The sequence below is a fragment of the Salmo trutta genome, chromosome 21 (genome assembly GCF_901001165.1).
Source record: "Salmo trutta chromosome 21, fSalTru1.1, whole genome shotgun sequence".
Classification (NCBI taxonomy): Eukaryota; Metazoa; Chordata; class Actinopteri; order Salmoniformes; family Salmonidae; genus Salmo; species Salmo trutta.
Window position 1 is genome coordinate 33433078 of NC_042977.1, and position 117396 is coordinate 33550473.

Sequence of the window (117396 nt, forward strand, 5' to 3'; positions counted from 1 at the left end):
CCCGAGTGGTGAAGTGGTCGAAGACACTGCGTCGCAGTGCAAGCTGCATTGCTACAGATGCTGGTTCGAGACCCGTGCCGGCCATGACCGGGAGACACATGAGGCGACGCACAATTGGCCCAGTGTCATTAGGGGAGGGTTTGGCCGGCCGGGATGTCCTTGTCCCATTGCGCTGTAGCGACTCCTGTGGTGGGCCAGGCGCTGACACGGTCATCAGGTTTTATGGTGTTTCCTCCGACACAAAATGTTTTTTTTTGTGGATGGGTATAATTTGTATGTATAAAATAGTAATATTTAAAATGACTAAATTGTGTAATTTTGTATACATTTTATTTAAATTTGCATTGGGCCACTTCTGGGGGTATTCTGGTAAGATGCCGGAAAGTTCGCTGAATTCCGGTAGACGGAAATGGCCCGATATACTTGGGCCGATTCTGGGCCATTATTCATTTTGATTCCGGGCCGGGTCCGACATCCGATTCAGGGCCGATTCAGTCAGTTCCAGCCCCCCGCTTCTGGGCCGATTCCTCATTACTAGCTGGGATGGGTTTCCCTTTTTCTTCACATGCAACAGCAGGGAAGTAACGCTCTCAAAGACAATATTCAGGAGAGACATGCTCAGCCTGAGTACTGGGAGATGGGGACAATGTTCTTAGGTTTGAATTCAATTCATTTTTGGTCATCATGTGATAGACTACAGGCAGAGGACAGAACATGCATTCAGACATTGAGACTGCACTCACAGAGAGCATGTGCATGTAACTGTTGCTCGTGGTTGCTCAACTCAGAACCACCAAAGACAGTAAAATAAGAAGTGAGACATAAATTGCTTCTTCAATAGAAACCCTGATAACGCTTGTAGGTGATGTCATGGCAACGTTGGCTAGCTAAGCTCATGAGCAGAAACGTCATCAAGTCCAATGGTCGTCTCGCGCCGAACTGTGCATGTGCAGGCCGTCAAATCAAAGGCACTCCTTCGATATTACGTTTTATTACGAAAATGAAGGTCACTTTCACGAGGTTGGAGTAATAACATGTTCAACTGCTTAAGGCATTGGCTTGATTCTAGGTTGTGCCTTTAGATTCCAAGAAAATTAACTAATAAAGAATTTTTCACGTCTCTCATTGACTATGAAGGTAAAATAGTGCCTTAAGTGTACAAGGATGTAAAGTATGATTTGCACGTGTAAAATATGAGTTGCACCTGTATAATCAGTGATGTAGTTGCAAATAATATTTGCAAACATGTAACTTCTTTTGAGAATAAATGCAACAAAACTTGCAAGGACAACATGATGTGGGAATAAACACAATATGATTTGCAAGGATGTTAAAGTCGAAAAGCAGCATTGGATGCTTTGTGAATTATGGTTCTGGTCTAATGTGTGATCCTAGGCATGCTCCCACAAGCCCCCCCCCCCCTTCCTTTTGTCAATAACAGCTTCTATACATCATGGCAACATGCTTGACTTTAAACATGGCTTAAAACTTTATGGAGGTGATTGTTCCTGTTGTTGTCCATTGTTCCTGTGAGATATTCGATGTCCTGCCCTCTCCCAACCCTTTCCTTTCGCTCCCTCTTAGGATCTTGTTTGCAGACTTCTTCCTGATTAACATGATCCTGTGGGTAGAGGGCTTCTTGGCAGCCATCCCCTTCAGGACGCTGGTGGCCATCTTGGATTTGTGGTTTGGCATCTCCATGCCCCTCACCTTCATGGGCGCCTAGCCTAATTCGTCTTCAAGAAACCTGTGAGTTTCATCTATCAATCACACTGTCTGTATGAATAACTCTTTCAGGCAGAGGCTCCTAAGAGGAGGAAGGGGAGGACCATCTTCCTCAGTGAATTTCATAAAAATTAAAATTGTAAAACATTTAAAAAGTTATCCTTTTTAGATAAAACTATACTAAATATAATCAATTCAATAATGTTGTCCACCCAATCAAAGGATCAGAGAATGAATCTAGTATTGAAAGCATAAGCTACAGGTAGCTAGCACTGCAGTGTATAAAATGTGCTGTAGTTGACTCAAAGAGAGAAATACAATAGTTGAACAGTTTTGAATAAATTCATTTCTTCCAAAATGAAGGAGAAGCAAGAGCAAGAGAAAGCGATTTAGTAAAAAAGAAAATCACTTTGTTTCACTTACTTACCTAGTTTAGCCTACTCAAACACTGCTCAGAGGGAGGCAACGTTAACTAGCTGGCTATGACTATCCAACACAACACTGGAACTCTTCCAAGTAAAGGTAAGCTGAAACTGCTTACTGACTGTACACTGTAACGTTACTGCATGATTGTAGTGGGTTTACTAACACGTTAGTTCATTAGCAGTGGTGGAAAAAGTACCCAATTGTTGTACTTGAGTAAAAGTAAAGATACCCGTCACGTTCTGACCAGTAAAGGGGTTATTTGTTATTGTAGTTTGGTCAGGACGTGGCAGGGGGGTATTTGTTTTATGTGGTTCGGGGTTTGTTAGTATATGTGTTTATGTAGAGGGGTATTTGGTTAGAGTATTCCGGGGTTTTTGGGTTATGTTCTGTCTATGTTGTGTATTTCTTTGTTGGCCTGGTATGGCTCTCAATCAGGAACAGCTGTACATCGTTGTTGCTGATTGAGAGTCATACTTAGGTAGCCTGCTTTCACCTGTCCCTTTGTGGGAAGTTGTGGTTGCATAGCTGTGTGTTTTAGCCTGCAATCATGTTCGTTCGATCGTTTTCTTGTTGTGTTTTGTTTGTGTTCAATAAAAGTAATTATGAGCACTCAACCCGCTGCGCCTTGGTCCACTACGTATGACGACCGTTACAATACCTTAATATCTGGCATACAATCATTTATTTGAACTAAGGTCAACTCAGCCTCTAAGCAAGGAGACTGAATTTGATTGTTGAGTATTTTCTCGACATTTTATCACACCAGATGTTCCTGTTCCTGGTGTTCATCCATTTCCTCATCACCTGCTCCATGGCCACCATCCTGCTGTGCTACTTCCACTTGTGGGTGGAGCCATACACAGTACATGGATCTCACAGGAGGCTGCTTGGGGGAAAACGGCTCATAATAATGGCCAGAACGGAGCAAATGGAATGGCATCAAACACATGGAAACCATTTCTAGGATGTATTTGATACCATTAAACTAATTCTGCTCCAGCCATTATCAAATGTTATTGGTCACTTGCGCCAAATACACCAGGTGTAAACCTTACAGTGAAATACTTACTTACAAGCCCTTAACTCTATTTCTTGAACTGCATTGTTGGTTAAGAAAATATTTATCAAATAAACTAAATAAAAAAATCGAATTAAAAAGTAACATAAAATTACAATAACAAGGCTATATACAGGGGGTACTGGTACCGAGTCAATGTGCAGGGGTATAGTTTAGTCAAGGTAATTTGTACATGTAGGTAGGGGTAAAGTGACTATGCATGGATAATAAACATCAAGTAGCAGCAGTGTAAAAACAAAGTGTGTGTGTGTGTGTGTGGGGAGGGGGGGGGTCAATGTAAATAGTCCGGGTGGCCATTTGATTAATTGTTCAGCAGAATTATGGCTAGGGGGTAGAAGATGTTAAGGAGCCTTTTGAACCTAGACTTGGCGCTCCGGTACCGCTTGCCGTGCGGTAGCAGAGAGAACAATCTATGACTTGGGTGACGGGAGTCTTTGACAATTTTTTGGGCCTTCCTCTAACACCACCTAGTATATAGGTCCTGGATGGCAGGAAGCTTAGCCCCAATGATGTACTGGGTCGTACACACTAGCCTCTGTAGCACCTTACGGTCAGAGACCGAGCAGTTGCCATACCAGGCGCTGATGCAACCGGTCAGAATGCCTCGATGGTGCAGTTGTGGAACTTTTTGAGGATCTGGGGACCCATGACAAATCATTTATGTCTCCTGAGGGGGAAAAGGCGTTGTCATGCCCTCTTCACGACTGTCATGGTGTGTTTGGACCATAATAGGTTTGTTGGTGATGTGGACATCAAGGAACTTAACTCTCGACCCGCTCCACTACAGCCCCATTGATGTGAATGGTGTGTTCGGCCCCCCTTTTCCTGTAGTCTACGATCTGACCACATCCCTATAGGCTGTCTCATCGCTGTCAGTGATCAGGCCTATCATTGTTGTGTCGTCAGCAAACTTAATGATGGTGTTGGAGTCGTGCTTAGGCACGCAGTCGTGGGTTCAGTCCTCAGACTGAACAATAAGAACAGTCTTCATAGCAAATGCTATCTGGCTGCGGGATACTCCTTTCTCATATATCAAATTTCACCTTGTGACCCATTCCATACATCTGTTGTTTGTCATGAAGACTAAAAGGGCGTATCTTTTCTATAAAAGATATGTATTCTTCAGAGCTACTCGCCACAACACTTGGAAGTGTTGAGCCGACCAGCCTCATCATTATAGAAGCAATTACTCTATGCTTTCCTTATTAATAAGTTTTGAATAAAGTAATATCCTGATTGGTGATTGACCTTGTCTCCTCATTATTGATTAGAATTTCCACAACATGGGTCATTGTCCTGTTAAAAAACAAATGATAGTCCTACTAAGCGCAAACCAGATGGGATGACGTATAGCTGCAGAATGCTGTAGTAGCCATGCTGGTTAAGTGTGCCTTGAATTCTAAATAAATCATCAACAGTATCACCAGCATAGCACCATCACACCTCCTCCTCCAGGCTTCACGGTGGGAACCAGACATGCAAAGATCATCCGAAGATCATCTCACAAAGACACAGTGTAAGTAAGCTCCAATATGCAGGTGTTTCAGCCTAGCTCAGTGCTTTCTTTGGTGGTGGGGCCAGCGGAACATACGGAGCGTAGGGGCTGGTAATGTTCTCTAGTTGCACCGTGATTGGCTCAGTGCTCTGTCACTCATGGGAACACTACGTGACCGCAAAATCTATGGGGAGAGCTCGAAAATTCAAGCCCCTTGGGTGATGCAACAGTTACATTACAAGTGCTCATCCAAGAAGGCTCAAGGTCAATAGCCACAGATAAAATGACGTCAAATCACGTTATATCTACAGTAGCTTTGATTCGACTGATCATGTGTCACGCTCTGACCTGAGAGAGACGTTTTATTTTTCTATTTTGTTAGGTCAGGGTGTGGGGTGGACATTCTATGTGTTGTATTTCTTTGTTTTGGCTGAGTATGGTTTCCAATCAGAGGCAGCTGTCTATCGTTGTCTCTGATTGGGAATCATACTTAGGCAGCCTTTTTTCCCTCCTTCAGTGTGGGATCTTGTTTTTGTACAGCTCAGTGAAAGCCTGCAGAACGTGACGTTTGGTGTTTTGTTTAGTGTTCTGAGTTATAATACAATTTATCATGAGCACTTATCACGCTGCACCTTGGTCTTCTCCTTACGACAATCGTCACATCATGTCAACATCATACTTTCAAAATATTAGCTAGCACAAGCTTAGCAGTCATCATCATCAATCAAGTTGACAATCTACAGGCAAATCCTTTTCAATCCTTGTCATATGAAGAGAAATTATGAAGAGAAATTATAGATAAAATGTATCGGTGCACATTGGCCATAAACATTACACAACAAGATGGAAATCGCAAATTCAACAATGAGTGGTTTGGAAGGAATCAGTGGCTAACTGCAAGCATTGCAAAGCAATCACTAGCCTGCTATTCAGTGGAGTGGATGTGTGGCCAAAGTATGGGTTTAAGGGTCTCTTTTCCAAGCGTAAAAGGACAAACATTCAACATTGGCCATGCTGTCAATCCAGCATGACTTCTGTCGCTTCAAAACAACTGGAAACTCGGAACTAGGAAATCTCAGACTAAAGTGAGCTCAAGACAACTGGGAATACCAAAAAATGAGCTCCGACTGGGAAAATACATTTTGAATGGTCATCCAACTCGGAATTCCAAGTCGGGAACTGGGGCCTCTTTCTAGAGCTCCGACCTGAAGATTGCTAACGTCATGATTCAACCTTGTTTTTTCCGAGTTCCCAGTTGTCTTGAAAACACCATAAATCAGGAGAATGCCAAACTTTGACGACAGAATTTGCCCACGAAGGACTGCCACACCACCTTCATATTCAAGTGAGCACAGCACAAGGTGAGTCAAGAAATTAATTGTATGCGGCTGCATAAATTATGTAATATGCCAGGGAGATATATATACTTTAGCTAAGAAAGTAATATGAAGTGTATGTTGTGTAGTAAGCTGTTAGTAGCCCATGTGCCTCACCCTAATAACTTGGTCCCGTTTCCCCTCATAATTTAGCCTACTGTTCTGACTTGGTGGTGCACATGTAGCCTATAGTCTGTTTTAGAGAAATGCCATCATCGAATATTGTAAGATTGTATTGTCTGCTTATATGCCCCCTTCATTTATCCTACGGTTCTGACTTGGTATACAGGGGGAATACTGTAAGAACCACCCATATACTGTAAGAACCGCCCATGTTCTTAATTCGGTTGCTGTACATTTCAAAAGTGCAAATTTATACAAAATAAAAACATACCTTATTTACATAAGTATTCAGACCCTTTGCTATGACACTCGAAATTGAGCTCAGGTGCATCCTGTTTCCATTAATAATTTTTTAGATGTTTCTACAACTTGATTGGAGTCCACCTGTGGTAAATTCAATTGATTGGATATGATTTGGAAAGGCACACACACACCTGTTGATGTACGGTCCCACAGTTGACAGTGCATATCTGAGCAAAAACCAAGCCATCAGCTCGAAGGAATTGTCCATAGAGCTCCGAGACAGGATTGTGTCGAGGCACAGATCTGGGGAAGGGTACCAAAACATTTCTGCAGCATTGAAAGTCCCCAAGAACAGTGTCTTCCGTCATTCTTAAATGGAAGAAGTTTGGAACCACCAAGACTCATCCTAGAGCTGGCCACCTGGCCAAACTGAACAATTGGGGTAGAAGGGCCTTGGTCAGGACCAAGAACCCAATGGTCACTCTTACAGAGCTCCAGAGTTCCTCTGTGGAGATGAGAGAACCTTCCAGAAGGACAACCATCTCTGCAGCACTCCACCAATCAGGCCTTTGTGGTAGAGTGGTCAGACGAAAGCCACTCCTCAGTAAAAGGCACATGACCAAAAGGCACCTAAAGGACTCTCAGACCATGAGAAACAAGATTCTCTGGTCTGATGAAACAAAGATTGAACTCTTTGGCCTGAATGCCAAGCTTCACGTCTGGAGGAAACCTGGCACCATCCCTATGGTGAAGCATGGTGGTGGCAGTATCATGCTGTGGGGATGTTTTTCAGCGGCAGGGACTGGGAGACTAGTCATGATTGAGGGAACAATAGCAAAGTACAGAGAGATCCTTGATGAAAACCTGCTTAAGAGCATTCGGGACCTCAGACTGGGGCGAAGGTTCACCTTCCAACAGGACAACAACCCTAAGCACACAGCCAAGACAACGCAGGAGTGGCTTCGGGACAAGTCTCCGAATATCCTTGAGTGGCCCAGCCAGAGCCCAGACTTGAACCCAATCAAACATCTCTGGAGAGACCTGAAAATAGATGTGCAGCAACGCTCCCCATCCAACCTGACAGAGCTTGGGAGGATCTGCAGAAAAAAATGGGAGAAACTCCCCAAATACAGGTGTGCCAAGCTTGTAGCGTCATACCCAAGAAGACTCGAGGCTGTAATCTCTTCTAAAGGTGCTTCAACAAAGTACTGAGTAAAGGGTCTGAATACGTATGTAAATGTGCTATTTCCGTTTTTTGTTTTTAATCAATTAGCCAAACATTGTAAAAACCTGTTTTTGATTTGTCAATATAGGGTATTGTGTGTAGATTAATGAGGAAAAACAAACAAATGAATCCATTTTACAATAAGGCTGTAACGTAACAAAACGTGGAAAAAGTTAAGGAGTCTGAATACTTTCCGAATGCACCGTACATATGAAATGGATAAAACAGTATGTAAACATTATTAAAGTGACCAGTGTTCCATTTCTATGTACTGTACAAAGGGCAGCAGCCTCTAAGGTGCAGGGTTGAGTGACTTGGTGGTAGCCGGCTAGGCTAGTGACAGTGACTAAGCATGGCAGGATACTGGGTGGAGGCCGGCTAGTGATGGCTATTTAACAGTCTGATGGCCTTGAGAGAGAAGCTGTTTTTCAGTGTCTCGGTCCCAGCTTTGATGCACCTGTACTGACCTCGCCTTCTGGATGATAACGGGGTGAACAGGCCATAGCTCGGGAAGCTGAGGTCCTTGAAGATCTTCTTAGCCTTTCTGTGACACCGGGTGCTGTAGATGTCCTGGAGGGCAGGCAGGGTGCCCCCGGTGATGCATTGGGCAGACCGCACCACCCTCTGAAGAGCCCTGCAGTTGTGGACGGTGCAGGTGATGTACCAGGTGGTGATACAGCCCGACAGGATGCTTTCAATGGTGCACGTGTAAAAGTTTGTAAGGGTCTTAGGGGCCAAGCCAAATTTATTCAGCCTCCTGAGGTTGAAGAGGCACTGTTGCGCCTTCTTCACCACACTATCTGTGTGGGTGGACCATTTCAGATTTCAGTGATGTGTAAGCCAAGGAACTCAAAGCTTTTTACCTTCTCCACTGCGGCCCGGTCGATGTGGATGGGGGCGTGCTCCCTGTGCTGTCTCTTGTAGTCCACGATCAGCTCCTTTGTTTTGTTGACATTTTGGGAGAGGTTATTTTCCTGGCACCACTCCACCAGGGCTCTCACCTCCATGTAGGCTGTCTCATCGTTGTTGGTAATCTGGCCTACCACTGTTGCCGTCTGCAAACTTAATGATTGAGTTATAGGCGTGCGTGACAACACAATCATGGGAGTACAGGAGGGGGCTGAGCATGCACCCTTGTGGGGCCCGTGTTGAGGATCAGCGTAGTGGAGGTGGTGTTGCCTATGTTCACCACTTGGGGGTGGGCCGTCAGGAAGTCCAGGACCCAGTTGCACAGGGCGGGGTTCAGACTGTCATGACTTAACTTTTAACATTAATCTGAAGACTATTATTTATCTATTTAACCTCTCTAGGGTCGGCGGGACGAAATCGTCCTACCTACGTAACAGCCAGTGGAATCCTGTGGCGCGTTATTCAAATACCTTAGAAATGCTATTACTTCAATTTCTCAAACATATGACTATTTTACAGCATTTTAAAGACAAGACTCTCGTTAATCTAACCACACTGTCCGATTTCAAAAAGGCTTTACAACGAAAGCAAAACATTAGATTATGTCAGCAGAGTAACCAGCCAGAAATAATCAGACACCCATTTTTCAAGCTAGTTTATAATGTCACAAAAACCCAAACCACAGCTAAATGCAGCACTAACCTTTGATGATCTTCATCAAATGACACACCTAGGACATTATGTTATACAATGCATGCATGTTTTGTTCAATCAAGTTCATATTTATATCAAAAACCAGCTTTTTACATTAGCATGTGACGTTCAGAACTAGCATACCCCCCGCAAACTTCCGGCGAATTTACTAACAATTTACTAAATTACTCACGATAAACGTTCACAAAAAGCATAACAATTATTTTAACAATTATAGATACAGAACTCCTCTATGCACTCGATATGTCCGATTTTAAAATAGCTTTTTGGTGAAAGCACATTTTGCAATATTCTAAGTAGATAGCCCGGCATCACAGGGCTAGCTATTTAGACACCCAGCAAGTTTAGCCTTCACCAAACTCCGATTTACTATTAGAAAAGTTTGATTACATTTGGTGTTCTTTGTCAGAATGCACTCCCAGGACTTCTACTTCAATAACAAATGTTGGTTTGGTCCCAAATAATCCATAGTTATGTTCAAACAGCGGCGTTTTGTTCGTGCGTTCAAGACACTATCCGAATGGTAAATAAGGGTTACGAGCACGGCGCATTTCGTGACAAAAAAATTCTAAATATTCCATTACCGTACTTTGAAGCATGTCAACCGCTGTTTAAAATCAATTTTTATGCCATTTTTCTCATAAAAAAGCGATAATATTCCGACCGGGAATCTGCAATTAGGTAAACAGACGAAAGAAAATAAAGCACGGGGTCGACTCGGGCATGCGCCTAAGCCCATTGTCCTCTGATCGGCCACTTGTCAAAAGCGATAATGTGTTTCAGCCTGGGGCTGCCTCGATATCGTTCAGCTTTTTCCCGGGCTCTGAGAGCCTATGGGAGCCGTAGGAAGTGTCACGTTACAGCAAAGATCCTCAGTCTTCAATAAACAGAGGCAAGAAGAACAACAACTTGTCAGACAGGCCACTTCCTGCATGGAATCTTCTCAGGTTTTTGCCTGCCATATGAGTTCTGTTATACTCACAGACACCATTCAAACAGTTTTAGAAACTTTAGGGTGTTTTCTATCCAAAGCCAATAATTATATGCATATTCTAGTTACTGGGCAGGAGTAGTAACCAGATTAAATTGCGTACGTTTTTTTATCCGGCCGTGTAAATACTGCCCCCTAGCCCTAACAGGTTAACACTTTTTTGGTTACTACATGATTCCATGTGTGTTATTTCATAGTTTTGATGTCTACACTATTATTCTACAATGTAGAAAATAGTAAAAATAAAGAAAAACTCTTGAATGAGTAGGTGTTCTCAAAACGTTTGACCGGTAGAGTATATACAAAAGTATGTTGACACCCTTTCAAATTAAGGGAATTTGGCTATTTCAGCCACACCCGTTGCTGACAGGTGTATAAAATTGAGCGCACATAGACAAACATTGGCAGTAGAAAGGCTGTTCTGAAGAGCTCAGTGACTTTTAACGTAGCACTGTCACAGGATGCCACCTTTCAAGTAAGTTTTGTGAAATTTCTGCCCTGCTAGCGCTGCCTCGGCCAACTGTAAGTGCTGTTATTGTGAAGTGGAAACATCTAGGAGCAACAACGGTTCAGCCACAAAGGGGTCGTCCACACAAGCTCACAGCTAAAAAAAATTGTCTGTCAGTTGTAACACTCACTACCGAGTTTCAAACTGCCTCTGGAAGCAATGTCGGCACAATAACTATTCGTTGGGAGCTTCATGAAACGGGTTTCCATGTCCGAGCAGCCTCATAAAAACCCAAGATCACCATGCGCAATGCCAAGCGTCGGCTGGCGTGGTATATACAGCTTGCCACCATTGGACTCTGGAGTAGTGGAAATGTGTTCTCTGGAGTGATGAATCACGCTTCACCATCGGTCAGTCCGACAGACAAATCTGGGTTTGGCAGATGCCAGGAAAACGCTACCTACCAACTGTAAAGTTTGGTGGACGAGGAATAATGTTCTAGGGCTGTTTTTCATGGTTCGTGCTAAGCCCCTTAGTACCAGTGAAGGAAAATCTTAACACTACAGCATACAATAACATTCTAGATGATTTTGTTAGTGGGAGCATGCCTAAGATCACACATTAGACCAAGGCCCATATTCACAAAGCATGCAAAGCTACTTTTCGACTAACATCAGTGTTACACTAGTGCATAAACCCTTATGTTATACTAGGGAAATTGTTTCCATAGCTAGGGCTGGCAGTGAAGAGCAGAATCCACAACCTCTGCATTATCAAAATCGTTGCTTTGTGAGAAGATGTTAAAGTTCACAGTTAGCCATTGTTATGTAAAAGCAGGCTGAAAAGTACCAGCGGCCTGGCTTTGGCCCCAAGAGAGGTCCGACGGAGCCATGGCCCAGTGAGACACAGGTGCCGGCCCACGTAGATGGAGACAGAAAAGTCTGAGCCTTTTAGGTAAAACACTGAGGTAAATCCTGTATGGAAATGCACCACAAGAGTAGGAGTGCTGATCTAGGGTCAGGTCCCACCAGTCAATATAATTTGATTCATTATGATATAAAAGTAAAAACTGATCCTAGATCTACACTCCTCTAAGATTCTTTGGGAATACGGTCCAGATAAGACAAGTTGACCCTAGCGCCCGTCATAAACTATTGTGGAATAATTACTGGGGACTGAGACAGGGGCTGGGAGACACTGTGGCCTTGTCCAATGTCACTCCTGAACAGGGCCAGCCAGGAAGGAGCTGGTAGCAGAGGCAGAGGTGTGCTTAGCAGATCTGAAAGAGAGGCACAACATTATTTTAATGAGAATTCAATCCACATGACAATTCAAACAGAATTTGTGCAACTTAAGACAGATAGCAATACAGTACAAATATATTAAAACATAATATGGAATGTAACAGACATGCATGAGGTGGTTTAAAATAATACTACAGGTAGCTAACTCTTTCCATGCTTTTCCTGAAAATGTTTATCTTATATTATAGCTAGCTAGTTGATGTTGTTCCAGCTAGCTCACCCAAAGCAAGCTTTTCTTCACCTCGCTGGTCTGCAGATGCATGACTACATGATCATGATGTGGCTGTAACATTTAACGGACGCTAGAAGAACTAGCTAGTTAGCTATAAAATGTATATAATTGCGTTGGTTCGACATTGACAGCTTGCTAATCAAGATATAAAAGGATGAGATCGCTCAGATTCTCTCTGGAGCAGTTAGATCTCGTCTGGGCACTGCATCGGGTAGATGAAGCAACTGCACATCTAATCTTCTTCCCCATACCATCTTGATTCAACAGGGCGCTAGCCTGTTCTCCTCAAAACATTTATTAAGCTTGCTAACGTTAGCAAACTTGAGCATTGATCTCAGCTTGCTAACTTGCAAAGCCAACCAACTACACACCAAATATACACAGAGCAAACAAGTATTTTCTAAACTAATGATTCTCAACCAAATGGCAACTACATGGCTAGACCTATTGCTCTGTTACGTAATGTAAGAACCACTAGACACAGGCTAACCAGAAAGCTCTAATGCTAGCTAGCTAACCAGCCATGTCATCTAGCTAGCATCAGCTTTGTAGCGGTTGTGCTATGTTGAAAAATGTGTTTTAATTCTTCCCTTCATCTTCCACAACAACGCCTTGTGTACCTTTCAAATTCTGTGAATATCATTTAGCTAGCTAGTAATTTTGACAAATTTGATTCATATTTAGCACAGTGGAAAACGTGCTTCCAGACAAGAACCTTGTGAAACGTGAAAGCACCTTCCTGAATGACAACAGCACCTGATTGGTTGGAAGAAAAAGCGCTGTCCACCAGAGCTCGTCTATTTCTCTGCTGCTTACTAGCAGAACCCTGCAAGATGTGTGTATTGTTAGATATTACTGCACTGTTGGAGCTAGGAACACAAGTATTTCACTGCACCTGCTAAATATGTGTATACGACCAATACAATTGTATTTGAATGTTGTTTTACATCTACAAAACTTTTGGCCGAGGTTAGTCGGTAAATTAGTGACAAAACTCTCAGTGCACAGATTTGACATAAGTAAATGTAGTTTTGATTCACAGAAGATTCACCAATCACAAGCTTAGGAAATTAGTGGCATTCATTCTCAAATTTAGCTGCAAATATTATTGAATGTATTAACATATCAACTTACATGTTTGAAAGTTCATGTTATGTGCTTGCAAGTGTTGCATTTATTCTCAAAAGAAGTGCCATGTTTGCAAAACATTTTTGCAAATACAAAACTGATTATATAAGTGCAACTCATATTTTACATTATTTTACACAAGGCACTATGTTACCTTCATAATTGACTTATCAAACCCCAAACCCATGTGCAGCCTGGTCTGCTGCACATGCGTTCCCGGAAGTCTCGCGATGTTGCGCTTCTGGGTTTAGGAACTCTGTGGAACAACAATCAATAGTTTACCAAAGTGTATAGTGTCATCTTCTGGCCGTATGTAAAACTGAAGGCTATTAATACCAATGAACATCCAGGGAATACACATAGATCATCCCTGAAATGCAATAGGCTACATCCGTTATTACACTGGTTATAAAATAAAGTTGTGATATATTTCTAAAGGCCAGCAATGCATTTGATTTGGCATAGGCCTAGTTGAACAGTAAGTTTTACTCTAATGTTGACGATAGGAACCTGTGGCTCTGATGTTCCTTGTAAACAAAATCAAAATACCACTAGGGCAGAAGATTATCCGTATTCATGTTACAAATTATAAACATGACTTTCTGAACCATGCCCTAAGGCTTACAATGTTGGTATCCTGATTGCGCCCGATTTGAACCGGATATACAACTTTAGTCGGGGTCACGTTTATTGTTGAAGAGGAAAGATGTCTGTACTGATTTTATTCAATTTCAACGATGCAAAAGATATATTTACAGTAAGAACTTGTCTTCAATACGGAGTATTTCAGACTCTATTCTATGCATGATTGAAATTGTTTATCACATCTTTGTAGAAACGCTTACAATACCTTTGCAAGCCAAGTCATATTTATTAGACACGTTAGCTAGCTAGCTTAATAACGTTAGCAGATTAACGTGTAACGATAGTCCCAAGAAAATACTAAGCTTTTATTATTTGTTCAATTGTTATAACTCTCACCCAGGCCTCAACCAGGAGTGCGTTGGTCAACAAAACCAGCAAACCTTTGATAAACGCATTCAACCAGATCACTGGAAAGTGAGTGAATGACGTTACATAGCTAACGTTAGCTGTTAACATTAATTATATTATCTCTAGGCTATGCCTCTATCCACATCACCACTGACATTGTCTGCCTGCTTCTCTCTTCACAGTGAGACAGAGAAGAAGACCACCCTTGACCAAGCTCTGAGGCAAGTCCTGGAGGAGCAGATTGTAAGTTTAAAGAAATGTAGCGTATGTGTGTGTGTAATTTGTTTTAGATATGTATATGTGAAGTGTTGGTCCCATTTTTCATGAGCTGAAATAAAATATCCCAGAAATGTTCAATACACACAAAAAGCCAATTTTTCTCAAATTTTGTGCACAATTTTGTTTACATGCCTGTTAATGAGCATTTCTCCCTTGCCAAGATAATCCATCCAATTGACAGGTGTGGTTTATCAAGAAGCTGATTTAAACACCATGATCATTACACAGGTGCACCTTGTGCTGGGGACAAAAGGCCACTATTAAATGTGGGGTTTTGTCACACAACGCCATGCCACAGATGTCTCAAGTCTTGAGGGAGCGTGCAATTGTCATGTTGACTGCAGGAATGTCTAACAGAGCTGTTGCCAGAGAATTTAATGTTCATTTCTTAATGTTCATTTTGCCTCTAACGTCGTTTTAGAAAATTTGGCAGTACTTCCAACCGGCCTCACAACTGCAGACCACGTGTAACCATGCCAGCCCAGGACCTCCACATCCGTCTTCTTCACCTGTGGGATAGTGTGAGGAGTGGGGGTGCTGAGGAGTATTTCTGTCTGTAATAAAGCCCTTTTGTGGGGAAAAACTCATTCTGATTGGATGGGCCTGGCTCCCCAGTGGGTGGGCCTGTGCCCAATCATGGCTGTGCCTCTGCGCAGTCATTTGAAATCCATACATTATGGCTTAATTCATTTATTTCAATTGACTGATTTCCTTCTATGAACTGTGTAACTCAGTAAAATCTTTGAAATTATTGCATGTTGCATTTATATTTTTGTTTAGTATATTTATATGTGTGTTTTGTTTTGTTGTCACATACACCTGATAGGTGCAGTGAATTGTGTTGTTTTACAGGGTAAAACATGGTAGTACGGCGCCCCTAGAGCAAATTAGGGTTAAATGCCTTGCTCAAGGGCTACCTGCAGACTAGTGGTTAGCGAGGTCGCTGGTTCGAAAACCCGAGCCGACAAGGTGAAAAATCTGTCGAAGTATACTGCTAGTACATGGTCTTGCTTATCCTCAATATGCTTCACCAAGAGTTGGGCAACATTCTCCCTTTCTCTCCTTTTCTTTTACAGGTGGAAAAGAAAGCACTTGTCGATGACTTCCTGTCTCTCATCTATTTCAGCATTGATGGAGTTACTGAAGGTAAGCAGCAGGCTGAACGTCACGTCATAACATTGCTACATCTACCTCTGTTTTACCTCCTCAGTATTTCATCGATATACACGCCAGACAGCAAATTATGTAGTAATTGTGTAGAAAAGTATAGTAAATTCACTTGTCCATGCAGGTATCTGCTCCGCCACCACTCCTTTCCTACTGTTGGGAGATGTTCTGGACTGTCTTCCTCTGTACCAGTGTGATAAGGTCTTCTCCTTTGTTGAAGAGAATGTCTCCACCTGGAAGTCTGTAAGTAGCTTAGTCTGTTTCTCTGCGATCTTTGAGTAACTGTCAATGTTTACTTGACAGGTTTCTTATAGAAGATCTTTCCTTTTAGTTATTGAGGAAATGCCACCAATATAACTTTTTCCTCTCTCACTTTCAGAACTCCTTTTACACTGCTGGGAAAAACTACTTGTTAAGGATGTGTAATGGTGAGGATAAAGGCACACATTAAGATCACTTTCTGGCAGATGTTTCCTGTAGGACCCGGGATTCGAACTGGCAACCCTCTGGTTGCTGGCTCGCCTCTCTAATGTCTAGGCTACTTGCCAGCCCTGTTTGTTGTTCTCTTGATTTGTGCAGATATTCCATCACTAAACCCCATCTTCTTACCCTGCAGATCTTTTGAGGAGGTTGTCCAAGTCTCAGAACACAGTCTTCTGTGGCCGGATCCAGCTGTTCCTGGCTCGTCTCTTTCCCCTGTCTGAGAAATCAGGTGAGAGGGTTACATGGAGCTAGGAACTGACATCATTAATGTTTTATCATGGATGTGGACTTGTGGCCACTATTGTGTTCCTTTGTGTGTTTCAGGTCTGAACCTGCAGAGCCAGTTTAATCTCGACAACATCACAGTGTTCAACAAAAATGAGCTAGAGAGCACTCTTGGCCAGAAGGTAAGGCCTTGTTCTAAGGATTACAGATACTGTATATTGTGTAAGCTGTTGAATGATGTGTGTGCTGTTGAATGTGCTTAACAATGAATTACCACTCTCTCTACCTCTGTCCTGTGTTATCTTCTACAGCCCACAGAGGAGGAGGATGGGATGGAAGTGGAAGAGGGGGAGATGGGAGATGAGGAACCTAGTGCACCTGCTCCATGGTAAGCAACATGAGTCCTTGTTCCATCTATCACAGTGCTTGGAATCATCAGTGGTTTTTCATCAACATAGCTGTTGCACTGATCCCTATGCTGGCAAGTCTTGTAAGTTTGATTGCAGCTTGCTAAAACAAGTTGTCATCTATAAAATTGCTCCCTGTTTGTAGTTCCATCCCTATCGACTACAACCTATACAGAAAGTTCTGGACTCTGCAGGACTACTTCAGAAACCCTGTTCAGTGTTATGTGAAGTTTTCCTGGATGACTTTCCTCAAGGTGACTTTTCTGCCCTCACTCTTTCCCTCCCAAAATAGCTTTGTGACATTTTTTTATCTGACATGACCCATCTATGGACATCTACAAAAAGTATGATACTTTGCTTTAAAAAATGTCTTGTTCAAAACTGTTACTATTCTGAATGTCCTGTGAAGTATCCAGACAGGTGCTGGCTGTTTGTTTCTGTGAGAAGACACTGAAAAGTTGTTTGAGTTAATAGAAATGTTCTTTTTGTTGTCTATAGTATTCAGACGAGACGCTGGCAGTGTTTAGAAGCTTCAAGCTGGATGACATGCAGGCTTCTAAAAGGAAGCTGGAAGAGCTGAGGACAGCAGGAGGAGACCACGTTTACTTTGCCAAGTTCCTCACCAGTGAGAAGGTGACATCTCAACTTCTTCCATCAATTAAGAATAGAACAGAATAGAGATTGACTACATTGCAGTAAGACTGCACAGAGTCACTGTTCTACAAATCACCTTACGTCCCAAGTAACTACTCATTATGTGATTGAGATTAGGAAGTCTATACCTCGCCTTTCTCAAATGGATCCCTTCAAATACAATGACACAGTCTCTCTTTGCCTCTAGTTGATGGACCTGCAGCTCAGTGACATTAACTTCAGACGACACATCCTCCTGCAGTACCTTATCCTGTTCCAGTACCTCAAGGGACAGGTCAAGTTCAAAAGGTGAGGTGGCCCAAGAAGATGCCCCCCATCCCACACCATCATACCCAATGTCAGGTTGAATGTAGTCTGATTCAATTTAGCAGTAAAAGGTGTAACAGTGAATTCATATTGTGATTTGACTGCTGTTGGTCTCTTCACTACCAACTCTTGTCCTGTTGCTGCAGCTCCAGTTGTATCCTGAATGATGATCAGTGTTCATGGATGGAGGAGACCACCAAAGTTGTGTACCAGGTGTGTGTGTGTGTTTCATCTGATAGATTGTAAATTACTGTTTTATATCTTTACTGTTTTTTATATAATTATCCTCTTAGTATGAATAGATTGTTTTTATATCCTTAGAGATTGAAAGTAGTGTTAGGTTCAAGCTTTGTGTATGAGAAGTGTAATTATTTAGTGAACTGTAGGAATGTGTGCTCCCAATAACGCAAGGCCTCTGCTGACTGATAATAATTCTTATTGATATGCACGGAGAAATCCTGGGTGATAGGGAAAAGTACTGAAGTACATCTTTGTGGAAGAGAGGGTGTTAGAACTAAGGTTATAAGTGGACACTGCACTGTATTGAATGTATTTATTCAGCTGTACATTTTCACTGAGTAAACATTTTAAATGTCACTCGGGCTCTTTTGTATGATACATGTGTTTATTGTATATTCAGATATTGCTGTTTTTTATCACCTGTCTAACTTGTTCCCTGTAGCTGCTCAGAGAGATCCCACCGGATGGAGACAAGTTTGCCACCATGGTCGAGGTAAGAATAGTCTGTAGTTCCTGCAAGTTCACATGTTTTATTAGTGACATCACAACATACAGTACCAGTCAAAAGTTTGGACACACCTACTCATTCAAGGGTTTTTCTTTATTTTTCTATTTTCTACATTAAAGAATAATAGTGAAGATATCAACTATGAAATAACACATATGGAATCATGTAGTAACCAAAAAAGTGTTAAACAAATCAAAATACACTGCTCAAAAAAATAAAGGGAACACTTAAACAACACAATGTAACTCCAAGTCAATCACACTTCTGTGAAATCAAACTGTCCACTTAAGAAGCAACACTGATTGACAATAAATTTCACATGCTGTTGTGCAAATGGAATATAGACAACAGGTGGAAATTATAGGCAATTAGCAAGACACCCCCAATAAAGGAGGGGTTCTGCAGGTGGGGACCACAGACCACTTCTCAGTTCCTATGCTTCCTGGCTGATGTTTTGGTCACTTTTGAATGCTGGCGGTGCTTTCACTCTAGTGCTAGCATGAGACGGAGTCTACAACCCACACAAGTGGCTCAGGTAGTGCAGCTCATCCAGGATGGCACATCAATGCGAGCTGTGGCAAGAAGATTTGCTGTGTCTGTCAGCATAGTGTCCAGAGCATGGAGGCGCTACCAGGAGACAGGCCAGTACATCAGGAGACATGGAGGAGGCCGTAGGAGGGCAACAACCCAGCAGCAGGACCGCTACCTCCGCCTTTGTGCAAGGAGGAGCAGGAGAAGCACTGCCAGAGCCCTGCAAAATGACCTCCAGCAGGCCACAAATGTGCATGTGTCTGCTCAAACGGTCAGAAACAGACTCCATGAGGGTGGTATGAGGGCCCGACGTCCACAGGTGGGGGTTGTGCTTACAGCCCAACACCGTGCAGGACGTTTGGCATTTGCCAGAGAACACCAAGATTGGCAAATTCGCCACTGGCGCCCTGTGCTCTTCACAGATGAAAGCAGGTTCACACTGAGCACGTGACAGACGTGACAGAGTCTGGAGACGCCGTGGAGAACGTTCTGCTGCCTGCAACATCCTCCAGCATGACCGGTTTGGCGGTGGGTCAGTCATGGTGTGGGGTGGCATTTCTTTGGGGGGCCGCACAGCCTTCCATGTGCTCGCCAGAGGTAGCCTGACTGCCATTAGGTACCGAGATGAGATCCTCAGACCCCTTGTGAGACCATATACTGGTGCAGTTGGCCCTGGGTTGCTCCTAATGCAAGACAATGCTAGACCTCATGTGGCTGGAGTGTGTCAGCAGTTCCTGCAAGAGGAAGGCATTGATGCTATGGACTGGCCCGCCCGTTCCCCAGACCTGAATCCAATTGAGCACATCTGGGACATCATGTCTCGCTCCATCCACCAACGCCACGTTGCACCACAGACTGTCCAGGAGTTGGCGGATGCTTTAGTCCATGTCTAGGAGGAGATCCCTCAGAAGACTATCCGCCACCTCATCAGGAGCATGCCCAGGCGTTGTAGGGAGGTCATACAGGCACGTGGAGGCCACACACACTACTGAGCCTCATTTTGACTTGTTTTAAGGACATTACATCAAAGTTGGATCAGCCTGTAGTGTGGTTTTCCACTTTAATTTTGAGTGTGACTCCAAATCCAGACCTCCATGGGTTGATAAATTGGATTTCCATTGATTATTTTTGTGATTTTTTTTGTTGTCAGCACATTCAACTATATAAAGAAAAAAGTATTTAATAAGATTATTTCTTTCATTCAGATCTAGGATGTGTTGTTTAAGTGTTTATTTTTTTTAGCAGTATATATTTTAGATTCTTCAAAGTAGCCACCATTTGCCTTGATGACAGCTTTGCACACTTTTGCCAACCTCTCAACCAGCTTCATGAGGAATGCTTTTCCAACAGTTCTGAAGGAGTTCCCACATATGCTGAGCACTTGTTGGCTGCTTTTCCTTCACTCTGCGGTCCAACTCATCCCAAACCATCTCAAATGGGTTGAGTGATTCTGGAGGCCAGGTCATCTGATGCAGCACTCCATCACTCTACTTATTGGTCAAATAGCACTTACACAGCCTGGAGGTGTGTTGGGTCATTGTCCTGTTGAAAAACAAATGATAGTCCCACTAAGCGCAAACCAGATGGGATGGTGTATCACTGCAGAATGCTGTGGTAGCCATGCTGGTTAAGTGTCCCTTGAATTCTAATTAAATCATAGACAGTGTCACCAGCAAAGCACCATCACACCACCTCCTCTATGCTTCACGTTGGGAACCACACATGCAGAGATCATCTGTTCACCTACTCTGCGTCTCACAAAGATACAGAGGTTGGAACCAAAAATATAGAATTTGGACTCATCAGACCAAAGGAAATATTTCCACTGGTCTAATGTCCATTGCTCGTGTTTCTTGGCCCAAGCAAGTCTCTTCTTATTGGTGTCCTTTAGTAGTGGTTTCTTTGCGGCAATTCGACCAGAAAGGCCTGATTCACGCTGTCTCCTCTGAACAGTTGATGTTGAGATGTGTCTGTTACCTGAACTCTGAAGCATTTATTTGGGCTGCAATTTCTGAGGCTGGTAACTCTAATGAACTTATCCTCTGCAGCAGAGGTAACTGGGTTTTCCTTTCCTGTGGTGGTCCTCATGAGAGCCAGTTTCATCATAGCACTTGATGGTTTTTGTGAGTGCACTTGAAGAAACTTTCAAAGTTATTGAAATGTTCCAGATTGACTGACCTTCAGGTCTTAAAGTAATGATGGACTGTCGTTTCTCTTTGCTTATTTTAGCTGTTTTTGCCATAATATGGACTTGGTCTTTTACCGAATAGGGCTATCTTATCTACCTTGTCACAACAACTGATTGGCTCAAACGCATTAATTACATTTTTAACAAGGCACACCTGTTTAATTGAAATGGATTCCAGGTGACTACCTCATTAAGCTGGTTGAGAGAATGCCAACAGAGTTCAAAGCTGTTTTCAAGGCAAAGGGTGGCTATTTGAAGAATCTCAAATATAAAATATATTTTGATTTGTTTAAACACTTTTTTGGTTACTACATGATTCATGTGTTATTTCATAGTTTTGACGTCTTCGCTGTTATTCGACATTGTAGAAAAAAATATTAAGAAAGAACAACCCTCAAATGAGTAGCTGTGTCCAAACTTTTGAATGGTACTGTATAGCCAGCTGTATTACAAGTCAAGGTTCACAGGGTAAAGGTTATTGATGACATTGAAAATTCCCCTCTCGTATTTTGACAGCATGTCCTAAACACAGAGGAGAACTGGAACTCGTGGAAAAACGAAGGATGCCCAAGCTTTGTGCAGGAAAGGTATAGCAGCAGAATTCAACAACCTCATGTTTATGATCCTATACTTATGAAAATAGTATTATCAAGACAAAGTCCAAATCGAAAATGTATATCATTCATTAAAGTGAGGAATATACATTACCAGTCGAGTTGACACACCTACTCATTCCAGGGTTTTTCTTTATTTTTACTATTTTTTTCTACATTGTAGAAGAATAGTGAAGACATCAAAACTATGACATAACACATATGGAATCATGTAACCAAAAAAGTGTTAAACAAATCAAAATATATTTGAGATTCTTAAAAGTAGCCATCCTTTTCCTTGATGACAGCTTTGCACACTCTTGGCATTCTCTCAACCAGCTTCATGAGGTAGTCACCTGGAATGCATTTCAATTAACAGGTGTGCCCTGTTAAAAGTTTGTGGAATTTCTTTCCTTTTTAATGCGTTTGAGCCAATCAGTTGTGTTGTGACAAGGTAGGGTTGGGATACAGAAAGATTGTCTATTTGATAAAAGACCAAGTCCATATTATGGCAAAAACAGCTCAAATAAGCAAAGAGAAACGACAGTCCATCATTACTTTAAGACCTGAAGGTCAGTCAATCTGGAACATTTCAATAACTTTGAACGTTTCTTCAAGTGCACTCACAAAAACCATCAAGCACTATGATGAAACTGGCTCTCATGAGGACCGCCACAGGAAAGGAAAACCCAGTTACCTCTGCTGCAGAGGATAAGTTCATTAGAGTTACCAGCCTCAGAAATCTGCAATTAACTGCATCTCAAATTGTAGCCCAAATAAATGCTTCACAGAATTAAAGTAACAGACACATCTCAACATCAACTGTTCAGAGGAAACTGGGTGAATCAGGCCTTCATGGTCGAATTGCTGTGAAGAAACCAGTACTAAAGGACACCAATAATAAGAAGAGACTTACTCGGGCCAAGAAACACGAGCATTGTACATTAGACCGGTGGAAATATGTCCTTTGGTCTGATGAGTCCAAATTTGAGATTTTTGGTTCCAACCGCCATGTCTTTGTGAGACGCAGAGTAGGTGAAGGGATGATCTCCGCAAGTGTGGTTCCCACCTTGAAGCATGGAGGAGGTGTGGGGGTGCTTTGCTGGTGACACTGTCAGTGATTTATTTAGAATTCAAGTCACACTTAACCAGCATGGCTACCACAGCATTCTGCAGCGATACGCCATCCCATCTGGTTTGCGCTTAGTGGGACTATCATTTTTTTCAACAGGATAATGACCCAAAACACACCTCCAGGCTGTGTAAGGGCTGTTTGACCAAGAAGGAGAGTGATGGAGCGCTGCATCAGATGACCTGGCCTCCACAATCACCCAACCTCAATCCAATTGAGATGGTTTTGGATGAGTTGGACTGCAGAGTGTAGGAAAAGCAGCCAACAAGTGCTCAGTATATGTGGGAACTCCTTCAAGACTGTTGGAAAAGCATTCCAGGTGACTAGCTCATGAAGCTGGTTGAGAGAATGCCAAGAGTGTGCAAAGCTGTCATCAAGGCAAAGAGTGGCTACTTTGAAGAATATCAAATATATATATATATATATATATACTTACATGATTCCATATGTGTTATTTCCTAGTTCTGATGTCTTCACTGTTATTCTACAATTTAGAAAATATATATATATATATATATATATATATATATATATATATATATATTTTTTAAACTTGAATGAGTAGGTGTGTCCAAACTTTTGAATGATACTGTATATACAGTGCCTTCAGAAGATATTCACACCCCTTGACCTTTTTCACGTGTTGTTGTGTTACAGCCTGAATTTTAAATGGACTAAGTTGAGGTTGTCACTGGCCTACACACAATACCCCATAATGTCAAAGTGGGATGATGTTTTTAGAAATGTTTACAAATTAATAAAAAATGAAAAGCTGAAATGTCTTGAGTCAATTAGTATTCAACCCCTTTGTTATGGCAAGCCTAAATAAGTTCAGGAGTAAAAATGTGCTTTAACAAGTTGCATGGACTCATTGTGTGTGCAATAAGTGTTTAACATGATTTTTGAATGACTACCTCATCTGTCCCCCACACATACAATTATCTGTAAGTTCCCTCAATCGAGGAGTGAATTTCAAACACGGATTCAACCACAAAGACCAGGGAGGTTTTCAAATGCCTCACAAAGAACGGCACCTATTGGCAAAAAAAATTACAAATGCTCACATTGAATCTCCCTTTGAGCTTGGTGAAGTTATTAATTACACTTTGGCTGGTGTATCAATACACCCAGTCACTACAAAGATATAGGTGTTCTTCCTAACATAGTTGCCAGACAGGAAGGACACCACTCTGGGATTTTTAAATTTAATTTAAACTTTATTTAACTAGGAAAGTCAGTTAAGAACAAATTCTTATTTTACAATGACGGCCTACCCCGGCCAACCCGGATGACGCTGGGCCAATTGTGTGCTGCCCTATAGGACTCCTGATCACGGCCGGTTGTGATACAGCCCGGGATCGAACCGGGGTCTGTAGTGATGTCTCTAGCACTGCGATGCTGTTCCACTCAGGAGCCCCAATGATGACTTTAAAACAGTTAAAAGTTTAATGGCTGTGATAGGAAAAAATGGAGAATGGATCAACAACATTGTAGTTATCCACAATACTAACCTAATTGACAATGTGAAAATGTGCATCCTGTCTGCAACAAGGCACTAAAGTAATACTGCAGAAAATGTGTCAAAGCAATTCACTTTTTGTCCTAAATACAAAGTGTTATGTTTGGGGCAAATCCAATACAACACATAACTGAGTACCACTCCATATTTTCAAGCATAGTGGGCGCTGCATCATGTTATGGGAATGTTTGTAATCATTAAGGACTGGGTAGTTTTTCAGGATAAAAGAAGAAATGGAATGGAGCTAAGCACAGGAAAAATCCTCAGAAAATCTGGTTGTCTGCTTTCCACCAGACATTGGGAGATGAATTCACCTTTCAGCAGGACAATAACCTAAAACACAAGGCCAAATCTACAGAAGTTGCTTACCAAGAAGACAGTGAATGTTTTTACATTTACATTTACATTTAAGTCATTTAGCAGACGCTCTTATCCAGAGCGACTTACAAATTGGTGCATTCACCTATAATATCCAGTTGAACAAACACTTTACAATAGTGCATCTAAATCCTTTAAAGGGGGGGGGGGGGTTAGAAGGATTACTTTATCCTATCCCAGGTATTCCTTAAAGAGGTGGGGTTTCAGGTGTCTCCGGAAGGTGTTCCTGAGTAGCTGAGAATTTTGAAAAGAATAATGGGCAAATGTTGCACAATCCAGGCGTGGAAAGCTCTTCGAGACTTACCCAAAAAGACTCCGCTGCAATTGCTGCCAAAGGTGCTTCTATGAACTATTGACTAAGGGGTGTGAATACTTATTTAAATAAGACATTTCATTATGGGGTAATGTGTGTGAGAAGAAAAAAATATTTTATTTTGAATTCAGGCTGTAACACAACATGTGGAATAAGTCAAGGGGAATGAATGCTTTCTGAAGGTACTGTAAAGTGTTATAATCAAGAATAATGCAAATGCCCCCACCCCCCAGACCAGTAGATGACAAACCCAAGAGACCCATGAGGAAGAGACAAGCTCCAGAAGACTTCCTAGGTAAAGGCCCTGACAGGAAGGTATTCATGGGGAAGTAAGTATTAATAATAATAATTTGGTGGGTGCTTATAATGTACAATAATAATTTATTCAACATCTATAGCGCTTTTCATTACAGAAAGAATATCAAAGATTCAAGTCTGTAGGGAAAGGGGGGGGGTACCTAGTCAGTTGTACAACTGAATGTCTTCCGCATTTAACCCAACCCCTCTGAATCAGAGAGGTGGGGGGGGGGGGGGGCTACCTGAATTGATATCCACGTCATCGGTGCCTGGCGGAACAGTGGATTAACTGATTTGCTCAGGAACAGAATGACAGATTTTTACCTTGTCAGCTCTGGGATTCGATCTAGCCACTAGCCTACCTGCCGCCCCTGTATTATACGCATGTGTGAATTGGACATTTTGTGGCAATGATAACTGGGACAGAATAGTAATGTGTTCCCCAAAACCATAGTTGGTTTAGGAAAGTTGAGGTATGCCAGTAGGATTATTTTCAATGTCTAGCCCTCACATTGGAGCCTACTGAAAATGGGGAGACATAGCATGTTTCCAATATGGGGGACGAGTGACACAGCTTCCCTTGTATTTGGCTTTGTCAAAACTCGTGTTTGTTTTCTTGCAGTGTTGAACTCACGAGACTGTGGAATCTGAACCATAACAATATGGCAGCTTGCCAGTCAGTTAGCAGGTGAGTGGTTTTACAGCAGTGGTGCAGCTGGTCAAAGTTACATAGCCCGCTTACCTACCTATACGTTTTTGGTGTATAACATTAAAGGAGAATTTCGCTTTGTACAACCAAATGTAAAAAATATATATAAATGACATATTATACAAGGGTCCAGACACTTTCTTTGCGACTTGACTTGTTTTTGAGAAACTTACCGCAACCAGCGATTCACTTGCTCATACTCGTACGGTAAGGGGGCTCAGAAAAGACATGAACAAATGCTCTAAAAACCACAGCAGCCTACTTGAACACTGTCTGAAACTGTAACTTACGGTTAAAGCCTCAGTGTTGACAGTAAACGCATGCTGGAAGTTGTACCGAATTTTCCCAACGTTGAAGTTTGTGCTCAGCAGACCAGAAATTTGTTCAGTGCTGGAAAAAATTTGACTGAACATTGGTATGGACCCTTCTATAACTTGCCATTTACATAGAGATTTGGTTGTAGAAAATATATAACTTCTCGTACACAGGGAATTCATGCCTACTCTGGAGGAGTTCTTTGAAGAGGCCATTGAACAGGCTGACCCAGCCAACATGGTGGAAGACGAGTACAAGTACGTGTATACACAGAGTGTACAAAACATTAGGAACACCTGCTCTTTCCATGAGACTGACCAGGTGAAAGCTATGATCCCATATTGATGTCACCTGCTAAATCCATTTCAATCACTGTAGATGAAGGGGAGGAGACATGTTAAAGAAGGATTCTTAAGCCTTATTTGTGTATGTGAGCCATTGAGGGTAAATGTGCAAGACAAAAGATTTGAAGTGCCTTTGAACAGGGTATGGTAGTAGGTGCCAGGCACACCAGTGTGAGTGTGTCAATAACTGCAACGCAGCTGGGTTTTTCACGCTCAACAGTTTCCTATGTGTATGAAGAATGGTCCACCACCCAAAGGACATCCAGCCAACTTGACACAACTCTGGGAAGCATTGGAGTCAACATGGGCCAGCATCCCTGTGGAGCGCTTTTGATACTTGTAGAGTCCATGCCTCAATGAATTGAGGCGATTCTGAGTGGGTGCAACTCAATGTTAGGAAGGTGTTCCTAATGTTTTGTACACTCTAACTGTTGATTGTCTATCCTAAGACCTGTCCAATGGTGTCAAGAAAGATCCTGCTGTGTGAAGTGTTCTGGTTCAATATTATCCACTCACCTCCACGCCCCCTGTCCTGTAGGGTGGTGCGTAACTCAAACTATGGCTGGCGAGCCCTGCGTCTGTTGTCTAGGAGGAGTCCCCACTTCTTCCAGCCCACCAACCAGCAGTTCAAGAGCCTGGCTGACTACCTGGAGAGCATGGTCATCAAACTAGCCAAGGAGCTGCCGGTGAGTTGTCTGGTCTGGCTGGAACTATGGGTGCTGAAAATGTTTATGAATTACACAAGGCTCCCTTTGGGAGCATAGGGTGTCCACCATGGGAGAATCTCAATTTCATACTCCTCACAACCCATGTGAGGTCAGAGGAAGAGGACACAAGGAGTGTGTCATTGAGATGTCCTAACCTCTCTTGATGGATTGGATCCCCTTTGCCCTGTCATCACAGAAGGACCTCCCGTCTGAGGAGATAAAGACTATGGTGACACCCTTCTCAAAGAGAGCAACGACAGTGAGTTCTAGTACAAAACTAAAGTGTAGAGCTTCTAGATATGTACTTGTAAAATCAAAGCTCCTGTTGGACTGCAGATTACCCCCCCCCTGATTACATCCCTTTTGTGTGCCCCAAGGTCTGAGCATGCAGACCAAACTGGTGTCTAACCAGCAGATGGATGACATAGCAGGCAAGCTGGGTTCCCAATGGAAGACCCTGGCTGGCCAGCTGGAGATAAAAGCAGCGGAGATCCGGGAGATTGAGACAGACAGCAAGGACATGGACATGCAGGCCAAGCTGCTGTTGGTGGCCTGGCAGGACCGTGAGGGGACACAGGCCACTGTCGAGAGCCTGGTTCCAGCGCTCAATGCTGCTGGCTTCCCCAAGATCGCAGAGATCCTCAACGAGACATAGATTAAGGCCTTTGTCAGTCTTTATGCTTAGACATGACTGTAATTTCATCCTCCGTAGAATCTTTAAATAAACACTCAACTTTGACCAGAAGCTATATTCATTTAGCGCTAACCACTTACGATCCCTCACAGGACAATGAAAACATATTGTATGGGCAGGGCATTTAGATGGATAAAAGTGAGTCATTTAATCAGAACATGGTTTGGTATAAGTTTATTTTCACCATAAGCCATCAGGATAATGACTGCATGTATGAGAGAGAAGCGTTAGTCACACTGTATTAGGTATTGAACCGCTCGTATGATGACAAATCACAATGACGAAAGCAATGTGCAAGACAGTTTTGTTTCCAAAAGAGATGCAAGAATTCATTATGGTTTGAATAGTGGGCACTGTAGGTGATAGGGGAGGTCTGCAATACATTTGAATTAAAGGTAACTTGAAAGACACCTGAACCAGATTAGATAACTTGGCCAAAGACTATGTACAGCTGATTAGTTATGACATGAGCACCTTGTTCAAGGATTTAAAAAATATACAATGTGTATAAAACAAAACTGCAGAACTAGAACCTCAACCGCTCAATGATCCAGTCCAGAGATTGCCTGGCTCAATAATAAACCATTTAAAACCTTCCTCCACTCATGTTGATATAGGATGGCTTTACAAACATCTGTGTCAAGAAGTTACTTTATAAAGACACCCAGAATTTATTGCACATCTATGCAGGGTAGACAGTGCTTGGAAATGGCATTTGTTGGTTAGATTTGTTTTATTCCATTAGGTTGATTACTGTTTCTCCTCTTCAAGTATTTCCAGTCGTCGGGGTCCGTACAGTAGGACGTAGGCTATATGCCAGTCTCCTCCACCGGACAGCCTCAGTATATCCTCTGGAGACACCACACTCACCTTGTCGTCATCAAACTTCACCCACTCGTCTGTAATGGCAAAACATGGATGTATTGAAAAGTCATTCATCTGTACCTTGATAAATAAAAATCAATGAATATAGTAGTTTGTTTACAAGGTAAACAATAATCAGGCCGATTTCCACAACTAAGAGAGCGAAGCATGAGGGTAAACTTCCACTGTTTTGGTCCCGCAGCTATCACGTTTCAGCAGAGCGAAGGGCACTTGTGCACATATGCAGTTACTCTGAGCGCATCGTGCTCATCTGCAATATCAGCAGTTCATCTGGCCGCTACTTGGCAACGTCATATGAACCTTAGTTTAAAGGGATAGTTCGCCTAAAATCTCTGGGTACGTGTATCCCACATCCTCCGTTGAGGTGAACTACCCATTTAAGCAGCAGGTTGACGTATCTATTCATCACATTGATTGCACTGTGAAGACTTTTCTTAATGCTATGGAGGTTACCTTCTTTCCTCTTGACCCAGCCAACGTAGTGTCCGGAGGAGCTGGATCGGCCCTGGTGTGTCAGCACTGCCTGCAGGTCATAGTAACCGCTGTTGTTGGAGCCCAGGTCTGCAGGGAATAGACAGACACATGCTTAGAAACATATCCCTTAAATTAGTTTAACAACCTATCCCTCACACGACTGAATGATTCTTAGTTTGTAAAGGTATGCCACAAAACCATATGATGTAAAGTAACCAACCATCATCGAATGAAAAGGGCTCATATTTGACTTCTTTCGGTTTGTCTCCCAGTTTCTTCTCCACCTGCTTCATGCACAAAGAGAAAATGTAAGCTACACGGACTACACGCATGTCGTTTGAGACGTTCGTTCACACCGAGTTGCTTTGTTTGGTCAGAGGACAACACGGAAATATATTTCTGGGAGGTTTGGGTTTATTTTCTAGAGTATAAATTTGCAGTTCAAAGCTAAATTGCAGTAGAGACAGTACACAAATAAATACATATTTTTACCTTCTGTGACTGTTTCTCCAGCTTCTTGTCCTCAATCTCCTTGAACTTTGACCTGACTGCCACCATCTTCTCTTGCAGCTCAGAGGTACACAGCTCATACACATCCAGCATCAGCGGGAACTTGACATCCTGGAGAATTAAGTCAATAAGGGAAAAAAGCATCAGGACAATATTCTTTCATCCATTTACAACAGTATTCTGATGATAATCCCATCAATTAGGAGGACATTCCTAAAACATCAGAAGACCTACCTTTAAGACTTTGGCATTGACAGACTCCTTCTCTTTGTAGAAAAAGCGAACCATCTGAATGGTCAGGTAGGCAGGGAGGCGTCTGACTTTAGACTAGATGAAGGGAGATCAAGTGAACATCACCTTAACCAAAGAACTAAAACAAGATAACAATAAAACACATTTCACAAGCTCTCACTAGTTTATAAAAATCTTACGGCCCAGCCCAAACTACAAACTTACAGATTTTATGTACAGGGCATTTCTTTGCAAAGACGGGGACAGCTTGGTGATTTCTTCCTGCAGTCTCTGGAGAAGGAAACAGCGGGACATGATGGGATTAGATCAGTGTTGCCATGGTGACAGACCACCTTCGAAACATCATGGTCTGTGTGTGTACCTGTGTGTTTCTGTGCATTTGTATGTATGCGTCCATGTGTTCCTGTGCATGTTCCTGTGTGTGTTGCTGTGGTACTACTCACCAGCCTGAGCCCGGTGGCCAGGTATTTGACCTCCTGGTTGATGAAACAGCTGAGTTGAAGCTGGCTCTCTTTACCTTTAGCTGGCTCCTCATCTTCAGACTCTGTACATTTCATACTGAGAACAGGGGTTAAAGAGATTCTCTACTACTTTGTATACTTTTTAGCCAGTAGTTCTGAAAGTAGCTCATGAAAAGTGGTCAACAGAAATTGCGTACTTCATCACATATGTGCAGATATGTGCACCACATCATTGCTACCTCTCACTCTGCTGTGTGTGTAGCTTGCTAGCTGTCACTCAAATGGCAAAGAGCGGGAAAAATGTTGGGAAAATGTAGGAAAAAAACGGCACCGCACAGTTTCCAAGGGTTTAAAAGAGGTTTAAAAAAAAAAAAAAAAAAAATTGGTACTCTCCAAAGTTAAGCATATCTTTAAGAAAGAAACAGAAATAGGAGACTCAAGATACAAGTGTCCTTCCTAACATAGTTGCCAGACAGGAAGGACACCACTCTGGGATTTTTACATTTTATTTAAACTTTATTTATTTAACTAGGCAAGTCAGTTAAGAACAAATTCTTATTTTCAATGACGGCCTAGGAACAATGAGTTAACTGCCTTGTTCAGGGGCAGAATGACAGATTTTTACCTTGTCAGCTCAGGGATTCAATCTTGCAACCTTTCAGTTACTTGTCCAACGCTCTAACCACTAGGCTACCTGCCTCCCCATTCTTGGGAGGAGAGAGCAAAAGGTTTGTTGAAATAATATACAAATGTGGAAGCCAGGGATTTTTCTGCCATTCAAATCCTTAGGTGGGTCGCTAAGCGTTTTTTCCCCGGTTCGCCTTAATCCAAACAATGTAAAAAAAATGACATGCACAGGATTGGGGGAAAAGTATTTCAGTGTAACCAGATACAAAGTATGTAGAAGAAAAAAAAAAATATATATATATATATATATATATATATATCCATTATTGCTTATAATATAATCTTTGAGAAATAACAAATCACAAAAATTAAAGCTAGACAGTCAGGGAGAATTGATTAGCCATGGCAAAATGCATAGAATTGCAGAAAATTTGCTTTAAAACTGCAAAAATGTATCTCGGCTCCATGGAGAAATGTGTAGAATTGCAGGAAATTGGCTTAGAAATTGAAAAATGTCTCTACACTACCAAGATGAGGGCCTATAAAATGTTGCCGGGCCACCTGCCCCATCCAATAAAAACCCTGGAAGCCATATTCCTTTCCCTAATAGATCATACGCTCATCTCAAATTCAATTGGTCAGGCGTTCAGACTGTAAGGATACGTGGTTTCATACTCCACTCCAAAATACTGGTCGATGAAGTTCTTCTTGGAAGCGACAGCAGCAGCTCCACTCTCAGTGTCAGTCTATGACAGACAGAAAAAGGGAAAGTTAGGACAGACATCCACATCTATAGCTACCATGACAGCTTACATACTTGTTTATACACATACCTCCATGGGAGCGTCTGGGTCTTGTGGCTCCAACTTCTGCTGAAGAACCCGCATCATCTGTAACCAGCACTCGTTGGCATCCTAGAGAGGGAGAGACATTAATTAATGAAGCCCATTTCCACTCTTCAGACCACATTCTGTATGCACAATTATTCAAATGTCCTCTTGGGCTACTTGAAACTGAGCAATCAATGTGGTTCAGTCTAGATGTGTGTTACAGAGTAGTACCAAGCAGTATTAGCAAAGCAGCATCTTCTGGTGATGAGTGAGTGACTGGTGCAAGCCAGGGGCCCTGGTCTCACCTGCTGAAGGTACTGTCCCTGGTCTCCCTTCTCAGCGAACTGGGGGAAAGCCATGTGCAGGAACTGCAGCAAGATGATTGGGGGTATGCTGGAGGAAGTTTCATCCATGGTCTCGTAGAGGTCACGGAGGGCTGAGGAAGGAAATAAACGTTTTTTTAACAGTTATAACATGGACATTTAGCTGACCCTTTACCCAAAGCCACCTACAGTTTATAGTACACCACACAATGCTGGTATTGGCAGCACTGTGCTCTGACCATAGAATTAGGAATTAGAATACTTAGTAATTGAATAGGATCTCTATGGCTACGACTCACTGAGTCATACCATTACCACGTCTACACTGGCAGAGACCCAAAGAAACAAAAAATACAACAGATACAAATGCCAGGCACTGACCTGCTGTGATGTACTGGGATGATGCGTTGGCACCTGAGGATCCCAGAGCACCTGCGTACCTGTAGGGGGAGACAGAGGGCTCAAAAATAAGATCAAAGCCATAAAACACATCTAAGAACAAAAACAGTCTATTGTCTAACCTTATAGGCACACCCTAGTCACCTGCAAGGTAGCAATCAAAACGAGACAAGACTATATCATGTTGAAGAGCCTGAAAGCCTTGTCTACTAAGACAAACAATACATGTGATATTTATGCTTTTATTTTACCTTTATTTAACTCAGTTAAGAACTAATTCTTATTTTCAATGACAGCCTAGGAACAGGGGGTTAACTGCCTTGTTCAGGGGCAGAACGACAGATTTGTACCTTGTCAGCTCAGGGATTCGAACTTGCAACCTTTCGGTTACTAGTCCAATGCTCTAACCACTAGGCTACGCTGCCGCCCCCTATATAATTGTCAGCTGTATACGGATATCAAATTAATAAGAACCATATTGCATCATCACTATAGATTAGATCACTGACAAGTTACTTGCATCATCACAGAGTGGCATTAATGCAAAAATCATGAGCCCACCTTCTGAGGGCTCCTTTGAGCTCTGGCACGGAGCGAAGACACTGCACTGTAGCGTTCATATAGCAGGTGTTTCCCAGGTTGGTTAGTCCACAAGGCATCTCCATCTACACAGACAAGAAGCAAAATGGGGTTAGTTTCTCTGACTGCCTGCGCTGGCAAACCCAGCCAGCACCCATTCCCTTTAAACAAACAGATATCCAACGAGTAAACATTAACTCACAGCTGAGGCCAGCTGGTCCTCAGTCATGTCCTCTACAAACATGGGCCTGACTGCAGGCTCCTCGGGCAGGGCCTCCGCTGAGCCCATCATCAACAGAGTCATCCCCTAGGACAGAGGAGGGTGGAGGGGGAATGACGGAGAGGGGGTGGAGAGAGGAGGAAGAGTATCGCATGTCACATTGTGTACCATAGGATATCTGGTGATGGTAATCAAAGAAGAAAATAGATCACCCTGCAGCATTAGGCTTGATAATCTTAAGTAACACTACCCCAAAACAGGTCCACTAAATTACAATGAAATGTGCCAATATATCGGTCTACTTTCCACAATATTGACAGAAGTAACATGACAACTCTTAGGCTATACTTACATTCTTTAATTTTATGTTTCCCCAGTCATCGTCCTAAAAAAGACATACAAATGATTAGGTATCTTTGGAAATAATGTATTGATCATCCATGGTCCAAGTGATGACATTCATTGATTAACTAAAATGACAACTTTACCTTAAGTGTGCCTCCCTTGACCATAACCTTCTGTCTCTCTGGTTGTACCCCGGTCAAGGCGAAGAGCTGAGCCTTGAAGACCATGGGAGGTTCTTCTGTGTTCAGCTCTATTGCATCAAACTTCTCTTTTCCCCATTTCACATTCACTGAGGGGAAGAATTTTTTTTTAACAAACACAGTTATTTCTTATTACTAACCAGCAGGGAGTGGAAGGCATCTCTGATGCATCGTGTCTTGTCATGAATGACACAGCACAATCATATTTTACAGTGATAACCTGTGCTGCAGAGGATGGCTTTAAATAAGAGTCGAATATTTGGGTTAAGTCTTGATCACCTGTTAGCTAGAAGCAAGTGAAAAACTGCGGCTACTACTGTGCTGACTAGGAAGATTGCATAAAAGAGATAGTAAAATGACTTAAGTAACATGCTACCTAAATTCGATGGCTAACTAACGTTAGCTACCTAGCTAGCAAGTTAGTTAGCAAAATAATGACAAAAACACACTAATTTAGCGGTAACAAATTGGCTAGCGTTATACTGGCTACTTAGCTAGTTTATTTGGGCCAAATGTAACGTTGCAGCACAATTTTCATACGTTAGGCTCTTTGCGTACAGTGTAAGACAGTTCATTTTCTGGCTAGCTTAACAGTTAGCAGGCTAGCTAGCTAAATATTGACGTGACTGCAGGAAGTTAACTAGTGCCGTTAGCATAACATACAGCTAAGTAGCTAGCTAGTTAGACATTACTTAACAAGTTGTCAACAACACCAACAAGTATCTAGGTTACTTAACTAGATAGTTCATTTGTCATGTCATATTCTCTTAAATCAGAGTGAACACGCGATTCTGTCATTTTTGTCGGGCTGCTCGCTAGTTGGTGACTCCACTGATTTACTTTACGGCCTATGATGACTAGCTAACACTTTAGCTAGTTAGCTTGCTAGATAGCGGTCCAATAGTGATCACTGAAACACGTGTATAAATAGTTCAGAAAAAAAGGGTCATCACTGTAAGTGGTTACTTTATAGCATTAGCTTACCTGTAAACACAGTCATCTTTTAGGCAGTTTTGTTTGCTAATCTCAAACTCCAGTCACCAGGGCGCGAATTCGCTGTCGGGTGTAGTTGGCTACGATATGTTTCTATCTAGCTAGCTAGTAGCTACACCGAACTTCATTCAAACAGTTTGCACAATGACGCTGCAACTGCACGGCAGTGTACGCTGAAAATGTATCGATGCGCTCTGCCTGCAGCTATCCAGCCTGGACAGCCCAACATGTGAGGGTGAACGGTGTAATTGCAGATGCAATTAGGGGCGTTTACTGTCATAGGCGTTTCTTGATGTCAAGTTACACCCATTGATGCTCGCCATTTGTCCGTGGCCGTTTCTTTCGCATTGGGACAATGTAGCATTGCCCAACCTGCCACGTTAATTTATCATAATCTGCTATGTAAACAAATCTGTGTAAAAAAACACCAGTCTCATAACACCAGAATTGACCAATGGCAGGCACCAAAGGGCGTTTTCCGATATCAAGAAATACCATATTAAGTAATAAATCATAAGAAAAGCCATTTAGCAGACACTTGCATCCATTCATGAGAACACTCCCAAATATGTTATCAGAGTGGGCCCCTGATCACAGTAAAATTTCTTCAACAAATGCATTTGTAAAAGTACATACATACGTATATACATACATATATCTCAGTTCCCACTAACACATACAATTTAAACCAAAAAATTATACTAACAATGTTTTACCAAATACTGCATCTGTCTCCAAAAAGGTTGAGTGTCCTGATGACACTTATTAATCATGATCTGTTAAAAGTAGCCCAATTACTGTAAAAGGAGCAAATCACTAGCCTAAATCTTCCCACGGGTTAAAAGCAGCACATTAGTGGTTCTTCATAACCTAACTTACCTTGTGTTTTCTGCCTAACAGTGATGCTCATCCCAGTAACACAGCTCTTCTCTGTTCCCAGCACTGTGATTGTTGAATGGAAAAGTCTAAAAACGGGATCCTTGGGACATCCCAAATCTGACTTCACCCCATTGAAGTTGAAATTGGTAAGGGTTAAAGAGAGTTTAGGATAGGGATGTCCCAAGGAGCCCGTATTGCACTAACCATTGAATGACTCGCTACAATCACAGCACTTGGATTGGTAAATTACTTTGTTAGCTTTGTTAGCAGTAAGTCTATATACATGCATAACAAAAGTGAAGTGCGTAGACGATAAAGATATGTTTATTGACACCTATCCATCAGTGCGGCCTCCATTGCAATTAAACATGCGATTCATCCAAGACAAAATAGAGTAGATCATAGTTCCAGTGCTTTTCTCTTTTTACTGAACAAAGTTTAAAAAAACATTTAGAATTATTGAGGAGGTATTCATGATCCTTATTTTATTTCTAATATTGTACACTGAGTGAGGTTTGCTTGAAACAATACCATATTACTATAACAAAATCTTTAACAAGGTATACCATCCAGAAACTTTTGTGAGATACATACTGGACTCTGGGAACTTTGTGTTGACACATTAAACTATTGCAATGAGTCTATAAAGAGGCATTCGATATACCCAAACCAGACAGGGAACGTTCTGATAAAACCAGTGTGGCAGATATTTAAAAAAAGATTGATGGAAGAGTTAAGATTTGTCTTGTTTTTGGAGATAAACACAAACGGATATGGCAGTAAAATTGTTATCCAAACATTAAGGCACTAGGTGGGCCAAATGCTACACCTGTTAAGTTTTCTACAAATAATTTACAATTCAAACAGTGCAGTTTTACATTTGTTAACTTAATGTTTTCCTTTTGAACCATTTATCTATGAGTCAATGTAAGGCAATACATACAAAAAAATACAAGAAAAAAAAAAAAATATTACAGAAAACAATGTACCCAATGAACACAGAAAAAAAAAATCTGAAGTTTTTAGGTGTCCTATATGCCATTACAATGGAATTTCCTTATGGCTTGGAGCAATAACAATAATTATAATAAAAATAATAATGCATAGATTTAAATGATGATCTTGCATGCTCCTCACTCAATACTCAAAAACATCTAATACTCAGTTCCCAATACATACTCCGTCCCAACCGACCCCTGATATAACTGATGTGCAGAGTAATAGGGGATAGAAGCATAAAGGCCACCAGTCAAAGGCATCAAAGTACATTTTGAAGGAAACAGAGTTACTGACAAGGGAAGAAAAAACAACCACATTTCCATATCCCCGAGATGTACCCATTCACCGCATAGTTAAGCCAATCCCTGTACTACAATACCTCCATGTTGACATGCAAGAGCCTCAGAAAAACCCACAGTCATTCATTCAACCAGAATCCCTTCCCATGACTGATATGGAATATGTACTACCCACTGCATACCATGAGCCTTTTTCTATTGCTCGCCATCTTCCATTCAGGTTCCAAGTCGCCCACGCCATTTTCTGGAAGAAACGAAGAGTTGCAAGTATGTGGTGCCTGGGTGAAGAAGTCTTAGTTGAGGCTCCGGGGTGAAGATAGGGGAGGAGGGGGTGAGGGAAATAGCAGGCCTTCTCATTGTCCCTGATGCCTTGTGTCAGATAATTGTCCCAATTTCCGGCCCTGGTCAGATTGCTTATATTTACTGTTACATAAAATAGGGATTCTCCTTTAACGTGAGGGATAATGGAGGGGATAAGAAAAAATACAAAGTCCCAATATAATCCAAACGTTCAGATGGTTAGCTGGAAGAAAGAAGAGAAAACAGGTGTCCAGTAAAAGAGTGTAAGACATTTGACACTTGGTTAGTACCCCCGATAGATATTAATATATTACATAGAAAAATGGATTTAAAGACATAGTAACTGCAACTTCATTATGTCTTTGATGGCCTCTGGCATCATTCTTGCTAGAGAGAAATGCAACAACCCATATATGGGGCACCTGCTTCAGGAAAGGTTGCATAGAGGGCTAAGAGTTAGTCAATGAAACCAACCAACAACGCTTTAGTGTCAAATTAGATAGAAAGAGTTCCCCAAGTCAAACGAGAAAGAACCACAAAGGAGGACAGTTCCACTGATGTTATATACACCACCAACGCAGTCAGTTAATAATAAATAAATAGTCAGGCCAAAACAGGAAGGAGATGGTCTAAAAAGTTAAGACTTCTGTAAATTTGGTGTGGAGGAGTTGTTGTCAACAAGTGCTGGATGTTGTGTCTGTTGCTTGGAGGCTGGAGGCTGTGGTAGCAGAATGAGACTGCGACCTGTTACAGTCACAAAGGGCAGTAGAAGACAAATAGCAAGTCACGTGACTGACCAGACTGGAAGACAAAACCGAAACAGACAGTCCAGCAGCAGGGATGAACAGAGGACTTCTGGACCTTAGCACACACTCGCTTAACTCCCCAGAATAGAAGCCTACAATTCCTCAATGTTCTGTATTCTTGAAATCAAGCATCAAGCTATAGAAAACAAGTGTGTCCGCTCAGGCCCTACCAGAGGATATAAGAAAACTACAGAACAACTTTTAGGTTGAAAGGGCTGCTTCGTGGGACAATCAGAGGTGGTGTCCGAAATGGCACCCTATGCCCTATATAGCGCACTACTGTTGACCAAAAGTAGTGCACTACAAAGGGAATAGGGTGCTCATGACTGAAGTAGTGCACTATATAAGGAATATGATGCCATTTCAGGCCCAGAGAGCGTACGTGTGTAAGGTTACCTTGGCTTGCCCGTTATGCTTTTGGGGTTCTTGCGAAAGGACTGGTTGGTTCCGGAGCGGGTGGACAGGGTGCGGGGCGACGCCCTCAGGAAGGAGGAGGGCGGTGTTTTGGGGATCTTCTTGCCCAGGTGGCCGATCCATTTCTTCTGCTCGTCTTGGGTCAAGGCCAGCAGGAGCATGTCGCGGGCAGAGGTCACATCGTAGTTCACTGTTGGAGACAAAACCAGGTAGAAAATTGAAAACACAAAATTGCTGACATGCAAAACATTTTCGGACTATATCAACAATGGACCAATGAAACAAATACCAAAAGATCGTTTTTGGGTGGAACTTTCCTTTAATCAGAAATGATTTGATATATAAAAATGGCTGCATTGGGCCTTAAAGTATATTTCTTCCCCCTTACAACACAGAGTAAGATCTCGTCAGTCTAACCTAACCTCCATGACCATACCTTTGCAGGGGGCGATGACGTCCTCCTTCTTGTCGAGGTGGTCCCTGTGGCACTTGACGTGGCAGCGGCGGCACTCCAAGGCATGTGGAGGCTTGAAGACGTTCCACAGGGGCTTGGAGCAGGCTTCGCAGTTGGAAGGGAAGTGGTAGAGCGTGGGGATGAACTCGTGACCTTTGTGGGGCAGACAGTTGGTCTTGTCCCCTTGCGAGACAGTCTCCATGTCCGCCTCCTTCCTGCACTCCCCCTCGTTGGCATACAGGATCTGAAGAGGGGAGACAAGAGAGAATCAGAGGTTGAGTCTCTATTAAACATTAATGTTTTTATAACGAGGCTATATGCAGGGGGAATCCATACCAAGTCAATGTGTGAGGGTACAGGTTAGTCAGGTAAATGAGGCAATATGTACGTGTAGGTAGGGTATGCACAGATAAATCAGCAGCAGCGTAAAAAAAAAAAACGGGGGGGGGGGGGGGGGGGGGGTCAACGCAAATAGTCCGGGTAGCCATTTGATTAGCTATTCAGCAGTCTTATGGCTTGGGAGTAGAAACTTAAGAAGCCTTTTGGACCTAGACTTGGCACTCCGGTACCGCTTGCCGTGCGGTAGCAAAGAGAACAGTCTATGACTAGCGTAGCTGGAGTCTGACAATTTTTTGGGCCTTCCTCTGACACTGCCCAGTATAGAGGTCCTGGATGGTCCTTGGCCCTAGTGATGTACTGGGCTGTACGCACTACCCTCTGTAGCGCCTTGCGGTCAGAGGCCGAGTCATACCAGGCAGCGATGCAACCAGTCAGGATGCTCTCGATGGTGTAGCTGTAGAACTTTTTGAAGATCCATGCCATCTTTTCAGTCTCCTGAGGGGGAATAGGTGCCCTCTTCACGACTGTTTTGCTGTGTTTGGACCATGACAGTTCATTGGTGATGTGGACACCAAGGAACTTGAAGCTCTCAAACTTGAAGCTCTCAACCTGCTCCACTACATCCCTGTCAATGAGAATGGGGGTGTGCTCAGCCCTCCTTTTCCTGTAGTCCACAATCATCTCCTTGAGGGAGAGGTTGTTGTCCTGGCACCACACTGCCAGGTCTCTGACCTCCTCCCAATAGGCCTACCACCGTTGTGTCGTCGGTAAACTTGGTGTTAGAGACGTGCCTGGCCACGCAGTCATTGGTAATCAGGGAGTACAGGAAGAAACTAAGCACGCACCCCTGATGAGACCCCATGTTGACGATCTGCATGGTAGAAGTGTTGTTGCCTACCCTAACCACCTGGGGGTGGCCCGTCAGGAAGTCCAGGATCCAGTTGCAGAGGGAGGTGTTTAGTCCCAGGGTCCTTAGCTGAGCAATGAGCTTTGAGGGCACTTTGATGTTGAACGCTGAGCTAAAGTCAATGAAAAGCATTCTCACATAGGTGTTCTTTTTATCGAAGTGGGAAAGGGCAGTGTGGAGAGCAAGAGAGATTGCGTCATATGTGGATCTGTTGGGGAGGTATGCAAATTGGAGTGGGTCTAGGGTTTCTGGGATAAAGGTGTTGATGTGAGCCATGACCAGCCTTTCAAAGCACTTCATGACTACAGACGTGAGTCCTACGGGTCAGTAGTCATTTAGGCAGGTTACCTTGGTGTTCTTGGGCACAGGGACTATGGTGGTCTGCTTGAAACATGTAGGCATTACAGACTTGGTCAGGGACAGGTTGAAAATGTCAGCGAAGACACATGCCAGTTGGACTGCGCATGCTTGGAGTACACGTCCTGGTAATCCGTCTGGCCCTGTGGCCTTGTTAATGTTGACCTGTTTAAAAGTTCTTACTCACATTAGCTATGGAGCACGTGATCACACAGCTGGAACAGCTGGTGCTCTCATGCATGCTTCAGTGTTGCTTGCCTCAAAGCGCGCATAGAAGTAATTTAGCTCGTCTGGTAGGTTCGTGTCACTGGGCAGCACGCGGCTGGGCTTCCCTTTGAATTCAATCTTAGTCCTGTATTGACACTTTGCCTGTTTGATGGCTCGGAGGGCATAGCAGGATTTCTTATAAGCATCCGGTTTAGAGTCCTGCTCCTTGAAAGTGGCAGCTCTAGCCTTTAGCTCAGTGCGGATGTTGCCTGTAATCCATGGCTTCTAGTTGGGGTACGTACGGTCACTGTGGGGACGACGTTGTCGATGCACTTATTGATGAAGCCGGTGACAGAGGTGGTTAACTCCTCAATGCCATCGGATGAATCCCAGGAACATATTCCAGTCTGGAGGATAGAATTATGGTCAGATTTGCCAAACGTAGGGCGAGGGAGAGCTTTGTTTGCATCTCTGTGTGTTGAGTAAAAGAGGTCTAGAGTTTTATTTTTGTCACGTGACATTCTGGTAGAAATGAGGTAAAACGGATTAAAGTTTCACTGCACTAGGAGCGCCACCTCTGGATGAGCATTTTATTGTTTGCTTATGGCCTTATACAGTCTTAGTGCCAGCATCAGTTTGTGGTGGTAAATAGACAGCTACGAAAAATATAGATAACTCTTAGTAAATAGTGTGGTCTACAGCTTATAATGAGATATCTATCTCAGGCAATCAAAACTTGGAGACCTCCTTAATAATTGATTTTGCGCACCAGCTGTTTTTGACAAAGACACATACCTCCATCCCTTGTCTTACCGGAGGTAGCAGTTCTGTCTTGCTGATGCACGGAAAACCTAGCCAACTGTATATTAACCATGTCATGGTTCAGCCACGACTTGGTGAAACTTAAGTTATTATAGTTTTTAATGTCCCGTTGGTAGGATAGTCTCGAACGGAACCCATCCAATTTATTCTCCAATGATTTCAAGTTGGCCAATAGGACGGATGGTAGAGGCAGGTTTCCCACTCGCCGACTAATTCTCACAAGGCACCCACACCTCCCCTGTATCGGCGTCTCTTCTTGATGCAAATGATGGGGATTTGCAGTAAATCAGCAGTAAATCCTTTGCGTCTGAGTCGTTAAAGAAAATGATTGTATACTACTGAAACACATATTGAAAAGTTTAAGCGCTCATTGAAAGTCTCTCTGGGGGGAAAGAGGTGTCTGCTTAATAACTAATTGTGCATGTAGACTAGAGTCCACTCAAGACAGCTGTCAAAATCTAAAATGGGATTGTAATCATGCGTTTGAGAATGGGCAAGTAAGGCGACTGAAGAACTAAAAAGCCTGAGCTGGTTAAGCTGATTGGTTTAGGTTAGAAGGCCTCTGGGTCATTCTAACACGACCTCGTTGCCATGAACCATCAGTGCAGACGGCCGTCGTGCTATCCCACGTAAGACAATGGGTTAGAAAGTTGATTGGTCAGGTCAGAAGGTTCCTTCCTACCTGGAATATCCTGGGGATCTCCTCTGTCTCTGCTCGGTACACATCACCCTGGGTAACTGGACGCACGTGGAACAGTTTGCTGCACACAACAAGCAATGACTGACGATTGAGTACCAGAATACACCGTCTCAGACAAACTGTTACATTATCTATTTTATGATTAAGCAATAATTATCATAAAAACTACTAAGACTGATATTTTGTCCCCAAAACAAATTTCTAGTGTGAAGTGAATTACAATTAAATCCAAAATCATAAAACAAGCATACTTACTCGATATCTAGTACCATGGAGGGGTTGGACTGTTCTTTGTCCTGTTCATCGTTGTAGAACAGAATCTTCTTGCTGCTCACCACCACATACTGAGGAAAAATAGAATCAAGAAATAAATGTTGGGAAGAATCGTGGTGGCCATAAGGAGTAGGCACTAGGCAGCACCATGAGCACAACCCATAATGTGCATTTAATATGAATAAATATGTTGCATGTCAGTTAATATCAGTAAAGTGATGAAAAGCTTCCAGGTGACTTACCTGCTTCTTCCAGCCATATCGTTTTATATTAGGTTTATTAGGAATGGACAGCCAACCTTCCAGTCTGGATTCTACATAGAGACACAAGATAGACACAAATGAAAACCAAGCCTGTGTAACACTGTCCCCAAAAGGCCATGCAGTGATCAAATTCAAACTTAACTGGGGGAAGAACAGAAAAGTCACGTGACAAGGCTGAGCCATACTACCATAGAAGTTTCAAGTTCAACTTACTGAGTATCTCTATGCCCAGGTTACACTTTAAAACTGTATTATGTGACAGGCAGGAGTTAAATATCCCATGCTGCTAATTCAAGCTCAGTAGTTTTAGAACCCATGCACAAGGGAGCATTAAATATACAGAAAGTCTGAGTGTTTGGAAATCACTAAAGCATGTAACATCCATGTTATTTATCCAGCAAGTTCAATATCAAGGAGTAGATTCTCCTCCATGAGGAAGAGGTTAGATAGATGTGTTGTAAAATAATGTTCTATTCAGCCAATGGCTGACATCAATAGGATGTCCATGTTCTATAATTAGAATCACAAGCCAATTCATATTGAAAGGTGCTGTCCAACATGGAGCTTCTGATGCCTCGATCTCCCGTCACAGAGGACAGAGCCTGTTGCCTATATCATTGAAGATATATATATATATATATATATATATATATATATATATATATATATATATATATATATATATATATATATATATATATATATATATATATATATATATATATATATATATATATATATATATATACACATATACATACATACACAAAAGTACGTGGATACCCCTTCAAATGAGTGGATTTGGTTATTTTAGCCACACCCGTTGCTGTTTAAAATCAAACACACTGCAATGCAATCTCCATAGACAAACATTGGCAGTATAATGGCTTTACTGAAGAGCTCAGTGACTTTCAATGTGGCACCGTCACAGGATGCCACCTTTCCAACATGTCAGTTCGTCAAACTTCTGCCCTGCTAGAGCTGCCCCGGTCAACTGTACAGTGCTGTTGTTGTGAAGTGGAAATGTCTAGGAGCAACAACGGCTCAGCCGCGAAGTGGTAGGCCACACAAGCTCACAGAACAAGACCGCAGAGTGCTGAAGCACGTACTGCGTAAAAATCGTCTGTCCTCAGTTGTAACACTCACTACTGAGTTCCAAACTGCCTCTGGAAGCACAAAAGTCAGCACATGAAGTGTTTGCCGGGAGCTTCATGAAATGGGTTTCCATGGTTGAGCAGCCGTACACAAGCCTAAGATCAAGCAATGGCTGGAGTGGTGTGAAGCTCGCCGCTATTGGACTCTGGAGCCGTGGAAATGCGTTCTCTGGAGTGATGAATCACGCTTCACCATCTGGCAGTCCAACGGATGAATCTGGGTTTGGTGGATGCCATGAGAATGCTACCTGCCCGATAGCATACTTCCAACTGTAAAGTTTGGTGGAGGAGAAATAATGGTCTATGGCTGTTTTCATGGTTCGGGCTAGGCCAATTAGTTCCAGTGAAGGGAAATCACTACAGCATACAATGACATTCTAGACGATTCTGTGCTTCCAACTTTGTGGCAACAGTTTAGGGAAGGCCCTTTCCTGTTTCAGCATGATAATGCCCTCATGGACAAAGCAAGGTTCGTACAGAAATGGTTTGTCGAGATCGGTGTGGAAGAACTTGACTGGCCTGCACAGAGCCCTGACCTCAACCCAATCGAACACCTTCGGGATGAATTATAATGCCGACTGCGAGCCAGGCCTAATCACCCAACATCAGTGCCCAACCGCACTAATACTCGTGGCTGAATGGAAGCAAGTCCCCTCAGCAATGTTCGAGTGGAAAGCCTTCCCAGAAGAGTGGAGGCTGTTGTAGCAACAAAGGGGGGGGGGACCCACTCCATATTAATGCCCATGATTTTGGTATGAGATGTTCGATGAGCAGGTGTCCACATACTTTTGGTCATGTAGTGTATCTATCCATTTGGTTGAGTTGGTAACACTAACATAAAGAGCATGCTTCGGCACAACAAGCTACAAAATAAGAGTGAATTGATCAAAAGATTCACTTCAAGTGTGGGAGATATCCTTGGTTCTGAAAAGGCATTGCTTCTGTTCTGAGGTGATCATGCCAACAAAACAAAACTTAAAAACGGTGAGTGTTTGAAGAACAAGGGACAGGAAACCAAAAGGAAGGGTTTGGTTCATGGTCTCCAGACACGTTTTGAAAGGTGCTCAGAGTGATGGGTTAAACCACAGTGTTGTTGTCTAGTGTTACAGTAGCTAACCTCTCATGTAGTCACTTCACTTTAGGAGTCATTCAGATTGTATGATAGCTTGTCCTGCTACAAAATAAATGTACAGCTGACAACAATGAAACTGATTACCTACAGAAGGCTAATTGATATGGTACAGTCAGCATTTGTACTGAAATAATGTTAGATGAAGTTCTATACTGTAATTGGTTATTTCCCCCTACAAATAGCTTATGTGAATGATGATTGACAGTTAGTAAATGAAAATGCCCCCAGCCTGGCACACTTGGTTAAAAAAATAAAAATAGCTTAGTTAAAAAAACTGAAAATGGGGCTTTAACTGTTCCTTTTGTCACTCAGAATGGCCTTTCAAAAGTGTTGTTGAGAACATACAAGAGGGATATCCTTTTCACCACAAAAAAAGAAAATACCCAAAAAGTTAGGAGGCAAAAGACAAAGTAGCACGGGCCAAGCACAATGAGGGTACCCCGACTCAGAGTTACTCACAGAAAGAAAAGGATAGAAGATACACAAGGTAAGGAGGAGAGCAAGGAGAACCAAATGGACATGGGGAATAAGAGATGAGATAGGACTTTAACCACAGACACATTCAGGAATTCAATGTACAGTAAACATCGTTAGCAGGTCTACTAACTGACACTTGAAACAGGTGGGTTGAGAAAGATGAAAATAAGCATTCTTCTATACTTACTTTACTGCTTCAGAGCCATACTGCCAGAACTCAAACACTCAATTATATATTCATTAAATCTTTTTTTGTATTGTAAATTGTATATTAAAGTTAAAAGATTAGTCAAAATGAGGACTAAAAGAGATCCTAATAAAATACAATTACTTGGAATGGCTGGGATTGAATGAATCGATTTTAAATCATGCCCGGGTGATTGTTGGACAATTAAAGCTAGCCTGATGGACCAAACATCAAGTTCAGTGATCCAAAATCCTGCTCCTGGAGAGCCATCATACTGTAGATTTGTCCTAGCTTAGTACCATCACACCTTCATTAGCTGAGTCGAGTGTGGTGCTTGTCAGAAGCAGGATTGAGCATCTTTGACCTAGCCGGTACATTGACACAGCCACCTTTTGTTAGTTGATCCCGCAGTGACCTTACCAGCGATGTTGCTGTCCGTCTCATCCGTCTGCAGGCTGATGACGCTGGAGTTGTCCATGCGCAGCTGCAGGTCGTTGAGCTTCTCCCTGAGCTGCTCAATGTCACTCTCCTTGCTGTCCAGCTGCATCTGCAGCTCGTTGCGGTACGTGCACTCCTCCGACAGTTGCTGTTGTAGAGAGAGGCAAGCAGAATACGCAGTCATGAATACACAGTTCATTTAGGGAAGATCAGAAGCACTGCAGCTTCAAGGGGGGATGTGGTGCTGCCTTTCACTATAGAGTTTAACTCTGTTCTAAATTAGGAATGGATTTGACTAAATCTTCCTAATTGTCCTATTGTGGTCATACTTGTGTCTTACCTAAAAGAAAATGTGCTTTTTTTTGTTAGATTTTAAAGAATACTATTGATTAAAAGATTCAAAGGATCGTCGTCAGATGATTGAGACCAATTTGACCCTACTGTCAAATTGACAGAAACTGTCTGACTGTATAATGCATTATTACTGACCGCCTGCATCTCACTGAGCTCCTTCTGGTACTTGATGGCCATGTGGTTGAACTTTTCCTTCTCCTGGTTGAGATCCCCCTGCAGCTTGCGGTTCTCCTTCTCCTTCTTCCTCAGGTCGGTCGTGCTCCCCTTCTTCTTTGTGTCAAGCTTCATGTCCTTCCTGTTCATGATCTCTGCCAGTTTGTTCACCGCCTGGAGAGAGAGACAAGGTTGAGGGAGGGATCAAAAGGGGGCAATCGGTTGAGGTTTATGTTTAACAAAATGGGGCAACAACGTTGAGGGAAGGTTGTGGTTTAGGTTTAACAAAATTGGGCAAACAGTTGAGGTGAGGTTGAGGTTTAACAAAGTAGGGCAATGGGTTGAGGTGTAAAACACGTTGAATGGAAGAACTATGAGGTTGTGTTTGAGGTGTAAATATGAGGCCAAAGGAGCTTATAACTATTGGTGTAATGTTATGTAAAGTAAACAGTCAAATGTTGAAGTGTTTTTACCTGAGTCTTGAGCGTTCGCTCTGTGCTGAGAACCTTCTCGTAGTTGGCCTTGATTGTGTTTGTAATCTCCTCTTTCTGGGAGTCATACTCTGCAGAGAAGGGGACAGACAGCAAGAGGAAACCAGTCTTACAGGGATCTAACTGACAGAGGGGACATAAGTGCCTATGAAGACATTACCCATAGGCCTAGATTGTAACAGAATAAGCACAGAATATACTAATTAGACCAAGTTATGAAAATGGTGTCTTGACATTACCTTCCTCCTGAGTGCGAAGCTTGTGGTCCAGCTCGGCCTTCTCCTTGCTGAGGTTCTCCACATCTTTGGTCAGGGTTTTGTTGGATTCCTCAAGCTGGGGAGGACAAGAGACATTCAGAGGTTTAAAAATGTACACTACTGGTCAAAAGGTTTAGAAAACCTACTCATTCAAGGGTTTTTCTTTATTTTTACTATTTTCTACATTGCAGAATAATAGTAAAGACATCCAAACTATGAAGTAACACATATGGAATCATGTAGCAACCCAAAAAAGTGTTAAACAAATCAAAATATATTTTGAGATTCTTTAAAGCCACCCTTTGCCTTCATGACAGCTTTGCACACTGTTGGCATTCTCTCAAATAGCTTCATGAGGTAATCACCTGGAATGCATTTCAATTAACAGGTGTGCCTTGGTAAAAGTTAATTTGTGGAATTTCTTTCCTTCTTAATGCGTTTGAGCCAATCAGTTGTGTTGTGACAAGGTAGGGGTGGTATACAGAAGATAGCCCTATTTGGTAAAAGACCAAGTCCATATTATGGCAAGCAAAGCTCAAATAAGCAAAGAGAAATGACAGTCCATTACTTTAAGACATGAAGGTCACTCAATACAGAACATTTCAAGAACTTTGAATGTTTCTTCAAGTGCAGTCGCAAAAACCAAGCACTATGAAACTGGCTCTCATGAGGACCGCCACAGGACAGGAAGAACCAGCGTTACCTCTGCTGCAGAGGATAAGTTCATTAGAGTTACCAGCCACAGAAATTGCAGCCCAAAGTAACAGACATCTCAACAGCAACTGTTCACAGGAGACTGCAGGAATCAGGCTTTAAATGGTTGAATTGCTGCAAAGAAACCACTACTAAAGGACATCAATAAGAAGAGACTTGCTGGGCCAAGAAACACGAGCAATGGACATTAGACCGCTGGAAATCTGTCCTTTGGTCTGATTTTTGCGTCTTTATGAGACATTGTGGGTGAACGGATGATCTCCGCATGTGTACTTCCCACCGTAAAGCATGGAGGAGATGGTGTTACGGTGTGGGTTGCTTTGCTGGTGACACGGTCAGTGATTTATTTAGAATTCAAGGCACACTTAACCAGCATGGCTACCACAGCATTCTGCAGCGAAACCCATCTGGCTTGGGCTTAGTGGGACTATCATTTGTTTTTCAACAGGACAATGACCGAACACACCTCCAGGCTGTGTAAGGGCTATTTGACCAAGAAGGAGAGTGATGGAGTGCTGCATCAGATGACCTGGCCTTCACAATCCCCAGACCTCAACCAAATTGAGATGGTTTGAGACAAGTCAGACCACAGAGTGAAGGGAAAGCAGCCAACAAGAGCTCAGCATTTGTGGGAACTCCTTCAAGACTGTTGGAAAAGCATTCCAGGTGAAGCTGGTTGAGAGAATGTCAAGTGTGTGCAAAGCTGTCATCAAGGCAAAGGGTGGCTATTTGAAAAATATCAAATATATTTACATTTGTTTAACACTTTTTTTGGTTACTACATGATTCCATATGTTATTTCATAGTTTTGATGTCTTCACTATTATTCTACAATGTAGAAAATAGTAAAAATAAAAACTCTTGAATGAGTAGGTGTTCTAAAACTTTTGACCGGTACTGTAGGTGTTCACAGCTGCCTGACACACAAAAACAATGTAATTATTAAATAGGACAAAGTTGGAAGTATACTAAGCTGTTGTTTCTGCTGTGCCCACATTCCTGGACAGATGTATTTTCCCTGACTTTGAAGAATTTTACAATGTAGGAGAGGTGTGTATTGAGGCAAGCGGTGCTGACCCGTGCGATGGTTGAATCCCTCTCGGAACCCTCCTGCTTGTGTCTGGCCATGGCCTTTTTGTTCTCCTGGCTGAGCTCAAAGTACTGCTCCTCCTGGAGCGCCCTGGCCAGCTGCTCCGACTCCGCCTTGGTCACTGTCAGATCCAGCTGGGCTGACAGGGAGTCCCTGGAAGAAGGACGAACACAAACATGGTTTAAAAACAGATTCATAATCGCTCTGTGTGGTGATTTGGAAGTAGGCTGGTCGAGAAAAGCTGCACCCCATATATTTTGACTACAACGTATGATTACAATACTGATTATTGTTTTATTGACAAAGGCCTGATATTACATTACACCTACATTTTAGTTACTTCGCAGATGCTCTTATCCAGAGCAACTTACAGGATCAATTGGGGTTAAGTGCCTTGTTCAAGGGCAGAGACATATTTTTCACCTGGTCGGCTCAGGAATTCCAACCAGCAACATTTTGGTTACTTGCACAGCGTTCTTAACCGCTAGGCTACCTGCCGCACATTTTCATTTCTCACGTGTTACCTTTCGCTGTGCAGCTCATGCACCTTCTTGTGAACTTCCTGGACCTGCCGGTTCCTCTCCTCGATCTCTTCCTTCAGTTCCTTCACCTGAGTTTTATAAAGCGTCTGGAGGTAGAGACAGGAGATATGGCATCAGTCAGTGAGCCACTGAGCAGGGTTATAGGAGAGTGGGGTAGTTGGGTCCTACTCACTGAGAAATACTGTTCGGCCTCAAGCTGGTCCTGAAGTTCCCTCATCTGTCCCTCATTGCCCCTGTATTGCCTGGAAGACGGACACACAAACCATATGGTTAACATATTGCATACAGTAGCTAAAGAAACATTTCAAAACAACCAAAACAAACAGCGCTGAAGGGGAAACTCAAACTCAGGTAAAATCCTCAAAAAGCCTTTAAACTTTTCAGACACAAAACTTTAGTGTATAGATTATTAACTTAATTACACTATACACTATGTCCCAGGGTTGTATGTAACCCGGGCATACCACCACCCCCTGCAGCGCTCCGTAGTCAGAAAGCTACCGTAAGCAGACGGATTAACAGTCCAGTCATTCTAATGGGAGGAGCTCGACTATGGCTAATCCTTAACCCTGTGGTGTAAACATTGTCACAGGGGAGCTTTGCCACAGTCAATGTCTAAGCTGAAATAAGAGCCTTTTTACTGGAATAATGACCAGTTGTAGGGCCATTTAACATAGACTGCCAAAGCAGTATTAGCTAGCAGCAGGAAGGAATGTAAAACTAGACTAATACAGACTTTCAGAATAGAGTTCAGCCAACGGAGTCAGAAGTGTGTCTGGAAGCTATTGCATTCATTTGAAAGGGAGGTACACACATTGAGACGATACTCAATGTAGCCTGTCAAGGATCGTGCTAGAAGTTACCCACAGATCTAGGAAAACCCCTATCCCAAACTTAACCATTAGGGTGGGGGGATGAAAATATATCTGACCCTTGTATCAGTGACTAGGGGTAAACTACCTAATCCCCTGTGTCGGGGTATATAGTTCAAAGTTAAAACTGTGGTGGGCTGTGACAACATGTGAATACTTTGGAGGGTATTCTCACTTGGTGAGCTGTGCTAGCTGGAACTCGAGAGAGCGCTTGCTCTCTAGTGCCGTGTTGATCTCCTGCTTCAGTTGCTTCTCCAAGCCCTTCAGCCGGTCCGCCTCCTGGGAGCGGCTCTTGAGCTCGTTCTGGGCCAGCAGCCTCTTACTGGACTCCTGCTCCAGATGGATCCGCAGACCCTGCACCTGCAGGGGAGAACCAGGGATGTTAGGACAAGAGACCTATGCTGGGATTATACCAGATCTCTGCTCGGGAAATCCACAGCTTTTTCTGGAGGGCTGAATCCTAACTTGAGATCTGCACATTGAAAACTTTATTTATTGCGAAAGCCTCATTAGTATCGACTCATGACTAACGTGAACATTTGTTGCAGGGGGGGTAGTTGTAGGATATCCAGAAAAGTGGCTAAACATTTTTAGGGCCAGTGCCCATGGACCTCCACCCCAGACAGGGTGAGTCGATGCTGGGGTGATGGTGTTGAGTGGTGCTGGTGCTCACCTCGTCCTCAAGCCTCTCCTTCTGCTTCATCAGCTGCTCCATCTTCTGCACCGACTGCTTGAGGTCAAACTCCAGCATGGAGCACTGCTTCTCTACCTCCACCACCCTGCTCTCCGCTCGCATCCGCGCCCCGCACTCCTCAGACACCTTGTGCTGCACCGCTGGAGGGCCAGACGAGGGAAGGAGATGTCACTCAGTTGCAACTATCCATCATCATTCAATGGAAGAACCTCACTGACAGATTTAATAGGAAATATGTGCTCAGTCATTTGAAATGACCCACCCACCACACAGGCAAAACATTTTAGTGCACCCCCTCTTGGCAGTGGATCATTTGTTTTGCAGTGTTAAAGTACATTTCCTGCAATTCTACACATTTTGCCATGGGGTGGTGAAACTTTGTTTTAAAGCTAATTTCCTGCAATTCTACATATTTTGCCATGACGTATGCCATGTTCATATGAGTGACTAACAAAATTAAATGGGGGCCCCTGGGCACAAGTACCGCATGCCCCGATGGTAATTTGGTGATTACTACAAGGTTTAGATCGCTGGCTAGACTACTTTACCTAGCAATATAAAAAAATATTAGCTGATATGGGCTAATTGAGTGACTGACAAGTGGAAAACTACTGATGCACTACAACATTTCTAAATTGCCCGATGTGTATTCTACTATTTTAACTCAACAATACGGGGGGTCGGGGCTCCCTAGCAACCACGGGGCCCTACGCACAGCGTGTAGTCTGCGTATAGGCAAATGTCTGGAAGACAAGTAAATGTTGCTTCAAACAGTGCTAGTCAATCCAAGTTTTTGGGAGGTGGGGTTATGTCCAGCTGTTAACTTCTTGCGGATCAGTGGGACGCTAGCGCGTTTGACAACTTCCGGTGAAATTGCAGAGCGCCAAATTCAAATTAAATTACTATAAATATTAAACTTTCATGAAATCACAAGTGCAATACATCAAAATAAAGCTTAACTTGTTGTTAATCCAGCCGCCATGTCAGATTTCAAAAAGGCTTCGCGGCGAAAGAAAACCATGCGATTATCTGAGGACAGCGTCCAGCACACAAATGCATAACAAATCATTTTCAACCAGGGAGTTGCGACACGAAAGTCAGAAATAGCGCTAGAATATATGCCTTACCTTTGAAGATCTTCTGTTGGCACTCCAAAAGGTCCCAGTTACATTACAAATGGTCCTTTTGTTCAATAAAGTCCTTCTTTATATCCATAAAAACTCAGTTTAGCTGGTACGCTTCAGTCAATAATTCACCCGGTTTCCCTCCTTCAAAACGCATACAAAATGAATCCCAAACGTTACCAATAAACTTATCCAAACAAGTCAATCAATCAACGTTTATAAATCAAACCTTAGGTACCCTAATACACAAATAAACGATCAAATTTAAGACGGAGAATCGTTAGTCTTTACCGGAGAAAAATACCAAAGAACACGCTCTCATTCACACGCTTGGAAACACTACAGCCAAAATGGGAGCCACCTAGAAAAACTATAATTTCTGGCAAATTGTTCCAAAAACCAGCCAGAAACTCTTTCTAAAGACTGTTGACAGAAGTGGAACCCAAGGAACTGCAATCGGGCACGATTTCGCCCTATTATAAAAGTGCCAGCCATTGAAATCAGTGGTAGGGATGGTTTGTCCTCAGGTTTCGCCTGCCATTTCAGTTCTATTATACTCACAGACATTATTTTTACAGTTTTAGAAACTTTAGAGTGTTTTCTATCCAAATCTACCAATTATATGCATATCCTAGCTTCTGGGCCTGAGTAGCAGGCAGTCAACTTTGGGCACGCTTTTCATCCGGACGTCAAAATACCGCCCCCTATGCCAAAGAAGTTAATATGTAGGGAGGTAACATCTGGACATGCCACATGGAGTGGAGCAGAGTCCACTCCCTGAATTCCTCCCCATCCATCCAGTGCCCCCCTGGGTATGAGTGGTGCAGGTGAGAAAGAGGGGGGAGAGATAGAGGGGGACACAGAGAGGGAGAGGCAGAGAGCAGACAGAGAACGAGGGTGAGGCAGACAACGAGGGAGAGACAGACAGTAGTGGTGGGTAGGGCATTCTCTAACATGGGCCCAGATATACCATGCATGGCAGCTGACTTGGCCTCCTCAATGGACTCGTATTTGTCAGTGAGCTGGGCCCGCGTCACACTGTGTTCTATGTGCTCCTGGTCCAGTCGCTGCTGCAGTGTCTTTAGCTTGTAGTTCAGGTCGATCTCCAGGTTGTTCTTATCCTGTCGGTAGAAAGCGTAGAATTACATATAGAATCCCTAGAATTGACATTGGCATCGTGTAAAAATGGCCAGTAAAACATTCATTCTGCTGATCTCTATGGTAGAGAGGCTCTTAAGACTGGGAGTAATGGGACTAAAATACCAGTTAGATATACATGTAGTAATCGCAACAAAGAAAATGTGTTGATATAGAGTACATCTGTTTTGTCTTTGATACTTCCATTTGGACCACTACTCACAGTAAGTGGACATCACTAGTAACTAGACATAAATGACAGGGTTTGTGTTAGCCTTATAAAGCACGGTATGTGAGTGACGTGGAGAGACTTAGAGGGCCCAAACCTTCTCCAGGTTGTTGCTCCTCTCCTGGGCCTGCTTGCGTTCCGTCTCCACTTTGGACAGGCTGAGCTTCAAGTTCTTATTGTCCTGTTGAAGACCTGTCATTCGCGCTACAGACACACAGAGAGAGAGAGAGAAACAAAGAGTCACCTTCAAAACAGTGGTTTGTGCAACATGCTAAACCCATGTTGACAACACCATAATGCACAGCTTTCAGATTTGGAAAACTATATTTGTGGACTAAGGAAACTGGACAATAAAGTATTATTTTTCTATTCAATATGGATGCCTGTAGACTTCGAATTCAGTCTGAATTAAGAGCAATATTATTTCAACACAATCCATCAGATATATTCATCCCCAAGACTGCTCAAAGCGCTCCTCTCCAGATAAAACATGACTGATAGACAGATAAGTCAGATGTGAGTGCTGTGGGCATGGGCAGTGCCTGGGCACGTCTACTGTGATGAATGAGAATGGTTAGAACTGGAGCTAAGATTCCCCAGCTCTCTCTTAAATAGATAAGAGGGAGAGACAGATCACCTGCTAAGACTGAAAAACAGTTAAGAGTGAGTGAAGAATTACTGTAAAGCAAACTAAAATGGTGTAGGCAATCATGTTCATCCCTTCTAGTTCTAACACATGCCCAAGTGAATGCAGGGTTGCGGTCAGACCTTGTATTTACTCAAACACGGAGTCATGTCCAAGTCATATTTACTCATAGAACAATGAGTGCAGTCTTTGGGTGTGAGCCACTGAGTGTGTCCCAATTCTCCACACTTTTCCTTTTCTGGTGCAGTTGTGCTTACATGAGTGCTTAGCTGTACTTTTGTTGTTGTATGTATAGACCTCAGGAAGAGTAGCTGTCAGCTAATGGGGATCTGAATAAAGATGAAAGCGTGGAGAATTGAAATGTAGCCAGGAACGTGTTCTGGTACCTTGTAGCTCATGGATCTCCTCTGATCCCTGACTGTAGCTCCTCCTCTCAGAGTCCAGGGTGCTCTGCAGCTGCAGCAGCTCTTTCTCCAGCTGGGCCCTCCCCCCGTCGGCCGAGCGGCTCTTCTCCTGCAGCTCGCTGGTCAGCCCCTCCAGCTGGCTCATGGACTTGGTCATCTCCGTGTGGCTCTTCCTCAGCCGTGCCGCCGTGTCTGACTCCACCCTCAGCAGGTCATTGGCCTCCTCCAGCTGTCAATCAAGGAAACAACCATTGGGAGAGCTCAGAGTCAATATTACCTCGTGACACAGACGATCTGCTCAGTTGCTGCAGAATGTTTGATTCTGAAACGGTTGTTGGGGTTTTTAACCAATATGTGGGTGGATGTCTAATGTTACTATAGAATCATATCCATCCATAGACTTCCAGTAATACTTAATATGCAAAGACTTCTATCTAGACCAGTTCGATATGAGGCACTGATTCCTCTGTCCTTCACTTCCTCATATGAAAATAAATGAGCCTTCCATTTGCTGATAAACATCAAAGCATGTAAAGTAAAAGCTATAGGGTGATGACACAGGGTCAGATATTGTTCATCCTTGTCATGGTTAAGGTTCAAATTTAGGATGGAGTAATCCGTTCCTAGATCTGTGGTGATAACCTAGCCTGCCCTCTCCTTTAACTGTCTCACACATCTAAATACATTCCCCTTCCCTGCACGGTTCATACTCTTGATCCAAATTCTGAGCCTCAAACAAGATCTCAAAGCTAGAATGACACCCTAAGCTGTGTGGATGGCAATTGAAGAGAGCAGTGTGTGTACACACACATTTTCCTACTTTATCAGGACCACAATGTCCTGACAAGTCGTCAGAATGTCCTGACAAGGTAGGAAAACAAGAAAACATTTTAAAACACTATTTTAGGCTTAAGGGTTAGGTTTAAGTTTAGTATTCATGATTGGGGTAAAGGATTAGGTGTAGGGTAAAGGATTAGGTTTAAGATAATAGGATTCTGAACGGAAATATATTTTCTCTCCAAAAAGTCCAGAGAATTTACCAAAACAAAGCTGTGTGCACGTGAGTGTAAGAGAGATAACGTACCTGCTTCTGCAGTTGTAGGATCTTGTCATTGGAGGCCTGAGAGTTTTGGCTGATTTTCCTCATGACCTCAAGCTGCTCTTTCAGAGTGGAAACTGAGAAGAAAGAGTACAGATGAGAGTTAAATGAAAGATCAAGTCATCATCACACATCTCCCTTTCAAAACATGACACTAAACAAACTGTACCCAGAAACATGTATTTTGTACACTGGAGTTGCTCGTGTGTTGCATTTAAAGTGCTGTTTATGTGCATGTAGTTATCCAATCTGCTAGTTTAAGGAGTTAATGCGTGTGAATCCACTTAGTTCACAGCGATCCTCTGGTCCCAGTTAATAGGAGGGTCTCAGAGGGTGAGTGTCTGGGTTAAGACTGCTAGTTAGCACTGCAGGGGGAGTCAGACTGGCAGACAACTAAACTAGCAGGTCAAGCTGCACAAGTATCGGTCAGTGTGAGCACTAATAATCCAGTTGGGAAAACATCTGTTAGGGCTATATTCAATAACATCTGGGCCCGTTTTCATAAAGCATTCATAAAGCATTTCAGAGTAGGAGTGCAGGGTAGGTGCTACTACAGTGTAATCTATAATGAGATCTAGTACCCCTGCAGTAGCATCTTTCCTCCCTGTATTCATAAAGCATCTCACTCGGAGTAGGATTACTGATCTAGGATCAGGTCCTCCCTGTCCATGTTGTGTTACCATGTCTGCACTCCTACTCTGAAATGCTTTATGAATACAGGGAGGAAAGATGCTACTGCAGTGGTACTAGATCTCATAGATTACACTGTAGTAGCACCTACCCTGTACAAATCCTGTCACTGAGGGTACAAAACATTAGGAACACCTGCTCTTTTCATGAGACTGACTAGTTGGATCCAGGTGAAAGCTATGAACCCTTATTGAGGTCACCTGTTAAATCCTCTTAAAATCAGTGTAGATGAATGGGAGGAGACAGGTTAAAGAAGGATTTTTAAATCTCAATGGATTGAGTCACAATGGATTGTGTATGGGTGCCTTTCCGAGGGTGAATGTGCAAGTGTTTATAATCAGTGTTATAAACTCGTGTATAGACAGAGGTTTGGACTAAAACAATGGGAGATTGGAGAATGACTTAAAGAGAAGGAGAAAAAAAAATCAAGCCTTACCCTCGTTCTCCATGTTACGTCTCTTCTCGGCCTCCTGGTCGGCCTTTCTTTGGTACTCTGTGGCTCGGTGCTGGATCATCATCTTGTCTTTCTCCAGAAGGGACATACTGTCCTCCACACCCTTCCTCACGTTGGCCTGGGAGGAGGGGAGGGTGGCACAGGAGTTAGTACTCAATGTACAGAGCAATTAGGCCCTATATCATGTCTTGTTTGCTGCACTTCTGTAGACTACCGTAGATCGTGATTATGTACTTGCCCTGGAATACGTTTCAGAATACTAAATATTCACTCACCTCCTCGTCCAGCTCTTTCATGATCTTGTCGAGCTTTGTGTTCGTTGTCCTAAAGAACAACAAAGATTAGCACTTTTTGCTTGATTTATCTTTTAAAACGGGAAAACGGATGCATTGTTCATTAAAATACACTTGTTTGTATTCAAAACCAGCATGTATTTTTTTGCTTGAAATCTGACGTAAATTAAATTAAGTTGATTGACAGGTGATTGATTACTACCTGCACTTTTGCTCCATCTCATCCTTTAGCTGCATCTCACTGTGTAGCTGCTCCTCCAGCTGGTAGATCCTCTTCTGCAGGTTCTCCAGCTGAACACAGACAACGTGTAAGACAACACTACAGACAGACTGTAGAATTCATTACGCTTTGCAATACAATAAACTTGTAATCAGTTTGGCATTGCAGAGTAAAATGTTCAAGTAAAATAAACTGATACTAGTGTACACTACGCATTGGAATGTAACAAAAAAAACGTGCAGAGAATTTAGCATTGCAGAAAGTAGCTACTCCAGATGCAACATCTCTATAAGTAGTACTCACATGGCTCTTGTCCTCCTTGGTGGAGCTGCTGCGTTTGTCAACACTCTTGGTGCTAGTGCTCCGGGAGAACCTGGGGGATAGACCACAACAAGTTCAACATTTTGTGTTACAAAGAAGGATTAAAAAGGACATTGTCAATTTCTTGTCAACGATGTACACAAAATACTTTAATGTCACAGTGGAAGAAATGTTTAACATTTGTAAAAAAATAAAAATAAAAAAAAGAATATATCTTGATTCAATGTACAGTCGTGGCCAAAGGTTTTGAGAATGACACAAATATTAATTTCCACAAAGTTTGCTGCTTCAGTGTCTTTAGATATTTTTGTCAGATGTTACTATGGGATACTGAAGTATAATTACAAGCACTTCACAAGTGTCAAAGGCTTTTATTGACAATTACATGAAGTCAATTTACTTTTGGGCCACATCCTGACTGATGGCAGCCCATTCTTGACTAATCAATGCTTGGAGTTTGTCAGAATTTGTGGGTTTTTGTTTGTGCACCCGCCTCTTGAGGATTGACCACAAGTTCTCAATGGGATTAAGGTCTGGGGAGTTACCTGACCATGGACCCAAAATAGATGTTTTGTCCCCCGAGCAACCTAATTATCCCTTTTGCCTTATGGCAAGGTGCTCCATCAAGCTGGAAAAGGTATTGTTCGTCACCAAACAGTTCCTGGATGGTTGGGAGAAGTTGCTCTCGGAGGATGTGTTGGTACCATTCTTTATTCATGGCTGTGTTCTTAGGCAAACTGTGAGTGAGCCCACTCCCTTGGCTGAGAAGCAACCCCACACATGAATGGTCTCAGGATGCTTTACTGTTGGCATGACACAGGACTGATGGTAGCGCTCACCTTGTCTTCTCCGGACAAGCTTTTTTCCGGATGCCCCAAACAATCGGAAAGGGGATTCATCAGAGAAAATGACTTTACCCCAGTCCTCAGCAGTCCAATCCCAGTACCTTTTGTAGAATATCAGTCTGTCCCTGATGTTTTTCCTGGAGAGAAGTGGCTTCTTTGCTGCCCTTCTTGACACCAGGCCATCCAAAAGTCTTCGCCTCACTGTGCGTGCAGATGCACTCACACCTGCTTGCTGCTATTCCTGAGCAAGCTCTGTACTGGTGGTGCCCCGATCCCGCAGCTGAATCAACTTTAGGAGACGGTCCTGGCACTTGCTGGACTTTCTTGGGCGCCCTGTAGCCTTCTTCACAACAATTGAACCACTCTCCTTGAAGTTCTTGATGATCCGATAAATGGTTGATTTAGGTGCAATCTTACTGGCAGTAATATCTTTGCTTGTGAAGCCCTTTTTGTGCAAACAAATGATGACGGCACGTGTTTCCATGCAGGTAACCATGGTTGACAGAGGAAGAACACTGATTCCAAGCACCACCCTCCTTTTGAAGCTTCCAGTCTGTTATTCGAACTCAATCAGCATGACAGAGTGATCTCCAGCCTTGTCCTCGTCAACACTCACCTGTGTTAACGAGAGAATCACTGACATGTCAGCTGGTCCTTTTGTGGCAGGGCTGAAATGCAGTGGAAATGTTTTTTGGGGATTCAGTTCATTTGCATGGCAAAGAGAGACTTTGCAATTAATTGCAATATCTGATCACTTATCAAAACATTCTGGAGTATATGCAAATTGCCATCATACAAACTGAGGCAGCAGACTTTGTGAAAATTAATACTTGGTCATTCAAATCTTTTGGCCACGACTGTATGTTAGAATCAACTTTGCCAGAGATAACGGCTGTGAGTCTTTCTGGGTAAGTCTCTAAGAGCTTCGCAAACCTGGATTGTACAATATTTGCACATTCTTAGAAAATATTCTACAAGCTCTCAAATTGGCAGTTGATAATTGCTAGACAACAATTCAAGTCTTGCTATAGTTTCAAGACGATTTAAGTCAAAACTGTAACTAGGCCACTCAGGAACTTTCAAAGTGGTCTTGGTAAGCAACTCCACTATAGATTTGGCCTTGTGTTTTAGGTTATTGTCCTGCTGAAAGGTCAATGATTCAGTGTGTTGGAAAGCAGAATGAACCAGGTTTTCCAGCATGATTTTGCCTGTGCTTAGCTCTATTCAGTTTATTATTTATCCTAATAAACTCCCTATTCCTTGCCGATGACAAGCATACCCATAACATTATGCGCCACTATGCTTGAAAATATGAAGAGTGGTACACAGTGATGTGTTGGATTTGCCCCAAACATAAAAGTTTGTATTCAGGACAAAATTAATTTCTTTGCAGTTTTACTTTAGTGCCTTATCGTAAACAGGATGCATGTTTTGGAATATTTTTATTCTGTACAGGCTCCTTTTCACTCTGTCATTTAGTATTGTGGAGTAACTACAACGCTGTGGATCCATCCTCAGTTCTCTCCTATCACAGCCATTAAACTCATGGTGAAATCTCGGAGCGGTTTCCTTCCTCTCCGGCAACTGAGTTAGGAGGACCCCTGTATCTTTGTAGTGACTGGGTGTATTGATACACCATCCAAAGTGTAATTAATAACTTTACCATGCTCAAAGGGAGATTCAATGTCTGCTTTTTTTAGATGCCCTTCTTTGCAAGGCATTGGAAAACCTCCCTGGTCTTTGTGGTTGAATCTGTTTGAAATTCACTGCTTGACTGAGGGACCTTATAGATAATTGTATGTGTGGGATACAGAGATGAGGTAGTCATTCAAAAATCATGTTATGCACTATTATTACACAGAGTAAGACCTGAACTTATTTAGGCTTGCCATAACAAAGGAGTTGAAAACCTATTGACTCTAGACATTTCAGCTTTTCATTTTTAATACATTTGTAAAAATGTCTAAAAACATAATTCCTCTTTGACATTATGAGGTATTGTTGGTAGGACAGTGACACAAAATGCCAATTTATTCCATTTTAAATTCAGGCTGTAAGAACAAAATGTGGAAAAAGTCAAGGGGTGTGAATACTTTCTGAAGGCACTGTAGTGACAACACTAGGACCACACTTCCCTGACCCACTGATGACCTGACCAAACCGTGAACACATCACACTGGGTCAAACACTTTGTGGTTGTTATCTAGGTCAGATTACTCTAGTATGAGACATTCATATGTGCATGTCTAACAAGCTCTGGGTGTAATTAGCTATGTTGCTATAAAAGTTGCATTAGATTTATGAGGCAGTATAAAACAACGGCAGTATTGACAGTTCTGATGGCTATAGCAGGTTAAGCTAGAAAGTGTCGACTAGCAGTTGACAGAATAACAGATGACTGTGCCAGCTGGTGCACCCTGACTATTTTGACTGTGGTAAGTCAGGCCTGACTATAGTATGTTGACCATGGTTAAGGCCTTGAGTTTCTCCTGAGCTGACCAGGAAGAGCCTAGGTGATGACTGCCAGTGTTGACTGTAATTGGTATTTGACTGATGAGTGTTCTAGTGAAGCCTGACAGTGTTGACTGTAGTTGGTGACACCAGGCTAAGCGGACAGTGCCAACACATACTCTGGACACCGTTTTCCCGACACAGATTAAGCCTAGTCCTGGATTAAAATGCAGTTCATAAAAATTCTCCAGGAAACATGATTCAAGAGCCTTACTGGTGACTGCTGTAGTAGTTGAAGCCTGGCTATGCTAACAAACTTACTACTGGTGACTGCTATAGTAGTTGAAGCCTGGCTATGCTAACAAACTTACTACTGGTGACTGCTATAGTAGTTGAAGCCTGGCAATGCTAACAAACTTACTACTGGTGACTGCTATAGTAGTTGAAGCCTGGCTATGCTAACAAACTTACTACTGGTGACTGCTATAGTAGTTGAAGCCTGGCTATGCTAACAAACTTACTACTGGTGACTGCTATAGTAGTTGAAGCCTGGCTATGCTAACAAACTTACTACTGGTGACTGCTATAGTAGTTGAAGCCTGGCTATGCTAACAAACTTACTACTGGTGACTGCTATAGTAGTTGAAGCCTGGCTATGCTAACATACTTACTACTGGTGACTGCCTGGCTATGCTAACAAACTTACTGGTGACTGCTATAGTAGTTGAAGCCTGGCTATGCTAACAAACTTACTACTGGTGACTGCTGTAGTAGTTGAAGCCTGGCTATGCTAACAAACTTACTACTGGTGACTGCTGTAGTAGTTGAAGTCTGGCTATGCTAACAAACTTACTACTGGTGACTGCTATAGTAGTTGAAGCCTGGCTATGCTAACATACTTACTGGTGACTGCTATAGTAGTTGAAGCCTGGCTATGCTAACATACTTACTGGTAACTGCTATAGTAGTTGAAGCCTGGCTATGCTAACATACTTACTGGTGACTGCTATAGTAGTTGAAGCCTGGCTATGCTAACATACTTACTGGTGACTGCTATAGTAGTTGAAGCCTGGCTATGCTAACATACTTACTGGTAACTGCTATAGTAGTTGAAGCCTGGCTATGCTAACATACTTACTGGTAACTGCTATAGTAGTTGAAGCCTGGCTATGCTAACATACTTACTGGTAACTGCTATAGTAGTTGAAGCCTGGCTATGCTAACATACTTACTGGTGACTGCTATAGTAGTTGAAGCCTGGCTATGCTAACATACTTACTGGTGACTGCTATAGTAGGTGAACCCCACAAAGGGCAGCTGGTTGCCCACGAAGGCCTTCGGTATGGGGAAGGTCTCCTCGTCTCCCCGGTCCTCCTCAATGTCGTCAAAGTTACTGGTGTCGATGTCACTGCTCAGCTCTGGCACTACCGGGGCCGCCGCTAGAAATACAGATAGACAGGAGGTGGAGGAGAGAAGAGAGGACAGAATCATGACTCACTGCAAGTGGAGAGGTATTCTCATAGTTTTGATGTTTTGGTGCAGAGGCACATTGAGTTGAGAACTTGAGATCATGTTGTGGGGGAAATGCCAGTCAAACTTTGAGGCGTGTACTACATTTTGAAACTTGGAAAGTGCAAAATATAGATTCCAGTACAAGGTGATGGGAGATAAAAGTGTAAGCAACAGTCTCAGGGGAGTTGGGATATGCAAGAAACACACTTCCATTACACACTTGTGTGTAATTTGACAAATATAATCACCCCCCAAATTATTATTACTCTACATCAGTCCCATATCAAATCAAAATTGTATTTATCACATGTACCGAATACAACTGGTGTAGACTTTACAGTGAAATGCTTGATTACGAACTTTCCCAACAATGGAAAGTAAAAAAATAAAATACACAAGAATGGAGCTATATACAGGGAGTACCAGATCAGCGTGTCGAGGTATATACAGGGAGTACCAGTGAGTGAGTGAAGCGAGCGTGAGTGCAGTGCAGTGAAGTGAAGCGTGCGTGAGTGCAGTGCAGTGCAGTGAAGCGTGCGTGAGTGCAGTGCAGTGAAGTGAAGCGTGCGTGAGTGCAGTGCAGTGAAGTGAAGCGTGCGTGAGTGCAGTGCAGTGAAGTGAAGCGTGCGTGAGTGCAGTGCAGTGAAGTGAAGCGTGCGTGAGTGCAGTGCAGTGAAGTGAAGCGTGCGTGAGTGAGTGCAGTGAAGCGTGCGTGAGTGAGTGCAGTGAAGCGTGCGAGCGACCGGGCGCCGTGAAGAGCGAGCGACCGGGCGCCGTCTAGAGCGAGCGACCGGGCGCCGTCTAGAGCGAGCGACCGGGCGCCGTCTAGAGCGAGCGACCGGGCGCCGTCTAGAGCGAGCGACCGGCGCCGTCTAGAGCGAGCGACCGGGCGCCGTCTAGAGCGAGCGACCGGGCGCCGTCTAGAGCGAGCGACCGGGCGCCGTCTAGAGCGAGCGACCGGGCGCCGTCTAGAGCGAGCGACCGGGCGCCGTCTAGAGCGAGCGACCGGGCGCCGTCTAGAGCGAGCGACCGGGGCGCCGTCTAGAGCGAGCGACCGGGCGCCGTCTAGAGCGAGCGACCGGGCGCCGTCTAGAGCGAGCGACCGGGCGCCGTCTAGAGCGAGCGACCGGGCGCCGTCTAGAGCGAGCGACCGGGCGCCGTCTAGAGCGAGCGACCGGGCGCCGTGTAGAGCGAGCGACCGAGCGCCGTCTAGAGCGAGCGACCGAGCGCCGTGTAGAGCGAGCGAGCACAGAGCGAGCGTAGAGCGCAGTGACGGATGGGTGAGTGAGCGCAGTGAAGAGTGAGTGCAGTAAAGAGTGAGTGAGTGAGTGAGTGCAGTGAAGAGTGAGTGAGTGAGTGAGTGCAGTGAAGAGTGAGTGAGTGAGTGCAGTGAAGAGTGAGTGAGTGAGTGCAGTGGTGAGTGAGTGAGTGCAGTGGTGAGTGAGTGAGTGAGTGAGTGAGTGAGTGCAGTGAAGAGTGAGTGAGTGAGTGAGTGAGTGAGTGAGTGAGTGAAGAGTGAGTGAGTGAAGTGAAGAGTGAGTGAAGTGAAGAGTGAGTGAAGTGAAGAGTGAGTGAGTGAGTGAGTGCAGTGAAGAGTGAGTGAGTGCAGTGAAGAGTGAGTGAGTGAACAGCACCTTGGCGTGAGTGTTGATGTGGTCTCCGGCTGCAACGGAGAGAGTGGAGGCGGGGGGCTAAATGTATTAAATGTAAATCCACTGGCTATAGCAGCTCTTTACTGGGTCTATATTAAATACGCTGAAGGGCTGCAGTCATCACTTTGGCCTGGCCACAACGCCCCCAGCCCAGCTCTGGCATCCCCCCAGACTGCTACATGTACAAATTACCTATAACCTGTACCCCTCCTAGCTGCTCTAAAGGAGAGCCGGTGCTGGTGGCATGGCAGGGCATGCCAGAGCTGGGCTGGGGGCGTTGTGGCCAGGCCAAAGTGATGACTGCAGCCCTTCAGCGTATTTAATATAGACCCAGTAAAGAGCTGCTATAGCCAGTGGATTTACATTTAATACATTTAGCCCCCCGCCTCCACTCTCTCCGTTGCAGCCGGAGACCACATCAACACTCACGCCAAGGTGCTGTTCAGTAGGGTACGCAGCAGCAAAAAGCTTTGCAACTACTGGACATGACCCAGGACTACTTTCCTCCCGTTCTCACCCTCAAAATAAACCATCCAGGTTCAAATTGGTTTCAAACTGATACCACCAGTGGAATCGTTGCAATCACTCAGTGCGTGGCCATGGGTTACTGAATGAAATGAATGGTTCTTGTTCTGGAATGTCCTCAGACTGTCTGCAGTAGGTCAATGGGAAACCATGTATTATCACTAAAAGCAGTTTGCCAACAGAGCAGTGCGTGGGGGGGGGGGGGGGGTTACAAACACATAGGAATCATGAAAGCGCTGCTGGTTGACCTGAACACAACTCACTCTCTCGGATGTTCTCCCATGTCCACTGGTCGTTCTTGAAGAAAGGATGCCTCTTGATCTCATCCACCCCGTTACGGCCCAGTCGAACCTCCCTAGTAACAGGGAATCAGAACAAGGTACCGTTTAGTCATTCTGCAATCCACTGATAGACTCTGTATAACAATGGACTTTATGGCTTTGAAACTAACTCTGAACACAACGGAGTGAAAAATGTAGACATGATTGATAGCTCTTCAGAAGAACACAGCTTGATGTTTGACTGATTACTAAGTCTAATCAAGTCAATGAGTTCATGACACTAGTCCCTTTCCATCTACTTGTCAACTAGGGAAATCATTTGTAAAACATGAAAGATTACTCTGACTAAAACGGTATAAAAATCAGGGCTTTCCGCACCACCAGTTTTTATTTCCTAACCGCGCATAAAAATAAAGTCATCATCACTCACCTGTCAGTCAGGAAGGCACAGATGAGGTTCTTGGCATCCTTGGAGATGTCGCTGTCTTCAGGGAAGGTCAGTGCGTTCTTGTGGTTCATGATCTTACTGTACGTCCCCACCAACGAGTCAGCGTAGAACGGTGTGTCACCTATAGACACACAAAACCACAGGCAGTGAGGTTAGCTAGTGAGCCCAGCCAAGAATACATATTTTCAATGGTTCTCAATGGGGGTTTGCTTAGCCTAAATGTAAACCCTTAACCATTACCCTAGCCTTGAACAAAGTTTGATCCCTATACCTAGCCTCTTCCTTGAGGTTGCGGCAATGTAGGGCTGGGTGATATATTAAGGTATACTGGTATGGATTTTTACAATACCGTCTATAAAAAGTTATTCTGATAGTGTTAAATAAATGAAAAGTTCTACAAATTGGACAACTCAGTTTTGTCCTAGTTCGGTTGAGTATGAAACAATCAGAACGGAGGAAGCCCATTAATATTAAAACCACTTAGAATTCATTTGTTGCCATCCTAACTATTACAAATATATTTAAAACTTTTTTTTGTCTATTTTATTTTTATTTAACTACGCAAGTCAATTAAAAACAAAATCGTATTTACAATGATGACCTACCAAGAGGCAAAAAGCCTCCTGTGGGGACGGGATGAAAAAATTAAGTAAACGCGATTCGCTACAAGTGGCCAATGTGTGAAACAAGATACTGTATATGCAGTAAAGGAGCAACAAGATGGAAAGAATACTAACTTCCTCTTTGCATAGTATGGATTCATGGCATGATGATTACACAATATGACAAAACAAGGGGAAGACGTTATGTACTACCAGAGTCAAATAAGAGAGGGAATAGAAGACTATGCTCAATGGTATTTTTGCTGCCTGTAAATGAATGGGAATACTCTGCTTCAGAACTACAATAGGGGTTCAAATTGTACGACCAGTTTGTTTCTGATCTTAACAGCGTGAGAAAAGATCTCTTACTGCGACTCACCAACAAGCATCTCATATAGGAAGACTCCCACGGACCACCAGTCACACTCCCGGCCGTAATATCCATCTCCTCCCTGTGATTTTAGTACCTCTGGTGAAATGTAGTCTGGCGTTCCCACTGCTGTGTCGCATCGTACCATACCATCCTGAAAGAGCATTAATCATAAACTCCTATTCTACTGTATTTATAAACACTGCTGTGTCATATCATACAAAGCTTATATGCTCTAAAATACATAAGCTTTCATAGTTCAAGAAAGCAAACAAATTGTAGGCCTAAGTGCTGATACAGTGCCTTCAGAAAGTATTCATACCCCTTGACTTATTCCACATTTTGTTGTAATTACTGCCAGAATTCAAAATTGATTAAATTGATTTCTCTCACCCATCTAAACACAATACCTCAAAATGACAAAGTGAAAACATGTTTTTTTTTACAGAAATCTAATTTATTCACAACTCTGTCAATACTTTGTAGGAAGTACATTTTGCGCCGATTACAGCTTTGAGTCATCTTGGGTATCTCTGCATCAGCTTTGCACATCTGGATGGAGATATTCTCCCATTCTTCCTTGCAGATTTTCTCAAGCACAGTTAAGTTCGATGGGGTGCGGCAGGAACAGCAATCTTCAAGTCTTTCCACAGATTTTCAAATTAAATTTAAGTCTGGGCTTTAGCTGGGCCACTCAAGGACTTTCATATTCTTATTCTGAAACCAGTACAGCGTTGCTTTGGCTGTATGCTTGGTATCATTGTCCTGTTGGAACAAAAATCTACACACCAGTCTAAGGTCGATTGCACCCGAAAGCAATTCTCAAGGATTTTCCTGTATTTGGCGCCATTCATTGTTCCCTCTATCCTAACCAATGGCTGCCACCACCATGCTCCACGGTAGGGATGGTGTTAGACGGGTGATGAGGTATGCCTGGTTTTCACCAGACAAAGCGGTTTCCATTCAGGCCAAAGAGTACATTTTTTGTATCATCAGACCACAGAATATTTTGCCTTATGATCTCAGTGTCTTTTATGTGCCTTTTTCTCAGGAGCAGCTTCCGTCTGGCCACTCTCCCATAAAGCCCAGATTGGTGAAGTGCTGCAGAAACTGTTGTACTTCTGGCAGGTTCTCCCATCTCAGCCAAGGAACTCTGTAGTTCTGTCAGAGTGGTCAATGGGTTCTTGGTCACCTCCCTGACCAAGGTCATTCTTGCCTGGCTGCTCAGTTTGGTTGAACGGCCAGCTCTAGGCAGAGTCTGGGTAGTTCCATAATTTGTTCAATTTCCCCAATGATGGAGACCACTGTGCTCTTGGAAACTTTCAACACTCTAGAAATTGTTTTATAACCTTCCCCAGACATAAGAATTGTGATGAGGCAATCTGAGATCTACGGACAGTTCCTTGGACTTCATGGTATTGATTTTGCTTTGACATGCACTGTCAACTGGGACCTTAGACAGGTGTGTTTATCTAAATCATGTCCAAACAATTGAATAGGCAACAGGTGGACAATTTGTAGTGATCAAGAATGATCAAAGGAAATTTGATACACTCGATCTCAATTTGGAAGGGCTGTGAATACTTATGTAAATTAGACGCATTTCATTTTCAATAACATTTTTTCACTGTCATTATGGGTCATTGTGTGTAGATGGGTGAAGAAAAAAATATTTTTTAATTCAGGCTGTTACAACAAAAATGTGGAGCAAGTCAAGGGGTATGAATGCTTTCTGAAGGCACTGTATGTAAGAGGGAGAATGCTAAGAAAATGTGTTAAAAGTTGCAAATCTTGATAAACCACCACTAAGCTTAATTAAATAGAGCATTTGGAAGCAGCAAACAGTTTAAACAACAGTCTACTGTACAGTGTGATAGTGTCGACTAACTTCTCATTATCAGTCATGGAGCGTTGGAAGGCTAGTGCGATAGCTACCTTGTTCATTTTCATACAGGTCCCAAAGTCTGCCAACTTCAAGTGGCCTGCTTTGTCTAGCAACATGTTATCAGGCTTCACGTCCCTGAAAGACATAAAAAGACACTTAACCTCTCTGGGATATGTGGGACGCTAGCATCCCACCTCGACAACAGCAAGTGAAATTGCAGGGTGCCAAACTCAAAACAACAGAAATCTCATAATTAAAATTCCTCAAACATACAAGTATTATACACCATTTTAAAGATAAACGTCTTGTTAATCCAGCCACAGTGTCTGATTTCAAAAAGGCTTTACGGCGAAAGCATACCATACGATTATGTTAGGTCAGCGCCTAGTCACAAAAAAAACAGCCATTTTCCAGCCAAAGAGGAGTCACAAAAAGCAGAAAGAGAAAATGAATCACTAACCTTTGATGATCTTCATCAGATGGCACTCATAGGACTTCATGTTACACAATACATGTATGTTTTGTTCGATAAAGTTCATATTTATATCCAAAAATCTCAGTTTACATTGGCGCATTATGTTCAGTAATGTTTTGCCTCCAAAAAACATCCAGTGATTTTGCAGAGAGCCACATCAATTTACAGAAATACTCATCATAAACTTAAAGTTAATCTTTATGTCCAAATACCTCCTTTTTGTTCGCGCGTTTAGTTCACTATTCCAAATGCACAAGGCGCGGGCACTAAGTCCAGACGAAAAGTCAAAAAAGTTCCATTACAGTTTGCAGAAACATGTCAAACGATGAATAGAATCAATCTTTAGTATGTTTTTATCATAAATCTTTAATAATATTCCAACCGGACAATTCCTTTGTCTTTACGAATTGAAAGGGAACGGAGCTCGTGCTCACGGCCGCACGCGTGACTAAACTGAAGGCCATCTGCTTAGAGTGCTCTTATTCGCTCCCCTTTCACAATAGAAGCCTGTAACAACTTCTAAAGACGGTTGACATCTAGTGGAAGCCTTAGGAAGTGCAATCTGACCAAATTTACACTGTATATTGGATAGGCAATCACTTGAAAAACTACAAACCTCAGATTTCCCACTTCCCGGTTGGATTTTTCTCAGTTTTTCGCCTGCCATATGAGTTCTGTTATACTCACAGACATCATTCGAACAATTTTAGAAACTTCAGAGTGTTTTCTATCCAAATCTACTAATAATATGCATATCTTAGCTTCTGGGCCTGAGTAGCAGGCAGTTTACTCTGGGCACATTTTTCATCCGAACGTGAAAATACTGCCCCCCAGCCCAAAGAGGTTAAGGGATAATCAACAAGAGGTTATGCGTTCTCTGGAAAATAATGAATGAAGTGGGAGGAGTCTTCCACGATGCGCTAGCAGAGTAAAACTGACCTTCAATGGAGTTGCATTAGTTTCCAGAGAACGCATAAAGCCCTAAGTTGATTATCCCTTTAATACCATGGCGATAATTTAACACATTTGCCGGTAGAAATTTGTTCATTTGCCACTAGAAATGTGTCCAACCTCCACTGAAGTAGCTAGCAAGTTTACAAGAGTGACAGTAGTTGCCTTGGTAACCAAACAAACAAACAGACTTGCTAGTTTAGCTAATCAAATCAGCAGTCCTAGCTTGCTATTATGAAAATTGAATTTAACAACGGCAATAATGTTTTCAATTCGATTTTGCTTTCAACAGCAGCTCAAACACAGAACATGTAAGAATGAACTATAGCCATTGAATTCTACCGTGCAAATATACCGTGCGTTATAATGAAATAATGCATGCTCTAGAATGCCCTTCAAGCCAATCAGATGGAGTATTCAACAATGCCATTGCACAAAGTAATTTATCAAATGGGTGGTTCGAGCCCTGAATGCTGATTGGCTGACAGCCGTGGTATATCAGACCTTATACCACGGGTATGTGACAAAGCATTTATTTTTACTGCTCTAATTACATTGGTAACCAGTTTACAATAGCAATAAGGCCTGAAGGGTTGTGGTCTATATGGCCAATATACCACGGCTAAGGGCTAACCCTTCTTATTGCTTAAATAACCAGCAGTTCTCGAACCTAAAACCTGATATTATACAAGCAAAGCATTCTCAAACCAACAACAGTACATTAAACAGGTGATTTATGTCCCTGTCAAGGAGGCTTTAGAAGGGTGGAGAAAACTGCCACTACAGAAAAGAGGAAGAAGTGGAGACACTAGAGCCACCTTTACAATAGAAGAGACGAAGTCCAGTACCAGTAACAGCAACAGTAGTACCTGTGTATGAATCCCATGGCGTGGATCCCGTCCAGAGCCAGCACCACCTCGGCGGTGTAAAAGCGGGCCCACTTCTCGGGGACGTCATAGTTGCTCATCAAGTTGACCAGGTCTCCGCCGGGCATGTACTCCATCACCATGTAGAGGTAACGGTCATCCTGGAACGCATAAAACAGCTGTGTGGGGGGGGGGGGGGGGGGGGGGGTTAGTGACCAAACATCATTAGGAGGAATGGAGAGGAATGCAACAAAAAAAGAAATTGCCTGAATCTCAATCACTGTGCTTCCTTACAGATTATTCCTAGTAGGCAAAGTGAGGACGAGACTAAGGAGTCGCTATAAAGAACCATGCGTTCCATACCTGCACCACCAGGGCGCTGTTGGCAAAGGCCATGATGTCCCTCTCCTCCCAGAAGAAAGCAGAGTCCGACCTCTTGATCATCTCAAACTTGCTAAGCAGCTTCATGGCATATACCTTCATCGTGGCTTTGTGTCTTACCTGGGAGAGAGGAGAGAGTCTAGTTTGGGCGTATGGCGTGCGTCAAGCCAAACCTATAGCCATATAATAATAATAATAATAATAATGTTATACTTCTATATCGGTCTGCACTAGATGTTTGAAGGCAAAGCAGACAGACAAAAGTTGATGTGATTCACACAGGACAAATTAGCATAACCATAATGGCGATCCTCACCAACTGCACTTCTCCAAACGCCCCCCTCCCGATAACCTTGACCACCTCATAGTCCTCTGCTTTCATCCGCAGGTCCCGAATCTTACTGATGGTGTCCTTATCTAAAGAAGAGAGGTGGAGAGATGACATTAAAAGGAAACATGTTAGAACTGGATAGATTAGTAAGTTACTGAAGGGACTTTGTCCACCGCATCAGGCAGAGAATACAGAAAAAACACAAAAATAAAACCGCAGATGAAAATCTGTAATAATAACGTCACTAGATATCTGAAGTACAGGTACCAGTGAACTTGGATGTTACATACACACCAGTTAACCTTGACCAGTGATCCATGCCTCAGGACTACCTGGCCTGATGACTCCTTGCTGTCCCCAGTCCACCTTATCGTGCTGCTGCTCCAGTTTCAACTGTTTTGCCTGCGGCTATGGAACCCTGACCTGTTCACCGGACGTGCTACCTTGTCCCAGACCTGCTGTTTTCAACTCTCTAGACACAGCAGGAGCGGTAGAGATACTCTGAATGATCGGCTATGAAAAGCCAACTGACATTTACTCCTGAGGTGCTGATCTGTTGCACTCTCGTCAACCACTGTGATGATTATTATTATTATGATTATTATGATTATTATTATTATTATTATTATTTGACCCTGCTGGTCATCTATGAAGATTTGAACATCTTGGCCATGTGCTGTTATAATCTCTACCCGACACAGCCAGAAGAGCACTGGCCACCCCTCATAGCCTGGTTCCTCTCTAGGTTTCTTCCTAGGTTCTGGCCTTTCTAGGGAGTTTTTCCTAGCCACCGTGCTTCTACACCTGCATTACTTGCTGTTTGGGGTTTAAGGCTGGGTTTCAGTACAGCACTTTGTGACATCAGCTGATGTAAGAAGGGCTATATAAATGCATTTGATTGATTCTTGACATACTTTCTACATTTGGGTTGCATACGGTTGAGAGGGATATTCATACCATCCCAGGTTGTTTTTTCTGGCAGACAAAGCAATAAAAGAAACCTCTGTCTTTGAGCTGATGGGATTTCTCCACTGACTGCTTTACAGTACTGAGAGCCTATCTGATGTAACAACTCTGGCTTCCCTGCCCTTGGGAAGATAGTATTCAGCCAAATTTGGTCATAGCTGAACAGGAGGGATAGTTTTTCTATTTGCATGATTCACAACTGGCACAAGAATGCATGGGAAAAAGGGGGGCTGAGTGCAGTGCATCAGAGTTCAATTGATCTAAAAATAAAGCCAAGGACTAGAACTATTAAAATGAGACCATTTTGAATGCAGAATGGTTTCCAGCAGTTACGGTTTCAAGGTTTCATAACTAAAAGTACATGATCGAGTAAAGTACATGATCGAGAAGTGATTAAAAAAAAAAAAAAGTGCGATAAAAATTACATTTTTCACAAGCATTTTAAACATGATTTTATTCCCACGTGCTTGGACTAAAATATGGGGGGGAGAAAAAAAATCACTTGTTTGTGCTGTCCGCGGAGATGTTAGCTAATGTGATTGAGTGTAGTCTAGGCATATTGGCTACTGGTCTCATACAGAATATGATTAGACTACATGTCATGGGTTAGTCGTCTGCAAGGAGGAGAGCACTAGCAGTACAAAGAACACAGACCCCCTGAAGGGATGACATTGGCAACCAGACCCTTTCACAAAACAGTTAGTCCATTACCATAACGTCCTTCAAGGCCTCTCCAACACTGAAAGTACCCAGCAAGACTAACTGAACAAATAGCCTGTGATAGATGTAGCCCCAAGGCTTTACAGTTGCTCGCATTGACCGTTTATTTCCAATATGGGGAACAGTTTGTGAAGAATTGTCCACATCTATGGTAGATGCTTTACTGTCATTGTAGCCACATACACAGAAGAATATATAACCATATTCAAAAACTAATGACATGCCAAAATTGTAGACAGTCCATGTGTTAAAATGCCACAAGGTCTAAGTTCCAGTCATATTGACATGGTGGTCCCCCAGTCTGAAGGGGACACCATGTGGGTCACCAGCCACTCATTAAAGCCCATTTGTTGAGGACACCGAGTGGACTGAGCTGCAGACACAATAGTGCCATGGAATGTATAGAGGCAAGGCGGTGACCCCAAAACGGCCTCCACTCTCTCCTATATGTGTGTGTGTGTGTGTGTGTGTGTGTGTGTGTGTGTGTGTGTGTGTGTGTGTGTGTGTGTGTGTGTGTGTGTGCTACAAATATGATGTAAGTGACACAGATTCTGCACAAAGGGAGGAGGACATTTGGGGGAGAGGAACCTTGTATAAGCTAGCTACTTACATCTATTCAAGAAGTTGTCGATGCTTTTGTTTTTTCTCAGGGCTGGAAAGTCAAGGTCATACACCAACGCGTCCAAGCCATCCTAGAGAGAACGAAGAGAAGCATTAATAGAAAGCATAGACTTCAAGACCACAACTGGGGCAAATTCTCTACAATACTCTAACCAGCTCACTACTAGCACTATGTAGCTAGCCTACAGTACAACTAATATCTGGTGCAAAGCATGTTAACTGGAGGTTATAGGCTATAACCCAGCTAAAGGCCAAACCGTCACAATAAGCAACCTTGCAAGCAGTAGCCTCAAACTGGCTTAGGCAACAGCGGCCAAGGTTTTCAGCTAATCACAAACAAAATATCCTATTTCTGTGCCACTTGTAGCTTAAATGGCTATAATTTAGTTAAACCGATTAATAGCAGATCTGGTGACGGGTTTAAAAGGGTTTTGTTTTACAACTTTAGCCATGTTTAGGGAGTTTTGGACTCTAAAAAAACACCAAGTCACATTAAATTATAGGGCTTGTGTTACACTACACACAATCACAGCAATGGTGTGAGGTCAAACGTCTGACTATCTATGGTCCTCAACAAAAGGATGGACAGAGCCTATTCAGTCATTTGGAACAGCTCATTACCATACAGGAAGATTTGAAAAAAGACCCCAGGATGATGTACATAAGAAACAAATGATCTATGGCCAGCTTAGCCACACGCATTGGGCGTCACACAGGAATTGAGACTTCATTCAACACCCGGCAGCAACTCCTCAAAACAGCAACTGAAGTAACTGAAGAATCATAAAGCCCTTCATCTGTGGGTAGTGATGATTTCCTGAACTTCTCAGGTCAGGGAGCTCTTCAATGCAAACGAGTTCCTAATTTACACTCAATTTGGCAGGGCATAGACAATTAGTACCTTACCTCAAATGGACCTAGTCTGTCGAAAAGTATGTAAACGCTGCAGTGACAGACAGTTATCTCTACAGCTCATCATGACATAAGGTCATCCATATGATTATATTACTCCAACATGATGATTAACCCCATTCATCGCCCAGCTGTGAACATAAGGGTCCTCCTTAGAGCCTGGGTCGGGCCCTGCTGGGGAAGAAGTGTTACCGGCCGGCAGACCAGCGGGATTTAACCTAATCTTCCTTAATCCAGGATGTCTCACACACAGAGGGCAGTGGCACATCAAAGATAGCAGTAGTATCCAGGGCCTATAACAGGACATGTATGGTTCAGTAGTATCCAGGGCCTATAACAGGACATGTATGGTTCAGTAGTATCCAGGGCCTATAACAGGACATGTATGGTTCAGTAGTATCCAGGGCCTATAACAGGACATGTATGGTTCAGTAGTATCCAGGGCCTATAACAGGACATGTATGGTTCAGTAGTATCCAGGGCCTATATCAGGACATGTATGGTTCAGTAGTATCCAGGGCCTATAACATGGTTCCTTCCTTGGCTTCCCCACGAGTGAGAAGGAACCTTACCCTTCATTATTCTGATCGAGTAGGGCCTAGATGTGATGTCTTACGTTCTGTGACTCCTGAGCACAGGACTTCCACCCTTGTCTACCTAGTTGACTTAAACAAGCAGTCTGTGTGAAAACAAAACAGATGACACTACAGACATAAAGCCCTACCCTCCTCCTGCATCCTAATGGATAAAAACAAAACAAAAAGACATGTTGAATCAGCTGCAGCTCAGACAAGCAGATGAATCCTCTTAAGTAACTCCTGTGATGGTGTAGCAGTGTTTGTGGTGGTCATGGCCTCTTTAGAGTAGCAGGCATGAAGACTGAAGTCTTCAGGGAAAGAGATGGAGGGAAGAAAACTAGACATTCAAAGAAGGGGGGCGAGAGTGTAGAGTAAGAAAAATGGGAGAGCTGGCTGGATCAGCCCACCCGTTTGTCATGGCTGAACTGAGGATAGATGCATAGATTTCACAGCAGCTCTTCTCAACGGTGGGCTGAGTGTTCCATACAGAGGGGAAAATGGGGCCTTGTATTTGACCATGGTGCAGAGCAGATGAGAAAGCCTCTCCCCCTCCGCCTCCCTCCCTGCCGCAGAGAACTCTGGATGGCCACAGTTCGCATTCCTCAACAGGACTCCACACGTCAGAGTGCTATTTTTAAGTATGTGGCCAAACAAGTTCAAGGAAATGCTGAAAAAAATTATAAATTGTACAAAAGTCACAAAGTGAGGCCCCTTCTTTTCAATGCCAACTCCAACCATACTGGTTCAGTTTCTTTGCCCTTGGCATGATAGTGTGAAAAGGGTCATGAAACCAAACCAGTACGGTTGGAGATGGCATGGTGTGACAACTCCAACCATACTGGTTCAGTTTCATTACCCTTTTCACACCATCATGCCAACTCCAACGGTACCGGTTCAGTTTCATTACCCTTTTCACACCATCATGCCAACTCCAACGGTACCGGTTCAGTTTCATTACCCTTTTCACACCATCAGTAATGTTACAGATGTGTATTTTTTCCCAGCTTGATTCCAGACACTATGATGGATGTGTAACTAAGCCAACACGGTAGACAACTTCAGCTCAGTAGTGTGAAAAGGGTATTAGAGTACCAGAGGTGTATGGACCCAGCAGCCCTGGGAAGAAACACACTCAGGACTCCCAGTCTATCTGCTTTCCAAGCACAGGAGGGCAATGGTGCAACAACTAGTGATAACAAAAAGGCCACTCTAAAATATGCAGTTGTGTCACACAACACAATATCACAGATGTCTCAAGTTGTGTGTCCTACACCACTGCTTATCTTCTCCGCTCTACAGAGGATGGGGTCCATCCAAATCATTGTGTGCCTGGACCCGGTCTTGACATTTCAAGGCTGCGCTGAGACATTGACTTACCAGGACTCCAAGTCCCGCTCAGGTCATCCCAACCATAAATGATCAGCACTATCATGATACGGCAGGCCTGCAACAGGTAACCATCATTGACTCCTGTTTTAGCCCACATTCTCACTTGAGGCATAGGCCCAATTGTACAGTTCTAGAAAATCTTGCATCTATACCAATTCAAGCTAGCCATATGGCAGTGGTCACCAACCGTTTTGAGTCTAGATCACTTTCGCAGTCAAAAGGAAAGCAGAGATCTACCACTAAGAATGTATTTATTTACTATCATGACTTAAAAATAAGAACAATGAACCTAATAAAAACAGTTCTGTAGGAATCAGGTTTGTGCAGTAGGCCTAATACATTATCACAGCATACTGGCTATATGCCTGGCCTGCCAATATTGTTATTCTCAGACCTTAAATTTCAAAAATCAAGCTTTGATAAAAATTCAGACTTGGATGACTGCTCAAAACTATTTCATCCCCCCGCCCCACCAGAGTTCCCAGTTGTTTTGAACACATCAATGGTCTAAGCGGAGGGAAGGAGAGAGCAGCAGAGGGTCCGCCTCTCACGGCCCCTGCTCTCTCCTTCCCTTCATCTGGTGAGACTGAACAGAGTGGGTCAGACTTCCACCTGATGGCGAAACTCAAGTTGCACCGCATCCACATCTGCCTAATGGACAAATTCATGTTGTTCCTATGACCAGAGGAAATGAAATAGTCCTATTAAAATAGATACGACGAGCTGCTAGTAATAATACAAACGCAGGGCTATCAATACACTTGGCTACTCATTCAAAGCAGCTGCAGCGTGAGTGGAAGTAAAGAGAAGCAGTTTTATATGTTTCGTAATAGTGTTGAATAAAAGTGGTGACAGTGCTGAATAAAAACTTAAACATTAACTCACTCAAAAACAGCAGCTTTTTTGCTGTATTCTTTGACAGTCTCTCTCTGCACATGGTTTTATAAAAGTTATGAAATATCAAACTGTTGTTGTGGCCAGGAAGCTATAGGCTCGGTGATTGGAGGTACCTGATTGGCCAGCAAAGGGATACACTTCGCCTATCCGGTGCACAGGGCTTCAGAATCAAGTACATTTATCAACAGCACAGCACGAATAATAATTTGAAAAAAGGGAGCGCAAGCCTTTATCGTTTGCTTTTCTACAGAAATGTTTGGTGATCGAACAGGAATGTCTTGAAGATCGACCAGTCGGTGACCACTGCTCTATAGTATTTTCAAATAAGGGTTTACCAACTGAGAACACTACGCTTGTATTAGTCTCCGTCTGATCAGAAATACTGCAGCTGTGGAATTGGACTGATTCATGTAAATGCCACAAGTTTGATCTCAAAAAGTGTATTATAACTGTGGCCTCTCAAACCAACATGGACATTCTGGTAATATCTGAAACTTGTCTAAATATGACTACCGGTTCTGATATGTCAGACTTGTTAAAATGAGTTTAGATCTGATAGAATTGACAGAGGTGGAGGTGTCGCCATTTTTACAAAGGACAAATTAAATGTTTCTGTATTTGTATTTATTATGGATCCCCATTAGCTGCTCCCAAGGCAGAAGCTACTCTTCCTGGGGACCAGCAAAATTAAGGCAGTTTTACAATTTTAAAAACATTACAATACATTCACAGATTTCACCACAAAACAGTGTGCCTTCAGGACTCTACTCCACTACCACATATCTACAATACAAAATCCATGTGTACGTGTGTTTAGTGCGTATGTTGTTCTCATTTGTGTATGCATGTGTCAGTGCCTACGTTTGTGTTGCTTAACAGTCCCCGCTGTTCCATAAGGTGTATTTTTATCTGTTTTTTTTTTAAATCAAATTTGACTGCTTGCATCAGTTACTTGATGTGGAATAGAGTTCCATGTAGTCACAGCTCTTTATAGTACGGTGCGCCTCCCATAGTCTGTTCTGGACATGGGGCTGTGAAGAGACCTCTTGTGGCATGTCTTGTGGGGTATGCATGGGTGCCCAAGCTGTGCGGCAGTAATTCAAAAACCGTCAGCTCAGTGAATTCAACATGTCAATACCTCTCATAAATACAAGTAGTGATGAAGTCAATCTCTCCTCCACTTTGAGCCAGGAGAGATTGACATGCATATTATTAAATGTTATCTCTCAGTGTACATCCAAGGGCCAGCCGTGCTGCACTGTTCTGAGCCAATTCCAATTTTCCCAAGTCCCTTTTTGTGACACCTGACCACAAGACTGAACAGTAGTCCAGGTCCTGTTAAGGTAGAGTAGTGATTTATTATGGATAGACTTCTCCCCATCTTAGCTTCTGTTCTATCAATAGGTTTTGACCATGACCGTTAACAATCCAGGGTTACTCCAAGCAGTTTAGTCAACTCAACATGCTACATTTCCAGTATTATTTTTTTAATTTATTTAACTAGGCGAGTCAGTTAAGAACAAATTCTTATTTACAATGACGGCCCAGCCCGGAAGACGGGAGCCCATTATTACAATAATTAGAAGAGGTTTAGCGTTTAGTGAATGATTTGTCCTAAATACAATGCTTTTAGTTGTAGAAATATTTAGGACCAACTTACTCCTTGCCACACACTCTGAAACTAACTGTAACTCTTTGTTAAGTGTCTCAGTTGCTGTAGTAGGTGGCGTGTATAGTGTTGAGTCGTGACATGCCGTTAGTAGGCCCCTTAGTAGAAAAAACTAAGGGGCCTAGACAGCTGCCCTTGGGGAATTCCTGATTCTACCTGGATTATGTTGGAGCGGCTTCCATTAAAGAACACCCTCTGTGTTCTGTTAGACTGGTAATTCTTTATCCACAATATAGCAGGGGGTGTAAACCTGTAGCATGTTTTTCCAGCAGCAGACAATGATTGATAATGTCAATCATTATGTCACTGAAGTCTAATAAAACATTACCCCAATCTTCTTATCATCAATTTCTCTCAGCCAATCATCAGTCAGTGTAAGTGCTGTGCTTGTTGAATATCCTTCTCTATAAGCATGCTGAAAGTCCGTTGTCAATTTGTTTACTGTAAAATAGCATTGTATCTGGTCAACAACAAAAAAATCCACAAGTTTACTCAGGGTTGGTAACAGGCTGATTGGCTGACTATTTGAGCCAGTAAAGGGGGCTTTACTAGACTTTTGCTTCCCTCAAGGCCTGGGGGTACTTTCTAAGCCTTAAATTGAAAATATAGCAAATAGGAGTGGTACTATTGTCCACTATTATCCTCAGTAATTATCCATCCAAGTTGTCAGACCCCAGTGGCTTGTCATTGTTGAGAATTTTTTCACCTCTTCCACACTCACTTTAAGGAATTCAAAATTTCAACTGCCTTTCATAATTTTGTCAGATATACTTGTATGTGTAGAGTCAGCGTTTATTGCTGGCATGTCATGCCTAAATTTGCTAATCTGGTCAATGAAAAAAATCATTAAAGTAGTTGGCAATAACAGTTGGTTTTGTGATGAATGGGGCCATCTGATTCAATTTCATTTAAGGTGCTCTAAAGCTTTTTACTATCATTTCTTTAATGTAATTTATCTTTGTTTCATAGCGTAGTTTCTTCTTTTCAGTTTAGTCATGACTTCTTAATTTGCAGTACGTTTGCCAATCGGTTGTGCAGCCAGACTTATTTGCCATTCCTTTTGCCTGATCCCACTCAACCATAAAAAAAATTTAATTCCTCAATCAACTAGGATTTTGCCGTTTTTAGTAATCTAATGGGTGCATGCATATTAGTAACTAGAATACGCAATTTCATAAATGTGTCAAGTGTGGCGTCTGTTTGCTCCTCATTACACACCACGGACCAACAGATATTATTTACATCAATAACATAGGAATCACTACAAAACTTATTGTATAACCTCTTATACACAATATTAGGCCCAGCCTTTGGAACTTTGGTTTTCCTAGATATGGCTGCTATATTGAGATCACTACATCCGATGGATCTGCTTTCAAGCTAACTTCTGCAGCATTTGTAAAGACTTGAACAATACATGTTGATGATTTCATTCCTGTGCAGTTTGTAACTACCCTGGTAGACTGACTGACAACCTAAACAAGGTTGCAGGCACTGGTTACAGTTTGAAACTTTGAGTGGGCAGCATGATGAAAGCCAGAAAATAAATAAATATATCTCTGTTGATACACATAATCAAGCATTTCACGTTATCCAGACACTGACTGTTAGCACTTGGTGGTCTATAGCAGCTTCCCACAAGAATGGGCTTTAAGTGAGGCAGATTAACCTTCCCCCATATTACTTCAACAGTATTTAACACAAGATCTTCGAAGCTTTACAGGAATGTGGTTCTGAATATAAAACAGCAACACCTCCACCATTGGCATTTCTGTCTTTTCTGTAATTGTTATAACCTTGTATTGCAACTGCTGTATCAAAGGTACAAAAGGTGCCTTTGATATCAAAGGTGCTTCTACACCTGCATTGCTTGCTGTTTGGGGTTTTAGGCTGGGTTTCTGTACAGCACTTTGAGATATCAGCTGATGTATCAGCTGCACATAGCGGACTTCCTGCTAGGGCACTCCACCTCAGTGCTAACAGTATAAATCTGGTTCATAGGCACATGATTACTGTACACAATAGCTGTAGGATCAGCAGAGGCCTTCAGGGCAGTTAGAGGGACATACATTAGGTTACTTACATTGTGTCTACCAACACCCCTGGTATAATGTACATTTGCTGAAGCATTATAAAAACTCAGCGTCACAATGGTAGGGATTAGCTGAGCTGGACTTGGGTCATTGATAAGTCATTGTCTGAACACAGCCTTATGATGCTGTGAAAGGATCCAGTAATGCAAATGATTTGGGTGGATCAATCCTTCTTATTAAACGTGTTTTGTTTCCAAAAGGTATCGAAATTGTCAAAATTGTGTTGTTGCAATAATCACATAGCCAGTTGTGAAGAGAAAGAAACCTGCTAAAGAGTTCAGAGATGGCAGAGGGCCAGATATGATGGGTATTTTATTAGTGTCTAGCAGAGAGTCAATGAGTTCTTTAAAATCCAGTTTCAACTGTTCAGAGCTGACCTTCATAATGTCATTAAATCCCACATGGACTATGATAGAATCAATCTCCATGTCCTGACGTAGTACATTTTGGAGTAGCTTATTAATATAATTTACTCAAACTCCGGGATAGGCCAATGTTTTTGCACGAGGAACGGTCACATTTCTTACCATGGAGCTGCCCAAAATCACGTCTGGTGAGAAGGACACAGAAATCCGCCCACTCCCATGCTCAGTCCGATGATGCTGTGACACACCGCCCCAGACCATGACGGACCCTCCACCTCGATCCCGCTCCAGAGTACAGGCCTCGGTGTAACACTCATTCCTACGACGATAAACGCGAATCCGACCATCGCCCCTGGTGAGACGAAACCGAGACTCTTCAGTGAAGAGCACTTTTTGCCAGTCCTGTCTGGTCCAGCGATGGTGGGTTTGTGCCCATAGGCAACGTTGTTGCCGGTGATGTCTGGTGAGGACCTGTCGTACAACAGGCCTACAAGCCCTCAGTCCAGCCTTGCTCAGCCTATTGCGGACAGTCTGAGCACTGATGGAGGGATTGTGTAACTCGGGCAGTTGTTGCCATCCTGTACCTGTCCCGCAGGTGTGATGTTCGGATGTACTGATCCTGTGCAGGTGTTACACGTGGTCTGCCACGGCAAGGATGATCAGCTGTCCATGCGGTCTCCCTGTAGCGCCGTCTCAGGCGTCTCACAGTACAGACATTGCAATTTATTGCCCTGGCCACATCTGCAGTCCTCATGCCTCCTTGCAGCATGCCTAAGGCACGTTCACACAGATGAGCAGGGAACCTGGGCATCTTTCGTTTGGTGTTTTTCCAGTGTCAGTAGAAAGGCCTCTTTAGTGTCCTAAGTTTTCATGACTGTGACCTTAATTGCCTACCGTCTGTAAGCTGTTAGTGTCTTAACGACCGTTCCACAGGTGCATGTTCATTAATTGTTTATGGTTCATTGAACATGGGAAAACAGTTTTAACCCTTTAAAATGAATATCTGTAAAGTTATTTGGATTTTTACGAATTGTCTTTGAAAGACAGGGTCCTGAAAAAGGGACGTTTCATTTTTTGCTGAGTTTACATGAGCTGAGGTAGTGGGGGAGTCTCTGAAGAACTACTTTTTTATTTACAAAAAGTAGCCAATGCTGGGCCCTTATGGTAGTCAGACTCCCAGCCAATTGAACTATACAAAATGCAGTGATGTCTATGAAAATTGTCCCCAGTGATAAAACACAGTGCTGAGTGATAGTCGGAATCTAAAGGTTTTAAAAGAGAGGCTGCTGCATGCATGTAGATTATATCACCATAATCAAGTACTGGGAGAAGCGTTGCTTGAACAATCTTCCTTCTACTTTCCAAAGTGAGGCAGGATTCATTTCTATAAAAGAAACCAGTCTTAAATTCTCAGCTTTTTTCAATTTTAAGAGCACTCATCTTAAATCCAAATTCCTAAGTACTTATAATGTTTTACTTGCTCAATTTGGGCTCCATTTAATGTGCAAATACGTAGGTCCTCATGGTCAAAATTATGAGACCTGGAGGACGACATAAACTTGGTTTTCTTAGCATTTAGCACTAGTTTAAGATCAGTAAGCGATTTTTGAATGGAGTCAAAACCATGCTGAATGTCATGAATGGCCTGCTGTACTGAGGGGGCACTGGAGTAAATAACTATCTGTATAGAGATTAATGTTACAGGTTTAACAGACTCATTGTGTCCTATCTGTCAATGTTCCCTCTAATATTTTTCAGCACTGAGCAAATTTCACGTCTGCTGAGCGCAAACTTCAACCTTGTGAAATGTCGGCACAACTTCCGGCACGTGTTTACTGGGAACACAGAGGCTGTACCTGCTTTAAATTCACTGTTAATAACAGAGGCCAAGTAGGATACTGTGGCTATTTGACAATTATGCAGAACTACCAGAGTGGAATACGATAGAAATAAATGGAGGAAATGCTTCACATAACTTTAAACATGAAAATAGCGGTTCGATCATTGAGTCTACAGGAGCAGCCAATGTGCGGTGTTAAATGTAGGCCTACATTCCATGAGACTTTAGAAATCAAATTAAATCAAATTGTATGTCACATGTGCCGAATAACACTGGTGTAGACCTCACCGTAAAATGCTTACTTACAAGCCCTAAACCAATAATGCAGTTAAGAAAATATTTACAAAATAAACAATAGGGGAAAAAAGTTACAATAAAATAAATATGATGAGGCTATATACAGGGGGTACCTGTACCGAGTCAATGTGTGGGGCTACAGGTTAGTCAAAGTAATTTGTACAAGTAGGTAGGGGCGAAGTGACTAGGCATAGATAATAAACAGCAAGTAGCAGCAGTGTGGGGGGGGGGGGGGGGGTTGTCAATGCAAATAGTCAGGGTGGCCATTTGATTAATTGTTCAGCAGAATTATGTCTTGGGGGTAGAAGCTGTTAAGGAGCCTTTTGGACCGAGACTTGGCACTCCTGTACCGCTTGCCGTGCTTTAGCAGAGAAACAGTCTGACTTGGGTGACTGAAGTCTTTGAACATTTTTGATGCCTTCCTCTGACGGCACCTAGCATAGAGGTCCTGGATGGCAGGAAGCATGGCCCCGGTGATGTACAGAGGTTCCTCCTTTAAAAAATTGCAAGCTTACGCTGCGGGACTTAGAGGTACCCAGCGTCAAGGCTTCATTGCTCCAGACCACTGCAGGGGGAGTTAGAGCACTCATTATGCAAGGTTTTTATATGACCAATCATATTGAGTGGTTCAAATGACGAATGACGTTATGCCACTCGTCGCTGGTGACTTTCTTCAGCAAAGATATGACAAAAACATTACAGTGGAAGCAAATGTAATTATAACGTCATAACGAGTCAAGCAAAAAATATACAATTGAGAGGAATATGTTAGTTAAATTAGAGACAAACAATTGTGCATATTTTGTCATAAAGTTAATTTATAAAAATCGCTATTTAGCAAGTTTTTTCCAGTCATATCCAATACCAGGTGTATCAAACTCCATTCTTTGAATGATGCTGTGTCTGCATGTATGTATTACAATTATACACTTCAACAGTGTTGACCGCTCCTGGGACATCAATGATTCCACATTGTAACTATGCAATAGACTAGAAACATGATTTAAGTAAAGGCTGATTTTGTAATTCATATACACAGAAGAAAAAAAAAGACAACATTTCCTATGCATATCTAACTACCTTCATCTGTATTAATCTGAGGTTGTCCCTGCCATGTGGACGATTGAAAACAGGGCAAAGTTTGATTGTCACCAGAGAGGCTTAGAGCATATTACTATTTGCTTGTGAATAAACAGACCTTCATACAAACGTGCTTTGCTGAATTCTTGACCCACAACCGAAGGTGCTGCGATATCCTGCCAGCACACCCACAAGCGAGCCACTTAGGTGGAGAATGACGCATGGAAGAGGGAGAGGAACGAGATAAAAATCTAATGAAACAACCAGGGAGCAGGTTTTGAACCCTCAACATTCTAGCCCGAAGTTAAGCACGCATTCGACTGTGCCCAAATGTATTACTTAGGGTTGGGGCCGATTGCGGCTAAAAACACTATCAATTGTAATCTTTAACAAGTGGAAAAATTATTATTATTAGGCTGTGAATTCTGCTAACAACATTTCTAGGATGGGATATTAGCTGAACAATAGACCATTCAACCTTTACTAAAGAAATGTCTAATAGCCCAGCTAGGTGTGAAACCCCCCCCCCCCCCCCCCCCCCAACTTCAGCTAGATGTGAACCCCCCTCGCAAAAATCTGAAAGGTTTCCACATCTACCAACAAACAGTTAATGTTCTGAAAAACAGCAATATTCTCCCTCTCACACAAATGTCTTGTTAACATTTTTGGCAAGTCGGTTAGGACATCTACTTTTTTTTTCAACAATTGTTTACAGAGATTATTTCACTTATAATTCCAGTGGGTGAGAAGTTTACATACACTAAGTTGACTGTGCCTTTAAACAGCTTGGAACATTCCAGAAAATGATGTCATGGCTTTAGATGCTTCTGATAGGCTAATTGACATCATTTGAGTCAATTGGAGGTGTACCTGTGGGTGTATTTCGAGCCTACCTTCAAACTCAGTGCCTCTTTGCTTGACATCATGGGAAAATCAAAAGAAATCAGCCAAGACCTCAGAAAAAGAAATTGTAGACCTTCACAAGTCTGGTTCATCCTTGGGCGCAATTTCCAAACACCTGAAGGTAACATGTTCACCTGTACAAACAATAGTACGCAAGTATAAACACCATGGGACCACAGCCGTCATACCGCTCAGGAAGGAGACGTGTTCTGTCTCCTAAAGATGTACTTTGGTGCGAAAAGTGCAAATCATCAGACTTGTGGAAGTCTACCATTTTTTCTCCTGAGGTCTTGACTGATTTCTGTTGATTTTCCCATGATGTCAAGCAAAGAGGCAGAGTTTGAAGGTAGGCCTTGAAATACATCCACAGGTACACCTCCAATTGACTCAAATTATGTCAGTTAGCCTATCAGAAGCTTCTAAAGCCATGACATCATTTTCTGTAATTATCAAAGCTGTTTAAAGGCACAGTCAACTTAGTGTATGTAAAATTCTGACCCACTGGAATTGTGATACAGTGAAATATAGGTGCATGTATGCATGTCATGGCTCCCAAGTGGCACAGCGGTCTAAGGCACTGCATCTCAGTGCAAGAGGCATTACTACAGTCCCTGGTTCGAATACAGGCTGTATCACATCCGACCGTGATTGGGAGTGCCATAGGGCGGGGCACAATTGGGCCAGCGTCATCCGGGTTTGGCCGGGGTAGGCCGTGATTGTAATATAATAATTTTTTCTTATCTGACTTGCCTAGTTAAATAAAGGTTACATTTAAAAAAAACAACTGCCGGCTTTCCTCAGGGCAATCAATAGGAGGTGAACAGTGGCTGGTGTTAAATGTAGCTAACTTGTTATGCAAGTGTTGCACACCGAACAGATAGAGAAAACCTACTCCAGTCGAGCAATTCATTTCAACAATGATCTTCATTTTAATTTACAAACAACAAGAGGGCTTAATTGGAGTCTATTTCTTCGGCGCCTAGGCCTATCTAAAATAACCTAACTGGCTGAAGTAGCTTATGAGGCTCAACAGCCTAATAGAAGTACATTTAAAAAAAAAAATAATATGTATTAGGCCTACTTACAACTGGTCAACAATGTAGCATCCTTTATAAAACTATCATTAAAAAAATGTCTGCATGTTCGAACTAAAACAATGTAAGTAATAATGAAAAGTGCACATTTGTAAATCCCAAACTCAAAGTAATTGGAAAGGTAGATAGACATTTGTGACAGTGGTTACAATAATGAATGCTGTGTTTTTATTTACAGTGATGGACAACTGGAGGCATTTTGAAAAAAAGGTTTTTAAATGCTCTATTATCCAAATGTAAAAGTATAAACTGTTCAGTACTTCATCAGCATCTTTATGCTTTCGTTAATAAAATAATGATAAAAATACTCTTAAAATGCTGATGTTTAGTTATGGATCAATAACCAATTACTACGGGAATAAATATCACTGAATAACAGAAATATTGGAACAAAGTTGTCTAATGAAGGTAAACAAATTGTGGCACTACTGGAAAATACTCTTTCGAACACACGGTCACATTGTACAGCACCATTATGGCTATTAGCTGGGCTACATGTTGGCCTTTATACAGATTACAAAATCGGTCACTGTAGTTTTTTGGAAAAACAAAATAATCTACAAAATATCGTTATATATAGCCTTCCCGCTGTGGACATGCATTTCAGCACTGTTTCGCGCGGCTCTGAGATAAGCATGGAGAAACTAAAATGTGAAGTTATATTCCATGATATTCTTAAGATATGTGTTGACTGAGTGATCTCTGCTAAATAATCAATTTAGAATGATTTATTTCTGGAGAAACCTAAATAACTGGCTTTATTTACAAATTAGTGAGAATGTCTCACTCCATGTACAAGAATCGCCTTTTTCTCGATCACTCTAGGTTAAATGAAATTGAAATCTCAAATATATTTTCTTTTTAAACAAAGCGACTTATTAACGGAAAATGCCCCATAGATATTAATTTAGAATCCTTCCAATCATCTAAAGGTAATTATTGGCAGAGTCACGTCATTGAAAAAAATATTTTTAGATATACTGTAGGCCTACCACAGGTGAAATGAGTCTCACTAGTGTTGAGTAATGTGCTGTTAAAAGTGGTGTATGTCTTATTTATTTAAAGAGCATATTGAAGTTAGAAGCAATAGGATTTGAAATAGAAGTATACAAACTATTTTAGCACCGTTTCGTGCTGCTCTGAGACAAGCAGGGGGGGACTGGTCTTGATAAATCAGTGATAGTTTTATTTTCACAAAATCTCCATTTGGGTATTGGTTAGACTAGAATTAGAAAGTTTGGGTGCAGAAATGTTACGCTCTTTGTGTAACCTTTATTTAACTAGGCAAGTCAGTTAAGAACAAATTCTTATTTACAAGGACAGCCTACTCCTTCCTCCCTGTCGGGGAATTGAACCCGTCTGCAGCGTTCCCTGCCCGCAAAACACAGGGATTCTTTAGCTAAATAGCTCAGTACTGTACTGCTGACCTTCATGTACAGCGCCATATTTTCCGTTCCATCCTAACGGAAACAGAGGTTTTCGATGTTCTGGGAAAAGAAACACCATAATATAAATTAAATAAATTAAACAAGTACCAGTCAAAAGTTTGGACACACCTAGTCATTCCAGGATTTTTCTTTATTTTTACTATTTTCTACATTGTAGAATAATAGTGAAGACATAACTATGAAATAACACATATGGAATCAGTTAAGAACAAATTATTATTTACAAGGACAGCCTACTCCTTCCTCCCCGTCCAGGAATTGAACCCCAGCCTCCCGCGTGGCCGCATTCTCTAGTAGAGACATGGCCTGCTCTCCCTTGTGAGGAATTACACACTTTCCCATGTTTACTACAGTATGTATTGTAGGCTATGTTTACTTGTCAGACTGCACAGTAGCCTAGTAAACAAATGCAAGTGGCTTATATCTTCAGAATGCTTTAATATCCAAACGTAAAAACAAATACTGTACAGTACTGAATTTCTTCATGCTTTCGTTAATAAAATAGTGATAAAAATACTCTTAATATGCAGATGTTGATTTAGTTATGGATCGATCCATTACTAATTACTATGGGAATAAGTATCACTATTTGACAGAAATATTGGAACAGTTGTAAAATGAAGGCAACAAATGTAGAATCCTCCAATCCTCTTATGCTATAGACTACTCCCGACGGTCACGTTGTACAGCGCCATATTTTCCATTCCATTCGATTGGAAACCCTGAGGGTTTAGTTTCTCGGAATAGAAACACCATAATACTAATCAAATTAATTAAGATAAATATAATAAAATCAATCCCATATCCCACGTTATTACAAACAAAAAGGTTTTAAATTCTCAGGTAATGCCAATATGGAAGAAAATCAAATGCTTCTCAAAGATGCCCTCTGGCAGTCAAACTAGCACTAACTTGCATTAACAGCAAAAATGGCTGATAATTAAATGACAATTCAATAACGTTCCACAGAACGCTGCAGCAGCCTGCAAGGTGTGCTGCAGTATGATGCAACATTTAAAGGAGGAACCACTATACTGGGCTGTCGCACTACCCTCTGTGGCGCCTGTCGGTTGGAGGCCGAGCCGTTGCCATACCAGTCAGTGATGCAACTAGTCAGGATGCTCTCGATGGTGCAGCTGTAGAACTTTGAGGATCCATGCTGTCTTTCAGTCTCCTGAGGAGGAATAGGCTTTGTCATGCCCTCTTCACGACTATCTTGGTGTGTTTAGACCATGATAGTTTGTTTGATGTGGACACCAAGGAACTTGAAGCTCTCGACCCACTCCACAACAGCCCCGTTGATGTTAACGGGGGCCTGTTCGGCCCGCCTTTTCCTGTAGTCCACGATCAGCTCCTTTGTCTTGCTCACATTGAGGGAGAGGTTGTTGTCCTGGCACCACACTGCCAGTTCTCTGACCTCCTCCCTATAGGCTGTCTCGTCGTTGTAGGTGATCAGGCCTACCACTGTTGTGTTGTCAGCAACCTTAAATGATGGTGTTTGAGTAGTGTTTGACCACAAAGTTGTGAGTGAACAGGGAGTACAGGGGGGCACTAAGAACACACCCCTGTTGAGGATCAGTGTGGCAGATATGTTGTTGCCTACCCTCACCACCTGAGGGCAGCCCGTCAGGAAGTCCAGGATCAAACTGCAGAGGGAGGTGTTTAGTCCCAGGGTCCTTAGCTTATTGACAAGCTTTGATGGCCCTATGGTGTTGAACGCTGAGCTGTAGTCAATGAACAGCATTCTCACGTAGATGTTCCTTTTTTCCAGGTGGGAAAGGGCAGTGTGGAGTGCGATTGAGATTGCGTCATCTGTTGGGGCAGTATGCGAATTGGAGTGGGTCCAGAGTATCCGGGAGGATGCTGTTGTCAGCCATGACCACCCTTTCAAAGCACTTCATGTCTACCAACCTGAGTGCTATGGATCTAAATCATTTAGGCAGGTTACCTTGGTGTTCTTGGGCACAGGGACTATGGTGGTCTGCTTGAAACGTGGGATTACAGACTCGTTCAGGGAGAGGTTGAAAATGTCAGTCAACATACTTCCCAGTTGGTCCACGCATGCTCTGAGTACACATCCTGGTAATCCATCCGCTGTCTTGTGAATGTTGACCTGTTTAAAGGTCTTGCTCACATTGGCTACGGAGAGCATGATCACACAGTCATCTGGAACATCTGCTCTCACGCATGTTTCGGTGTTGCTTGCCTCGATGCGGGCATACATTTACATTATATTTTAGTCATTTAGCAGACGCTCTTATCCAGAGCGACTTACAGTAGTGAATGCATACATTTCATTACATGCATTTTTTTTAAAAAGTTTAACTTTTTTGTGCATAAAAAGGCATTTAGCCTTGCCACATCCGACGAGCGTCAGAGCTGTGTAATAGTATTGAATCTTAGTCCTGTATTGATACGCTACCTGTTTGATGGTTCGTCTGAAGGCATAGCGTCAACTGTTTGGAGCGTTGGGCTAGTAACCAAAAGGTTGCTAGATCGAATCCCCGAGCTGACAACGTAAAAATCTGTTGTTCTGCTCCTGAACAAACCAGTTAACCCACTGTTCCTTGGCCGTCATTGTAAATAAGAATTTGTTCTTAACTGACATGCCTAGTTAAATAAAGGTTAAAAAAAGGACTTCTTATAAGCATTCGAAATAGCGTCCCACTCCTTGAAAGCGGCAGCTATAGCTTGGAGCGGATGTTCCCTGTATTCTAAGGCTTCTGGTTGGGATACGTATGTACGGTCACTGTTGGGACAATGTCATCCATGCACTTGATGAAGCCAATGACTGAGGTGGTATACTCCTCAATGCCATTGGATGAATCCTGGAACATATTCCAGTCTCTGCTAGCAAAACAGTCCTGTAGCATCCGCTTCATCTGACCACTTCCGTATTGGTACTTCCCGCTTTAGGTTTACGCTTGTATGCAGGAATAAGGATAGAATTATTGGTCAGATTGTCGATGGAGCGCTTTGTATGCGTCTGTGTGTGGAGTAAAGGTGGTCTAGAGTTTTTTTCTCCTCTGTTTGCACGTGACATGCTGGTAGACATACGGTAAAGTGGTATTTAAGTTTGCCTGCATTAAAGCCCCCGGCTACTACGCCCACGGCTTCTGGATGAGCATTTCTTGAATGCTTATGGCCTTATACAGCTCGTTGAGTGCGGTCTTACTGCCAGTGTCGGGTTGTGGTGGTAAATAGACAGCTACGAAAAATATAGATAAGGACTCATGGTAGATAGTGTGGTCTACAGCTCATCATGATGTACTCTACCTCAGGCGAGCAATACCTCAAGACATAGCTGTTCTGTCCTGCCAATGCACAGAAAACCCAGCCAACTGTATATTATGTGTCGTCTATCAGCCACGACTCAGTGAAACATAAGATCTTATAGTTAATGTCCCGTTGGTAGGAGTCTTGAACAGAGCTCATCCAGTTTTTTCTCCAGTGATTGCATGTTGGCCAATAGAACGGATGGTAAAGGAGGGTTACCCACTCGCCAACGAATTCTCACAAGGCACCCTGATCTGTGCCCCCAGCATTATATCCTTTGGATCACTCATTAACCTGTTGGGGATAGGGGGCAGTATTTGCACGGCCAGATAAAAAAACGTACCCGATTTAATCTGGTTACTACTCCTGCCCAGTAACTAGAATATGCATATAATTATTGGCTTTGGATAGAAAACACCCTAAAGTTTCTAAAACTGTTTGAATGGTGTCTGTGAGTATAACAGAACTCATATGGCAGGCAAAAACCTGAGAAGATTCCTTACAGGAAGTGGCCTGTCTGACCATTCCTTGAGCTTCTTGACTCTGTTTATTGAAGACTGAGGATCTTTGCTGTAACGTGACACTTCCTACGGCTCCCATAGGCTCTCAGAACGCGGGAAAAAGCTGAATGATGTCATTCCAGCCCCAGGCTGAAACACATTAGCGCTTTTGGCAAGTGCTCTATCATAGGACAATAGGCTGAGGCGCGTGCACGAGTCAACCATGTTTTTATTTTCTATCGTCTTTGAACCTAAACACAGATTCCCGGTCGGAATATTATCGCTTTTTTACGAGAAAAATGGCATAAAAATTGATTTTAAACAGCGGTTGACATGCTTCGAAGTACGGTAATGGAATATTTAGAATTTTTTTGTCACGAAATGCGTCGTGCTCGTCACACTTCTTTACCATTCGGATAGTGTCTTGAACGCACTAACAAAACAGAGGATATTTGAACATAACTATGGATTATTTGGGACCAAACCAACATTTGTTATTGAAGTAGAAGTCCTGGGAGTGCATTCTGACGAAGAACACCAAAGGTAATAACATTTTTCTTATAGTAAATCTGACTTTGGTGAGTGCTAAACTTGCTGGGTGTCTAAATAGCTAGCCCTGTGATGCCGGGCTATCTACTTAGAATATTGCAAAATGTGCTTTCACCGAAAAGCTATTTTAAAATCGGACATATCGAGTGCATAGAGGAGTTCTGTATCTATAATTCTTAAAATAATTGTTATGCTTTTTGTGAACGTTTATCGTGAGTAATTTAGTACATTTTTAGTAAATTCACCGGAAGTTTGCGGGGGGTATGCTAGTTCTGAACGTCACATGCTAATGTAAAAAGCTGGTTTTTGATATAAATATGAACTTGAACAAAACATGCATGTATTGTATAACATAATGTCCTAGGTGTGTCATCTGATGAAGATCAAAGGTTAGTGCTGCATTTAGCTGTGGTTTGGGTTTTTGTGACATTATATGCTAGCTTGAATAATGGGTGTCTGATTATTTCTGGCTGGGTACTCTGCTGACATAATCTAATGTTTTGCTTTCGTTGTAAAGCCTTTTTGAAATCGGACAGTGTGGTTAGATTAACGACAGTCGTCTTTAAAAGTGTAAAATAGTCATATGTTTGAGAAATTGAAGTAATAGCATTTCTAAGGTATTTGAATAACGTGCCACAGGATTCCACTGGCTGTTACGTAGGTGGGACGATTTCGTCCCGCCGACCCTAGAGAGGTTAACTTCTTCGGGCTAGGGGGCAGTATTTGGAAGTTTGGATGAATGAGGTGCCCAAAGTAAACTGTCTGTTACTCAGGCCCATAAGATAGGATATGCATAGTATTACTGGATAGAAAACACTAAAGTTTCCAAAACTGTTAAAATAATGTCTGAGAGTATAACAGAACTGATATGGCAGGCGAAAACCCGAGGACAATCCATCCAGAATTTTTTCTTCTTTTTCAGCTCACCACTGATTACAATGGCTGGGAATGGGAATATAAAAGGAAGACCGAGATTGCAGTTCCTAGGGCTTCCACTAGATGTCAACAGTCTTTAGAAAGAGTTTCAGGCTTGTTTTTTGAAAAATGAGCTAGAATTTGTAGTTTTTCTAAGTCTCTCCCATTTTGGCTGTAGTGTTTGTTGCGTGTTCCGGTGAGGGCGTGCACTTCTTTATTTGTCTCCGGTAATGGTCTCCGGTATTCTCCGTCGTAAATTTGATCGTTTATTTACATATTAAGGTACCTGACGATTGATTAGAGATGTTGTTTGATATGTTTGGAAGAAGTTTATTGGTAACTTACTATGTACAATGTATGCATTTTGAGCGAGGGAAAATGGTGGACTTACTTTTTTGGTATATAAAGGACTTTATCGAACAAAAGGACAATTTATTATGTAGCTGTGACCCTTGTGATTGCAACCAGATGAAGATTATTACTTATTTTATCGCTATTTCTGACTTTCATGACACCTCTGCTTGGTTGGAAAATGTATGTAATGCTTTTGTGTGCGGGGCACTGTCCTCAGATAATCGCATGGTGTGCTTTAGCCGTAAAGCCTTTTGAAATCTGACAAAGCGGCTGGATTAACAAGAAGCTAAGCTTTTAAATGATGTATAACAGATTCTAAAACAGAAACTCTTACTAGCCATTAAGACCAAGAACTTTGGTTTTGTGTAGAGGTTGACAAACATGTTTACCTGTTGTGTAATATTTACCTAGTTACATTTTTGTTCTAGCTTACAATTGGCTCAATCATCCCCCTCCTCCCCCCTGAAACTGTTCCCAGGTCGTTGCTGTAAATGAGAATGTGTTCAGTCAACTTACCTGGTAAAATAAATGTAAAAAAATAACACTTGTATTTTCATGATTGTTTAATATTACGATTTCTGTCATTTGAATTTCGTGCTCTGCAATTTCACAGAATGTTGTCGAGGTGGGACGCTAGCGTCCCAATGATCCGTAAGATGTTTTAAATACAAAATTCTTCAGAACAGTTATTACCTTGAACTGGATGATATCCAGAAGGAGGCTCCAGGATTCACTTGTCCTTCAGACAAGGTGGTGACTGAAAATGTGTTTGATCGAAGAAACCACTTTACAAAATAAAATAATAATTATTCCCATACCATTATTAAAAAGAGTCAGTAATTATGCTAAAAACGCTGCCTTTCGGCTACTTAGCTTATTCAAGCCTGTCTCGAAATACAACCCCTTTAAAACAAAAAAAACTCTTTACCTGACTCGCTTTTTAAAGATGTCTAGAAACGTACACATTTTGTGCTCTTGTAGGAAGCAATCACTCCCACGTTGCTAACTACAAATTGGCTATAACCAGTGCATAATAAATCGTGACGCTCTTGTTGTAAAACAGTCCAGTACAAAGTGAATGGCATAAATCCATATATGGCAATGGACCATTTGCATATAGGCGTACTGCAGCTCTGATTGGTTATGGCATACCGGTCTGTGTTGAGTACTGAGTCCTGCCTGTCAATACAATAGATTCCTATTCGGCTGCATTCTGCCGACAACAATCTCTTGCAATGTTCATTTTGCATACTAAATCTTGCATAGTTTGTTTTGTTTCAGTATAGTGCATTGAAAGTGGCTAATATTGCGTTGATCACAATTCCCACAGTAAAGGGAAATGTTGTATAGTGTTAACTGGGAAAACTCTAGAAAGTTGAGTGAAGTTAAGTCATGTGCTTCTCTGCGCGTGCTGCGTGGCAGTCCGTTAGATAGTTGAACCAATTGCAAGATGCCTGATCTAGGCCTATGTCAGACAACCTTTGAACGAAACAGTAGGAAACGGTCAACTGTATCAAATGCCTTCGTCAGTAAACAAGGCAGCACAATGATTTTTATGGTCTAAACAATAGCACATCATCGAAGACAAGTGTAGCTGCTGAAACAGTGCTACGCCCAGGTCTAAAACCAGATTGGTGCTCATTAAGAATAGAATGATAAGTTAAAGTTCTAAACTGAGAGTTGGCCAGGGACTCATCTTTGCCAAGGCAAGATGGCTTGGAAATTGGACGGTAGTTATCCAAGCCAGAAGGGTCTCCACCTTTGTGTAGGGGGGGACAACTTGTGACGTTTTCCAGATCTTAGGGATAACCCCAGAAATAATTGTCAAGTTAAAAATATAGGTTAATGATTCTGCAATAAGTGACCATCTTAAAACAATTACATATGTTAGCTCAGTAGAACCCCCCCATCCATCTTATCTGTTATGGGACCACACAATGTCATAACCTGCTGGGGTAATGAGGGATGGAGTTTTGTTTGAGATTTGATTACCTTTCAGAAGGGGGCTGCATTCTCACCATTCTCAGTTACACAATTCAAGAAGAATTTGCTTTTGCTTTTCTAACCAGGGATTGACATTTATTTTTCATCTGAAGGACTAGCAGTCAGCCTTAGCTCAAGCTGCATTTCTCTTGCGAAGTTTCTCTGGTAGTTCGTGTGAACCAGGGATTAGCTCCATCCTTTATACTTAGTTTCTCCAACAGTGCATGGTTATTTGCAAAAGAGTTGAGCAAAGAAGCAAAACAATTTAGGATCAAGGGCTGGGTGACATGGCCAAAAAAAATCATCTCGATTACTTTATTTTTATGTATGGGCGATTCACTATCTTTAGGTTAAAAAATATATAATAACAAGTCTAAATAAGCTTTGTTGCACAATTGAAGGTAAATACACTGCAATTCAAACAGTCGTTAATAATCAAACGAATTATACCTAGGCTAAATATAAAAGTCTTCAACCATAAGACCCACTAATAATTTAAGCTAGTTTTTTTGCAATAATCACTGATCTAGCTCCGCCATTTCCTAGTTGCTAAAATTATAGTAGTTTACCTAATTTCTTTCAGTTTGTGAAAAAACAAGCAAGTATAGAAAATGATTGTACAAATCTAAACTGCTGTGAAATACATTTTCCTTAACCAAAAATATTTTATTTTCACCTGTTTGAAGCTGGTGTACAAAACCGAAAGTAAAAGATGCAAAAATGAACCTTAAAAACGGAAAGCATAGAAATAGCGCATATAGAACACATCTACCGCTTCTTAGACTTGCTTTCAATGAGAATGACAGATCTAAAACTCCCATTTCTATGTGATTTTAGTCAGGTCGTCCCAAAAAGTTACATATTGCAGCTTTAAAGTCTAGCCAACTTGGATCTATTTGCTTTCTAACAAGGTTGAACTGTTATGAATGCACACTCCTGTCAATCTCCAACTGTTTGAACAAAAAAATAGATTCAAAAAATTCTCACCTATCTACACAATACCCTTCAATGACAGTAAAAACATGTTTATAGAAAAATGTATTACATTTTGAGAACCAAATACAGATATCTAATTAACATAGTATTCACAACCCTGAGCCAATACATGTTATTATCACCTTTGGCAGGGATTACAGCTGTGTCTTTCTGGGTAAGTCTAAGAGCTTTGCACACCTGGATTTAACAATATTTGCACTTTATTCTTAAAAATAATTCTTCAAGCTCTCAAGTTGGTTGTTGATCATTGCTAGACAACCATTTTCAAGTCTTGCTATAGAGTTTCAAGCTGCTTTCAGGCAAAACTAACTAGGCCAATGTCATCTTGGTAAGCAACTCCAGTGTATATTTTTGTTTTAGGTTATTGTCCTGCTGAAAGGTGAATGTCTCCCAGTGTCTGCTGGAAAACAGATGAAACCAGGTATTCCTCTAGGATTTTGCCTGTGCTTAGCTCTGTTACATTGCTTTTTATTTAAAAGAATACATTTTTTAAAAACTCATGTCCTTGCAGATGAAAAGCATTCCCATAACATGATGCAGCCACCACCATTCTTTTAAATATGAAGAGTAGTACTCAGTGACGTATTATGTTGAATTTGCCCCAAACATAACACTTTGTATTGAGGACAAAGTTCATTACTTTGACACATTTGTTGCAGTTTTACTTTAGTGCCTTGTTGCAAACAGGATGCATGTTTGGGAAATGTTTATTCTGTACATGCTTCCTCCTTTTCACTCTGTCATTTAGGTTAGTATTGTGGAGTAACTCCATCCTCAGTTTTCGCCCATCAGAGCAATTCAACTCTAACGGTTGGCCTCATGGTGAAATCCCTGAGCGGTTTCCTTCCTCTCCGGCAACTGAGACAGGAGGACCCCTGTATATTTGAAATGACTGCGTGTATTGATACACCATCCAGAGTGAAATTAATAACTTCACCATTCTGAGGGATATTTTTTTATTTTCATCTACAAATAGGTGCCATTTGCAAGGCATTGGAAAGGCATTGGAAAACCTCTGTGTTTGAAATTCACTACTCGACTGAGGGACCCTACAGATAATGTGTTGGGGTACAGAGATGAGGTAGTCGTTCAAAAGTCATGTTAAACACTACTATCCATACAACTTATGTGACTTGTTAAGCAAATGTTTACTCCTGAACTTATATAGGCTTGCCATAACAATGGGGTTGAATTATTATTGATCCAAGACATTTCAGCTTAAATTTAAGAATTTGTAAAAAAGTAAAAATTTTACCTTCACTTTTGTGTAGGTCAGTGACAAAAACGTCAATTTCATATTTTGACCACTACACAACAAAATGTGGAACAATTCTACAGGTGTGAATACTTTCTGAAGACACTACAAGTAAATGTGAATTTTTATGCTCATTGCACATGAATAAAAACAGACTAGACCGCTAGCACCAGTCTTTGGCTAAGATTATGATAGTGGTACTGCAATGCCGTGTGCAGCAGAAACTGAGCATTCATTTCCCACACGTTAATTAACTCCAGTCTTAGTAGGGTCTGCTCAGTTGTACGTTTTTAGGAGTTGTGACATAAAAAGGATATCGTTACAATGGTTAAGTTCGCCTCTATTACAGTAAAAACCTGAAATGCAAATGGAAAGTTAAAACTGCTTGTTGTCAAATAGGAAGATGATCTTGAGTCTTTGTTGTGAGTGGCAGGGGGAGGGGCTTGGTGTCGGTGTGAGAGTGGGAATGTGCACAGCACAGGAGTAGTGACAGACGAGAATCAACACTCATCAAAGCAATTAGGAACATTGCGCGCTGAAACAGAAACTGGGATCAATCAAATTAATTCTAAACTCAGTAAAAAAAAGAAACAGCCCTTTTTCAGGACCTTGTCTTTCAAAGGTAACTCGTAAAAATCTAAATAACTTCACAGATCTTCTTTGTAAAGGGTTTAAACACTGTTTCCAATGCTTGTTCAATGAACCAAAAACAATGAATGAACATGCACCTGTGGAACGGTCGTTAAGACACTAACAGCTTACAGACGGTAAAGAGGACACTAAAGAGGCATTTCTACTGACACTGGAAAAACACCAAAAGAAAGATGCCCAGGATCCCTGCTCATCTGTGTGAATGTGCCATGCTGCAAGGAGGCATGAGGACTGCAGATGTGGCCAGGGCAATAAATTGCAATGTCCGTACTGTGAGACGACTAAAACAGCGCTACAGGGAGACAGGATGGACAGCTGATCTTCCTCACAGTGGCAGACCACGTGTAACACCTGCACAGGATCAGTACATCCGAACATCACACCTGCGGGACAGGTACAGGATGGCAACAACAACTGCCCGAGTTACACCAGGAACGCACAATCCCTCCATCAGTGCTCAGACTGTCCGCAATAGGCTGAGAGAGGCTGGACTGAGGGCTTGTAGGCCTGCAGTAAGGAAGGTCCTCAGACATCCCCAGCAACAAACCCACTGTCGCTGGACCAGACAGGAACTGGCAAAAAGTGTTCTTCACTGATGAGTCTCGGTTTTGTCTTACCAGGGGTGATGGTCGGATTCGCGTTTCTCGTCGAAGGAGGCCTGTACTCTGGAGCGGGATCAATTTGGAGGTGGAGGATCCGTCATGGTCTGGGGCAGTGCGTCACAGCATCATTGGACTGAGCTTGTCATTGCAGGCAATCTCAACGCTGTGCGTTACAGGGATACCCTCCCTCATGTGGTACCCTTCCTGCAGGCTCATCCTGACATGACCCTCCAGCATGACAATGCCACCAGCCATACTGCTCGTTCTGTGCATGATTTCCTGCAAGACAGGAATGTCAGTGTTCTGCCATGGCCAGTGAAGAGCCCGGATCTCAATCCCATCGAGCACATCTGGGACCTGTTGGATCGGAGGGTGAGGGCTAGGGCCGTTCACCCCAGAAATGTCCGGGAACTTGCAGGTGCCTTGGTGGAAGAGTGGGGCAACATCTCACAGCAAGAACTGGCAGATCTGGTGCAGTCCATGAGGAGGAAATGCACTGCAGTACTTAATGCAGCTGGTGACCACACCAGATATTGACTGTTACTTTTGACCCCCCCTTTGTTCAGGGACACATTATTCAATTTCTGTTAGTCACATGTCTGTGGAACTTGTTCAGTTTATGTCTCAGTTGTTGAATCTTGTTATGTTAAGTTTGCTGAAAATAAATGCAGTTGACAGTGAGGGGAAGTTTATTTTTTTGCTGATAGACATTTTCAGAACCGCTCTCTGGACTGGCTGGTCCTGGAGGCCCCACTGGTCTACATTGACGTGGGGAAAATTGCTTTTAGTTTTTATGCCCCCAGCTCATGGAATAGCCTTCATGCCAACTTGAATTAGACTCACTGGTCTCCCATTGGACAGTTTAGATGGAGTTTAACCTCTCTAGTACATGTGGGACGAACTCGTCCCACCTACGTAACAGCCACTGAAATCCAGTGGCGCGATTTTTGAATCGTTAGAAATGCTATAACTTCAATTTCTCAAACATATGACTATTTCACAGCTATTTAAAGACAAGAATCTCGTTAATCTAACCCCACTGTCCGATTTCAAAAAGGCTTTACAACAAAAGCAAAACATTAGATTATGTCAGCAGAGTACCCAGCCAGAAATAATCACACAGCCATTTTTCAAGCTAGCATATCATGTCACATAAACCCAAACCACAGCTAAATGCAGCACTAACCTTTTATAATCTTCATCAGATGACACACCTAGGACATTGTGTTATACAATACATGCATGTCTGTTCAATCAAGTTCATATTTATATCAAAAACCAGCTTTTTACATTAGCATGTGACGTTCAGAAAAAGCATAACCACCGCAAACTTCCGGTGAATTTACTAACAGTTTGCTAAATTACTCACGATAAACGTTCACAAAAAGCATAACAATTATTTTAAGAATTATAGATACATTACCCCTCTATGCACTCGATATGTCCGATTTTAAAATAGCTTTTCGGATGAAGCACATTTTGCAATAATCTAAGTACATAGCCCGGCATTACAGGGCTAGCTATTTAGACACCCACCCAGGTCAGCCTCCACCAAAATCACATTTCCTATAAGAAAGATGTTCTTACCTTGCTTGTTCTTCATCAGAATACACTGCCAGGACTTCTACTTCAATAACAAATGTTGGTTTGGTCCCAAATAATCCATCGTTATGTTCCAACAGCGACGTTTTGTTCGTGAGTTCTAGAATGCTTTTTCGCGGTGTCGCGCATGGCGCATTGGCGTGTCAAAAATGTCTAAATATTCCATTACCGTACTTCGAAGCATGTCAACCGCTGTTTAAAACCAATTTTTATGCCATTTATGTCATAGAGAAGTGTTAATATTCCGACCGGGAGTATGCATTGAGCCTAAACAGCCGAATAAAATTTCTCCTCAGAAGCGACTCATGCACGCGCATCATTGAAAGGTCCTCCGAGCATCCACTTACAAAAGGCGATAATATATTTCAACCTGAGGTTCCCTCGTAAACCTTCAGTTATTTCGCGGGCTCTGAGAGCCTATTGGAGCCCTGGGAATTGTCACGTTACAGCTAAGATCCTTACTTTTCAATAAAAAGAGGTAAGACGCACGACTCCTTGTCAGACAGGGTACTTCCTGCTTGAAACCTTGTCAGGTTTTTGCCTGCCATAGGAGTTCTGTTATACTCACAGACACCATTCAAACAGTTTTAGAAAATTCAGAGTGTTTTCTATCCAAACCTGAACAATAATATGCATATTCTAGCTTCTGAGTTGGTGTAGGAGGCCGTTAAAAATGGGAACATATTTTTTCCAAAATTCTCAATACTGCCCCCTATACCAAACAGGTTAAGGGAGGTGATATGAGAGAGTTGTTTTGATTAATCTTGTATTGAGATCTTACATTATGAGTATTGTATTGAGATCTTACATTATGAGTATTAAATTGTGTATGTTCACATGGCTCGCTTGTAAATGAGATCCTGATGTCAATGGTGACCCCACACTCTATACAAAATAAGTTCAGTAAAATATTAACCATCCAAGATAAATCAACCCTACCAGTTAGTGCTGTGGCGGTCAAGAAATGTGCTCAGCTGGTTATTGTCATGTAAATGATTTTTCCATTCCTATTGACCATTTGAAAACACTGCAAAAAAAGCTTGTGCTCTGTTCCTTGCCTCAGGCTGCACATCCTGTTCATTATATTTTCACCCATCAGACTACTCTGAAATAAATCTAGTCTTTAGTAATATGTCAAATTTGTTTCGATTTAGAACGGACCATTAACAAATGGGTAGGAACAGTCCTTACATTTGGGAAAACAAGTGAAATCTGTTCAGGAGCATCAATAGTAACAGGTTTTCACTACAAAACATATTTCATTAAACTGTTGACAGCCCCTATCTCTGCGTACTCGAGAAAGGAATGAAGGAGAAAGAAAAAGAGAAGGAAACACAGTGGTGAGATATTCTGTAGCTAAAAGGTCATATGTCATCCTATTAATTATGAAAATATAAAAACAATTACCAGTTACGAGGCTATTCAAAATCAAATTCACTATAATTGTAGGTTAACTCTGAGCCACCCTGCACAATCAATGAATCTCACCTAGGGGTTATGCGTTCTCTCCCAGACTCATGGATAGAACGTTTGGAGCATAGCATGAGGTAACCAATCCATCCAGTATGCATAAGAATATAGTCCACACTCAAAAGGTGATTACTATAATAAAATAATATTTTGGAGTAAAGGCACGACCAATTATGTACCAAAGACATCTTAAAACGTAGCTTTTTTCAATGTTTATCTGCAGTGCGTAATATGCACTAGTATTGTATAACGGCACAATCATTATTTAAAGTTTTTTGTGTGTGGGGGGGGGGGGCATGGGTTCATATATAGGCCTATGCATAAGCTCTAATGTGCATATGGGTGTTACACATGTAACGTCTTAAATGCTTTGACTAAATCACCTAAGAAAGCGGTCCAATACCTTGTGTTTGGCTTTGAAACAATGATCATGTTTACCACTCAGTTTCAAAAAGTTGTTCAATTTCTTCAAAATTGAGCACCACAGTTAGGTCCAAAAATGTAGCCTAATGGTGAGTTTGAAAGCAAGATACTGATATGATAAGTGATTGATGTTTCAATTGCATTTGTGTTGAAGTCAGAGTGGTTTGAGGGACAATAGAGCACTGAGTACCAGGCCATTAGCGACCTGATAGTCTTTAGCAAATTGGGTACTACCAACTCATGTCCAGAGTGCATAAGAGGAGACTACCATGACTCAACGGTCATGTGGAATTTGACTGCGGTCATGACTCCTGACTTCCGATGTGGCTGTAATACAGTCACCACAACAACCCTATTCTCTGATACGATCTAGTGGAGAGAAATTGTTGAATTCAATCAGGCATGAGGACTTGACAAAGCAAGACTCAATTCATAACAGGCCTACCAACTGATACGTATGGCATTGTTGCTTGATACATTCAGGCCAAGTAAAAACAGAAATCCTGTACTAGGCTAGGCCTAATTAATTGAATAGACTATGCCTATATGCCAATACGGCTCGTAGAAAGTAGGCCTAGCTCAATAGCCAGAGCCATCTGTAGCCTATAGCCTTAATATGGCTCTAGAGACAAGCCAAGCATATCCGCCTCATTTTCAAACCTTGCTATGGACACAGCCAAACCGCCACTTTACTTCCCTACTGCAGCGCGCAGTGGTAAATTTGCAGCGGTAAATTATTTGAATGTCAGTTAACAGAGCCTAAAAAGTAAACAAGTATAATTGTAATGACAGGCTTTGTAGTCTATAGTTTAACTATAAAACGTGTGAGCATCCATTCTAGAGGAAAGCTTATTCATCATTCTATAGTCATACACCTGTCAATCAACTGCACGCTGCCTATTATTGCTTTGTTACTAGATAAATTGCATAAAAAATGATTTTAAACAGCGGTTGACATGCTTCGAAGTACAGTAATGGAATATTTAGACATTTTTTGTCACGAAATGCGCCATGCGCACGACCCTTATTTACCATTGGGATAGTGTCTAGAACGCACATATCCGCTGTTTGGATATAACGATGGATTATTTGGGACCAAACCAACATTTGTTATTGAAGTAGAAGTCCTGGGAGTGCATTCTGACGAAGAACAGGAAAGGTAATAACATTTTTCTTATAGTAAATGTGATTTTGGTGAAGGCTAAACTTGCCGGGTGTCTAAATAGCTAGCCCGTGATGGCTGGGCTATGTACTTATAATATTGCAAAATGTGCTTCATCCAAAAAGCTATTTTAAAATCGGACATATCGAGTGCATAGAGGAGTTCTGTATCTATAATTCTTAAAATAATTGTTATGCTTTTTGTGAACTTTTATCGTGAGTAATTTAGTAAATTGTTAGTAAATTCCCCGGAAGTTTGCGGGGGTATGCTAGTTCTGAACGTCACATGCTAATGTAAAAAGCTGGTTTTTGATATAAATATGAACTTGATTGAACAAAACATGCATGTATTGTATAACATAATGTCCTAGGTGTGTCATCTGATGAAGATCAAAGGTTAGTGTTGCATTTAGCTGTCTTCTGGGTTTTTGTGACATATGCTAGCTTGAAAAATGGGTGTCTGATTATTTCTGGCTGGGTACTCTGCTGACAATCTAATGTTTTGCTTTTGTTGTAAAGCCTTTTTGAAATCGGACAGTGTGGTTAGATTAACGAGAGTTATCTTTAAATAGCTGTAAAATAGTCATATGTTTGAAAAATGGAAGTTTTCGGATTTCTAAGGGATTTGAAAATCGCGCCACAGGATTCAACTGGCTGTTGAGTGGGTAGCCCTGAGAGGTTAAGAGCAGTTGGAGGCCACGGAAGGAGTGTTGTATGACATTGAAGCTCGTTTGGAGGTTTGTTAGCGCAGCGTCCAAAGAAGGGCCAGATGTATACAGAATAGTGTTGTCTACATAGAGGTGGATCAGGGAATCACCAGCAGCAAGAGTGACATCATTGATATATACAGAGAAGAGAGTCGGCCCGAGAATTTAACCCTGTGGCACCCCCATAGAGACTGCCAGAGGTCAGGACAACAGGCCCTCCGATTTGACACACTGAACTCTGTCTGAGAAGAAGTTGGTGAACCAGGCGAGGCAGTCATTTGAGAAACCAAGGCTGTTGAGTCTGCCGATAAGAATACATTGATTGACAGAGTCGAAAGCCTTGGCCAGGTCAATGAAGACAGCTGCACAGTACTGTCTTTCATCAATGGCGGTTATGATATCATTTAGGACCTTGAGCGTGGCTGAGGTGCACCCATTACCAGCTCAGAAACCAGATTACATAGCGGAGAAGGTACGGTGGGATTCGAAATGGTCGGTGATCTGTTTGTTCACTTGGCTTTCAAAGACTTTAGAAAGGCAGGGCGGATATAGGTCTGTAACAGACAATGAATGAAAATGCCAGGGAGGAGTTATTGTGACAGGGTAGGAACAACATTTGTGTTTCCTAGGGGACCCTATAATCTTTAGATACACAATGTTTTTTCTTAGCTACTTCATGCAGCTAACATATTCATGCTTTGCGTATTCCTCTTTAATTTAGAAGATACTGTTGCACAAACATGCTGATTTAGGTCTACACCGTCACTGGTATTATCAGGCTGTATAGCTCATTATGCTTGCTCTTACTCAGTACATTTATTAGCTAGCGATTAGCATTAGCAGCTAACAAGATTCAGAAACAACTTGCTAAAACAGACTAGCTGTTTGCTGATGTAAGAAACACAAACTAATAGTGTAATTATAGAATGCTAGTAGATTTATATTCAGAAGCAAAGTGACAACTGCATCATTGTCATCAACACTGTCCATGCAGACTGAACGCAAGCGTCTCGTGGTCGGGGAACAACAAATGCGCTCCTTGAGTGACAGGAGACAGGGATAGGTCTGCGTGGAAAGCGGCATGGAGAGAGAAAGTGGCGAGACTGGAGAGAGATGACAAGTTTCGAACTATAAAAATGGACATTACACACTGCGTATCACATTTAAAAAACCAAACATTCAAATACCGTCATAGACGGTAAAGTAAAAACCCAAACCGGTTTGTGCATCAATACCGGTATATCGCCCTGACCTAGCACGCCACATTTATTTTATTTTTTTACTATTTAACCTGTTTGGGCTAGGGGCAGTATTGAGAATTTTGGAAAAAATATGTGCCCATTTTTAACTGCCTCCTACACCAACTCAGAAGCTAGAATATGCATATTATTGTTCAGGTTTGGATAGAAAACACCCTAAAGTTTCTAAAACTGTTTGAATGGTGTCTGTGAGTATAACAGAACTCCTATGGCAGGCAAAAACCTGACAAGGTTTCATGCAGGAAGTGGCCTGTCTGACAAGGAGTCGTGCGTCTTGCATCTGTTTATTGAAAAGTAAGGATCTTAGCTGTAACGTGACAATTCCTAGGGCTCCAATAGGCTCTCAGAACCCGGGAAAAACCTGAAGGATGACGAGGCGGCCTCTGGCTGAAACAGATTATCGCCTTTGGTAAGTGGCCGATCAGAGGACCATTGAATGAGGCGCGTGCACGATTCGCCCCCGTGGAGAAATTTCATTCGGCTGTTCAGGCTCATTGCAGATTCCCGGTCGGAATATTATTGCTTTTCTACGAGACAAATGGCATAAAAATTGGTTTTAAACAGCGGTTGACATGCTTCGAAGTACGGTAATGGAATATTTAGACATTTTTTGTCACCCCATGCGCCATGCTCGTGATGTAGCATTCTGATAGTGTCTAGAACTCACGAACAAAACGTCGCTGTTTGGATATAACGATGGATTATTTGGGACCAAACCTACATTTGTTATTGAAGTAGAAGTCCTGGCAGTGTATTCTGACGAAGAACAGGAAAGGTAAGAACATTTTTCTTATAGGAAATGTGATTTTAGTGAAGGCTGAACTGGGTGGGTGTCTAAATAGCTAGCCCGTGATGCCGGGCTATGTACTTAGAATATTGCAAAATGTGCTTCATCCGAAAAGCTATTTTAAAATCGGACATATCGAGTGCATAGTGGAGTTCTGTATCTATAATTCTTAAAATAATTGTTATGCTTTTTGTGAACGTTTATCGTGAGTAATTTAGCAAACTGTTAGTAAATTCCCCGGAAGTTTGCGGGGGGTATGCTTTTTCTGAACGTCACATGCTAATGTAAAAAGCTGGTTTTTGATATAAATATGAACTTGATTGAACAGACATGCATGTATTGTATAACATAATGTCCTAGGTGTGTCATCTGATGAAGATCATAAAAGGTTAGTGCTGCATTTAGCTGTGGTTTGGGTTTATGTGACATGATATGCTAGCTTGAAAAATGGGTGTCTGATTATTTCTGGCTGGGCACTCTGCTGACATAATCTAATGTTTTGCTTTCGTTGTAAAGCCTTTTTGAAATCGGACAGTGTGGTTAGATTAACGAGATTCTTGTCTTTAAATAGCTGTAAAATAGTCATATGTTTGAGAAATTGAAGTAATAGTATTTCAAACGATTCAAAAATCGCGCCACTGGATTGAAGTGGCTGTTACGTAGGTGGGACGAATTCGTCCCACATGCGCCAGAGAGGTTAAGGAACTCAGTCAGGCTTTAAACTTACTTTTGAAAGTTGTAATTGATATATATTATTTTATCCTCACTCAAATATCACACAAACACATTAACTTCTGTTAGGTGGGGGCAGTATTTTCACGGCCGGATGAAAAACGTACCCAAATTAAACGGCCTACTACTTGGGCCCAGGAACTAGAATATGCATATTATTAGTAGATTTGGATAGAACACACTGAAGTTTCTAAAACTGTTTGAATATTGTCTGTGAGTAAAACAGAACTCATAAGGCAGGCAAAAACTTGAGAAAAATCTAACCAGGAAGTGGGAAATCTGGTGCTTGTAGTCTTCAAGTCATTGCCTATCCAACACAGTGACTTAGGGTTCATTTTGCACTTCCTAAGGCTTCCACTAGATGTCAACAGTCTTTAGAACCTAGTTTCAGGCTTTTGCAGTGAACAGAGAGCGAACAAGAAGGCCGGGAAGTTGGTGACTCCGGAAAGGACATGAGTTCATTGGCGCGCGTTCACATGAGAGGTAGCTGTGTTCCAAAACGTTTTTCAAGACATTGGAATCGTCCGGTTGGAATATTATTGAAGTTATGTTAAAAAGGCCCTAAAGATTGATGCTATACAACATGTCAAACGTTTCAACGAATGTAAATACAACTTTTTATTTTTTGACTTTGTCGTGAAATTTTGGGCGCGCTTCCTACATTTGGAGTAGCTTACTGAACACGTAAACAACAAGGAGGTATTTGGAAATAAATTATGGACTTTATCGAACAAAACATTTATTGTGGACCTGGGATCCCTGGAAGTGCCTTCTGATGAAGATCATCAAAGGTAAGTGAATATTTATAATGCTATTTATGATTTTAGATGACTCCAAAATGGCGGGTATCTGTATTGCCTAGTGTATGTTTCTCAGCGCCGTACTCAGATTATTGCAAAGTGTGCTTTCCCCGTGAAGCTTTTTTGAAATCTGTCACAGCGGTTGCATAAAGGAGATGTTAACTATCATTTTTGAATAACAGTTTAATATTTTATCAACGTTTATGATGAGTATTTTTGTAAATTGTTGGAGGCAAAATATTTTCTGAACATCACGCGCCAATGTAAAATGCTGTTTTTGGATATAAATATGAACTTTATCGAACAAAACATACATGTATTGTCTAACATTGAGTCCTAGGAGTGTCATCTGATGAAGATCGTCAAAGGTTAGTGCTTAATTTTAGCTGAATTTCTGGTATTTGTGACCCCTCTCCTTCTTGGAAAATGGCTGTGTGGTTTTTCTTGTTTTGTACCTGTCCTAACATAATCTAACTTTATGCTTTCGCCGTAAAGGCTTTTTGAAATCGGACAATGTGGTTACATTAAGGAGAAGTGTACCTTTAAAATGGTGTAAAATAGTCGGATGTTTGAGAACTTTGAATTGTGACATTTTGTTGTTTTGAATTTGGCGCTCTGATTTTTCACTGGCTGTTGAATAGTGTGTCCCACCTGCCCAAGAGAGGTTAAACATGGCAAAATGTATAAAATCGCAAGAAAATATGCTTTAAAACTGCAATATGTTCTTTGCACCCCATGACAAAATGTGTAGAATTGCATGAAATAAGCTTTAAATGTGCAAAATTCTCTGCACCAACAAGGATGTGAACAGTGCTTGAGCCAATATAAATAGTCGTGGCACGTGCGAAGAAGGTGCATGGGATGTTCCCCAATGCTGGAAGGGGGACCCTGAGTGAACAAGTTCGGGAGCTCCTGGGCTTCAGTATGCTTCACTTCACACTGAAGAAAATCAAACCTCAAACAATCATATATGGCAGTCTGGGAAAAATAGCAAAAGAAAATGGAGATGAGAGGCCTGCATTGCAGCCTTCTAACTCACTGCCTTTTTACAGCATTCTGCTGATGCAGTAGCCAGAGGAGAGTGACATGTATCCATCCATAAGATTATTAAATAAAATAACAAAAAGCACTCTATTAATGAAAAATAGATTTATAATTGCATTACTAGGACTACACCCCCCCCAAAAAATTACATAAAAAAATAGACATAACATGACAATTATTTCTATTAAACTGAAGGGTAGAAAAATCCAGTGGAGGACAACCTCTTTCCAGGCATTTCAGTTCGAGTTTAAGTTTCCATGGCAACTCAACCACATCTTCCTTCTCTAAAATGCCAACAATGGGCACTGTGGGTAAGGCCAGGCGGAGAAGCCTTACTTCTCATTTCCATTTCCCAAATAAGAGCAATACAGATGGTCAGTTCACAATGCAAAATGTGATTAGGAAGTAAGTAAAGCCATCGATCTACACCACAGAACAGTGTCAATAGCCGGCTCCCTCAGTCTGCAACTCATACTAAAGCAATACTAGACGTATCATGCTCTTCGCATACTTCATTTTTTTCTGCAATGCATTGTCGATGGCTGAAAAATCCAACTAATGGGCATGGCTAGGACAATTCCCTGCATACAGTGTCATGGGGATGTAGGCCAGAATTTTGGAAAACTCTGCCTGCCAATCAACAAGGCCCATCAGAGAGCCGAGTCAGACTGTCCTCAATGCCAGAAAAAAGGAGTAACAGTTCATAATATCTACAGACAGGAAATCCCACTTACCTAGAAAGACTGCATATCTAACAAGATTCGTGGATAAATGGCAATGACAGTGAACCCAGGCATGGCGAACCGGGGCATTTCATTTCCTTATGAGGCCCCAGTGAGTCGTACTGGCTGTCAAAAAGGCTTTCACGTCAAAATATAATTGAGTCATTCCAACAGAGAGAGGTGCACCACTCACATGTCTCTTAGTACTGACTGAGCCCTGGATTCTCAAGGCAAAGTAAACTCAGCCATGGCTGCCTGCCTTACGTTGCCAGGACTCCTGACCTCATGACCTAGCAAGCCTAAACCAACTTATTCAACATTGACCTGCAGCTCAATTCAGACAAGCTCTGCTAACTGGCTGGCCAACTAGCTGGCTCTACTGAACACAGACAGCACAGCCAGGGCAGGCAGGGGGAGATTCATTGGTTAGTGGGATTAAAAGTAAAATAATGATGGTAAAGAGGAAAAGATTAAAGGGATAGAAAAAAAAACACAGGAGGCAGTGACGTTAAAGGAAATGAATCACGGAAGGAGGTTGGGCTGCCCAGTTATTAAAGGGCCTGGGACTGGATCATTTTAGTCTGCATTCCTGCACATGATCAGTCAGTTCAGGGGGAATGTTATGTGCTGCAATGAATAGCTGGGCCTATTGTTGTTCCAATAGGCAGGCGAATAGCTGAGGAGTGCAGTTTAGAGTTTACAACTGACAGTCACAGCACTGGCCTGGACCATTCTGACAAAGCTGTGCACAGATGCAATGCGGACTCAACTTTTACCACCAATACGTCCATATTTCTCCTCAATGGCATGCCGTTCATCTTTGGGGGCTAAGATAGACGTTAACACCACAGCTATGTATTAAGCAAGTAGCCAGATACACAAGGAACTTTAGCACCTGAATTATCAGTGCAGGGAGGGGGCACTGATCGTAAACCAACTATAGCCTCAACATTCTTGATATCTGTTGCACGACCACCGGCAGTAAACATACCTAAAACTCACGAGACATTTCGCAACCAAAATGTGTGATCCACCCATGCAAAGTAAATTACATACACTCTTAGTCTCAGCTCAAGGAGGAGGCCAAACATACGTCTAGGCTAGGGAGCCAAATGTGCCAAGTGTCAAAGAAACAACAAAGACTGCGCTATGCCAGGAAGTCTTTCCATCTCAAAACAATGGTCCATATCAGGCAAGTCCCAACAGATTAATCCAGCCATCCCATTCTGCCAGCCCAAGACTTGGATTTACCAAAAATGTGATCAAACCCAAGGAGACTACCAACTAGCAATTATGATTGAAATAGGCTTCTATTCAAGGATTTCCTGGACATGAGAATTTTTCAAAACTAAGCCTGTGTGAGCTATCAAAAGCCCTATGGAAAAACAAACATAGCTAACTACATAGACAATAGCAGCCCCCTTTAATAATGTCAGTGAGCTTTCCCTTCACAATGCCAGGAATACTGGTTGTGCAGAGGCTCTCAGGAGCAGGAGCCTGCCTGGAGCTGAGCGATGCAGGGCGGGCAGTGTTACAGATATGGCTCTCTCTCTCTCTCTCCAAGAGAAATTACTTCGGGAGAAGATAAGCATGACTGGGCTGGACCACAGCGTCTGAGTGATAGGCCACCCCTGAGTGGAGGATGCAGGCCAAATGTCACAGCCTACAACAGGCAAAAGAACAACAGCATAACTTATTTTGGCCAAGGCAGTGGCAAACTAGCCTGTGTGCTAGTCTTGCCGAGCTCTTAGCAACATTTGGCATGGCAGTTCCATAAGGAGTTGGCAAGAGAGCCGAAAGACTGGCACCCCGGACCCCACCCATGCTAGTGGCAAACCAACGCAACCAAGTCAAATCAGATTAGAGATACAACAACCATAGCAGCCTAAGTAAAACACTTCCATTGTGCATTTTGATAGAACCGATTATCCAGAGAATAGCAGCCAAACATGTTGGAAATTGCTTTATGCGTTAAATGTCCCGATTCAAAGAAAGGCTCTTTCGGAAACAAGTCTACATTCAACATAATTTTGGTTTTATGGGTATTGAGAGAACACACCCATCTAGCTACCTCAGAGCAGAGGCTGGGCAAGCAGCTCTGACTCTTTCCAGGCGCAGGCCGCACATACATAATGGCTTTGGGACACACAGGGGACACTAGGCCAGTCAAAGACAAGAGGTTATTTGATTAGCATGGAATTTTATTAAGCTGTGGGTGGAGTAGCATGGTGGTGGAGAGGGGGCTGAAGCAAAGGCTTCCATTCATTGATCAGGAGATTGCAACTAGGAGGAAAAGAGGAACAACACCCTTGTGTGTAGCTGCCTTTGGCCTGCGCTACGGGACAGTCCCCACAGCTTTTTGCCATTAAAAGTCAGAGGAGAGCCGAAGCATGTGCATTAGGTGAGTTTGCCTTGCCTTTCTCTATGGCAGACAGGCAGGGAGGTCAGGGAGACTAAATAACTGATCTTGTTTAAGAGTCAGAGTTAGTTACATATAAAAATAACAGTGAACTAAGGTAGGTGGGGGTGGGTAGGGCTCCAGAAAAACCTTCCTCCCAGTGAGTGGATGATTTGAATGCTCCCTTAATCATCAGTGAATGAGGCACCCTTTCCAGTGTAAGGGAAATTCAATAATGCTTTGTCTCAGTCACTGTCATCTCTCCCACAATTAATACCCTAAGACAGAAGCCCGTATTGGCATGAGATGCTGTATGAATAAGCTACATATATTGTATTTCTATGGCTGGCAAAATAAGCATGGGATTCCCTGTCTGTTTGATTGATAGTAGGCCTAATACCTGCTGCCCAGCTATTGGTGAGAAGAATGCTTTAATTCTTGTCAAACATTATTTGCATAATTCTACGAGGTTCATACCCGTCAGCATAACAATTGCTGTTGCTGAGGACAACTGCAGGAAATTCAGGCTAGTACTTTCCACTGAGTTACAATAGATAATGCTCCACCTGGATTCTTGATCCATCAAAAGGCCTCAGGAAGCTGACAGTGTATGTGATCTCCTCAAAACCCAATTCATCCAAGAGGCTAGTTACAGTGTAACCACACGTGGGGCCTATTTATCTAATCCTCTTATATGATACTGTTGCCTAAAGCAATCACTGTCAGTCCAATACACAGAAACTGCTAATGATGTGGATCAAAGACATCCAGGCTTTACTAGGACGCTCTAAATGATAGAGACAAAGGCTATGTTCCAATATACAAACTTGCATGCCACTTAGAATGAAGCAGTGTATTGGGCATGCATTTAAGTGTAATGGACATGCATAGAACATAGCCAGACACAGTACCAGCCCCTGAGAGGCAAACCTCAACAGTCGTTTTAAAATTTGCATCATTGATACAGTACAGCCTGTGGAGTTATTTCTCTGAGGTTTAGCACGTGGCAGTCTGATAGGAGTCAGTGATGAGTCGTGAGTGAGATACAGGAAATCGTCAGGGTTGGCAGACCAGAGCAGGTTAACTGATGCAGCTGGGATGGCAGGTTAGAACAGGCCTGATGCATACTGTAGCTTACACTTCAGAGGATATATATATGTATATATATACTTTTCGTGTATACTCTCCATAGAGTGTCCTCTAGTAATGCCCATTATACAACAAAAGGAGGCCATCAAGCAGGCAGCACCGAACACTGTCTCATTTGTTCCACTGTCAGCCCTTTAATCTTCAAATGGAAATAAATTAATTTACAAATAAATCAGTGACTTGTGTCACTGCAGGTTGCACTTAGGTTTACGACTTCAACTTGAGACATGCATTTCCTTTTCTGGTTCTATGCACTATGATTGACTGACTATCTTCGTGGAAACAACTAACTTATATACAGTGTAACGTTGGCTTTCTGTCTTACTATTTCGTCTGCAAAATACCCTCAGGGTCAAACAGGACAATAGCAACTTCAACGGTGTTGATGGTTTTAAAATAGCTGTAGCGAAATTTGGCAATTGTAATTATAACAAGAATGAGACATTAAACTTTGTTGATTAATAGTTATTCAGTCCTGCTCTAGCTAGCATAGATGCCCTAGCTAACTAGAGTAACGCTATATGACTTATCGCTGTTTTGGATGCCACTTGTTCAGCTTGCTAGCCAGTTAAGAAATGTTAGTTAACAAACGTTAACTACCCACTAGTTAAGTAGTTAGCTAATCTTCAAGATGACGACTGGCCAAATATAGCCTACAATCAGCTAGTTATTCGTATAACGTTAGCTAGTTGCCGTTAATAACAATCAGGTAGTTAGCAAGTTGATTAATTCAATTAAATAGTACGTTAATTTAAACAAACCACAAACTTAGCTAGCATGCGTACGTTAGTTAGCTAGCATTAGCTAACATTAGCTTACAAGCCAAGTTCATTGTCAGGCTAGCTAACATTAACTTACCAAAAGGCAATCCGTGTTTATTTCCGACTTCGGGTCCTTCAACATGGCATCGATTTTCTCAAAACGAGCCTCCAAACTTTCTCCAGCAGACATTGTTGCAGTTAGGTAGAGTTCCACGCCGGTGTTATAATTAAAATGAGTTAATCTAGCTATAGGGCTAGTTAGCTAGCCTAATGTTCTTCCCTTCGCGTGAACTCAGTGTTTAGCTAGCTAACTACAATTCCGTGGAACCCGCAGTTTGAATCAAAGAAACGTGTTTCTTCTCGTTTTTTCACAGACGATGAAACGTTTGATATTCAAAAGCCACATTTTAAGAGAAAAATGTTTCCCCAGCTCAGATTTGGAAGACAACTTCAACAATTCAAAATGAGATAACTGCATCGACGACAGATTAGTCGGCGACCACAGGATGCAGCTGCGGAGTTGTGCAGGACTTTAAAAGATAACGATACATCCAAAATCAACTTATAAAAATTAAACCGTTTTTTAAAAAATCCGGCGTTAGGTTGCAAACTAGCCACATTACTCCAGGCCTGTCCATCGGTGCCAGACCCTTGCAAAAAAAAGTCAAATAAGTCTGACAGCTGCAAAGTAGAAGTGGCGAAAAAAAAAAAACTTTGCTTCCAAATTTCGATCAGTTTAAAACACGGTCTTGTTAAAACATTTAATTACTGTCCTTTCGTAGTAAACCTCACATGTCATCGGCCATTGATGTTGAACGATACAGACGGAAATCGTGCTGGTTCTACATAGATACATCGGCTTTTGATCTGTTATTTTTCGAAAAATAGACTATGCCCGATTTTCTCCCCACTGCCTGACAAACATGTCCGCCTTCCTGTTCAAACACCGGAGAAGCAACTTTGAAATTTCAAGCACTGCGCATGAGCCACACTGGTAGCGCGTTCAAGGAGTTCACAGGCTGGGTTGTTGAGCACGCGATCACGATGATGACAAAGGTCGCGTTCCACTGCTTTCTGGGGATTTTCATATAACACGATAATTCGGATAACCACGCAAGCTACGCCCTTACTGGGCGTTAGCAAGCTAGCAAATAGGCTATTTAGTGCTTCGTATCAACAGCCAATCCAGTAGGGTCTGGAAGCTATGGTGAGCTCCCTCACCCATACCTGAATCACCCAACTGTCCCCCTGTCCACTTCCCTCCCCTCCATTGCACCCAAAATGAATAGGGCTCTGTAACATCATCGCCCCCATCACGTTATGTAGAAACGCACTATTACCGTAGATTTTATCCAAAGACATTTTATAACTAAACCAAGATAGACCATAGCCCGTCGTTTCAAATGAGTCATAGTGGGCGGAACATGCAAGGAGGTGGGCAACACAAGCTAGCGAGATCCTATTGGCACGTTCTAGCATTATTTGCATATTTCTGTTATAGAAAGCCTACTCTGTGAAGTGCATGTGTACAATAACTCAATTTGCCTTTGCTCTGCTTCAAGACTTATGTATTTTTTCAAAACAAAAAAAAAATCGTAACATATTATAGATTTAGGACCAGAAAACTGTATTGAGCTTTAATGTTTCATCGATGACAAAATGAGCAGAATGTCGGCCAAAATGAATATCCTTCCATTTACTCCCACTGCCGGCCACGGCTTCCTACTCACTATCATATTACTAGTGAGTGGACACACAAGCTGATGCTTCACATCTATACATCCGGTGAAAAATCTGTCTCATTGTTCTATTGGTGTTTTGACTAGCAATTGTACTCCTCGCCACACCAGCTTCACCCTCCTGTGGGTGCTAGCATGCTTGCATCAACAGCCAATCAAGTAGGGACTGGAAGCTATAGTGACCTTCGATTGGCAAGCACACCGCGATGTCGCAGAGTATTTGCATAAAGTTCAGCTTTCCACAACTTTGGTCCTGCGCCGTTCACGTCCCTCGCCCATGCTCGCATTGCCCAACGGTCAATTGGAAATGAATGGCTTTCTGTAGTTTCATCGCCCTGATGTCTTAAGTTCAGAGGCAGTGTTAGACATTGCCATATCTTACAACGCCTGGATAAGTACTTTACCTATCAGCTAACCATATCATAT

At 42.3% G+C, this 117396-nt stretch overlaps 3 protein-coding genes across 5 annotated transcripts; 1 reads left to right on the forward strand and 2 right to left on the reverse strand.

The window, feature by feature from the left end:
• The first annotated feature begins 14058 nt into the window (after nt 1-14058).
• On the forward strand, nt 14059-28450 carry LOC115157214 (THO complex subunit 1-like). The gene is given in 22 exon segments (XM_029705278.1): nt 14059-14174; nt 14403-14476; nt 14593-14653; nt 15766-15835; nt 15981-16099; nt 16236-16284; nt 16473-16568; nt 16664-16746; nt 16876-16952; nt 17117-17225; nt 17470-17604; nt 17813-17913; nt 18078-18144; nt 18614-18664; nt 21915-21985; nt 25567-25662; nt 26253-26318; nt 26828-26911; nt 27537-27684; nt 27902-27929; nt 27932-27964; nt 28083-28450. Coding segments are annotated over 22 exon segments (1947 nt in total). The 5' UTR covers nt 14059-14123; the 3' UTR covers nt 28361-28450.
• A 106-nt stretch (nt 28451-28556) lies between these two features.
• On the reverse strand, nt 28557-35716 carry LOC115157215 (ubiquitin carboxyl-terminal hydrolase 14). 2 transcript variants are annotated; one of them, XM_029705280.1, is made up of 16 exons: nt 35489-35716; nt 34448-34593; nt 34312-34344; nt 33942-34046; nt 33722-33825; nt 33143-33201; nt 32744-32874; nt 32442-32522; nt 32272-32354; nt 30964-31078; nt 30725-30790; nt 30503-30595; nt 30251-30379; nt 29979-30042; nt 29738-29845; nt 28557-29298 (listed from the first exon to the last, which is right to left on the reverse strand). In XM_029705280.1, exons 1-16 carry the CDS (start codon nt 35502-35504, stop codon nt 29150-29152), a joined length of 1482 nt encoding a protein of 493 aa, XP_029561140.1. In that variant the 5' UTR covers nt 35505-35716; the 3' UTR covers nt 28557-29149. The 2 variants fall into 2 exon arrangements, with proteins under 2 accessions (XP_029561140.1, XP_029561139.1); XM_029705279.1 differs by having other exon boundaries at nt 29979-30045.
• Nucleotides 35717-36682: 966 nt separating this feature from the next.
• Nucleotides 36683-116366, reverse strand: LOC115157216 (rho-associated protein kinase 1). 2 transcript variants are annotated; one of them, XM_029705281.1, is made up of 33 exons: nt 115329-116366; nt 74560-74641; nt 72249-72349; nt 71915-72052; nt 71555-71730; nt 69310-69394; nt 67384-67528; nt 66385-66523; nt 65937-66028; nt 63264-63423; nt 58671-58740; nt 58350-58438; nt 58130-58178; nt 57837-57972; nt 56696-56787; nt 55594-55840; nt 54659-54765; nt 54166-54316; nt 52051-52211; nt 51553-51737; nt 50678-50747; nt 50488-50591; nt 49951-50116; nt 48142-48235; nt 47885-47973; nt 47394-47585; nt 46887-47052; nt 43496-43566; nt 43236-43324; nt 42963-43041; nt 39631-39892; nt 39177-39384; nt 36683-38718 (listed from the first exon to the last, which is right to left on the reverse strand). In XM_029705281.1, the coding sequence occupies exons 1-33, from the start codon at nt 115419-115421 to the stop codon at nt 38649-38651; spliced, it is 4158 nt and encodes a 1385-aa protein (XP_029561141.1). In that variant the 5' UTR covers nt 115422-116366; the 3' UTR covers nt 36683-38648. The 2 variants fall into 2 exon arrangements, with proteins under 2 accessions (XP_029561141.1, XP_029561142.1); XM_029705282.1 differs by having other exon boundaries at nt 36683-38197; nt 115329-116365.
• Between the last annotated feature and the right edge of the window lie 1030 nt (nt 116367-117396).

Bases quoted from the DNA above. Each gene is read 5' to 3' on its own strand.
- LOC115157216 (XM_029705281.1), bottom strand. From the start codon at position 115,421: ATGTCTGCTGGAGAAAGTTTGGAGGCTCGTTTTGAGAAAATCGATGCC. The intron at 72,053-72,248 runs GTGAGGATCGCC...CCTCTCTCCCAG, and splicing joins CGTTTGGAGAAGTGCAGTTG to GTAAGACACAAAGCCACGAT. The intron at 57,973-58,129 runs GTGAGTGAATAT...CCCTCCTCCCAG, and splicing joins TGAAAGAGCTGGACGAGGAG to GCCAACGTGAGGAAGGGTGT.
- LOC115157215 (XM_029705279.1), bottom strand. The intron at 32,875-33,142 runs GTCAGTGCCTGG...TTCCTTCCTCAG, and splicing joins ATCCCAGTACATCACAGCAG to CCCTCCGTGACCTCTACGAG. The intron at 29,299-29,737 runs GTAACCTCCATA...TTGCCATTACAG, and splicing joins CTGGGTCAAGAGGAAAGAAG to ACGAGTGGGTGAAGTTTGAT.